At 46.4% G+C, this 121,896-nt stretch overlaps 5 protein-coding genes across 7 annotated transcripts; 2 read left to right on the forward strand and 3 right to left on the reverse strand.

Annotated features, from left to right (window-relative positions):
* Positions 1-17,185: 17,185 nt before the first annotated feature.
* On the reverse strand, positions 17,186-36,525 carry ZW10 (zw10 kinetochore protein). Its single transcript, XM_070765602.1, has 16 exons — positions 36,322-36,525; positions 34,783-34,917; positions 33,073-33,174; positions 32,894-32,971; positions 30,881-31,040; positions 30,619-30,762; positions 29,263-29,454; positions 28,941-29,113; positions 27,819-28,001; positions 26,784-27,022; positions 24,981-25,052; positions 23,633-23,790; positions 22,361-22,491; positions 20,910-21,041; positions 19,792-19,994; positions 17,186-17,845 (listed from the first exon to the last, which is right to left on the reverse strand). The coding sequence occupies exons 1-16, from the start codon at positions 36,436-36,438 to the stop codon at positions 17,725-17,727; spliced, it is 2,340 nt and encodes a 779-aa protein (XP_070621703.1). The 5' UTR covers positions 36,439-36,525; the 3' UTR covers positions 17,186-17,724.
* Positions 36,526-39,872: 3,347 nt separating this feature from the next.
* LOC139175073 (G protein-activated inward rectifier potassium channel 4-like) lies at positions 39,873-43,712 on the reverse strand. The gene is made up of 3 exons (XM_070765920.1): positions 43,449-43,712; positions 41,268-42,519; positions 39,873-40,260 (listed from the first exon to the last, which is right to left on the reverse strand). The coding sequence occupies exons 1-3, from the start codon at positions 43,662-43,664 to the stop codon at positions 39,911-39,913; spliced, it is 1,818 nt and encodes a 605-aa protein (XP_070622021.1). The 5' UTR covers positions 43,665-43,712; the 3' UTR covers positions 39,873-39,910.
* An 11,620-nt stretch (positions 43,713-55,332) lies between these two features.
* On the forward strand, positions 55,333-56,001 carry CLDN25 (claudin 25). Its single transcript, XM_070765306.1, has one exon. The coding sequence runs from the start codon at positions 55,333-55,335 to the stop codon at positions 55,999-56,001; it is 669 nt and encodes a 222-aa protein (XP_070621407.1).
* A 1,127-nt stretch (positions 56,002-57,128) lies between these two features.
* On the reverse strand, positions 57,129-96,753 carry USP28 (ubiquitin specific peptidase 28). Of its 3 annotated transcripts, XM_070765654.1 has the most exons (26): positions 96,615-96,753; positions 92,485-92,562; positions 92,098-92,212; positions 90,100-90,205; positions 89,579-89,741; positions 88,271-88,357; positions 87,308-87,445; positions 86,937-87,010; positions 84,949-85,025; positions 84,047-84,195; positions 80,261-80,388; positions 80,026-80,121; positions 79,171-79,332; positions 78,135-78,253; positions 77,280-77,350; positions 74,842-75,070; positions 72,536-72,727; positions 71,762-71,901; positions 71,415-71,600; positions 69,768-69,863; positions 67,589-67,767; positions 65,503-65,581; positions 64,771-64,850; positions 63,353-63,476; positions 62,244-62,439; positions 57,129-58,338 (listed from the first exon to the last, which is right to left on the reverse strand). In XM_070765654.1, the coding sequence occupies exons 1-26, from the start codon at positions 96,666-96,668 to the stop codon at positions 58,163-58,165; spliced, it is 3,294 nt and encodes a 1,097-aa protein (XP_070621755.1). In that variant the 5' UTR covers positions 96,669-96,753; the 3' UTR covers positions 57,129-58,162. The 3 variants fall into 3 exon arrangements, with proteins under 3 accessions (XP_070621755.1, XP_070621753.1, XP_070621754.1); XM_070765652.1 differs by lacking the exon at positions 71,415-71,600 and having other exon boundaries at positions 96,615-96,749; XM_070765653.1 differs by lacking the exons at positions 69,768-69,863; positions 71,415-71,600 and having other exon boundaries at positions 96,615-96,749.
* A 13,349-nt stretch (positions 96,754-110,102) lies between these two features.
* Positions 110,103-120,832, forward strand: LOC139174598 (5-hydroxytryptamine receptor 3A-like). Its single transcript, XM_070765052.1, has 9 exons — positions 110,103-110,169; positions 113,797-113,963; positions 114,144-114,188; positions 114,383-114,492; positions 116,900-117,069; positions 117,509-117,669; positions 118,381-118,591; positions 120,118-120,351; positions 120,543-120,832. The coding sequence occupies exons 1-9, from the start codon at positions 110,103-110,105 to the stop codon at positions 120,830-120,832; spliced, it is 1,455 nt and encodes a 484-aa protein (XP_070621153.1).
* Positions 120,833-121,896: the final 1,064 nt, after the last annotated feature.

A 121,896-nucleotide genomic window follows, 5' to 3' on the forward strand; every position in this document is an offset into this window, starting at 1 on the left:
TGGGGCCTCTCTAGGAATCTCCTGGGAGGAAACAGGGCTGGAAAAGGTGGGGAGAAATCTCTGTGGGGCCACTCTAGGAATCTCCTGGGAGGAAACAGGACCAGAAAAGGCAGGGAGAAGCCTCCATGGGGGCCTCTCAAGGAATCTCCTGGGAGGAAGCAGGGCCGGAAAAGGCAGGGAGAAGCCTCTGTTTGGCCTTTCTAGGAATCTCCTGGGAGGAAACAGGGCCAGAAAAGGCAGGGAGAAGCCTCCATGGGGCCTCTCTAGGAATCTCCTGGGAGGAAGCAGGGCCTCCACCCGCCCTGTGGTTTCCCCAATCGCACACATTATTTGCTTTTACATTGATTCCCATGGGAAAAATTGCTGCTTCTTACAAACTTCTCTTCTTAAGAACCTGGTCACGGAACGAATTCAGTTCGTAAGTAGAGCGACCACTGTAGTTGGATTTCCTTTAAAAAAAAGGTCTTAAGTTTGGAAGCTTTGTTGTCTTCAAATAGAACAAGTTTCTACGTAACCTGGTTGGACAAGGAAAGAAGGTTGGTTGCTTCTTTACTCCCTGGCTGCCAGCTGGGCGTACCTGGGCAGGTTCTGTGCCATAAGGGCAAGTCCATCTGTACCTGTCAAGCCTCAACAGCCATGGGACTTGATTAAATACATTACAAGACCAATGTATCTAGAGACAGACTGTTTTCTGACTGTTATCAGGCTTCCCAGCTCTCAGACAAGATATGACGAAAGAAAAGGAACCCCCTCTGGGCATACACACACAAACACACACACACACACAAACACACACACAAAACACACACACAGAGATCCCCCAGTGCTTTGGCAGTCAAGACTCAGGAGTCGCCATCCAATTTTCTTTCCTTTTGTTTCTTTTGATTCCCGTCTAATGAGATGTTAGATTAGCCAAATTTGCAATTACGGTGACAAAACAAAATTACCTAGGAAAAAAAATTGCCCTTCTGTGGATTGAGAGTTGCAGCACCTGGCAGGTTGCCCCAAACTCTTGCTTAAGACTTCGCTCCGAACGAAAGGTAATCTTCCAGCCCTCACCTCAAATCCTCCTTCTTTGAGAAAGTAATGTGTGAAGTTGGCGAGTTTCACCCCAAGGGGAGAGAGTTTAGGAGTTTGCATCTATGATGCAATTGGGGCAGTAGGGGGTTGCAGGGGTTAGGGGGCAATATGGCATCCCAGTAGTTTATAATGGAGCCACGCACTGCACCTCCAGCTGACTGACAGGTGGCCGCACACGTCGGCATGAGATTCACATACGGGGACACAATCTGAGGTTAGTTGGGAGAAAGATCAGAAGCAATGAGAGAAAGTATTATTTGACTGAAAGAGTTGTAGATGCTTGGAACAAACTTCCAGCAGACGTGGTTGGTAAATCCACAGGAACTGAATTTAAACATGCCTGGGATAAACATACATCCATCCTAAGATAAAATACAGGAAATAGTATAAGGGCAGACTGGATGGACCAGGAGGTCTTTTTCTGCCGTCAACCTTCTATGTTTCTACATTTCTATGAATGAGGAAGGAAGGGAGGAAGGGAGGAAGGGAGGAAGGCAGGAAGGAAGGAAGGAAGGAAGGAAGGAAGGAAGGAAGGAAGGAAGGAAGGAAGGAAGGAAGAATCCACAGTCACTGAATGTAAACATGCCTGGGATAAACAGATCCACCCTAAGATAAAATACAGGATATAGTATAATGGCAGACTGGATGGACCAGGAGGCCTTTTTCTGCCGTCAGTCTTCTATGTTTCTATGTTTCTATTCAACTTCTGCACATGTGTCGGAAGTGAAATTTCACATGAGAGTGAGGTTTTGGCAATCATCGCTGATTTTTTTGCTTCTGCGCATGGGCGAAATCTTGCCCATGCGTGGAAGCAAAAATATTGGGGGAAATTGTGTTTTATGCTTAAATGCTTATGCTTAGATTTTATGCTTAGGACCTTCCACCGCTTTTGTAGCCCGTCTTTGGACCCGTTCAACTTTATCAATATCTTTTTGACATCTTCAACATCTTTAACGGCAGTGAGTCACTTTGGCAATCAATGCCTCCCAAAAAAGATCCCCAAATCAGGCAGGCTCGTTTAAAAATGCTTTGCTTTGCAGCGTAAATACTGTCCCTAATTTCAGTCTTAACGGGAGGACCACCATTGGAGGGAGGGTTCAATCACATGATCACGGCTGCCATCTTGACTTTTTTGACCTCATTAGGCAGGCAAGGCATGCCCCCGCCCCTCCAAAGAGTCACCTCACAGAGAGATGGTGCAGCAAACAAACCAAATGAATAAATAACCTAAATTTCCAGATCGGAGGAGCAGTTTTCAGCCTCCTGTCTTGCTTCTTGAAGTCTCCGTTTTGGATCCAACTCACAACAATTCACACACACCGGGGTGCAAAAGGCCAGGCTGTATCTTCAGGCACCTGGAGCAGGTTGTTGCTTCCACAGGTGAAGGAGGGAGAGGTTGTGGACGATGGGAAGCCAAGCTCAACCCTGGACGATGTTTTTCCTCTCTTTTTGCGCTTCCTGTCTGCGCTTACATAATAATGTTGTTCTGGGCAATTTGGAAAAATCGATGAGGAAATGGATTGATCCAGCGAGGGAAATAAGCAGGGTGGTTGTTATCCTGAGTTGACACTCCTCGGCTGTGTCCTACGTAGCCACCAGTGTCGTTCAGACATGCTCAAGGCCTCAGATGGACACACACACACACACACACACACACACAAACCCAAGACGGAACCGAAGCATGGCAGGCAATTGTCTCTCCGACCAATGAATGCATGCCGTGCATATTGAGGAGATATAAATGGTTCCTTTGGGTGAAGAATTATCTCATTATCTGAGAAATTCATCTACGGCAGATGAAATATGAAGCCCTCCTCGGCTGCAGCAATCTCGTTTTTCAGAAATCCCGTTTTCTCTGCTCCAAAAAGTCCGACACTCGCACTCGGAGCTGAGTTGCCAAACCAGCAAAATGTAAATTGTGAAGTCCTCGAGGTGGCCAGTGAAAGAGGGAATTCTGAACGCAAGGATTGCGCCCTCTTATTCAGGAGGGTGAAAACGGAGACCCAACTCGGTGACTTTCAAAGACAAAAGCAGACATGGTCATTGGTCCAGCCAGGAGACAGACAGCATTCTTGAGAAAGACCAGATGCAGAAAATGACCAGTCAAATATTCAGGAAGGCTGCAAAGGGATTTCTGCTCCCCTGGAGCCACTGGGAATCAAACCAGAAAGCTTAGTGAGGCCGCTGACCTTCTCCCGCCTCCTTCGTTTTTCTTTGGGGTGGGGGCTATTTCCAAGGGAGCCAGGCAGCAGGGACCCCCACCCCTTGCTAGGAGCCTTGGGCAAGAGACCCAGCAGAATCAGAGAAGCCTCCTCCTATCCCAAGATGAGCGATGCTTGGCAACCTGTCGGGGAAACTGACAGGTTTTGACACAGAGTGAAATGCACCCATATCAGATATCAGACGGATCGGAAGCATTGAATAGAAGCGCGTGTCTCCTCTAATAACCTCCCCGGCTGTTTCCCTGGGCTAAATATTCCGTCTCTTGATGGTGGGAAGATTCCCATGGACCTCCTGGCCGAGGGCTTGTCCAGAAACAAGAGGTTTCCACTGACTTGATCCCCAGTGACAGTTTTATTCCCTGACAACCTTGAAACATCACCAATGACCTTGACCATCGGGTGGAAGACTCCACCAAGGAGGATGTGAGAAGAGGGGAGGAGAGCTCAGCCACTTTCTGTTCTGTCCGGCCAGGTTAATTATCAGTAATTCCCAATAAAAACTCAAAAGCAAAGTCACTATGTATATTTGTCTATTTATTTATTATTAGATTTGGAAGGGACCTTGAGGGTCATCTAGTCCAACCCCCTGCTGGTGCAGGAGACCCTACATCACACTAGTCCAATAGTAGTCCAGTCTTTTCTTGAAAGTCATTTTAATGTATGCCGATTAGTGTACATTCAAAGGGACAATAAAATTACTTTTCTATTCTATTCTAGTCTATTTACTCTATTCCCTTTTCTACTCTTCTTTATTTATTCTACTCTATTTCATATTCAACTCTATTCCACACCCTACTCTACTCTATTCCAAACTCTATTCCATATTCTACTCTATTCCATACTGTTCTGTCTGGGTCACTCCAGAAGCCAATACCAACCCAAAAAGAGAAGCCAGACACACTGGTAAAAGGCAAAGGCAGTTTATATAATTCAAGGAAAACAGAGGTAACAGAAAATGTCCTTACAAACAGGAAAAACGCTGGAACTTCAAATATATACACAAAGGGAATAGTCCAGGAAGCAATACCAGATTCTTGCTGCCAAGACGAAGCTGTAGATAGCAAACAGACGCCTCCCACGAGTCTTCCAGACTGCGAGGCCACAAGCCAACATCAGAGACGCTGAGAATCACAACAGGTCACCGCAACTCCAATTGATAACACTCCACATGGCTTCAAGGCCTTGCCTGCCTTTTAAACCCTGCTGATGAGGACCACACCCAAACCCAGCTGTTTCTAATTCAATGGTGAAAATATTTCTTTAACTGCTCCTTTCGTTGCTCTGAATGTCTCTGTCTCATGTCAATGACAGCTTGTGCGTCATCACCTAATGACTCCAAGCTACTGGCTGGGGAGAGGCCCCCCCCCCAGGGCTCTCATGCTGTTCTCCTTCATCCCATTCCTGACTCTCCTCTCCCCCGTCCGACTGTTCAGCCCCCTCCTCTGTGCTGTCATCCTCCTCCGGGCATGGAGCCAGCAGAGACACAGCTGGTCCCTGAGCAGCCTCAGGCTGAATCACAACACATACTCTATTATATACTCTACTCACTCTACTCTATTCCAAACTCTATTCCATATTCTACTCTTTTCCATACCCTACTCTACTCCATACTCCCCTTTCCTCTCTTCTATTGCATAACAGTACTCTATTCTATCGACTCTACTCAAATCAATTCAACTCAACTCTTTTCCATACTCTTCTCTACTCCACTCTATGTTTCTATATGGCTCCATCGTGCCACCTGTGCCATAGCTTCGTCCTCACTGATCTATGAAGTCATACACGATTCTCCAGCCCCCAAACTTCTACCCACCCAATCTCCTTCTTCTGATTTCTTACACACATACAAATTTGATCAACTGTCTAACCGGCTTATGAAAAATGCAATTTCACAGAACGAATTGGACAGCAGAAAATGGGGGGGGGGGAACCGCTCTTCAGAAGAGAGCGACGGTGTTTTCATGCAGGCGGCAGGATAATGGCACTTTCAGCTCTGCCTTTTATGCCGTGGAAAAACGCTCGGCGCTGTCTGCTAAATCAGATTATATTGTTCGCCAAATGAGAGCCTTCAGTGGGGGGGCGGGGGGCCTCTAACAGCCAGGAGAGAGGGGGGGGGGGAGACTGGGCTTTTTTTTTCTTCTTCTTCTTCAAGTAAAGGTAATCATAGGAAACGCCAGGAAGAGGGCAGCCTTTCTGCAACAGATAGGATGGGATGGGTATGGGACAGGAGAGAATAGAACAGAATAGAAATTATAATGGAATATAGGATAGGATAGGTTAGGATAGGATAGGGTAGGAAATACAGAGAACAGAATAAAGCAGAGTGGAACAGAACAGAACATAATAGAAAATATAAAGAATAAAGTAGAGTAGAGTAGAGTAGAACAGAACAGAATAGAGAACAGAGTAGAGTAGAGTAGAATCAAATTGAATAAAGAGTAGAGTAGGGTAGGGTAGGGTAGGGTAGGGTAGAACAGAACAGAGAGTAGAGTAGAGTAGAATGGAGCAGAACAGAACAGAATAGAACTCCATTCTTTATTGGCCAAGTGTGATTGGACACCCAAGGAATTTGTCTTTGGTGCAGATGCTCTCAGTGTCCATAAAAGAAAAGAGACATTTGTCAAGAATCATGTGGTACAACACTCAATGATTGCCATAAGGTACAAAGAAGCAATCAGGAAACCATATTAATATAAATCACAAGCATACAAGCAAAAAGTTGCAGCCAACCATAACCACTTAGAGAGTCATAGGTTGGAGGAGATGGGTGGTAGGAATAATGAGAAGACTAATAGTAAGGGTAATGCAGCCTTAGTTTAGTTTGACAGTGGTGAGGGAGTATCTAAATGTTATGACTTGAAATAGTTTTATTAATTTATAATATGACATACAACGAGTACAAAAGTAAATAGTAAGGAAATTAAGAAAGGAGAAAGGGAATTGGATAGTGGGGGGAAAGCAAGGGGGAAAAGGAATTAAAATGCATTGACTTCTGACCCCTTTGGTGCCGTAAAATAAGGCGTTAATTAAGATCTCAACGTTTCACACAATCATTTCTTTGATCATGGCATTTATATTTCACAATCCACGTTTTAATATGATCGCATGAGGGATGCCTACAGCTCTTAGTGACTCTAGTTGCTTCTTCATTTCTTTCTTAGGGAATTCCCCCCTCCCCTCTTTCTCTCTCTATTTAATTATTTTATTTATTTGTTTTGTCAAGTACGCATTGGTGGTACACAAAGATATAACAATATTTATAAACATGATACCAATAAGAGAGAAACATTAGGACAGGGGACGGAAGGCAGGCTGGGGCACTTATGCACGCCCCTTACTGACCTCTTAGGAATCAGGTGAGGTCAACAGTGGAGAGTCTAAGGGTAAAGTTTTGAGAGTTAGGTGATGATACTACAGAGTCCGGTTTTGTGCTCCACGCATCAACTACTCGGTTACTAAAGTCATAATTCAGTCGAGTTTAGAGCAGTTTAGTTTAAGTTTGTATCTCTTGTGTGCTCGTGTGTTGCTGTGGTTGAAGCTGAAGTAGTCATTGACAGGAAGGACGTTGTAGCAGATGATTTTATGGGTGATGCTTAGGTCATGTTTAAGGCAACGTAGTTCTAAGCTTTCTAAACCTAGGATTGTAAGTCTAGTTGTGTAGGGTATTGTGTTGTGAGTGGAGGAGTGGAGGGCTCTTCTCGTAAAGTATCTCTGGACACTTTCTAACGTATTTATGTCCGAAATGCGGTGGGGGTTCCAGACAGATGAGCTGTATTCAAGGATTGGTCTGGTGAAAGTTTTGTATGCTCTGCTTAGTAGTGTGAGATGACCAGAGCAGAAGCTACATAGGATTAGGTTGACAACTCTTGAAGCCTTTTGGGCGATGTGGTTGCAGAGGCCTTTGGCACTGAGGTCATTTCATGGGAGTATATTCCAAGGTCTTTAACTGAGTGCGGATTGTTTGCAAGGCCTTGTTTATTCAGCTTATTTATTCAACCTTTTTCTTCTTTTTCTCTATCATCTCTTTCTCCTCCCTCCTTTCCCCAAGACAAACATCTCAGGCAGTGTATTAAGACGCGTTGACAGCAAAATAATAGTAATAGTAATAATAATGATAATAATAATAATAATAATAATAATAATAATAATAATAATACCGCACGAATCCCAGCAACCAGTCATGTCCCACAGAGTTGGCCTTCTCCGGGTCCCGTTGACTAAACAATGTCGTCTGGCGGGACCCAGGGGAAGAGCCTTCTCTGTGGCGGCCCCAGCCCTCTGGAACCAACTCCCCCCAGAGATCAGAACTGCCCCCACCCTCCTTGCCTTTCGTAAACTCCTTAAACCCCACCTCTGCCGCTAGGCATGGGGAAACTGAGATATCTCCCCCGGGCCTATATAGTTTATGCATGGTGTGTTTGTGTGTATGTTTTCTTTTTAATAAAGGGTTTTTAGTGACTTTTAACTATTAGATTTGTTATATATTGTGTTATTACTGTTGTGAGCCACCCTGAGTCTACGGAGAGGGGCGGCATACAAATCTAAATAATAATAATAATAATAATAATAATAATAATAATAATAATAATAATAATAATAATAATAATTTTTCATCAATTGCAAAAGGCCGCTTTACTGGGATCGGCAAACATAATTCGCTGCTACATCACGCAGTCCTAGGTGCTTGGGAAGCGCCCGACTGGTGATGAAATATGAAATCCAGCATAGTGATCTCGTTTGCTGAGTTGCACTGACATAATTTTATTACACTTGTATGCTGCCCCTCTCTGAAGACTCGGGGTGGCTCACAACAGCAATAAAACAGTACAATACAAATCTGATAATTAAAACTATGAGTGAAAACCTGCTATCTTAAAAAACAATCAATGCTATACAATCCCAACCACAGATAACTCTTAATGGTCAGAGAAGGGGGCACATTAAAAGCTCTCTCCACCCAGGGACTTTAGAGACACCCTGGTTTAAACAGCTCCTCTTCCGAATGGCAAAAGGCTGATTATCGGTAATTGTAAATGTAGTGTTTAGAGGGAGTTCTGTGCTTAGAAGCTCCTGTTCAGAGTTTATCAGCAATCGATAGCAATGTTCTGCTGTGTAGCTTGCCATTTCCCTGGGTATCTTTGATGTAGGCGGCCTGTACTCCATCATCTCTTGACCCGCTGTGGGTACCTCCCCATAGCTACTGTGGCCCAGTGTTGAGCTCCTATGGGTACAGTCAGGTACGCAGAACCGGTAGAAAAATTTTGAATTTTGTTTCTTTTTCCCCCCTTCTGAAAGGCTCCTCTGGCAGCCCAGAAAAGTCCGAGATGGCCGGGATTAAAGGGGGAATGGCAGGAAACAAGTGACCGGGCCTTTGTGCCGCTCTCAAATTTCCTGGGAAATTTTTCCAGGCTCGGGTTCTTTAGTAGAAAATGGTTCTTGAGAAGAGGCAAAAAAACCCTTGAACACCAGGTTCTTATCTAGAAAAGTTCTTAAGTAGAGGCGTTCTTAGGTAGAGGGACCACTGTACTCTGAACCTGTAATCACACAATAAACCTGAGTTTAGCAAGATTATGGATTGCACAGAGATAGGTATATGATGACCAGTCGGTTGAATAACCAAGTAGAAACAGAATTTTATAAAACTTGGCAGAAGGTCTATAGTTGATGGAACAAAAGAAATGTTTAAAGTTATTAAAATAAAGAGTTTAATAGTTACATTTACTAGATAGAATATATTACCTTTATAGAAATGTTTACTTTTCTGAATTGATCCAAACTTTTTGTATTAAGAAGACTTCAATACTGAGCGGAGCAACTGTAGCTCCTTTTTATGTTACGTGCTTTGTTTTGTCTATTCTATGTTTGTTCGACATGTCATGTCTTTTAATTTGAAAACAGTAAATTTAATATTGTAAAAACCCGAGTTGCTCCATCTCTTTGTGGTCTCCCTTCCCCCAAACGCTGAGTTCATTTAGCTGCAACAGAAGCAGACCACCGGAGCCCAAGCAACCCGTCTGATAGCAGTGGCCCTGAAGGACAGAGCGCGTCTCTGCCTGCCTGCCTGCCTTCCTCCTTGGGAACACGCTGCTCTTGGAAGTAATGACTACCATGCATCATTAGGATGTCTGCGGAAAGAAATAAGTTCTAAATTGCTTTCATAAACCTCAGTAAACTACCTCCAGGCAGCGCGCAGTAAGAGAAGACAGAGGGCAAGTGATTGGCTGCCCTGAAGCCTCCTTGCTTCTACCCAGAGAAAATGAGGGGAAAGGAAAAGAGACTATTTGGGGATAAATGAGCTGCCCATCTTTTCCCTGAACCTCTCAAGATGTTTCTCCCAGTGGCAGCTTCTCACCTGTTCCAGATCAGTTCTCTCTCCATTATATTTGTTCTGCCGGGCTCTTCTGGTAAGAGCCTCTCGAAAATTCAAGGGTACAAATTGCAGACACACACACACACGTTTGAAAATTCAAAACAATGTCCTTTATCCCAAAATTCAAAATAAACAAAGCACTCTTTTTGTATTGCAAAGAGCACTCGTCCCAAAACAACCAGGTAGTCTGTACAATTTCCCTTAAGCAGTCATTAAGTACTTAGCCAGCAGCTGTGAAGAAACTTCACACCCCTTCTTCTTCCAACAAAGTGAGACACACACACACGTTGCTCTGCTTTGGTTTCAAAGGTGTGAAAAAGCAACAAAGTCCAGCAACACAAGATTCCTGATGAACTCCGATCAGATATTCTTCCACAACGGCCAAACCCACATGCTGCTATTTATAGCAGCAGCCCTAATTACTGGAGCCCCACCCAAACACAGGTGGCCTCCCTTATTTCCTGTAATATGTTCTTACTTGGTCTCTTCTACGCATAATTCTGCACTTGCGTGGGTCCAAAACGTCATCATCTGAAGCTATAGAAGATAAGGAAGATCGACTGCCTTGGCTGTGTGCCAAGCCCTCCTCTGCTGAGCCACTCCCACCTTCTTCTTTGTCCGAGGACACTAAACTCTGAACTGACTCTGTCGGCAATAACACAGGCCTGTGACGTGTTGAAGTTTCCCCTGCATCCACCTCCCCATTCCCTGGGGCAGGAGCAGGGCCAGAGCCAACCGCAATACTTATTGATTTATTATTAGAGTTGAAAGGGACCTTGCAGGTCATCTAGTCCAACCCCCTGCTCAAGCAGGAAAGCCTACACCACCCCAGCCAAACGGCAGTCTAATTTCCTTTTGAGTTTTTTTTAAAAAACATCTTTACTAAATATAAAAAATAAATAGAAAATCCAGATGCTGTTGCTACATTCCAGACGTCTAAGAAAAACAACATGTGTAAATGGGAGGAAAAATGACGCAAGAATAGCAAGCACATTCCTGATATTGGAGGGTGGGAGGGTTGAGATTGTTGGGTTGTTGTTTTTTTAGCAAGGAGGATTATGTGGATGGCACTTTCTGGTAATTGTTTATTGCACGTTGCAGATTGAGTTTCACGGCATGGATGCGTCTGTTTGCACAATTGTTTTTATTCCTTTATTTGGGGGAAAGAGCCCCCAGAGGAAAACATTAAGACAATCGGAAAATGTTTTGTTTGGGATTCTGGGAACTCAAGTAAGATCTGAAATGCAATGCAAAGGGCTTTTATTTTTAGCAGCTATAAAGGGAAACAGGTGGGCCAATTCAACCCCTCGAACAGGTGAGAGCATCAACTTGACCAAGAGGGGCCTGAAAACAGAAGACCAGCTTTTTTTTTATCCCTGCTTACTGCCCTTTGGGTCCAACAGGTCTTGACGGCTGGCCTTAAACAAAGCGCCTGCACTTCTGCTCTGCGGCGTTTATGGGTCCACCTTGGGGCGACCAAAATAAACATTGGCAAGCCGGATCATAAATCAAGGCCCCAGGGGCAGCCATCAAGGTCATTTATGGATCTGCTGCTTAGGAAGATGTGATCCAGAAACCAGATGGCGATTTCTTTCTGCCTGAATGAGGCGGTGAGTTCGCCAGAGACCAAGCAGGACCACAATCTTCCAATAATAATAATAATAATAATAATAATAATAATAACAACAACAACAACAACAACAATAACAATAATAATAACAATAATAATAATAATAAACGACGAGTTGGAAGGGACCTTGGAGGTCTTCTAGTCCAACCCCCTGCTTAGGCAGGAAACCCTACACTACTTCAGACAGATGGTTATCCAAAATCTGCTTGAAAAGTTCCAGTGTTGGGGCATTCACAACTTCTGGAGGCAAGGAGTTCCACTGATTCATTGTTCTCACTGTCAGGAAATTTCGCCATAGTTCTAAGTTGCTTCTCTCCTTGTTTAGTTTCCACCCATTGCTTCTTGTTCTACCCTCAGGTGCTTCGGAGAATAGGTTGACTCCCTCTTCTTTGTGGCAACCCCTGAGATATTGGAAGACTGTTATCATGTCTCCCCTGGTCCTTCTTTTCATTAAACTAGCCATGCCCAGTTCCTGCAACTCTTCTTCATATGTTTTGGCCTCCAGTCCCCTAATCCTCTTTGTTGCTCTTCTCTGCACTCTTTCTAGAGTCTCAACATCCTTTTTACATCGTGGCGACCAAAACTGAATGCCGTGTTCCAAGTGTGGCCTTACCAAGTGGTATTAACACTTCGTGTGATCTTGATTCTCTCCCTCTGTTAATGCAGCCTAGACCTGTGTTGGCATTTTTACCCTAATCTAAGGGTAAAGTTTTGGGGGTTAGGTGATGATACTGCAAAGTCAGGTAGTGAGTTCCAGGCATCAACTACTCGGTTACTAAAGTCATATTTCCTGCAGTTGAGTTTGGAGCATTTTGTATCTCTTATGTGCTCGTGTGTTGTTGCGGTTGAAGCTGAAGTAGTCATTGACAGGAAGGACGTTGTAGATGAATTTATGGGCCATGCCTAGGTCATGTTGAAGGCGACATAGCTCTAAGCTTTCTAAGCCCAGGATTGTAAGTCTAGTTGCGTAGGGGATTCTGTTGCGAGTGGAAGAGCAGAGGACTCTTCTATTAAAGTATCTCTGGACATTTCCTAGAGTGTTGATGTCCGAAACAGCTTCCCTTCCATTCTATCAAGGGTTTGAGAAAGGAGATGGGGCTCTTGGTCGGGGAGGAGGCCAGGAAGAGAAATTTGAAACAAGGAGAATGCAAATTATCGTTATTAATTATCGCCTTCCCACTTCCCAAGTGGGCTCACGAAGGAGGACGTGCCTGCCGGCTTCCTTCGTCAAGAGTTCCTCAACTCCAAAGGTCACCCGGGCCAAGAAATGCCGTTTGAAGCTGAAAGGGTGGTGGACAGGGGGGGCAAAGGTTGCTAAGCAACACCTCTTCCCCCTTTTCCAGGCACTCCAGCCAGACTAGAGCCAGGGGTAGCAGGAGAAATCAGTGGTTTAAGCCCAATGAATCCATCCTTGGGCTGGGCAAGAGCAAGTTAGTGCCTATGCATAGGAAGAGGGCAGGGGGTGCTATTTAAGGAGGGGGCACCCTCTCTGCCCCCTTAATCCTCATGGGTGAAGCTCCAAGGTAGTAACTAAGGTCTCTCTCTCTTGCAAGGGCTGATGGAGCCCAGAAATCATTAAGAAAACTCCAAATTAAAAACTCTGGAGAAGTCCTTTCTTCTTCTTCTCGTCCAAGTGGTCAAAGCGTGTGTTCAATTTCCTATTAAAAACACTTCCCTCCTGAACCTTATTTAACCCTCTTACATATTTAAATGTTTCATTCATGTGCCCTCCTTTCCCTTCTGTCCTCCAGACTATACGGATTGAGTCCTTTAAGTCTTTCCTGATACGTTTTATGCTTAAGACCTTCCACCATTCTTGTAGCCCGTCTTTGGACCCGTTCAATCTTGTCAATATCTTTTTGTAGGTGAGGTCTCCAGAACTGAACACAGTATTATTCCAAATGTGGTCTCACCAGCGCTCTATATAAGGGGATCACAATCTCCCTCTTCCTGCTTGTTATACCTCTAGCTATGCAGCCAAGCATCCTACTTGCTTTTCCTACCGCCCGACCATACTGCTCACCCATTTTGAGACTGACAGAAATCACTACCCCTAAATCCTTCTCTTCTGCAGTTTTTGCTAACACCGAACTGCCAATACAATACTCAGATTGAGGATTCCTTTTCCCCAAGTGCATTATTTTACATTTGGAAACATTAAACTGCAGTTTCCATTGCTTTGACCACTTATCTATTCTATTTCTATATTCTTCTCTACTCTGTTCTATTCTATTTTCGATTCTATATTCTACTCTACTCTGTTCTATTCTTTCCAATTTTACCATTCCTTGCAGCTTCTCCCTTCCAACCCATTGACTTTGCACTATCGTGAAACTACACATCCTCTCGATTTTGGAAATACACAACCATCCGTGAAGGCCACAAGAAGGAAAAACCCATCAATCTGTTATTTTAGACTGAACTCCCAGATTAACATTCCTAGCTTGTTTTCGTCAAATTACCATAAAGAGTCCAGATGATTTTGATGCAAGCTTGACTCTTGATGACCAGGTCAACTATATTGGAGGGGTGGGGGTGGTGTTATGGCTTCTCCCCCTCCCAAAATGTGTTGTGGTTTTACCAGCTTAGTTTTTTTTCCCCCTGACCAAGATTAGCCTGAGATGAGTTAAAGTTGGCCGTGTGCTGCCATCTGCTGAGAGGAGTCAAAAATTAAAACTTTTAAAAACTGCCCGTGTTCTAAACACACAGAAAAAAAGAGACAGCGAGACAAATCCCAAAGCAAATGACTTCTGATATTGTGTGGTGTTCAATTTGATCCATCTCTTTTTGTAGGTGAGGTCTCCAGAACTGGACACAGAATTATTCCAAATGGGGTCTCACCAGCGCTCTGTACAGCAGGATCACAATCTCGCTCTTCCAGCTTGTGATACCTCTAGCTATGCAGCCAAGCTTTCGACTTGCTGGGTGCATTGAACTTAAGTTGCTGGGAAGGAAATCCAGAGTCCACGGCAAGGACCGAGGGCTCCCCAAAAATTTATCCTTCGCTTACCTGCTGTGCCCACTACAGCAGTTTGTCAGAACTATTAATCCTGGGTGATATTTCATTGCATTACCATACAAGGTAAAAGGTAGAATGTCAGCATGTTAATGCCGAGTCATAAGGTGTGAGATGCAATCTGATTGGGCCAGAACATTACAAGACGCAAATCAACATCCCCATTATTACTCTTTATGTCGCTTGGCGGGAACCAGGGGAAGAGCCTTCTCTGTGGCGGCCCCAGCCCTCTGGAACCAACTCCCTCCAGAGATTAGAATTGCCCCCACCCTCCTCGCCTTTCGTAAGCTTCTTAAAACCCATCTCTGCCATTCATGGGGGAATTGAGATACTCTTTCCCCCTAGGCCTTTACAATTTTATGCATGGTATGTCTGTATGTATGTTTGGTTTTATAATAAGGGTTTTTAGCTGTTTTAGTATTGGATTATTATTATTATATGCTGTTTTATTATTGCTGCTAGCTGCCCCAAGTCTGCGGAGAGGGGCGGCATACAAATCCAATAAATAAATAAATACTCTGCTGCTGCTGTTGTTGCTGGTTGTTAGTTGGCTGGCTGGAGCAGTTTGCGCGTGAGTTAAATATCAAGTAGAGTAGTAGCAGGGATACGAAGAAACCTGGATTGGTTTAGTATCTACCAGAAACCTGGATTGGTTGAACATCTACTTGTAACCTGTATATGTTTAGCATCTATTTGTAAGCTGAATATGTAAGTAAGCTCAAATCGTCGCTAGAGTACTGCACACCAAGACAACTAGACACAAGAACAGTTTTTCTCCCGAACGCCATCACTCTGCTAAACAAATAATCCCTTCAACACTGTCAGACTTTCTACTAAATCTGCACTTCTATTTCTACTAGTTTTTCTCATCATTCCTATCATCCTTTTCCTCCCACTTAGGACTGTAGGACTGTAACTTGTTGCTTGTATCCTAAGATTTTTATTAATATTGTTTCTTCATTGCTTATTTGACCCCTATGACAATCGTTAAGTGTTGTACTGCATGACAAATGTCTTCTTCTTTTATGTACACTAAGAGCATCTGCATCAAAGACAAATTCCTTGTGTGTCCAATCACACTTGGCCAATAAGATTCCATTCTATTCTATAGCTGATGTAAAGTTCCTGAATATAGAAGGCTGAAGATATTTTTCACTGGAGAGTAAAACTATTGTTTTCTTCTGTCATTTATCTGCCTTGTTCCTTAATTGCCATAATATATTCTGGTATCTTATCTAGTCCTCCTGTGTTACTCTGTATATATCCGGACACAGTTCACAAACTACGGCAAGTAATTACAGAGGCAGCAGGAGTAAAGGTGGAGAGTTTGAGGAAATAAAGAAAGAAAAAGAGGGTTGCGTGAGAGCTAGCAAGCAAGGTTTTCTCTGAGTTTACGGATCATTAAGGAAGCAGGGGGAGATTAGCTAGGTCAACAAGGCTCTTCCTTAATCTCTGTGTGTTTTTGTGTGTGTGTGTGAGAAGAAGCAGCTGTCTTTTTCCGTAAGATGCCTGCGTGGGAAACAGCGACGTGGACGGAACTCTTACTAATGGTATGAGTCTAATAGTGGTATGATTGGTTTTTTTAATAATGGGGATTTTAGTTCAGATTATTGGGTCTATATTAATTGGATTTGTATTGCATTGTTTTAATCCTTGGAAATGGGCAGCATATAAACGAACGAGCAAACTCTTTTAAGACGAGCAGCAAATTCTGGCAGTTGATGCCCACAAGCCTGAAAAGTTGCCATAGCGAACGATTCAGACTGGTAGTCAATTAAGCTGAAATCCTAGAATTAAAACAGCAGCCCCTCCGATCTACCCAGAGGACAAGCGAGCTGGAAAAACAACCAACAAATTAATCCACCTCTGACGGTGATGCAGGGCCAGGCAAGGGGAAATATAGGCTGAAATCCCAGCCCCAAAATGACCCCCCTCCCAAAAACAGTTAATTCAAGCACTCCCACCAACCCCTAATTTGGGCATTTCTTTCAACAGCAGGGCAAGGAGGGGCTTTAATTTTGAAAACTCAAACCAGAGAGGGACATAGCACCCGAAGCGCAATCCGACCCCTTTTCAATTGCTGGACTTGGGGAGGGTTTCGTTAGAGCAGTGCTGGCTGGGGAATTCTGGGAGTTGAAGTCCAGATATCTTCAAGTGGCCAAAGTTGGGAAACACTGCATTAGAGGAGAGATGCCCTCGGATTCTACACATGGAAAAAAGAGGCTTGCCAATTAAAACAAGAAAGTTTTGCAAACCGTCAATGTGCAGAGATTTGACCAGGCAGAGACAAATGCACGGAGAGGCATCTGGCCAGATGCTGGGTGTTAAGAAAGGGGACGTAACGGAGCCCCAGCCTCATCATTGTTGCTGCACCAAGTTTGCTGCAGCCAGATGTTCAGAGGTGGGCTGCTAAGGTGGGACGGTGATGTGGGCTCGCCCCCGTGGCTCTGAGAGCTAGCGGAGTCCAGTGCAATTCTGCCACTGCACCTGGGCAGGTAGTGAAATTGCACATGGACACACAGGTGCGCCCGCGGCTGCCCAGGGGCAGTAGCAGAATTGCGCTGGACTCCGCTAGTATTCAGAGCCATGGGGGCAAAGACACCTTAGCAGCCCCCCTCTGTAGACGCTGCTTCTGTAAAGACCCACCTCCATGGGGGAAGAATTCCTGAAAGCCCAGAGGCTTCTCCCAAATGGGTCAGGGGGCTTGGGGAACAGGAAGTGGGGCAGCCAATATGTGTGTGTGTGTATAGGATGGGGAGGACCAGCCACAGCATCCCATTTCCCCTTTTTAAAAACCCCACCACTACCATCTCCCTCCCCCCCCCCTCCTCCCCATCCCAACCCCACAGAGTAAAGAAAGAGGGCGGTCAAAATCAAGGCCACTTTGGCACTTTTAAGAGGCTTGGAAAATTCTTCTTCTGCTGGAAGGTTTCTTTGTGTTTCCCCACCACCACAACCCCCCCCCCTTTCAAGTCAGGTGTGCTTTAGGTAATCCCCTTGCAAAAGAGAAAGCAGTAAGGTGAGCGAGAGGAGGGCTCCCTTGGCGAGAAGCTGCATAGAAGCCGTTTCTGCACGTCCGGCTTTTTTGAGGTGGCGCCGCCCAGAACTCCAACCAGCCCACTGGGCTTGGCCCAACGGAGAAAAGCAGGGTTGTGTCCGAGATCTGGACTGGCTGGGGTCTTCTTTGGGCAGAAGGTCCAGTCGGTTGAGCCCGTATTCTGCTGGGAAAGGCCGCTTCCTGAGGTCCGGAGACGGAGGCCCCTCGTGGGACTTGGGTGGGTGGCCTTCAAAACGTTAACAGCTCCAGAATCCTCTGGACAGGTCAGGCTCCACGAAGGGGAAGGGGGAGATAAGGGAGGGGGCAGCTCCGGCTGCAGGGCGTGAGGTCTTTCCCGAGGGGCAAAGGCTACTTGATGCTGGCCAAGGCAGCCGCCCTCCGCTCCGTGTTCTGGAACAAGGCCCGGATGAGGTTCTTCACCTCGCTGGGGGAGAACTCTGCGGCCAGGGGCCCTTTGCTGCCCGCCCACCTTCAGAGGAGAAAGCAAAGGAGAAAGTTGGGATTTCAGCAGGAGCGGAAGGGAGGAGGGAAGGGCAGGCAGAGGGCCTGGCAAGGGGCAGTTTTCCAACACCCCTCCGTAGAGTCAGGTGGATTAGGAAGGAGGCTTAAGCCTCGTGGTGGGTTCTCCTGGCCCTCGTCACGGACCCTGGACTCATTTCTTCCTCCCTTCTCAAGCTGCTTTACAAAGGCTAACCATCAGGAACTCGGGAGAACCAAATAGACCAAAGCAGCACGGAACTTGTTAGCACTCTGTCCATTAACTGTTGGGTTGGCAATATATCGGCTGCAGGTGTTGCAGGCTGCCACAAGAGGGAGCTAGAGTACATAGCTATTTTCTGAGTCGCCCTCTGTTTCTCTTTGTCTGCTATGCACTGTTACACTCGCTCTGCAATCTCTCTGCAATCTCTCTGCATTGTAGTCATGTACTACAGCTAAAATGTGTTTAATAATAATAATAATAATAATAATAATAATAATAATAATAATAATATATTAGATTTGCATGCCGCCCCTCTCTGAAGACTCAAGGCGACTCACAACAACATTTAAGCTTGTGATCTTTGCTGATTATGGCAAAGGGAACAGGTAAGAAAGTCTATGTTCTTGGTAATATTGAACATATCACCAATTGAATTGGATGAATGTGTTTGAGTCTATAAGGGGGTTTTAACACTTTTAGTAATTCGTATAATTCTTTTAAAGTAATTTAGATTTCTTTATGTACTTCTCAAAAAAATAAAGGGAACACAATATAACTCCAAGTCAATCAAACTTCTATGAAAACAAACTGTCCACTTAGGAAGCAACACTGGTTGACAATCCATTTCACCTGCTGTTGTGCACATTCAACTTTGTACAGAACAAAGTATTCAATGAGAATATTTCATTCATTCCGATCTAGGATGGGTTCTTGGAGTGTTCCCTTTATTTTTTTGAGCAGTGTATATTGTTACATTTATAATGTTGTACACCGCCCTGAGTCACCTTGAGAAGGGCAGCAAAGAAATCTAAATAATAATAATAATAATAATAATAATAATAATGAAAGTATGGATCATCAACAGCAGAACAGGACAGCAGAATTGAGGAGAAGCAGCTAGAGAAATTAGTGAAATACGAAGATCTAAAAATCGAGCTGCAATGACTCTGGCATAAGCCAGTGAAAGTGGTCCCAGTGGTACTTGGCACGCTGGGCGCAGGGCCAAAGGATCTCAGCGGACATTTGAAAACCATCGGAATTGACAAAATCTCCACCTGTCAATTGCAAAAGGCCGTTTTACTGGGATCGGCAAACATAATTCGCCATTACATCACGCAGTCCTAGGTGCTTGGGAAGCGCCCGACTGGTGATGAAATACGAAATCCAGCATAGTGATCTCATTTGTTGTGTCGTATTGACATAATAATAATAATAATTGGATTGTTATTCTGACTTATTATGTGTATGACTTTAGAGTGTTTATCTGAACATGCTATTTCTCAAAGTAAACTTTAATTCAGGTTAGTATATCTGTGTGTGGCTGAGTAGTTATTCACAACTAATCTCAATCTAAGCATTTCTGCGTGCGCACAACCTTGGTAAACAAGGATTACTCCGCTCATACATTAACAGAACTGTCGCCGCTTTAGTTGCCCAACTGCTTTGCTTAAGATAAACAGTGGGCGACTATGGCTGTACCTGTGGACTCCAAATCCCAGGATTCTTGAGCCAGCAAAGGCTGGTTCAGGGATTCTGGGAATTGAAGTCCACAGGTGGTTGAAGAGGCCAGAACTGCCCACTCCTGGCCCAGGTTAAACTGTGCCCGGTGCAGATGGAGAAGCCCCACCATCTCCGCTTCCTCGGGGTTCCCATTCTTCCCCCACCCGCCCCGCACACCACTGGACGGAGGAAACAGGTGAGCCCTTCTCTCTCACCTGTCCACGATTTCTTGCAGGCTGGCCTGCAAGACCAACATGAGCTCCTGGAACATCATCCACTTGGACACGTAGACTGGAACCTCCTCCTGGAAGTGGCGGTTCTCCTTTTCTTCGGGCAGGGGCACAAAGACCCGGGGGCCCTCGTCCACCACCGTCTTGCACAGGGCATGCAGCCGGTCGGCGTTCTCAGCGGAGATGTCCTGCAACGGAGGGGAGAGCGGCCAGGGGAGGCCGAGAGGCTGTGACCCTCCACCCTCCCATCCAAAAAACCACCCAGCCACACCCTCCGACTTAATTAACCTTTGCTCTGATCAAAAAAGCATCCTTCACCATCGCTGCCCTATGTCATCTCCAGCGCACAGGCATGTGCTGGCCAGCCGATTTTTGGCCTTGAGAAAGGCCCTTTCGCCCTCCAGAGGCTTCAGGGAAGCTCCCCTAAAGCTTCCAGGGCGAAAAACAGCACAACGGGCAAAACAGAAGTTCATTTTTCTGAACTTTCAGTTTGCTGTTTTTTTCACCGTCCCAGGGTTCTACTATTTCCTCTATTTTATCTTAGGATGGATCTGTGTTTATTCCCAGGCAGGTTTAAATTCAATTACTGTGCATTTACCAACCACGTCTGCTGGAAGTTTGTTCCAAGCATCTACCACTTTCAGAAAAATATTTTCTCACGTTGCTTATCTTTCCAACTGACCTCAGATTGTGACCCCTTGTTCTTGGTTTCACCTTCCTATTAAAAACACTTCCCTCCTGGACCTTATTTAACCCTTTAATATATTTAAGTGTTTCGATCATGTCCCCCCTTTTCCTTCTGTCCTCCAGACTATACAGATTGAGTTCATTAAGTCTTTCCTGATACGTTTTATGCTTAAGACCTTCCACCATTCTTGTAGCCCGTCTTTGGGCCCCTTCAATTTGACCCGTATCCACTTCCCTCCTGAACCTGATTTAACCCCTTAACATATTAAACAATATTTAACAATTTTTTGGCCCGCGGACCAAAAAAAAGCTTCGCCATCATTGCTCTAGGCAAACAACCAGCAGAGCTGGAAATGTGCTCGCATGGACTCCTTCACACACTCACACTCACACCCCGTGTGGCGCTCAGCCCTCACCTCCAGAGCAATGACCCGGCTAATGATTTCCACCAGGGCCGTGTTCAGCAGGGTCCCCATAGCCCGGCAGTAGATGTTCACTGGCAGGACATCCTGCCAGATTTTGCCAAGCCTCTTCAGTTGGTGCAGGACCTGGAAGGGAAACGGCCCTTGTGTTTATTTTATTTCATACGAACCGGAGCCGTCGCCGCTGGGATGCCCCGCCTCCGGACTTCCGTTGCCAGCCGAAGCGCCCGTTCTTGCATTGCTGGGATTCCCTTGAGGCTCCTCTCACTGGGATTCCCTTCATTTTTGCCCATGCTGCTTTGAATCCCAGCGAGGGGAGGCTCAGGGGAATCCCAGCAGCGCAAGAACGGGCGCTTCGGCTGGCAAGGGAAGTCCAGAGGCGGGGATTCCCAGCGAGGGGAGGCTCAGGGGAATCCCAGCGCTTCAGCTGGCAAGGGAAGTCCAGAGGCGGGGATTCCCAGCGAGGGGAGGCTCAGGGGAATCCCAGCGCTTCGGCTGGCAAGGGAAGTCCAGAGGCAGGGATTCCCAGCGAGGGGAGGTTCAGGGGAATCCCAGCGCTTCCCATGGAAATCTGGAGGTGGGGTTTCCCAGCGAGGGGAGGCTCAGGGGAATCCCAGCGCTTCAGCTGGCAAGGGAAGTCCAGAGGCGGGGATTCCCAGCGAGGGGAGGCTCAGGGGAATCCCAGCGCTTCAGCTGGCAAGGGAAGTCCAGAGGCGGGGATTCCCAGCGAGGGGAGGCTCAGGGGAATCCCAGCGCTTCAGCTGGCAAGGGAAGTCCAGAGGCGGGGATTCCCAGCGAGGGGAGGCTCAGGGGAATCCCAGCGCTTCAGCTGGCAAGGGAAGTCCAGAGGCGGGGATTCCCAGCGAGGGGAGGCTCAGGGGAATCCCAGCGCTTCGGCTGGCAAGGGAAGTCCAGAGGCAGGGATTCCCAGCGAGGGGAGGTTCAGGGGAATCCCAGTGCTTCCCATGGAAATCTGGAGGTGGGGTTTCCCAGCGAGGGGAGGCTCAGGGGAATCCCAGCGCTTCAGCTGGCAAGGGAAGTCCAGAGGTGGGGATTCCCAGCAGCGCAAGGCAAAAGGGGTGACTTTTGGGATGGGTTTGCACGCATTATTTGCTTTTACATTGATTCCTATGGGGAAAATGGCTTCGTCTTACAAACACTTCTACTTACGAACCTGGTCACGGAACGAATTAAGCTCGTAATATGAGGTATCGCTGTACCTCCAAAGTGGAACAGCAAGGACCGTGGACCCTCCCCTCCCCTCCCCTCCCCTCTCGTAAGACAAGGAGCCGGGGGCATCCGTGGGAAAACGAACTGGCCGGAGGTCCAGGAGGAATCTGTGCGTGGAATCTGGACTGGAAGGAGGCACTAAACGGGCTCCAAGCTAACGGAATCTGAGGTCTAATCTCCCAGGTTCCCTCGCCAGCGCCCTCCCTGTTCCTGACCTGACGGACGGCCCTGTTGGCCACAGAGTAGTTGTCCTCATCGTCCAGGTTGGAGAAATTCCTCGAGATGGAGAGTCTCTCCAGAAGCTCCTCCTTCTGCACCCGCATCTGGGCGAGGAAACACTTCGTCCCTGGGGAGAGAAAGGAGGTTTCAAATGCAGAGAAAAGTCTTGGGTAGGGAACCCGTTGAATAATAACCCATTATTACTATTTTTGCAACACAGGCATTTCATTGCTGGGGAATTTTTATTTTCATGGGTCAAATTAACTGTCCACCCTGAAGTTGGCCTAAATGTGGCCGTTTTCTCCTCCTTTCTGATGAGTGTTCATTTTTCATATTGCTTGGGGGGCTCACACAGCCTGGAGTTGAGGGTCAGGGAGTGGGGGGCATAGAGAGAGCTGGGGTGCTTCAGCCAAAAGAATCAAGGAAACCAGAAATACCACCCAGGGGACTCTCAACAGGAAACCTTGTGTGGGGCGAGACCCCTCCCCTTCCTGGGAAATAGCCTGAAATCTTAACTGTGTTCACCAGGGATGGACTCAGGAGGAGCAGCAAACTAGACATGTTTAGTAACGATGGAGTAAGTATTTTTCAGAGTGTAAAATGCACCTTTTTCCTCCCGAAAAGAGGCAAAAAAAATGGGTGCGTCTTATACTCTGAATGTAGGGTTTTTTTTCCAGCCCTAGCCAGCTGCTAACGATCTTCCCAGCTCTTCCCTTGCAAGCTCTTTCATTGTTACTCTCTGCAAAGAATATTTTCCAAGCCCCAAGTCTTTGCAGGGGTTTTTTCACTGCTCTACTTGCTCTGAATAAGTTTATTTCCAGCCTTAACCAGGTGCCAACGATGTTCCCAGCTCTTACCATCTTGCAAGCTCTTTCATTGTTACTCTCTGTGAAGAATGTTTTCCAAGCCCTAAGTCTTTGCAGGGTTTTTCCATTACTCTATTTGCTCCCAATGTTTCTTTCCATGTGCTAATGATGTTCCCAGCTCATACTGGCTTGCAAGTTCTTTCATTGTTACTCTCTCCAAATAAGGTTTTTTTAAAACCTTTAACCAGGGGATAAAATAATGTGCTGAACCTGACCAGACTAAGGACGCTGGCCAGAGGAATACCTGGTAGGCAGATTTCCCCCCCTATTTTCCTCCCCCCAAACTAAGGTGTGTCTTCGAAAAATATGGTACATTTTAATGCAGCGCTATACTGTCTAGCTTGACAGGCAGAGGACCTACTACTTAAAAGGCCCCGCAGACCACCTTCGCCCCAGACTTACCCAGTTTCCTGAACCCGGGCACCAAGTCGACAAAGGTGGCTGTTCCATCAGTCAGCTGACTCCTGAACTGGTGGCCCATGGTCAGGAGGTGATGGGCGATGTACATGCAGTTGTTATGGTGGATGGCAGCCAGCTGAGGAAGTTTCTGGAGGTTTTCTCTGCCGGGGGGGGGGGGGGGAGGGAAAAAGTGAGGAGGGGGCTACTCAGAGAACGTGGGGGTCAACACACATGGGATGCTGTTTCCCTCCAGGTTACAACAATTCATTGATAGAAACATAGAAATATAGAAGATTGACGGCAGAAAAAGACCTCCTGGTCCATCTAGTCTGCCCTTATACTATTTCCTGTATTTGATCTTAGGGTGGATCTATGTTTATCCCAGGCAGGTTTAAATTCAGCGACTGTGGATTGACCAACCACGTCTGCTGGAAGTTTATTTATTTGTTTTAATTTCTGTCTATCTATCATCTATATATTCATGCATCCATGTCTCTTTCCATCCATCCATCCATCCATCCATAGCTATCATCCATCCCTCCATTATTGGTATCTATCTATCTATCTATCTATCTATCTATCTATCTATCTATCTATCTATCTATCTATCTATCTATCTATCTATCCTCTATCTATCTATCCTCTATCTATCTATCTATCTATCTATCTATCTATCTATCTATCTATCTATCTATCTATCTATCTATCTATTCTATCTATCTTTTCTATCTATCTATCTATCTGTCTGTCTGTCTGTCTGTCTGTCTATCTATCTATCTATCTATTATCCATCCATCCATCCATCCATCCATCCATCCATCTATCTACAGTATCCACCTACCTACCTACCTACCTACCTATCACATTCTGGAGTTGGGAAGCTTATAAAATATATAAAACCTGTTTTAAAAGTTTCAGGCAAAAACATCCCTAGGAACAAATGGCTTTAACAACCATAGCATCCACTTAATGCCTGCCACTCAAAAGAAGTTGTAAAATCGGGTGCAATCACATGGGTGCCTCGACTTATGACCTGCCCGGACTTCCGAGGGGAAATTCCAGGCTCCATTACGGCCATTAAGCCTGTAATTCAACAGGTTAAGTTCGCCTGGCCTGTGAACCTAGGCACCTAGGCACAGCTGAACGGTGATTGACTGGTATGTATGTGTGTTTGATTGGATAATTTGTTAGGGTTTCTATAACGGGGGTTCTTACTCATTTTATTATCGATATTTGACTTTTGCATTTTTGTATTGTATTATTCATTGCTCTAAGCCATGGGATTGAGTGGCATGGGAGTCAATGAAATTAAATAACATTCCCCCCCCCCCCAAGGACGGCTGTCACTCACTTATGATACATGGGCACCACGTCGCAGAAGAGATGGAAGATGTTCCGCACCAGGTAGAAGAGCTGGGTGCAGCTGCCAGGGAAAAAGGGAGAGGGGTTGGGTCGCCTCTGCTATTCCAAGCCCCCAAATGGGGAAACTGCCAACTGTCTTAAGCAAGCCTGGGGGTCCTGCCTTCACACCCACCCACCCAAGAACCCAACCCCAAGCAAACCCAAGGCGGGACCTCAATGGCTTGTTTGTTGCTGTCTTTTCTTATATACAGTGATACCTTGTCTTACAAACTTAAATGGTTCCGGGACGAGGTTCTTAAGGTGAAAAGTTTGTAAGACGAAACAATGTTTTCCATAGGAATCAATGGAAAAGCGATTAATGTGTGCAAGCCCAAAATTCACCCCTTTTGCCAGCCTAAGCGCCCGTTTTTGCGCTGCTGGGTTTCCCTTGAGGCTCCCCTCCATGGGAAACCCCACCTCCGGACCTCTGTGTTTTTGCGATGCTGCGATTTCGCTGAGGCTCGCCTTGCTGGGAAACCCCACCTCCGGACTTCCGTTGCCAGCGAAGCGCCCGTTTTTGCGCTGCTGGGTTTCCCCTGCTGGGATTCCCCTGCAGCATCACAAAAACACAGAAGTCTGGAGGTGGGGTTTCCCAGCGAGGGGAGCCTCAGGGGAATCCCAGCAGTGCAAAAACGGGTGCTTTGCTGGCAACGGAGGTCCGGAAGCGGGGCATCCCAGCTGCGGTGGCAGGTTTGTAAGGTGAAAATAGTTTGTAAGAAGAGGCAATAAAATCTTAAACCCCGGGTTTGTCTCTCGAAAAGTTTGTATGACGAGGCGTTTGTAAGACGAGGTATCACTGTATATATATTTTAAAGTTTTTCTCTTTAACATCCGTAACCTATCAGTCCGAAAGCACGTAAAAGTGCAAGTAGAAAAACAGCGAAAGACATGACCACAGAGACGGCTTAGAAACAGAGGTGAGCACCGCCCCCTAGAGTCGGGAACGACTAGCACGCATGTGTAATACTATTTGCCCAATTTCTACTTTCCACCTCTTTTTCCCTAACTCTTAATAAAATAGCCACTATAATTAAGAAATACTCTTATTATCTGTTGTGGTTGGTTCGCAGCCACAGACTTTGAGCCTGATGGACTGGGGGCCATCTGAGCACGGTGGCTGTCGGAGGGGGGAGAGTCTGGGTGTGAGGAGCCTGCAGAGGTTATAGAACCCCCAACTGGGGCTTTGCCAGGGTCTGAGGAAGAGGAGATAAGGGACACGATCCTGAATGTACGGGTAAGAAGGCTGCAGGGGAGGCAGGAGCAGTTAAGGAGGCTCAGGAAGAGGAAGTGAGCACGGCTGTGCATAGTCTTCACTCCCAGAGTATATAAGCGGGAGGAGTTTGGAAGGGGCTCTTTGCAAAAGAAGCCAACGTTTGTGCCTCCGGAGGAGAAGAGCATGTGAAGAGTGTTTTGGCCTGACAAACCTTGATACAGTACGGGACATTTATAGAGTTAATACTTTTTTAAGTAGACTTTTGGCTTGAGAAGCAACTGTTTGGGAATTTATCTAATCAACTTGGCCTCACACCTGGATTTTGGCAGTTGAAAGACATTGTTTGGTTTGCTGTTTGTGCCGTTCAACAAACGTCCTTGTAAATAGACTCTTGTCCATTTCAAAACCTTCCTGTTCGAGTTTTAATTTGGGGCTAATTACCGTCTGGCCATCGTGCAAGACAGAACATTATCTCCCCATCCCCTCTTGCCCTTTTCCAAACTTCAACTCTCCCTGAGAAGTATTGGGGGTCTCGCTCACCATTGCTCCGTGCTGGCAGAGGCTTCCTGGAGGGTCTGGTAGGCCAAAGCCATCAACCTCTGGACCGAGTCGCTGATGCGGCAGGTGGGGAAGGAAAAGGTGTGGCGGCTCAGCTTGGCCTTGTTCTCCAAGTTGGCCGTCTGCTTGAGAAGCAGCTCGTGCCCTTCCGGCACCGTGGACTGGTCTCCGGCTCCCGAGGCAGACAGGCTGGGGAGAATTAGCAGAGAGTCTGGGGTGACCTGGGGGAGAAAAGGAAGGCGCTCTTGGTTTGGTTCCGGGCCAGTTTCTTAAGCAGGAAGACTTCACCTGTAGAGCCCTACATGGCTTACGGCCAGCCTGTTTACGGGACCACCTTCTGCCGTGTAGCTCCCAGCAACTGATAAAGGCCCACAGGGTCGGCTTTCTCTAGGTCCCATTGGCCAGACAGTGTCGCTTGGTGGGGCCGCGCAAGAGGGCCTTCTCTGTGGCGGCTCCAGCTCTCTGGAACCAGCTTCCTGGAGGCCACATCAAAGCTCCGCCCATGGAATTCCCTATTGGGATTCCCCACCACCGCTTCAGCCTCCAGATCGGCCGAAAATGCAGCTGCCGATCGCAAAAACGCCGCTCTGCCAGGTGCCGCCGCCCGGCTGTAACCTTCTGAAACAGCCAGGCGCTTCTCGGCGGCCTCCGGAACCCGAACCTGAACCCGAACTTTTGCCGAACTTCCGGGTTCGGTAGAACGCCAAGAAGCCCCCTGGCTTTTTTAAAAGGTGACAGCTGGGCGGTGGCCATTTTGCGATCTGTGGTGGGTTAGTAAGCCAAAAAAAGTTTGTAAGAAGAGGCAAAAAATTTGCGAACCCCGGGTTCGTATCACGAGGGGTTCGTATCACGAGGTACCACTGTATTTCCCGAACCGCCGATTTCCCTGATAATTCCCTGGTTTTCCTGTTTTCCAGGTTTGCTGGAGACCCTGACCTTCTCCAAGACCGACGTGAACAAGAGGACAGGGGTATCCGGTTGCTTTAAAGTAAACCGCCCCCCCCCCTGCTCCACTACCTTCACGGTGTTGTGTATTTCTGAGGTCATCAGGTTTCTGGCGGTCACGATCACATCTTGGCATTTCTTGTTGGCGAAATGGCAGTTAACGTTGCGGGCGTAGGTCAGCAACTCCACGGAATCCTCCGGCAGGAACTTCATCTCTTTTAAGGCTTTTTCAAAGTCTTCTGTTGCTTTAATAACCTGGAGGGGGGGGGGAATGGGGGCATAGGAAGGTGGTCAGTCAATCCCCAGAGGTCAGCTGATTCGGTCCCTGAAACAGGGAGAAGGCCGCCAAAGTCAACTCTCCCGCCCCACAAAAAAGCCCCTTCTAAGACAGAGACAATACAGATACAGTGTTCCCTCGATTTCCACGGGGGATGCGTTCCGAGACCGCCCGCGAAAGTTGAATTTCCGCAAAGTAGAGATGCGGAAGTAAATACACTATTTTTGGCTATGAACAGTATCCCAAGCCTTCCCTTAACACTTTAAACCCCTAAATTGCAATTTCCCCCTCCCTTAACAACCATTTAGATTATTACTCACCCTGTTTATTTATTAAAGTTTATTAAAAAAATATTTATTAAAGGTGGACAAAAGTTTGGTGATGACATATGATGTCATCGGGCGGGAAAAACCGTGGTATAGGGAAAAAACCACAAAGTATTTTTTAATTAATATTTTTGACTTTTCGCAAAGTTCGAACCCGAGAAAATCGAGGGAACACTGTATAATAATGATAATAATGATAATACGTAATGATAATAATAATAATAATAATAATAATAATAATAATTTATTAGATTTGTATGCCGCCCCTCTCTGTAGACTCGGGGCGGCTCACAATAATAATAACAACAATGTGACAGTGTAACAAATCTAAAAACCCGTCATTTAAAAACCATACAACACAAGCATAAAACTACATAAAACTATATAAGCCTGGGGAGGAGTCTCAATTCCCCCATCCCTGGCGATATAGGTGGGTCTTGGGGGTCGAGTGGTATGACTGGTTGAAGGAGTTGTAACTCTGGTCAATTTCAATCCCCAGGGGGAACCTCCCGCTCCTCCCTAATTTAAGCAGCAGCACAGAGACAGGCCTGGAAGAGGGTCCCAGAGGTCAAAGGTCATCGCAACACCCACCTCTGTGTACTGGGCAAGCTGGCTGCTGTTGCTGGGGATGGAGTGGACCAAGCAGTCGCAAATGAGGCAGTCGGACATCTTCTTCCAAATCGTATTGCCCAGCACCTGGGCCAAAATGGGGCTGGGGTCCATCTCCTTCCCCTCTTCTCCCTCGCAAGGGCCAAGCGGTGTGTCTGGAGAGGAGAAGAATGCTCTGGGTTGCCTTCTGCCCCCTTCGCCCCATAGGGACCCTCCCTGGGAGCAGAAGCCCCCCTGGGGGTCCGTTTCCTAGGGCCCCTGGCTCAAGGCTCCCTCCCAAGACAGTGTGGGGTGAGGCCCTTACCCAGAAGGTGTTGGTGGAGGACTTGGAACACCGACTTGAGCTTCGCAAAGACTTCCAAGGGGGACGGGTGGCCCAGGCTGGAGCCCACAGACTCAAACCTGAGTGTGACGCCATCGGGGGGGCCTTCCACCGAGAGCCGTACGGAGGGACAGCAGATCAAAGGCTTGAGGACGTGCTTCAACAGTAACTGCCCTGGCGAGAGGGAGAGGCAAAAGAAGGGCGATCAGCAGGAAGGCCAAGGATGGAGCAGGGCACTTCCCAACGTGGCCCCAGGCCGTTTTCTCTGCCCTGCCATCACTCTGCTCAAGGGAGGGAGGCAATTCCAGGAGGGAAGTGTTTTGAATAGGAAAGTGAAACCAAGAACAAAGGGGCCACAATCTGAGGTTAGTTGGGGGAAAGATCAGAAGCAATGAGAGAAAGTATTATTTGACTGAAAGAGTTGTAGATGCTTGGAACAAACTTCCAGCAGACATGGTTGGTCAATCCACAGTCGCTGAATTTAAACATGCCTGGGATAAACATAGATCCACCCTAAGATAAAATACAGAAATGGTGTAGAATAGAATAGAATAGAATAGAATGGAATTTTATTGGCCAAGTGTGATTGGACACACAAGGAATTTGTCTTTGATGCAGATGCTCTTAGTGTACATAAAAGAAGAAGACATTTGTCATGCAGTACAACACTTAATGATTGTCATAGGGGTCAAATAAGCAATGAAGAAGCAATATTAATAAAAATCTTAGGATACAAGCCACAAGTTACAGTCCCACAGTCATGAGTGGGAGGAAAAGGATGATAGCAATGATGAGAAAAAACTAGTAAAATAGAAGTGCAGATTTAGTAGAAAGTCTGACAGTGTTGAGGGAATTATTTGTTTAGCAGAGTGATGGCGTTCGGGGAAAAACTGTCCTTGTGTCTAGTTGTCTTGGTGTGCAGGGCTCTGTAGCGACGTTTTGAGGGTAGGAGTTGAAACGGTATGTGTCCAGGATGCGAGGGGTCAGTCAATATTTTCCCCACCCTCTTTTTGACCCGTGCAGTCTACAGGTCCTCAATGGAAGGCAGGTGGGCAGCCATTGTTTTTTCTGCTTGGGCAAAGGGGGGTTGGACTACATGACCTCCACGTTCCCTTCCAACTCTGTGAATCTGTATGTCACAGGAAGCATCTCTGCCTCCTCTTTGCCTTCAGTTAAGCGGACCGCAACACTCTATTTCTCTCTGGGAAAGAGAGAGGAATAGGAGCCCCGAAGTTCTGGCGCAGGTGACAAGTTTAGAACATCTGGAGAAGGACCCGAAGTCAGGAACTGAACCTCTTCCGCACTCGGGAAGCTGCTGCTGGAAGAGGAAGGACTTACCAAAGTGCTTGAACTTGGTCTCCAGCTCCCCCAGGGTGGCGAAAGCCTGCAGGACCGTTGAAACCCCTGGGTCTGTGGCCCCGTCTTCCGTGGACAGGCACAGGTGCAACTCGGTTTGGGTCGCTGCCTCTAGGCAGCTGAGTTCTAGGGGGAAAAGCGGTAGAGCACCATCCGGGTTATAGCAAACCATGGTTCCAAAGCAGCCAAAGAGCTGGAAACACACACACACCCCGACCCCTGAGCAAGAACACAGCCTGCGCACCTTGTGACTGTGGCAGCTTCCACACCACCATCCGCTGCCACTCCTGATCCAAGAGATACAGGATGTTCTGGGTCTGTATGGTGAGCTCCCGGCCGAGGGCCTTCAGGATCTTCAGCTCAAAGCCTTGACGGGACTTCAGGGCCTTCAGGCTTCTACGAGCCTGGCAGGAAAAACGGAAAAGCTTGCAGAGTCACACAAAGACTGCCATGCACTATACCAGTGATGGGGAACCTATGGCACGGGTGCTACAGGTGGCACGCAGAGCCATATCTACTGGCACCCAAGCTGTTGCCCTAGCTCAGCTCCAACGTGCATGTGTCTGTCACCAGCTGATTTTGGGCTTGCATACAGACTCTGGGAGGGTGTTTCTGGCTTCTGGAGAGCCTCCAGGGGGCTGGGGGAGAGTGTTTTTACCCTCCCCCAGCTCCAGAGAAGCCTTCGCAGCCTGGGGAGAGCGAAACACAAGCCTACTGGGCCCACCGGGAAACAGGCCGTTTCCAGCCTCCAGAGAGCGAAGGAATCTGTTTTCGTCTTCCCCAGGTATTGAATTATGGGTGTATGCAGTTGTGCATGCGCGATAGTGCTCGTCCATGCTCTTTCGGCACCCAAGGAATAAAAGGTGCACCATCACTGTACCACCCCACTCTTAAAGGAGCCTGGGAGCTCCCCAACCTCAGTGCTCCAAGTCCTGTACCCAGAGGAAGCAGAACGCCGAGGCAGGCGGGTTCCTCAAAGGACAATTTATTGCAGTGTTTTTCAACCAGTGTGCCGCGAGACATGGTCAGCTGTGCCGCGAAGCTCAGAGAGAGAGAAAGAAAACAAGAAAGAGAAAGAAAACGAGAGAAAGAAAGCAAAAGAGAGCAAGAGAGAGAAAGAAAGAAAGAGAGAGAGAGAGAAAGAGAGGCAGGGAAGGTGGGAGAAAGACATAGAGGGAGGTAGGGAGGGAGAGAGAGAGAGCAAAAAAGAGGAAAGAAGGAAGAAAGAGGGATGGAGAGAGAGAGAAAAAAAAGAGGAAGAGAAAGAGGGAGGGAGAAATAGAGCGAAAGGGAGATTTTTTTTGTCCAAAGTTTTTTTAGCCACCCCTCCGCCCCCACTCAATGTGCCCCACTGTTTTGTAAATGTAAAAAATGTGCCGCAGCTCAAAAAAGGTTGAAAATCACTGATTTGTTGGATGCGTCATATTGGCAGAAAACCGATTCTCAAAAGTTCCCACGGTTTCCACTTATTCAAAAAGTAAAGATTGCCCCCACCCTCCTGGCCTTCTGGGAAGCTGTAGAAGACCTGGCTTTTCCAGCAGGCCTGGGGCCGTTCATTAGAGGATACACCTTCGCCATCCGGTTTTAAATTGTTTTTAAAATGTTTTTCTTTTCAGATGTTTTAATATTAATAGTCTTGCTCTCTTTGGTTGAGCTGCCCAGAGTCCCTGGGGGATTGTGTGGCATACAAATGTATTTAAATAAACACACAAACAAATGAATAAGCAAATAAGTAAACAAACAAACAAACTGCAAAATCAGGTCCCACAGAGTTGGCCTTCTCCGGGTCCCGTCGACTAAGCAATGCCGTCTGGCGGGACACAGGGGAAGAGCCTTCTCTGTGGCGGCCCCGGCCCTCTGGAATCAACTCCCCCCGGAGATTAGGACTGCCCCCACCCACCTTGCCTTTCGTAAAATTTTGAAAACCCACCTGTGTCGCCAGGCAAGGGGAAATTAATATACCCGTAGTTATCATGATTTATGTATGGTTTGTTTGGGCTGTATGATTATTTTTATAGGTGTTTTAAACTGTTTTTCATCATTGGATTTGTATACTATGTACTGTTTTCTGGTGAGCCACTCCGAGTCCTCGGAGGGGGCGTCATACAAATCTAATAAATTATTATTATTATTATTATTAAAAGCCCAGCTATGTATCGCCCCCTCCCTGTCCCCTCATCTGCCTTGGGGCAGACACAAAGACGACCTCAGCCAGACCAAAAAGGGTCCCCGAGAGGCGTCCATCCCTAATCATTACCTTGTTCAGGTGGACGGCCGCTGACGTGTACTTCTTCAGAGGGAGCAAGGCACCAAACTGCTTGAGAGCGGCGTCAAACTGAAGGCAAAGGGAAGCAGACAAGGGTCACGTCGAGGACTCAGCACCAGCCTCAGACCAGGGCCACCCACAACGGGCAGCGGGAGAGACCTTGGCCTTACCTCCTGGAGCTGCTTCAACACACTCAGGACAAGGACCTCCTTCTCCAGCTGCTGCTTCAGGTCAGCAAAGTCGGTGATGGCCACGTTGAGGTCTTGCTGGACCTGAAAAAACGCCGGAGGTGAAGACCCCATTTTAATCTCTTTGGTTTACAAAAACCCCCAAAGAACCCGTTAGGAGGCACAGAGAGATTTCTGCTTGGTTTTAGGAGGCACATACAACATCAGAGTCCGAATACTGACATCTGTCACAGCCGAATTGCGTTTGATTGGGGTTCGTGATGTTTTGATTGGACTGTATTGTGGGTTTTATAATTTATAATTGGGTTTTTTAATTGTTTGTGTTCTGCCTGGCGTGACAGCCGAGCAGTAATTAAGTAAAACACACAGACCGGAGTTTCAGAAACACAAAAATGTATTTCATCAACAAGTTGGCTGAGAGCCACAATTATTACGGCAAAATAATGTCCATTTACTGCCAGAGTCTGAGTTATCTGCAAGGCCAATAACAAAGGTCCGAAACCCCCAGAGGTTTGTAAATAATCTCTCCAAACTGGGCTGGAGCAAGGGTAGTCACTATTTTTGCAATAGCTACAGTCTTTCCTAAAGCAATTGTCCAAAGGTTGAGTTTCTCCAAGGAAGCAGGGATGTTGCTTTAGGGAAAACTCTGGATCTGTTTCTCTTTCTCTGTTAAACCACGAACGATAACCCTTGCAAAGAATACTCCCACAAAACCTCCCCTTTTATGCATGCTGCAGAATTCCCTATGACTCTCAGCTGCGATCAAGATCTCCTCCTGCGTCTGTGCAACTGTTCCTGTCTCCCCCTCATCCTTCTCACACGCACATTCAGGATTGGATCATCAATCACCCCCTCCTCATCCGACCAGACGAGGCCCTAGCTGGGGGCTCCATAGGCATTGCAGGAGCCTCCACCTCTACCTCTCCACCACCTGCAGCTTCCTTCTCTCTTTGCCCCTCACTGTATGAATCCTACGATAGCCACACAGGTCTCCAAACCCGGTTCATGGGGCTCAAAATCCGTTATCAGAGGAGCGGGCTGTGATCCAACCACAACAGTTTGTATTTAACTTTTGACTTCTTTTTATTATTGTATTGCATTTTTATATTGTTGCAAGCAACTCAATGAGATTGGTGGGCATAGAAGTCCAATCAAATAAAAGAGCACTTCCATAATCTCATTATTTATTTATTCATTCATTCAATTGAAGGAGGAGCCGGGGTGGCACAGCAGGTAGAGTGCTGTACTGCAGGCCACTGAAGCTGACTGTAGATCTGCAGGTCAGCGGTTCAAATCTCATCACCGGCTCAAGGTTGACTCAGCCTTCCATCCTTCCCAGGTGGGTCAAATGAGGACCCGGATTGTGGGGAGCAATAGGCTGGCTCTGTTTTTAAAAAGTGCTATTGCTAACATGTTGTAAGCTGCCCTGAGTCTAAGGAGAAGGGCGGCATAAAAATTAAAATTGAATGAATGAATGAATGAATGAATGAATGAATGAATGAATGAATGAATGAATAAATTTATATGGCTGGTCATCTCAAAATAATGGCTCCGGCAAAGCTATATTTTACAATATATAAATGGCCAGAAAACCAAGCACAGCATCCGCTTCTCTCGGGGACTGTGACTGGGCTCGGCCCCCTTTCCATGGGACCTCTTTAGCCAAGGCAGCCCCCCCCCCACCGTCCTCACCTCGTTCTCGATCCTGGACTTCAGCTGGTTGATGGTGGCCGAGAGCTCCTCCATTTGGCATTCCAGGTCCTTAGCGCTCTGCACGCTGGGCAGGAACTCCACGTATCTTTGGTTGATCATGCTGCAGACCTCCTCCTGGAAAGATTGGGCGGGAGGAGGGAGGAAGTGACCACAGGACTCTGAGATTAACACCAGACCAACAGCCAAATAAACACCACCCCAATCAAGGAACTGCCAATCAAGCCAACAGTAAACAGCCCAACCAAGGAACCTCTAAGACCACTCAACCATCACTGACAGGGCAAATTATAAATCCCACTCCTTCCTAGCACTGATGGCGTTCCCTAGCTGGGACATGAAATGTCTACAAGAAAACCACGCAGTTCAGACAGTCGCACCAAGGAGGCCTAGTTTGGGTCAAGGAAGCCGGCCAGCAGAGGGTGCCAAGGTCTCCACTGTCTCCTCCTCCTCCCCTCCACAACCCCACCTCCCTTCTAGCACTGATGACGCTCCCTAGTTGGGTCGCAAACTCCTTAAAACCCAACTCTGCCGTCAGGCATGGGGGAATTGAGACATCTCCCCCAGGCTTATATAGTTTTATGTATGGTGTGCTTGCGTTGTATGGTTTTTAAAATAATGGGTTTTTAGATATTTTAAAATATTAGATTTGTTTATCGTACACTGTTTTATTATTGTTGTTGTGAGCCGCCCCAAGTCTGCGGAGAGGGGTGGCATACAAATCAAATCAATCAATCAAATGAAAGGTCTGTAAGAAAGCAACCCAGCTCAGAAACCACCAAGGACCCCACTGTCTCTTCCTTCTCCTCCTCTTCTTCTCCTTCCTCCTCTCCCCAAACCCCACCTCCCTTCTAGCACTGATGATGTTCCCTAGTTGGGTCATGAAAGTTCTGAGAGGCTCCCCCACTCCCGAGGTCTCCTCTCTTCAGCCCCCCAAGTCTCTCCCTTCTCGGGGCTCCTTCGCCAGAGGGGAGACCCCCCCCCCCCAAAAGGAGACAAACACACACACCCCTCCAATATTCGAGGTGTCTTAGTGCAGTGCTTCCCAACCTTGGCCACTTGAAGATATTTGGACTCCAACTCCCAGAATTCTCCAGCCAGCGAACGCTGTCTGGGGAATTCTGGGAGTTGAAGTCCAGATATCTTCAAAGTGGCCAAGGTTGGGAAACACTGTCTTAGTGGGATTGACTGGGTGGCCTCTCCTTCACTCTCAATTGTATTGAATGTGGGGGGGGGGGGGGCGCAGCTAGGGGGAGGGGGAAGAGGGGGGCCACGAAGCTCCGCCCACGCCCCACACGGCTCCTCCCCCTTTCTGTTGGGCGGCCAATTCTGAGGAGGGGACAGCCACGTGTCACCACACACACACACACGCCACGTGCCGCCTGGATGGAAGACCCCCGCCTCAACTCTGCACAAGCTCAGAGGCCCGGCGTTACCCCCCCCCGCCGCAGGGGGCGTGGCCCAGGTAAGCCCCTCCCCCTAATGGGCGCTGAGGCCTCCCCCCCGCTCTCCCCCGCGCACCTTGAGCTCTTCGGCCCGGCGGGAGAGGAGGGCCAGGCGGCCGCCCAGGGGCTCCTTCTCCGCGCGCCCCGAGCAGGCCAGCACGGCCTCCACCAGCGAGGAGCCCCGCGACGCCATTCCGACGCCCGGCCGCTCGCGCCGCGCGGGGCCTGACGGGAAGACCTCTTCCCGCCCAGCGGCGCCGACTACCGTTCCCGGCGTGCCTTTCGTGACCATAGAGCTGCGCTGGGATACAGAAGGCCTGTTCCTGTCCCCTCCCCCCCCCCTCCGCCAGTAGGGGCGCCGGCTCTCCGGTTGCTGGCTGGGGAATTCTGGGAGTTGAAGTCCAAATATCTTCAAGTTGCCAAGGTTGGGAAACACTGCATTACAGTCTATTATATGTGTCTTGTTTGTGTGTGCTTGTGCATATACATGCAAACGTGTGCAGAGTGCAGACCTCTGTACATGCAGAGGCCCCTTCCTCAAAGCTCCAGGATAGAGTTATGTTATCGTTATACAAACTGCTACTATCCTACACGTGTTTTACAAATAAATAAAATAAATGAGTGAATAAATGAATGAATGAGTGAATAAATAAATAAGTTAGTAACTAACTAACTAATTAAATAAATAAATAAATGAGTTAGTGAGTAACTAACTAAATAAACAAACAAACAAACAAACAAACAAACATAGATAAGTGTGATAAATAAATTCCTGGCAGAGGAATTCTGGGAGTTGAAGTCCACCAGGCTTAAAATGGCTAAGGTTGGAGAGGCTCCTGCTCTGCACCCAGTGATCCACCTCCCAGGCCTCTCAAATTTCCTGATCAATCACCTGGCACACAGCTTGTGAAGATGAAAGGGGTGTGTGTGTGTGTGTTTAAACACAATCTGGCCCGATCGCAATCAATAAAGCTAAGGGGATTAACCATGAATTCACGTAACACGATGACTTCGCCCCAACAAGATCGCACAAAGGTTGACTTCGTGAAACTGGACGTCTGCGTGTTTCCCTCGACGTGGGACCACAAACGAGTCCAAGATTTCCGTGGTTATGCGAGACTCTCGTTAGGTCACTTTTGCCCCATTTCACGAGCTTTCTCCCCCCCAGTTGTTCCGTGAATCCCAGTGGCAGTTAAGTTAGTCACAGGGTTCTTAAGTGAATCTGGCTACTCCATTGACTTGGCTTATCTGCAGGTTGCAAAAAGTGTGAAGAGTAGAGTAGAGTAGAATAATAGAGTAGAGAAAAGTAGAATAGAATAATAGAGTAGAGTAGAATAATAGAGTACAGAAGAGTAGAGTAGAGTAGAATAATAGAGTAGAGAAAAGTAGAGTAGAATAATAGAGGAGTAGAATAATAGAGTAGAGTAGAATAGAGTAGAATAGAGTGGATTAGAATAGAATAATAGAGTAGAGAAGAGTAGAATAGAATAATAGAATAGAGTAGAATCAAGTAGAATAGAATAGAATATTAGAGTAGAATAGATTAGAATAGAATAGAATAGAATAATAGAGTAGAATAGAATAGAATCAAGTAGAGTAGAATAGAGTAGAATAGTAGAAGAATAGAATAACAGAGTAGAGTAGAATCAAGTAAACAGAACAGAATAGAATAGAATAGAATAGAAGAATAGAGTAGAGTAGAGTAGAATAGAATTCTTTATTGGCCAAGTGTGATTGGACACTTGGAGGAATTTGTCTTAGGTATGTATGCTCGCAGTGTACATAAGGAGAATAAAATAAATTCATCAATGTGTTTTAGTCTCATAAGTCGCTTTTTTTAAAATGTAGTTGCAAGTTTAGACAGTCACTAAATGAACTGTACCCCCAACCTCTCACACCCTGGACACCAACTGTTTCAACTGCTACCCTCAAAACCACACTATAGAGAAGTGCACACCGGAACAACTAGACACAAGGATGTTTTTCACGGCATGCCATCACAATTCCAACAACACTGTCCACCTATTTACTCAGACTTCAATTCTTCTTCGTCTCATCCTTTCTATTATCTATCTCCTCCCACTTATGACTATAACCATGTTGCTTGTATTGTGTATTTATGAATTGTATTGTGGTTAGTGTATAATATTAATGATATTGTACACCTTGTAAATAATACCTTTAAAATAGTAGTCTGTGTTATTGTCTGGAGTGCCTTTCGTCCCCTGTCCAATTATCTTTCCTTTCTTTCACCTATCTTATATATTCTCATCCTTTCATATATCCTCTCCTCTAAGTTCATTTTCACCCTCTTTTATATTATCACATGTCTATTTTTCTTCCTATGTATTTGTGTATTGGACAAATGAATAAATAAATAAAATAAAATATACTCTGGGGTTTGGTATTTCTATCATTGGCTGTTAAACCAGTGTGGACTACTAACACACTCCATGGTTGTAATGTGCTGTGCAACGAGGAACTTTATTGCTTGCCGGGGGTCTTTTCCCCTTCCAAATAGCCTTGCGGACAAAAGAAAGACTCACTTACAATCATCACACGGACCCTGCAAGAAAGCACAGAAGGAGAATTCGGGAACTAAAGGCATCAGTTCGGCAAAAAACCGAAACAAATAAACAAAGGGAGCCGACCCAGATGGGGCCAGGGGGGGAGAGAAAGGGGATGGGGGCAACACACCCACCGTGAGAGTTCCTATGGCACCATAAAAGATGAAAAACATTCATTTCCGCGGCCAGGCCCATGGCTTGCAGGGGTGTGCGATGTGTTTGGGGCACAGCAAAGAGGAGGAGGACTGAGTGGGCGCAAGTTAAGTCCCGTTTTCCCCCCGGTGGCAAAACAAACAAGCACATTAAAAAAAAAAAAACTCTGGACGAATTTCACAGCTGTTGGAACTGCAAAAGTAGTTCAACCTTTTTTAAAAAATAAATAAATAAATAAATTGTGGCAGGCTCCACACATGTAACCTCTGCTTGCGAACCTTTTTTTCCTTGGGTGCTGAAAGAGCGTGCATGGGTGCCCACACCCATAAGTGAGTGCCTGGGGAGGGCGAAAACAGCTCCCCCCATCCCCTGGAGGCTGGAAACGGCCGGTTTCCCAACTTCTGGAGGGCCCAGAAGGCTCGTGTTTCATCCTCCCCAGGCTCCAAAGACTTCCCTGGAGTCAGTGAAGGGTAAAAACGCCTTCCCCATCCCTCCAGAGGTTCTCTGGAAGCCAAAAACGCCCTCCCAGAGCCTCTGCAAGAGCCAAAAATCAGCTGGCCGGCACACACATGGACGTTGGAGCTGAGCTAGGACAACGGCTCGTGTGCCCGCAGATATGGTTCCGTGTGCTACCTGTGGCACCCGTGCCATAGGTTCGCCATCACTGTCCTAGATAATCCCTTGGAGGTGCAACATAGACTCTGGCGTGGTTCCAGCTCCGAGTGCAAAGAGCGGCGATTGGAGACACTAATCCAAAGTCATGACCGGTTTAGTCGGGACGTTTGTGATCCGGATCCCAAATGGCGCCCCACTCAAGACGATGCTCTACTTTACATTCGATTCCGCCATGGATTGCAACATGGCCACGCTACGAGGCCGCCGTGCCTGGCTTTTTCTCTCCCTCCTTGTAGGTTCACAGACGCTCAGACAGCGGGTTCGAAACGCTCAGAGTCTGGTACTGTGGTTGCGGTATCCATTGTTCCTCTTCTCCTCCGTGAAGTTGGAGCAGCTTTCCTGGTTGGGGCATCCCCCTCGTTGGGCGTCATGGTTGGGCTCTCCCGAACAGCAAGGCTGGGCCAGGTGATCCCAGTAGAAGTTCAGCTCCTGGTTTTCCATCTCCTTCAGGTCGTAGATCTCCCGCGCGCTCAGCAACGGCGTCTGCACCTCAAAAGTCCTCTCGAATTTGGCGTAATCTACGTGGAAGGCACCTTTCTCCAGGGTCATGCAGGGCTCGAAGCGATGGCCCCAGAGGATTTCGTTCTCGATGTACGATGTCCTGGCTTGACACGTCATTCCTAAAAAGAAAAGAATGTGAAAAGGCAAGGCACAGCTGGGAGGTATCGGACGAGTTTAATGTTCGCGGTGTAGGAGTCCGAGGGAGGAAGAGTCAAATGTGTTATCAGCCTGGCATCCCTTCGCACCCACAAACTATCTAAATCCAGCCTACCTTTAATTCCATTGATTCCTATTTATTTATTAATTGGATCTCCGAGAACTCGGGGCAGCTTACAACGTATAAAAAGAACAATAAAATACAATATCCAATTAATTAAAACTAAATTAATTAAACTAATTTAATTAAATTAGCCCTACATGGCATCGGACCAGAATACCTATGAGACCGCCTTCTGCCGCACGAATCACACCGACCGAATAGGTCCCACAGAGTTGGCCTTCTCCGGGTCCCGTCAACTAAACAATAACGTCTGGTGGGACCCAGGGGAAGAGCCTTCTCTATGGCGGCCCCGACCCTCTGGAATCAACTGCCCACACCCTCCTTGCCTTTCGTAAACTCCTGAAAATCCACCCATGTCGCCAGGCAAGGGGAAATTGATATACCCCTCGGTTGTTCCGTTTTATGTGTGATTTGTTTGGATTGCATGATTGTTCTTAACAAGGGTTTTAAATATTGTTGTTAATATTGGATTTGTATATTGTATTGTTTGTTGTGAGCTGCTCCGAGTCTTCAGAGATGGGCAGCAAACAAATCTAGTAAATTATTATTATTATTATCATTATTATCATTATTATCATTATTATCATTATTATTATTATTTCCAATTAAATAAAGCTAAATAAACTACTCTAAAATTGTTAACTATATTAAAAATCAATCATGTCGCCCCAAGGAGGATGGGGGCAGTGTGAATCTCCGGGGTGGAGCTGATTCCAGAGGGCTGGGCCCCCCACCAAGAAGGCTCTTCCCCCAGGCCCTGCCAAGCGACATTGTCTGGCCGACGGTACCTGGAGAAGGCCGACTCTGTGGGACCTACCTGGCCGCCGGGATACATGACGCGCTCACCTGTGGCTTCCACAATGCCTTCCAGGATAATGATGATCTCGAACTGTTCCCTCTTCAGCGCCTCCGCCGACATCTCCCAGAAAGGGCTGACCTCGTTGATGATGTGGCAGATGATCTGCGGCTCCACCAGGAACAGGCGGTCCTCCCCCGTGCCGTAGCCCAAGTTCAGTTCGGATTGGTCAAGCGGGATGAACTCTCCTTCCTTGGTCTGCCTGGATTTGATGAGTTTGGCTCTGATTTTTGCGTCCACCATGTGGCTGTCGCGAAGGTCTCCGATGCGGAACATGAGACAAAGCTTCTCGTCCCGGCTGGAGACGACGCACTTCTTGCTGAAGATCAAGGTCTGGGCGCGCTTCTTGGGCCGGGAGATCTTGACAAACATGCACCCCACCATGAGGGCGTCGATCATGGAGCCGATGATGGACTGGGCCATCAGCAAGAGGACCCCCTCGGAGCAGTTGGCGGTCACGATGCGGGAACCGTAGCCGATGGTCCGCTGGCTTTCCACCGAGAAGAGCAAGGCGGAGATGAAGTTGTCGATGTTCTCGATGCAGGACTTCCACTCCAGGTCCCCGATGTGGTTGATGTCGTCTCGTATCCAGGCATCCAGGTAATACATGATGCCGAAGACCACCCAGGTGGTGATGTAGCACATGCTGAAGATGAAGAGGAACCAGCGGTACTTGAGGTCCACGATGGTGGTGAAAATGTCTGAGAGGAACCGCTTCTTCTCCTGAATGTTGCCCAGGTTGACTTTACACTTCCCGACCTTGGTTACGTAGCGCTGCCTCTGGTGCTTATTCCGGCCCGCGAACTGCCGGTCATCTTCGATGAGTTTGCACAGCTTGCTCGGCCCTTTCTCCGAGCTGGGCATGGAGATGACGCTGCGCGTGAGGGTTTTGCTCCGGGAGGAGTGGATGATGTTGGGCACACTGAACGCATGCTGCGGGTAGAGTTGAGCATTGAACTCCCGCAGGAGAGAAGGGGGCAGCGGGTCGGTCCTGGAGTGCCAGAAATATTTGGGCAGCTTGTCGGTGCCGTTGGAGAAAGGAGGCTGGGGTTTGGGAGGCCCCACGGCGCTGAAGCTGGCCTGCTCCACCAAGCTGAGTCTTTTTTGCAAAAGGACCGACCTGACATTGGGGACATGCGAACTGCAAAGGACAGGGTGGCAGTTGCAAGACACAGCGCTTCGGTTCGCGCTCATGGTGGTGGCGGGAAGCTGGCTCTTGTCTAAAGGGGTCATCGTTTCAGGCTGGGGTGGAAAAAAACCACAAAAGTTATGACCACAACTGCCGCACGAATCCCAGCGATCAGTTAGGTCCCACAGAGTTGGCCTTCTCCGGGTCCCGTCAACTAAACAATGTCATTTGGCGGGACCCAGGGGAAGAGCCTTCTCTGTGGCGGCCCCGACCCTTTGGAACCAACTCCCCCCAGATATCAGAGTTGCCCCCACCCTCCTTGCCTTTCGTAAACTCCTTAAAACCCACCTCTGTCGTCAGGCATGGGGGAATTGAGACTTTCCCTCCCCCTAGGCTTATAAAATTTATGCATGGTATGTTAGTATGTATGATTGGTTTTTAAATTGGGGTTTTAAATTAACTTAAACTTAAATATTAGATTTGTTTACATTGTATTATTATTGCTGTGAGCTGCCCCGAGTCTGCGGAGAGGGGCGGCATACAAATCTGATTGATAAATAAATAAATAAATAAATAAATAAATAAATAAATAAATAAATAAATAAATAAACAAACAAACAAATAAATAAATAAATAAATAAATAAATAAATAAATAAATAAATAAATAAATAAACAAACAAACAAACAAACAAACAAACAAACAAATAAAAATAAAATAAAATAAAATAAAATAAAATAAAATAAAATAAAATAAAATAAAATAAAATAAAGTTTGCTGTCACTAAGCAAGACATCGGTGGAACTTTCCCCTGTTTTATGACCTTTCTTGTAAATCCCATGAAACAGTGAAACAATCCTAAGTGTGGAAAATGGTCATACGTTACTTTTTCTAGTGCCACTGTAACTTAGAAACATAGAAGATTGACCGGAAAGTTCTGGGACTTGGAAGTCCACAAGTCTTAAAGTCACCATGATTTAAGATTTTTCGATCTAGGTTAAAGGCATCTAGAGGGACCTAGCAACCTAATTGAGGGCACCTACCTTGGGAGGAGAGAGCCCATGGCCTCCTGTTTCGGTGGGAGGCCGTGGCAGATAAGCCAACATGTACTTTGCGGTGGGGGGCTTAGCCGAAGGGATGGAATTCCTGCGGACCCCGGAGTCGTCATTCTTTGGCGGCTCATCTCCGATATCGTTGTAAATGTAGGGGTTGTTGTCAAGTTGCAATTCTATGTTGCTCCTACAATTAGGAAGCACCATGGCTACTTCAGACCGAAAGCTGGTCTAATCCCAAACATCGTGTTTCCTCCAAGGAGCAAGCCTGTTGGAGAAGACCAGAAAAGGACGTTGAGACTCTAGAAAGAGTGCGGAGAAGAGCAACAAAGAGGATTAGGGGACTGGAGGCTAAAACACACGAAGAACGGTTGCAGGAACTGGGTATGTCTATTTTAATGAGAAGAAGGACCAGGCGAGACATCATAGCAATCTTCCAATATCTCAGGGGTTGCCACAAAGAAGGAGTCAAACTATATTCTCCAAAGCACCTGAGGGTAGAACAAGAAGCAATGGGTGGAAACTAAACAAGAAGCAACTTAGAACTAAAGAGAAATTTCCTGACAGTTAGAACAATTAACCAGTGGAACAACTTGCCTCTAGAAGTTGTCAATACTCCAACACTGGAAGTTTTTAAGTAGATGTTGGATAGCCATCTGTCTAAAGTAGTGTAGGGTTTCCTGCCTAAGCAGGGGGTTGGACTAGAAGACCTCCAAGGTCCCTTCCAACTCCGTTGTTGTTGTTGTTGTTGTTGTTACTACTACTATTACTACTACCACTGTACTACTACCACTAGTAGTAGTAGTACTATTAAAGAATAAGCAATGAATTGGGTAGCAAGGAAGAGAAAATGGTCCATTTTGAAAGTAGGAGAGTCAAATTCATTCTCTTTTTCAGGTACCATCAAGCTGTCTTGATTCTCTCCGATTATGTTATATTCTAATATAATATAACATATCATAATATAATAAATAATTATGGTATATGATTTGATTGTGCTAACTTTTGTGTTATGTACTGTTGATTTACTTTGTGTTCTTTTCTTTTCTCTTATTATTTTAAAACTCAATAAAGATTTTTTTTTTTAAACAATAAATAAAATCTGGCTGTTTGGTCACACTGGCCAAGCACGTGGGAAGATGGACTTTATATAACATCCCTTTGCATTTTGTTGAGCTGTGTCCTCTGGTTTGTCCAGCCGCCCATCTCAAAGCAGTGACAGTGAGTGACAGTGAAGAGCAGATGGCAAAACCAATTTCAGGCCGGAAGAGCAAGTCACAGATGGCGAAAGCAAGAGATTCCCGGCCGGCTTCCTCTGGATTTAGAGCCCGCTGGGCACATGCCAGGTGAAGAGGACCTGGGCCAGGATCTCTCTTCCGGGGGGGGGGGGGGGGGGGGGGTTGGATTCACTCAGTGGCCAGGCAGACCCACAAATGTTCCCTTCTCTCTTTTTTTTTGCACCCTTGGGGCGAGAGCTGTCTTGGTTTTAACCCCTGGGTGCTGATCAGCCATCACAGACTGGATCTTACTGTGGATTTTATTATTTTTATCTTGCAATTTTTAGTTGTATATTTGCTGACTGTTTTGTTTGTTTGGGTTTCTGCCCTGTCTATCTTATCTATCTTATCTATCTATCTATCTATCTATCTATCTATCTATCTATCTATCTATCTATCTATCTATCTTATCTATCTATCTATCTATCTATCTTATCTGTCTATCTTATCTATCTATCTATCTATCTTATCTATCTATCTATCTTATCTATCTATCTATCTTATCTATCTTATCTATCTATCTATCTATCTTATCTATCTTATCTATCTATCTTATCTATCTATCTTATCTATCTATCTTATCTATCTATCTATCTATCTATCTTATCTATCTATCTTATCTATCTATCTATCTTATCTAATCTATCTATCTATCTATCTATCTATCTTATCTATCTATCTTATCTATCTATCTCTCTATATTATCTATCTTATCTATCTATCTATCTTATCTATCTATCTTATATATCTATCTATCTATCTTATCTATCTATCTATCTATCTATCTATCTATCTATCTATCTATCTATCTATCTATCTGTAAACCGCTTAGAGAGGGCTGTAAAAGCACTGTGAAGCGGTATATAAGTCTAAATGCTATTGCTATCTCCCTTCTTGGTGCTTCTGCCCTGGCGTGGCCACAGGTGAGCTCGAGTCATGCCAAGCAAGAGAAGAGGTTGATGACTCGATTTAGACACATACTGTGTCTAAATTGAATCAATATAAAATCATGCATGGGATAGAAAAGGTGGATAGAGAAAAATTCTTTTCTCTATCGCATAATACTAGGACCAGGGGCCCCTCCCTAAAGCTCATAGGTAAGAAAGTGAGGACAGATAAAGGGAAATATTTCTTCTCCCAGGGGTCCTTGGTTTATAGAATTCACTTCCAGAAGAGGTTGTGGCAGCTGTCAGCCTTGATAGCTTCAAGACAGGATTAGACAGATTCATGGATGCCACGTGTATCATAGGTGGTTATTGAAACGGATGTCCAAGTGCCGCCTCTATGTTGGTTGAGGCAGGCAGGGTTCCCTTGAGTACCATTTGTTGGGGGTCAAGGGAAAGGGAGGGTCTTGCCTTCTCTTTCTGCTCAAGATCCCCATGGGCAATTGGAGGGCCACTGTGGGACACAGAATGCTGGACTCGATGGGCTTCGGCCAGATTCAGCAGGGCTCTTCTTAGGTTCTTATGTTGGGACAGCAACTGTCAGAACGTCCACACAAGAGAATTCTAGGAAGCATCGCACCAACAGAGTCCAGATCGGGCAGAACGGACCCAAACCATCCCGAAGTGAGCTCTGCATTTCGCACCAGCGGAAGTTTTAAGAGGTTCCTCAAGGACAACATGGACGAAGGTGGAGGACAATGGCAGAGAATGGCCATTTTGGGCTGAGGAGGAGGAGGAGGAGGCCACTGAAGAAGCCGAGTCAAAGCTCGTTTTCCCGAGGGAGCCCTAACCAACGAGCCTCTGCCTTTCGCCAGAAAGCGACTTAACCAAAATAGCAAAATAAATGGGAGAGAAGTGGAGATTCTCAACCTCTTTCCTGATTAAAGCAACTGAAGGATCCACTGCTACAAATACAAAGACTCACCAGGGGAAGAAGGACTCAAAGTCCTTTGGAAGAAGGACTCGGAGGTCTCTTTAGCCCCAACTGTTTCTAAATGGAAAGGAATCAGGAAGCAAGTTCAGAGATATCAATTGATAAGCTGAAGAACGGACGCTTCCGTCCATAATCTCTACTCTAGACATGGCTGGTGTTCAAAGGTGCACCTACCTCATAGTTGCTTCAGGATGTGATCTGAAGGCCAGATAGAGCTCCAAAGTTATGGGGAGGCCTCTCGGTCTGCAGAAATCTGTCCAGCTGGTCTTTCTCGGAGACCCCTGAGCCCCCCAGCTGGGCTCAAGAGCAGAGTTCCAACTCAAGCCGCATCCTCCCTCTCCCAAAAAGGTTTCCATCCATTCTGGAAGGAAAAGTCATCTCTCTTATTCGGAGCCTTCAAACGTTCGCAGAAGTGAGGAAGAGAACCAGAAAACCGCCTTGCAATTCAGCCTTGCAAGGAGAAGGTCGTCAGTTAATCTGCTTCAATGACAGGCAGAATTATCTCAAGATGATTTAATCAGAGGGACGGGGGTGAGGAGGAGGAGGAGGAGGAATAACGCTGAGTGGGAGACTCGACTGCCCACAGGGTTAATCTCCCAACACTTCCCTCCTGGCAAGAAACGTCCAGGGGAGAAGAACTCACTTCTACACACTTTGAGAAGTCAAAATAAATAAGTAAAATAAATAGTAGCAGTAATAAAAAATATACACGGCTCAAAAGAATAAAGGGGACACTCAAAGAACCCATCCTAGATCTGAATGAGTGGAATATTCTCATTTGTTCTGTACAAAGTTGAATGTGCTGACCACATGGGAAATTGATTGTCAATCTGTGTCGGTTCCTAAGTGGACAGTTTGATTTCACAGAAGTTTGATTTACTTAGAGTTATATTGTGTTGTTGAAGTGTTCCCTTTATTTTTTTTTTAGCAGTGTATATACAACGAAAGCTGGAGAGGAAAACTGGATTTCAGCCTGGGTTTCACCACCGCCACCTGGAAAATTCCTAAAAAACTCCTGTAGGGAGATTAAAAGTCTAATTTTACACCTACACCTACCCATAAAGGCATTTAAGGAGACGCACACCCAGGCAAGGCTGGGAAGAAGAAAAACCAGTTAACCGAAACGCTTTGAGCCTAATCCCCGAGAAGGAGTTCTTAGGGAGAAGGTTTGAATGACAAAACCACAAAGTGGTGAAAACTTGCGTGAAAGAAGCCCGTGCAACTCCCCGTGACTTGGTTTCTCATCCAGGACCGTTTCACAATTTCTTGGAGGCTCTCAGTGAAATGGGTTGTAAAGTCAATGTGGCCAGATCTCAAGATAGCATCCAGGTATGACCACGGTTGCAATTTGCAAAAGCCTTTGTTGTTTTCGCTCGGCCAATTATTAGAAACATAGAAGACTGACGGCAGAAAAAGACCTCATGGTCCCTCTAGTCTGCCCTTATACTATTTTCTGTATTTTATCTTAGGATGGATCTATGTTTATCCCAGGAAGGTTTAAATTCAATTACTGTGGATTTATCTACCACGTCTGCTGGAAGTTTGTTCCAAGGATCTACTACTCTTTCAGTAAAATAATATTTCCTCATGTTGCTTTTCATCTTTCCCCCAACTAACTTCAGATTGTGTCCCCTTGTTCTTGTGTTCACTTTCCTATTAAAAACACTTCCCTCTTGGACCTTATTTAACCCTTTAATATATTTAAATGTTTCGATCATGTCCCCCCTTTTCCTTCTGTCCTCCAGACTCTATAGATGGAGTTCATGAAGTCTTTCCTGATACGTATTCCTGATAAACTCTTTAAAACAAGTCAAACTCTTTAAAACAAGTCAAACTTTTTAAAAGAAGCCAAAGCCCACTGCAACAACATCGCCATAAAGGCTTCAAGAGTTGTTAACCTAATCCTACGTAACTTCTGCTCCGGTAATCTCACACTACTAACCAGAGCGTACAAAACATTCGCCAGACCAATCCTTGAATACACTCATCTGTCTGGAACCCACACTGCATTTCCTGACTGCCGAGGGCCTAGTTAATTTATCACCAACTTCTGCACTGGCCTAACACCTTGCTGGTGTGACTTGGTCCATTTTTTTTGCAACGAAACACGTCCATAAAATATGCAGAACGGTCTGGATGAGGCCGAGGGCCAAGCTTGGATGCGCTATTAATGCCTGATTGAAGGAACCTGCACAAGATGAAATGCAGAGTCTGCTCAACCCCCTTGGAGGTTGGAGGTCTTGCAAGACCCCTGGAGATCCTCTGCCCCTCTCCTGACCTAAGCCACAGCTTGAGCCCCGGCCTTCCTCTTTAAAACAGGGGCCGACCTGTTGCAGGCGCAGCTGTACAATCCCTCCTGAAGGGATCTCCCAGCTTTTGTGGGGGGATTTCCTTCTGCAGGACTGCTGACCGCCCTCTTTTCCCACCTCAAGGCAAGAGGTCTGCTTTCCTGGCTGCTACCAAACCAAATCCCAGCTGCTAAAATAAACACCAGCCTGAGCTTCAAATTGCAAGGAACACAGATGTTTGCTGCTACGGGGGAGCCTCATTCAAGGGATATCACAATGGAATAGAGTAGAGTAGAATAGAGTAGAACAGAACAGCATAAAGTAGAGTAGAATAGCATAGAGTAGAGTAGAATAGCGTAAAGTAGAGTAGAGTAGAATAGCATAGAGTAGAGTAGAATAGCGTAGAGTAGAATAGAGTAGAGTAGAATAGAACAGCATAAAGTAGAGTAGAGTAGAACAGCGTAAAGTAGAGTAGAATAGAATAGCATAGAGTAGACTAGAATAGCATAGAGTAGAATAGAACAGCATAAAGTAGAGTAGAGTAGACTAGCGTAGAGTAGAGTAGAATAGCGTAGAGTAGAATAGAATAGCAGAGTAGAGTAGAATAGCGTAGAGTAGAATGGAATAGCATAGAGTAGAGTAGAATAGAGTAGAGTAGAATAGAACAGCATAAAGTAGAGTAGAACAGCGTAAAGTAGAGTAGAATAGAATAGCATAGAGTAGAATAGAACAGCATAAAGTAGAGTAGAGTAGAATAGCGTAAAGTAGAGTAGAATAGAATAGCATAGAGTAGACTAGAATAGCGTAGAGTAGAATAGAACAGCATAGAGTAGAATAGCGTAGAGTAGAGTAGAATAGAATAGCGTAGAGTAGAGGTAGAGTAGAATAGAATAGAATAGAATAGAATATTATTGGCCAAGTGTTATTGGACACACAAGGAATTGGTCTTTGGTGCAGATGCTCTCAGTGTGCATAAAAGAAAAAGAGACATTTGTCAAGAATCATGTGGTACAACACTTAATGATTGTCTTACCGGTTAAACAAGCCATCAGGAAACAATCAATATTAATATAAATCATAAGGACAGAAGCAACGAACTACAATCATACAGTCCTAAGTGGGAGGAGATAGGTGATAGGAATGATTTTTTGGGGTGGGCGGAAAAGTATAGTGTCTGAGCGGCAGTCCCTTCGGGACTGGGCGACACAGAAATAATAATAAAATTTCCCTCTCGGCTTCTGGGCAGGTTTGGAAAACTCTGAGTTGATGATGATTTTTAAGTGAGCGATTGTTCACTGCTCAGCTTAGAGGGAACTATGGTAATAGTAGTGCAGACTTAGTAAATAGTTTGACAGTGTCGAGGGAATTCTTTGTTTAGCAGAGTGAGGGCGTTCGGGAAAAATCTGTCCTTGTGTCCAGTTGTCTCGGTGTGCAGGGCTCTGTAGTGACATTTTGAGGGTCGGAGTTGAAGCCTCTTTGCATCTGGGTGGGTGGGTGGGGTGGGTGGGGGTGAGAATGCGGAAGAGGTTATGAAGTCACAGCCAAGGCTCTCTTCTAAACCCAGATGCCAAAGAGGAGAAGCCACCAAGCTGCAGTCAAACCTTCTTGGGGAAGCTCAAAATAGCCCAGGTTAACCCGCTGGTTATATATAGTTGTTGAGCCCCTGTTGTAAACGATTAAAGGTTTATTAATAGACACAGGGAATCTTAATTACTTTGACGGTGCTCTCAGGGACCGAGTGGCAAGCGTTGTTTGCTGCAACCTTCCTTCCTTCCTTCCTTCCTTCCTTCCTTCCTTCCTTCCTTCCTTCCTTCCTTCCTTCCTTTCCTTCCTTCCTTCCCTTCCTTATTTATTTATTTATTTATTGGATTTGTATGTCGCCCCTCTCCGCAGACTCGGGGCGGCTAACAACAGAGTAAAAACAGCATGTAAATCCAATACAAAACAGCTAAAAAACCCTTAATTCTAAAACCAACATACATACAAACAATCATACAATGCATAAATTGTAAAGGCTTAGTGGGAAAGAATATCTCAATTCCCCCATGCCTGACGGCAGAGGTGGGTTTTTAGGAGCTTGCGAAAGGCGAGGAGGGTGGGGGCAATTCTAATCTCCGGGGGGGGGGAGTTGGTTCCAGAGGGTCAGGGCCACCACAGAGAAGGCTCTTCCCCTGGGCCCCGCCAAACGACATTGTTTTGTTGACGGGACCCGGAGAAGGCCCACTCTGTGGGACCTAACCGGTCGCTGGGATTCGTGCGGCAGAAGGCGGTCTCGTAGATACCCTGGTCCGGTGCCATGAAGGGCTTCATAGGTGATGACCAACACTTTGAATTGTGACCGGAAATTGATCGGCAACCAATGCAGACTGCGGAGTGTTGGTGTAACATGGGCATATTTGGGGAAGCCCATGATTGCTCTCGCAGCTGCATTCTGCACAATCTGAAGTTTCCGAACACTTTTCAAAGGTAGCCCCATGTAGAGAGCATTACAGTAGTCGAGCCTCAAGGTGATGAGGGCATGAGTGACTGTGAGCGGTGACTCCCGGTCCAAACCTTAAACTTCGTTCTCCTAAAGGTGCTTTTGTTGGGGTTTCTAGTTTATTTCTTTGAAGACGTTTTGCTTCTCAACCATTCGGCTCTTCTTCCAGAGCTGTCCCAAAGGTGCTTTCTATTTCTTTAAAAAATAAATTTTATTAAGTTTCAAATATTTTCTTTAACGTAACTCTTAGGATAGCTCCTTGGGTGATTCTACATTGTTCTATGGTGACAAACCTCCTTTTTTGTTTAAAACATTAACGTTTTACACTTAAACCTTATTTCATTTATCGTTATTGCAAACACATTCATATTTACACAGTATAATACGTTTTTAAAAAATTAGCTATTGTTTTTTTTTCCTCGTTTCCATCCACTGATACCATTGTTCCCAAATCTTGTAATAATCCGAATCCTTTTGGCCCCGTAATTCTGTTGTAAGTCTATCCATTTCTGTTGTAAGTCTGTCGTAATTCTGTTGTAAGTCTATCCATTTCTGTTGTAAGTCTATCCATAAATTTGGTTAATTATTTTGCATTCTGCAGGTGTTTTCCAAAACTGTGCAAAAACTATTTACCATTTTCTTAAAAAATATTTTTATAATCTTGTCATCTGGGTTAACTCATTTCTTTACCCCTCCCACCCTTGCAAATTTGTGTTTATTTCAATCCAAATTCTCATTATATTCATTTTCTACCCAATTATAAAATTTCATCCAAACCTTATAATATTCAGAATCCTGTCTATCTGAGTTTCATTTTCATTCTATTCATTTCTGAGCAATCTAATTTTTTTTTTCAGATGGGATCGTAGATCCTTTCCATTTCTGTGCAAAAACCATTTTTGCTGCTGTTATTACATGTACAATTAAATATATATCTTCTTCAACAAACCTGTCTGAAGGAATACGTAACAAGAACATCTCAGGTTTCAATTCTATTTTTTGGTCTTAATATTTTTAAAATCCATATCTGGAGTCTAGTCCAAAATATTTTTGCTTTCTCGCCATGTCCACCACAATGTGATCCAGGTATTTGTTGACATTGCGAACGTTTTATATTCTTATCCTTAAACATTTTAGCTATTCTCTCTAGTGACATGTGCCATCTATAAATCATTTTATATAGGTTTTCTTTATGAGCTGTTGACATAGTCGATTTATAGTTCTTTTCCCAAAGTTGTTTCCATTGATCAAGCTCTATCGTGTAGCCAAAAATTTGTGCCCATTTAACCATAGTATCTTTCGGTTTTTCTTGGAGTAGATTCAGAGGAGTCAATGGGAGTCGAGTGTTAATTCAATTCTACTTGATTTATATATGGTTCTTCTCAGGGTAGGATTCAAGCTGTCTGCTCTGTTTATCCCTCAAGATCTAGTGCTACTAAACCAGGCTGGGTTTTCTGATTTGCACAAGTCACCCTTTGCCCTGTAAGGTTGCATCATTCGCTTCTTCTGCCACTCCTGAAGTTTGCACCTGAGTTTTGGGACAAACAGGTTGAGTTGACCTGAAATGTATTTTAAATTTTTATTTTATTTTTTTTGCATTGTCACAGTACCTCCACAAAGATGTCAGCCCCTCCCTTTGGTTGCGGGAATTTTTATAGCCTTCTGGTTTCTGCCCTGGTGTTTGAGCTGCCTCCAGCTCAGGTGAGCCCATGAGATGTGCTGGCCTCACCTGCCCAGGTCAACGTTGCATTTCACAGCCTGGGATCTGACTGAGACTCCAAACTCTTGAAATAACATTGTTGTGAGTCCGGCTCAGATTTTGAGGATCAAGAGACGGATGAGTACTGGCATCGCAGGCCAGCGTTCTGGCCCTCGGGGTTCGAGAGTGAGAGTGAAGGAGAATTAAGGACTGAGGAACCACCAGAGACTGTAGCACCCCCCAGTTATGGGATTGAGTGAGTCAGAGGATGATGGGGAATCAGAGGAGGCAGATCCCCTATTAGATGTAAGGGTCAGGAGGACATGGGCTAGGCAGGGATTCTTGGCATTATAGGACACGCCTTGTCAGTATATAAGGGGCCTTCCGAGGGAAAGTGGGCATGGTAAACAACGTTTGTCATCATGGCGGTTGGTGAATCAACACTGAGAGTCCCTTCTGCTTTCACAGACTTCTTAACCAAACCCGAGTTCCAATTTTGCTCCGTATTGCCATCTTTCTTACCACAGTTGTTAAGCGAATCACTGCCCTTGTTGAATTAGTAACACGGTAGTTAAATGAATCTGGCTTCTTCACATTGGCTTCACTTCTCAACATTTCATAAAAGATGGGGGCTTTACAACTGTCTGAATTTTGATCCCTGGAGCATGGTCATAAGTGTGGAAAATGGTGACAGGTTGCTTTTTCAGTGCCGTTGCAACTTCGAACGGTTACTAAATGAATTGTTGTATGTTGAGGACTATCTCTCCATCCTTTGGGCCTATCACTGTTCTGAAAACTTTCTCCCCATTTGAGAAACAATTGTAAGGAAAACGCATCTCTGCCCTTCTACATTTTTGGTGGGTGGAGGAAGAAATACGTGGGATTTAGTCTTGACCACTTCAAAAGTTTAACAACGAGGTGTAAACAGGTTTGGTTAAGAGGAAGCAGCTAATGAAGGTATGTTTGTTCTCCTGCAGAAGGGATCCTAATTGTTAGAGGTATATAATTACCTCTGTTGAATATGGAAAGACCCGGCCAGGCACACCCAGAGAGTGAGAGAGCAACAGGGACTAGCTCCTTGCTCAAAAGCTCAAATAAGCACTCGGCTTACATTATAAATTGGACCGGAGAGCCTTTTCCCTCAACACAGGCAGGCACAAACCTCACAGGTGCTCACTCTTCCTTCCAGAGAGACATTCAAGATAATTTATTGACTGTTATTGGCAGCACCACCATCGATCCGGAAAACATCTATAAAAAGAGCATCTCGGACAGCTGGACGGTGCCAGAAAATCCTGGAATTTCTCCCGGAATCGTTTTCCAAGAGAGATCAGCTGTGGATGCTGCAGGTTTTATTTTGGGCCTAAAAGAAGAGAAGATAACGGTGGTTGGTTTGTCCAGAAAAACTCATTGGAATTCTTTCATTTTTTTTCAAAACTTTCGAGGTGAGGTTTTCTTTTTCTACTTATTTATAATTGATGCTAGTCCTCAACAGCCAGAGATCAAGTGCCAATATCAAACTCTTGGGAGAGGCAAACCACCCGCACCTTATTTGCTATCAGAAGAAAGATGAGTAGAAAAGAGACAGCAATCCTTCTACAGGTAGACGTTGTTTGTGCATCAGCTTATGGAAGATGACCAACTGGCGTGACGTCCACTCGGCTTTTGCAAGACCAACAGCTTACATTCCTTTTATCAACCAGCTTTTGGAAGCGCGTGTTTATTAACGCTTACGAACCCAGGGCACAGCTGGAAACCAATGAAACTCATTATTTCTTGCACCATATCCAGGAAGTGAGATGCAGGATTTGAGCCCTTGGGTATCGTCCACGGGTGGCTTTGTTTGGGTGCCTTGCTGAATGCAACTTGTCTTGGGTTGGAAGGGGGTCGTGGGATGGGTTCATGGAGTTTAGCCAACGGTGAGGATTCTGCGCTTTCTGGATTTGGAAGGGATTTTTTTTTTAAACCAGGAAGCAGAGTTATTATTGTTTTTTTTAAGGGAGAAATAAGGCCAAGCGGGTATGAAAAAAGACTCGTGGCCACACCCAAGAATTAACGCTATCAGAATCAGTTTCTCCACCTATACGGCTCTTAAGAAAGAAAGGAATTGGCACCACTTCAGATCTATTCTGTCCCTGCAGCCAATTGTAGCTGGTTCCTCGCAGCATAAAATGCCGCAGGAACGTTTCCATCCAAGCTTGGGACAAAAAGGCTGAAAGGGCAGCTGCAGAGGAGGTCATCCGACGGCCCAGGTATGCGCTGGCACCAGAGCACCGCCATTCAGCTGAGTGGCCTGATCGCCTCCCTCTTCGGTTGGGTCTTGTCTTGCGCTACGAATTACCTGCCTCTCTGGAAGAGCCTCAACTTGGAATTAAACGACTTCGAGAACTGGAACATGGGACTTTGGCAGACCTGCGTTACCCAAATGGTCCTGCAGTGCGAAAACTACGCTTCTCTCCTGGCCCTGCCCTTGGAGATCAAAATGTCCAGGGTTCTGATGGTGACGTCCAACGGACTGGGCTTCCTGGCCTTCTCCTTGGCTCTCTTGGGGTCAAACTGCCTGAAGATAAGTGACCCGAGGCAGAAGAGACACTTTGGGATCGCGGGAGGCGCCCTCTTCTGCATTTCTGGGCTGACCACTCTTGTCCCCATCTCCTGGGTTGCCTACAACACGGTGCAGGAGTTTTGGGATCAAACCAAGCCAGACGTTGTGCCGAGGTGGGAATTTGGCGACGCTCTCTTCCTGGGCTGGTTTGCTGCCTTTTCCCTCCTGTTGGGGGGCTGCCTTGTAATCGGTGCTGCCTGCTTCACGAAGACCCCCAGGGCACCTCAGAGGCTGGCGATCCACCACAAAGCGGAGGTAGCCACACTGCCCACCCAGCATCCGCCTCCTTCCCTTAAAAATGCAGACCTTGTCATCTGACGCTTCTTCCTGGGCACCTGGACCTCACCTGCAATGGGACGATGGACGGATTGACGTGAGGAACGTTTAAGAGTTGTGGCTGAGATGGCTTGGGAAATCGCACTGACAAGGGGGGGACAACCCAGCATCCTCTTGTGTGTTGTGTAGCTTGTTCTCCATAAGTGCAAATTAGAAATGTTATTGTTGAGTATGTGCTGTTTGTGGGGTACTTGAGCCTGTATCTTATGCTCTTACACAAAATGCTTTATCGCCTCCCTGCCCCCACCTTTAAACTTTTGGAGGAGGACGAGGACTTAAAAAAACCACCTGGTTTAAATGATGGAAGGAATGTCGGTCAAGGATAGAATGTCTCCAAAACAAAAGCTCCATTCAACCGAGCATTGTTAGGCTTTAAAAAGCAATTAAGCTCTTTTACAAGAAATTGGAACTTCCTTACTTGCCATTCTTAGAGGCAGGGCAGCAATCTTGGGCAAAGACTTTGGGATAAGAGTTTCAGAGGAGAGATTAGAAGGAAGCCATCTGCATACCAAGGCACTAGGTGACTTCCCGTGGATGGATTGAGGAGCCAGCCTTGTTTTGTTCTGCAAACTCGCCTTTTGAACAGTCTTAGCACTGGATTTCTTCTTAAGGCAACCTCTCACCAACAGGGAATGCAACAGCTGGATTGTTGCGCCACCGTTTTGGATAGAAAGGTCAGGCGGGAAGAGTGTTCAACTCCGAAAACAGTTCTAGAGTCGACCTTCTGCCCATCGGAGGCATTGTTGGGTTCTGAAACCCGTCGCTACCGGTTTGTGTGTGAATTCGCAACACTTCTGTGCATGTGGAGAAGCATCCCAGGCAGGTACAGCCTCCCACCACGGCTACTGGTTTGCAAAACTGGGACAAACTGGGGAGCAACCCACCGCTGGCTGGCAGGCAGGCCGCCAATCTCTTTGTGGACCACAGCGAGAAGCGATGGAGCAATTTTTATTTATGGCCTGAATCTAAGGAAATTAAAGGGGTTGCTGTTTTTTGTGTATGTGAAATTAGCACCACAGGCGACATGCCTTGAGGACCCAGAATTACTGCTGAAAGTTAGGAGATTGTCGTCTGTAGTTTTCAGGGACAGAAGCAAAACCACAAATATCTTTAAATAGGGTGATTTTATTGCACTTTGAAACCAGAACTCTCATCAGATTTGTTATCATTCTAATAAAAACAGGTTGCTTTAAAAGATCTTGAAGGAAAATACAGTATATATATATATATATATAAAACCATTAAAAGTGTGACTTGTTTAGCTTGGGTTTTGTCCTGGTTTCAGTGAACGCTCTGCCACTAACTACCCTGGTAATTAAACTTCGGTGATTTCACGTGCAAGAAATTATTTGGGGGGGGGGGGGAGGAGGTTCGAGGAAGCGGCTTCCGATCTCGGCCGTCTGCTGGTCCTGCAATTCGGTCCTCCTCTTCCTCCTCCTCCTCCCCTGGCCAGCACAACTGGCTCAGCCATGGCTGCCTAGGAGAACAGAGGGACCGCTGACCCCTGCATTGTCTCACCGCGAGGAAGCCTGGCGTACGGTCAAGGTTCCTTCACCCGCAGACACCTGACTGTGTTTTTTAACCCTCTGGCGAAGAACTTGCTCTACTTGAAGGTCAGCAAGGGTCAAAAGTGCCGGCATTTTCCACGCAGCCCTCCTAGCAAATAATTGCACCGTTCGTGTGGCGTATTGACACACTGGGGGGTCCACAGGTGTGGCAGGTGCCTTTAAAAAACTCATGGGGGGCAGGGGGGGTCCACACGCTCTCAAGAAGCCGCTAAAACCACTGGCCGGATAAAGCGCCACGCTGGCAAAATGGAATTGTCTATATACAACAGTGTAAAAATGGCATTTTTATCCTACAAACCACCACCCCTGGCGAGCTCCTTGCAGGACCTAAAGTCAATCGTCAACTGGGGAGGGGGTTTCTAAAGTCCACACCTGCATGCAACTAGGGCATGTCCGAGCCCCCCCACCCAGCCCTGCCCCCTCTGTCCTAGGCATGCACAGCTGTGGGGAGTCTTCCAGTGCAGCCCCCCTCCCTCGAGGATCCTTCCCCAGAGTCCTCCACTCCTGGGGGGCAGTGGGGGGGGGCTCAAGGGGCCTGCAGGGCTTGAGCCAAGAGAGAGAGAAACTGGCTGCTCTTAATTCACGGCCACCGCTGAGGCCCTGTGGATGGACTCCATCACAGCCGCGAACCGGCTGCAGAGGTCGTAGGGGGAGTTGGGCCGGATCTTGGGGGGCTCCTTGAGGACCACGCCTTCCGGGGAGCAGTCCAGCAGGCGGGGCAGGAACTCGCCCAGCTTCATCTGCAACTTCTCTGCAGGGAGAAGGAAAGAGAACAAAGTCAGGGACCCCCGCAGTCAGTGTTCCCTCTAATTTTTTGGGGTGGGTGGGCGGAAAAGTATTGTGTCTGAGCAGCAGCCCCTTCGGGACTGGGCGGCACAGAAATAATAAACAAACAAACAAATAAAAAACCCACCCTGTTTTGCCTGAGAGAATTTCAAAATAAAATACTGTCCTGTGTGTCTATAACAGTGAGCTCATAATAGGGCAACTCTATCAATATCAAAATGCCACTTAAATAGTTGAGCTAGTTTCAAACTAGATTTTGATTTTCTTTCTCTCTTCCTGACTCCCATTCTTTTTCTTTCTCTTTTCCTTCCTCTCTTTTTTCTATCTGTTTCTCTCTCTTCCTCTCTTCCTCTCTCTCTCCTTCCCTCTCACTCTTTCCCTCTCGGCTTCTGGGCAGATTTGGAAAACTCTGAGTTGAGGATGATTTTTAAGTGAGCGATTGCTCTCTGCTCAGCTTAGAGGGAACTATGCCCGCAGCTTCTGGGCCCCTTTCAAGGCAACTTTATTTATTTATTTATTTATTTATTCATTTATTTATTGGATTTGTATGCCGTCCCTCTCCGTAGACTCGGGGCGGCTAACAACAGTAATAAAAATCCAATACTAAAACAGTTAAAAACCCTTATTATAAAACCAAACATACGTACAGACATACCATGCATAAAATTGTGAAGGCCTAGGGGGAAAGAGTATCTCAATTCCCCCATGCCTGATGGCAGAGGTGGGTTTTAAGAAGCTTATGAAAGGCAAGGAGGGTGGGGGCAATTCTAATCTCTGGGGGGAGTTGGTTCCAGAGGGCCGGGGCCGCCACAGAGAAGGCTCTTCCCCTGGGTGCTGCCAAGCGACATTGTTTAGTCGACGGGACCCCTTTGGGAGTCAAACAACCAATTTCACAGGAGTTGCCTGAAGCCATGGGGAAAACACAAATTTATTTTATTTATTTATTTATTAAGTGGGTTTCTATGCCGCCCCGAGTCTTCGGAGAGGGGCGGCATACAAATCTAAGTAATCTAAGTAATAAATAAATAAATAAATAAAGACTGGAGGCAGCTTACAACGTATAAAAAACAGTAAATTACAATAAAATTAATCCTATTAAATTAAAGTTACATAGCTATCTAAAATCCCTAACTGTATTAAAAAAATCAGTCACACTCATTGGTCCAGAATCATTCATTGGCCAAGGGCTAAGATCTAAATTTCCCCTGGTGTTAGGAACCAAAGCCTCTATTCTGGCACCTTGGGACGTGTTTTTAGAATCCAACCAATCAGGCCCTTACAGCAGGGGGCGTCCCTCTGGCCTTCCTGCCAATCAGCTTAGAGCTCTGTTGGGAGAATTGGCGCTAGACTTATGGTTGGGGGTCACCACAACATGAGGAATTGTATTAAGGGGTCGCGGCATTAGAAAGGTTGAGAACCACTGAAGAGGAACCTGGAAGGAGGGAGGGTCTTTTCAGCCGTGGCTCCTGCCCTCTGGAACACCCAAAGAGGAGGACACCCCCATCCCTGCCAGCAACCTCGAAGATCCCTGTGGTGCTTGTAAGGTGACCGTTTTGTCTTTGGGTGGTTTTTATTCTCATATTGTTTTAGTGGGGAGGTTGTATGTTACCCAAAGTTGTATAATAATGATGATGATAATAATAACAACAACAACAGAGTTGGAAGGGACCTTGGAGGTCTTCTAGTCCAACCCCCTGCTTAGGCTGCAAACCCTACAACACTTTGGACAAATGGTTATCCAACATCTTCTTTAAAACTTCCAGTGTTGGAGCATTCACAACTTCTGGAGGCAACTTCTGTTTCACTGGTTAATTGTTCTCACTGTCAGGAAATTTCTCTTTAGTCCTAAGTTGCTTCTCTCCTTGTTTAGTTTCCACCCATTGCTTCTTGTTCTACCCTCAGATGCTTTGGAGAATAGGTAGATACTGGAACTTTGCTATTCTGTCTTCCTTGGTCCTTCTTTTCATGAAACCATCCATGCCCAATTCCTGCAACCGTTCTTCGTATGTTCTAGTCTCCAGCCCCCTAATCCTCTTGTGTTGGGCAGCTATATAAATTTCTACATAAATAATAATAATAATTTTAAAAATACAGCAGCTTAAGTTTCCAGGTGACCTTATTTTCTTCAGCTCTGTTTGTTCCCAAGTATAATCCTTTCCCTTGGGCAGAACCACCTCTCGGGCGTTTCGGAGAAAACTCGATGGGCGGCTCTGGATCCCCAGGGTCAGCTGGCTGCCATAAAAATGGAGTAGCCAGTCGTATTCTGCAGCTTAACTACTTCAGGCCAGGGAGAATGTTTGCTGCCCAAGAAGCAAGCTCAGGCACGCTCTCTCAGCGGAGGAAGGCAGACGTTGAAACTCGCTTGCCCTGGAGTAACCATCGGTTGAGAAGCTTCTCCTCTTGAAGGTCACAGAGGACTCTCGGCTTGTGATTTGAACCTACCCAGGACCATCAACAACACAGGGTAGAACCTGGTCCTCCAGAGAGAAAGTCAATCCTCCTTCCGCCATCTTTGGAGTGCTGATATTCTTTCTAATACCTTTGTGAGTGACCTAGGGGAAGGTTTGGTAGGGAAGGTTTGCCGATGGCTCTAAAGTGTGCAATAGGGTTGATATTCCTGGAGGTGTCTGTAATATGGCAAATTATTTAGCTTTACTAGATAAGTGGTCAAAGCAACGGAAACTGCAGTTTAATGTTTCCAAATGTAAAATAATGCACTCAATCTGAGTACTGTATTGGCAGATCTGTACTAGCAAAGACCCCAGGAGAGAAGGATTGAGGGGTAGTGATTTCAGACAGTCTCAAAATGGGTGAACAGTGCGGTCAGGCAGTAGGAAAAGCAAGTAGGATGCCATTTGGAATTATACTGTGTTCAGTTCTGGAGACCTTTTTTTGTGACTGCAGAAAAAGACCTCATGGTACACCTAGTTTGTCCTTATACTATTTCTTGCATTTTATCTTAGGATGGATCTATGTTTATCCCAGGCATGTTTCAATTCAGTGACTGTGGATTTACCAACCATGTCGGCTGGAAGTTTGTTCCAAGCACCTACCACTCTTTCGGTAAAATAATATTTTCTCACGTTGCTTTTGATCTGTCCCCCAACTAACTTCAGATTGTGCCCCCTTGTTCTTGTGTTCACTTTCCTATTAAAAACACTTCCCTCCTGAACCTTATTTAACCCTTTCACATATTTAAATGTTTCGATCATGTCCCCTTTTTTCCTTCTGTCCTCCAGACTCTACAGATGGAGTTCATGAAGTCTTTCCTGATCAGTTTTATGCTTATTATTATTATTATTATTATTATTATTATTATTATTATTATTATTTATTAGATTTGTATGCGGCCCCTCTCTGAAGACTCCACCATTCTTTTAGCCCATCTTTGGACCCGTTCAATTTGGTCCATCTCTTTTTGTAGGTGAGGTCTCCAGAACTGGACACAGTATTATTCCAAATGGGGTCTCACCAGCGCTCTACACAGCAGGATCACAATCTCCCTCTTCCTGCTTGTTATACCTCTAGCTATGCAGCCAAGCACCCTACTCGCTTTCCCTACTGCCTGACCGCACTGTTCACCCATTTGGAGACTGTCAGAAATCACAACCCCTCCATCCTTCTCTCCTGGGGTCTTTGCCAACACAAAACTGCCAATACTTAATAAAATTCTATACACACTTAAAAAAAAAAACCAAACCCACCTCTGCAACGTAGAGGAATGAGCGGAGAGGCCAGTAGATAAAAACTCAAGCTTGGCGAATGTGCAGGTGTTTCCTCACCAGTACCAACCAACAGAACCCCAAGAGGGAACTGGAGCAGGTGCAAGGAAAGTTTGGGGGGGGGGGGTCCCCGGGGCAGTTGCCTTACCGCCCACGTCCTTCCCCAGGTAGCCACACCAGCGGTTCCTCATGACTTCGATGGCGTCCAGGTCGTCTCGGGAGACGTGGTTGTTCATGATCAGGTGCATACAGGGGATGATCAGCTCGTTCAGGACGGTCACCCCTTCGTCCACCTCCTTCCCGTCACGGCTCTCAAAGAGGGCGGCCGCGGCATCGTTCAGCCTCTGTGGGAAGTCGGAAGTTGGCAGGTGAGGAACTCAAGGGAGGCCCCCGTCTCAGCATTCAGACGGGAGGGTTTTAAAACCACCGGGGGGCCTGGGTCTTTGGCCCAGCTGGTCCTTTGCGATAAATATTTATTTATTTTTTTTAAAAAAAGATTTAATTGGATCTGTATGCCGCTCCTCTCCGGGGACTCGGGGCGGCTCACAGCATATACAACAACAATAATAATAATAATAATAATAATAATAATAATAATAATAATAGTAGTAGTAGTAGTAATAGAAAATTCTATATATACATCTTTAATTTAAAAAAAAAAACACTATTCATAATACAGTGTTCCCTCGATTTTTGCAGGTTCGAACTTTGCGAAAAGTCTATACCACAGTTTTTCAAAAATATTAATTAAAAAATACTTTGCGGTTTTCCCCCCTATACCCCGGTTTTCCCCACCCGATGACATCATATGTCATCGCCAAACTTTCGTCCGCCTTTAATAAATATTTTTTTAATAAACTTTAATAAATAAACATGGTGAGTAATAATCTAAATGGTTGCTAAGGGGATGGGAAATTGTAATTTGTGGGTTTAAAGTGTTAAGGGAAGGCTTGGGTTACTGTTCATAGCCAAAAATAGTGTATTTACTTCCGCATCTCTACTTCGCGGAAATTCAACTTTCGCGGGCGGTCTCGGAACGCATCCCCCGCGAAAATTGAGGGAATACTGTATATCACATAGTTCACAAAGTAAAGTTCTATATATTTAAAGTCTAAACAATGAGTAACTTTTGTGTTATATCATGCAAGGTCCCACTTTCAACATCAGCCCAGATGACGGAGAGAGGAATGTTGTGAAAGCACCTGCTTGATAGAGGGGGGGGGGGAGAGAAGGGGGAAGGGTCCCCCAAATACCCACCAAGAGGCACTTCCTCCTGTAAAGGGCGATGAGAGAGGAGTCTGCGCCCCGGTTGGCTCCTTTGGCCCGGAGGACGGTGTTGGTCTCGTAGGCGTACACCAGGTAGGTCAGAGCCTCGCAGTACCTTGAAGAGGGCAAGAGAAGGGCGCGTGGGTGGGTGTCAGGCATAGGAATGGACCCAGACACACAGGTCCAGTCTCGGGTGGGCCCCCAGAACCGCTTCACCTTCAGTCCACCCTGTTTATTGGCTTTATTCTTTATCAAGGGGAGTTTCACCAAAGTGAAGACGTTTTAAAACAGTGGTTCTCCACCTTAATACAGTTCCTCGTGTTGTGGTGAGCCCCAACCATAAGCCTAGCGCCAATTGTCCCAACAGAGCTTGAAGCTGACTGGCAGGAAGGTCAGAGGGACACACCCACTGTAAACACCTGATTGGTCAGATTGTAAAAACAGATTTTAAGGCGCCAGAATAGAAGCTTTAGTTCCTAACACCAGGGGGAATTTTTCTTTTCCCATGTGGTCTTAGGCGACCCCTGTGAAATGGTCATTTGACACCCCCCCCCAAAGGGGGCCCGACCCCCAGGTTGAGAACCATTGATTTAGTATTTCCTCCTCCACTTAAAATTGCCAGAAATATTGTCCCTGTTTTGATCCGGTTAAGAGTAGAGGAAACTTAAATAAAAGCAGCAAATACAATATTTAATTACCCTTATAATTACGGCAGCACGAATATCCTATGCACAATTCTGGGAAAACAAAGAGATCCCGCCACAAAATAAGACCAGATGTGCAGAAATGGATAGGATGGCCATGGAGATTAAGGGAAGTAGCAAATCAGAATATTAAAATTGGTACAATTGGATGGATAACAAAAGTAAAGACAGGAATAACATGTGAAAGGATGTATCAAAAGGAATATAGAAATATATAATGTAATATATACATCTATAAAGAGGTGATACAAGAAATGTAACATATACAAGATATTTAATATTTAATTCTGTATTAAATGATAGAAATGTTTTTTTAAAAAAATATGGAAAAATCAATAAAAATTATTTTACAAAAAAAAAAGCAACTTTTCACAAAGTGTAGGAGGAATTTGAACAACCTGCCTCAATTCCCTCGCGAGAATATTCTGGGGGTTCTGAGTTTCACAGATTCAAGCTTTCTGGACAAAACTGAACTTGATTATTTCTTATTAAAAACTTGAATGGCTTCTCCTCAAATTGTGTCATGATTTGGATAAGTGAACCCAACGGAGGCCGAGTGGCCTAAATCCAATACAGTACTGCCCATCTGTAGACAACTCAAGGTATGTCGGGACACGTTCACAACCCTCTGTCTGTCGAAACATCAACTCAACAACCCTGAAGCATTTCGCAATTCCTTCCTGAAGTCTCCTCGGGTGAACTCACTGGTTTTTCTGATAGAGCTCCAACCCCGTCAAAAGATAAATGGACACCGTGCGGAACAAGCTGTAGTCTTCGTGCCATCTCTGTCCAGAAACAGAAAATACAAGTTTGGCCATTGTTATGTCCGACTCCCCCCCAGACCTGTTCATGTCCCCATTGGAGTTTGACTCTGCCAGATGGAGGAGGCCACTCAGGAGGAGAGGGCCCCACCTGCCTTCACCTGGCACACCTGGGGAATGAGACTTGAGGTGCTGTGGGCATTTATCAGGAACAAAGGCTGAGTTCCTTCCTTCCTTCCTTCCTCCCCTCCCTTCCTTCCTTCCTTCCTTCCTTCCTTCCTTCCTTCCTTCCTCCCCTCCCCTCCTTCCTGTTCAAATCTCACCACCAGCTCCAGGTTGATTCAGCAGGTGGGTCAAATGAGGACCCAGATTGTTGGGGGCAAGAGGCTGACTCTCTGTAAACCGCTTAGAGAGGGCTGTAAAAGCACTGTGAAGCGGTATATAAGTCTAAATGCTCTTGCTATCTCCCTTCTTGGTGCCTCTGCCCTGAGCTCGAGTCATGCCAAGCAAGAGAAGAGGTGGATGATTCGAGTTAGACGCATGCTATGTTTAAAAGGGATGCGCATAGCAAGCACCCAGAAGTGTTATTTCAACAGAGCAGGCTGTGACAAGAGAATCAGGAGCTGGTCTGCGTTTCACAAACGTTGTGTGTGTTTCGAATGTCAAGACGTCTTACCTTGTACTCTTCCATGTCCACCTCATCTGGGCCAATTCCTTTCAGCTTCTCTCGTGCCACCTTCATGATGCTAATCGACCTGTTTCCCAGAACAGAGAGAAAGAAGGGACACTGCGAATCCAGGGGGCATCTAGACCAGGGGTCGGCAACCTTAAAAACTCAAAAGAGCCACTTGGACCCATAGAAAACGAAACACCGGGAGTCACAAAACCTGGGTGGGAGTGGCCAACTCATCACTCCCTCCCACTGAGTCACATGATACCCCCAGCCACGCCTACCCAGATTTTGTGGTGGTCTCTCTCTCTCTCGCCTATCTCTATCTCTTTCTCCTTCTCCCCATCTCTCCCCTCCTTCCCCACCCATCTGTCTCCCCGTGTCCCATCACTTTCTTTCTCCCTCTCTCTTCCCTTCTCTCTCTCGGGTGAGGAACGATTATTACACTCAGTGCAGCCTTTCCTTCGGGCAACCCTCCTCCCCCTTCTCGCGACTCCCTGACTGACCCTGGGAGACCCTCCTTCTGGAAGCCGCGAGGAAGAACCTTTCTGGAAGTGACATGCTGCAGTGGTATCCCAGCACCTCCCGCAACATCTGGAACCCGAAGAGTGTTCATCAAGTTGTCAAGGATTAGTTCAATCCTACCGTAGGCGTTATTCCATTATGTTACCATATAAGGTAAAAGAAGGTCATAAGCATCCTGAATGCTGAGCCATGGGGTGTAAACTGCAACTTGATTGGGCCAGAGCATTATAAAATGCAAAGCAACTTTACAATGACTGTTAGCTGTCGTCTATAGTTGGTGGTGATATCCGCAGTCTGCATTGGTTGCCGATCAATTTCCGGTCACAATTCAAACTGTTGGTTATGACCTATAAAGCCCTTCATGGCATCGGACCAGAATATCTCCGAGACCACCTTCTGCTGCACGAATCCCAGCGACCGATTAGGTCCCACAGAGTCGGCCTTCTCCGGGTCCCGTCGACTAAACAATGTCGTTTGGTGGGTCCCAGGGGAAGAGCCTTCTCTGTGGCGACCCCAACTCTCTGGAACCAGCTCCCCCCAGAGATTAGAACTGCCCCTACCTTCCTTGCCTTTCGTAAACTCCTCAAAACCCACCTTTGTCATCAGGCATGGGGGAATTGAGATATCTCCCCTGGGCCTATATAATTTATGTATGGTATGTTTGTAGGTATGTCTGCTTAAAAATGGGGTTTTCTTAACTACTTTAAATTTTTAAATTGTAAATTATTAGATTTGTTATGAATTGTTTTATTATGTTGTGAGCCGCCCCGAGTCTACGGAAAGGGGCGGCATACAAACAAACAAACAAACAAACAAACAAATAAATAAATGTTAGTTGGGTGGCTGGAGCAGTTTCAGCATGTTAAATATTGAGTTAGAGCTGTAGTGTTAGAGCTGTACGGAGAAACCTGGATTGGTTTAGTATCTACGTGTAAGTAAGCTGTACTGCATATAGTTAAAGCAAAGTTTCTTCCTGTAAATAGAAGACTGAGACAGAACATACACTGCTCAAAAAAAAATAAAGGAAACACTTAAAAAAACCAGAATATAACTTCAAGTAAATCAAACTTCTGGTAAATCAAACTGTCCACTTAGGAAGCAACAGTGGTTGACAGTCAATTTCACCTGCTGTTGTGCAAATAGAATAGTTGTGCAAATGAAATAATAATAATAAATTAATCATAATTTATTAGATCTGCACACCGCCCCTGTCCGAAGACTCGGGACGGAGAATATTTCATTCATTCAGATCTTGGATGTGTTTATTTATTTTTTTGAGCAGTCTATTTCGCTTGCACTGAAGACTAAAATGTTTACTACAGTTTTTCTACAAAAGTGTCTTCGTTATTTCTCTGCACTGGATCCTAAATTACCAACCTATAAATTCTGGTACCTTGTCAAGTCCTACTGTGTAGCTCTGTATACCTGGACTTAAAATCTCTCATGCATGTCCTAACCCTAACAAACATCTACAAGCAGACCACCAAGCTCCGAGAGCGAGAGAGCACCAAGGAGGCCACCGAGTTCAACCATGGGTCCAACCTCTCCACCTGCCCTTTGAACCAACCTCTCATCGTAGCTGAGGTTCCGGTCTGCAAACTGCTCCAGGAGGGTCCGTTCCACCACCTGCTTGGGGGCATCGTTCTGCAGCAAGTACACCAAGACGTGTTGGAGGCGGGGGTCGTTCTGGGGCGTCGGGGTCTCCCTCGACAAGGAGTAGAGTCTGGAATATTCTTCGCGGAATGCCTGGGGGGAAATCGGTGGGGGGACAAATACGGTGACCGTTCTGGCTTGTTGTGCATCCACGACACAGATTCTCCCTTTGCTTTGCAGCTGATTTCAAGGGGAGGGAGATTTCGGTTGTAAAAACACAATTTGGGTCATTTCAGGTGCTGAGGCTGCTAGTGGGCCACCCCGAGTCTGCGGAGAGGGGCGGCATACAAATCTAATAAATAAGAATAAGAATAATAATAATAATAATGCCCACACCCCTAATTTAATGCCTGAGAAGGGTGAAAACAGCTTCCCAGCCACTCCGAGTCTACGGAGAGTGGCAGCATATAAATCTAATATATTATTATTATTATTATTATTAATAATAATAATTATTATTATTATCCCCCCCCCTCCAAGAGGCTGAAAATGGCCTGTTTCTCAACTTCTGCTGGGCCCAGTAGGCTCATGTTTCACCCTCCCCAGGCTCCAAAGGCTTCTCTGGATCCTGGGGAGGGTAAAAATGACCCCCCCCCATCCCCCTGGATGCCCTCTAGAAGCCAAAAACGCCCTCCCAGAGCCTCTGTGCGAGCCAAAAATCAGCTGGCCGGCACACACATGCAGGTTGGAGGTGAGCTAGGGCAAAGGCTCATGTGCCGGCAGATATGGCTCCGTGTGCCCCCTGTGGCACCTGTGCCATAGGTTTGCCATCACTGCTTTAGCAAGTGTAAGCAAGATATGAAATTTATCTTGAAGATATTTTTTTTTCCCTAGCTGTGGACAGCTCCCACTCTCTGCCAAGGATCAAGAAGACTTTCAGATTTCTGGCAGTTCAGCTGGGAGGATCAACCTTTCCTAGTCGGAATTTCCTACAAACATGCACCTGGGCTCAGGTAACAAACCGATGCCACTAACTTAGCAGGCAGAGCAAGTAATCACCTACTCCCCGTCTCCTCTTCTGCCTTGGATCAATGTTCTCGGTCTAAAACACTCCCCCTAAAGCAGTGGTCCTCAACCTTTCTAATGTTGTGACCCCTTAATACAGTTCCTTGTGTTGTGGTGACCCCCAACCATAAGTCTAGCCTCGATTCTCCCAACGGAGCTTGAAGCTGATTGGCAGGAAGGTCAGAGGGACACCCCAACTGTCAATGCCTGATTGGTCAGATTGTAAAAACACGTCCCAAGGTGCCAGAATAGAAGCTGTGGTTCCTAACACCAGGGGACATTTAGATCTTAGCCCTTGGCCAATGAACGATTCTGAACGAATGAGCGTGATTGATTTTTAGTACAATTAGGGATTTTAGATAGCTTTTTAAAAATATTTTTTTAATTGATTTTAAAATATATACAGACACAACATACAACAAGTGCACAGTGATTGGTGCCCACCACCGTACAAGATTCACACCCCTCCACCAAAATGGGGGCATTTCTTATCTAGGATTTTAGATAGCTGTGTAATTTTAACTTAATCGGATTAATTTTATTGTAATTATTTTGTAAGGTGCCAGGATAGAAGCTTCGGTTCCTAACACCAGGGGAAATTTGACTTTTCCAATGGTCTTAGGCGACCCCTGTGAAATGGTCATTTGACCACCACCCCCTCTCAAAAAAAGGGTCCCGACTCCCAGGTTGAGAACCACTGCAAGCTTTTGCTGGATGAGGAATTCTGGAAGTTGAAGTCCACAAGCCTTAAAGTTGCCAAGGTTGACAGCCCATGGACTTCAACTCCCAGAATTCCCCAGCCAGCAAATGCTGGCTGGGGAATTCTGGGAGTTGAAGTCCAGATACCTTCAAGTTGCCAAGGTTGGGAAACACTGCCCTAAAGGACGGCGCAGGTGGGGCAAAAGTCCCTCTCCTGCAGAACCCGACATCCAGAGGGGCACCTGGTCACCCCCAGCTTCTGCCTTCCACCCCATTCCAAGACAGCAAAAGGGGAGGAGGTGGAGAGAAGCCCCCGTACCCAGAGGAAGGGGCCTCGTCCCTTGTGATTAGTGAAAACAAGACCCATGCGCTCAGGTGCAAAGTCGTACCTTGACGAGCCCTGCTTCAGACCCGTCGCGATCAAAGGTCTGGCGAGCTTTCGCAATGGCCAGGATCACCCCTTGCATGGCGGGGGTAAGCATCACCTGCCACAGAGAAGGGAGAAGAGGAAGGGGAGAGAGAGAGAGAAGAGGAATGGGGATGATGGGTTTGGGGGAAGGCTGGACGGAAACAAGCTCTCGGTCACCCCATAGGCAAAAGAACCATGTTCAACTCAGGGGGGATATTCTTTGGGTGGCTCCCCATTTCCAGAGCCTTGGAAGGTAGCTGAACCTCTATATCTCAGGGTTCAAATATGGGCTCCTGACCTTCCGAAAGGCCTTAAAGTTGGTTATGACCTATAAAGCCCTCCATGGCACCGGACCAGATTATCTCAGGGACCGCCTTCTGCTGCACGAATCGCAGCGACCAGTTAGGTCCCACAGAGTGGGTCTTCTCCGGGTCCCGTCAACTAAACAATGTCGTTTGGCGGGGCCCAGGGGAAGAGCCTTCTCTGTGGTGGCCCCGGCCCTCTGGAACCAACTGCCCCTGGAGATTAGAATCGCCCCCACCCTCCTCGCCTTTTGTAAGCTCCTTAAAACCCACCTCTGCCGCCAGGCATGGGGGAACTGAGATACTCTTTCCCTCTAGGCCTTTACAATTCTATGCATGGTATGTTTGTTTGTAGGTATGATTGGTTTTAAAATAAGGGTTTTTTAGTTGTTGTACTATTGGATTTACATGCTGTCTTGTTATTGCTGTTAGCCGCCCCGAGTCTACGGAGAGGGGCGGCATACAAATCCAATAAATAAATAAATAAAATAATAAATTAAATTAAATTAAAAACACAATTTTCTTGGCAAGCCTGGGGCCGTTGAGCGTGATATTCCGTTCCAGCCAGTAGCTATGAATGAATGATACATGAATATTGGGGTTTTAAATTGTATTTTTATAACTGCATTTTATTATTGTGTCTTTTTATTCAGGGTGTTTTGAAATTTCCAAGCCCTAAGACTTTCCAGGTTTTTTTTTCATTGCTCTAACTTGTTCTGAGTAAGTTTCTTTCCAGCCCTAACCAGGTGCTAACGGCCTTACTCGCTTGCAAGCTCTTTCATTGTTACTCTCTGCAAAGAAGGCTGTTTTCCAAACCCTGTCCTTGTAGGGGGTTTTTCCCATTGCTCCAAATGTCTCTTTCCAGCCCTAACCAGGTGCTATTAAGGTTTTCCAAGCTCTTTCATTGTTACTCTCTGCAAAGAAGGCTGTTTTTTCCCATAGCTCTACTTTCTCCAACTGTTTCTTTCCAGGTGTTAATGATGTTCCCAGCTCTTACTGGCTTGCAAGCTCTTTCATTGTTACTCTTGCTGCATAAGGGTTTTTTTAACAATGTGCTGGAACTGACCAGACTAAGGGCGCCGGCCAGATGGATACCTGGTAAGCAGATTCTTTCCCCTATTTTCCTCCCCAGAAACTAAAGTGCGTCTTATACTCTGAAAAATATGGTAATAAATTAAACTAAACCTGGCTGTGCTGCCTGTTTGTGTGTCAGTTGTGTGTTGACAACCAACTGACGAAAGGCGAGGCCGTTTCCAAGTGGGCAGCAGGATTATCAAGGGCCGAGTGGGCATTGCGAACGGACCCTCTCCTTCCAGAGACGGTACCTCCTCGTTATATCCATCTGCATCCGATCTAACCAGGATCTTCCCCACGCTGGGAATCTCCACTTCCAAGACTTGAGAGCTGGCTGGGGCAGAAGGCTCCCTCCGCTCCGCTTCCTGGGGCTCTTCGGCCTGCTGCGTGGGGCTGGTTTCCTCCAACGGGGCCTTTTCTGCATCTGCCTCCTTGGGCTGTGGCAGCACCGAGTGGGGAGGAGGAGGAGGAGAGGGGGGCGGAAGAGGAAAAGGAGGAGGAGGAGGAGAAGGGAGTGAGAGGCAGGCCAGAGGAGCAGCAACAGAGGCCCAAGGAGGGCAAGAGGCTCAGCATGACAGGTGGAAGGAAGACCTCTCACCTGGTCCAGGGCAGCTGGGATGCCGTCCTTCTCGTAGACATCGGCCGTCTTGGCGATGGCTTGGGCCGTTTGGTCCTTGGCCATCAACGCGTGCTCGGAGGAGAGCGAATGGGGCCCACTCTCGCAGGGGAAGGGGCGTTCTAGGAGGAGAAAGGGCAAAGACCATGCGTTACACCAGAGGTCCTCGAACTTGACAACTTTAAGACTTGTGGACTTCAACTCCCAGAATTTTCCAGCCAGCTCTGCTGGGACTCAACAATATAAATAATATAAATTACAATGGTACAATAATACAAAAATACAAACTACAAAGAAGGTACAATAATAAAAGAAGTCAAATATAAATGTTTAAAAAACAATAAAATCCCAGTTATTGTTGTGGTGAGCTCTGGCCCAGCTCCTGCCCCAAGGACTGTGGGTGTGGGGGAGACATCCACATGCTGCAGGCCTGTTTTGCCCCCAGTGGAATCTGCTGATGAAGGCTCCTCTGACCAAGAAGACATGAGTGACAGGGAGGAGGAGAGTGGGGAAGACAGCCTTGCTTAGTCGACGGGACCCGGAGGAGGCCAACCCCTGTGAGCTCTTATTGGTCCCTAAGAGGTATGCGGCAAGAGACGGTCCCGTCAATTTTACCCATCTAGAGTCGACGAAGACCTTCCAATCTAAGGGACGGGTCAAAGCGCTTTTGGTTCTCTTTTTTTGCGTGATGACCCTTTCCCCCGGCCTGCAATTCCACTCCCTGTTTGCTGGCACCGGAAGGGCCCCTTCCCTCACCTGGGCTGGAGTCCGGAGACAGGTCCTGGGTCTCCAGGAGCTCAGGGGACGGCTCCATCTGGGCCATTTTGCAGGCCTGCTCTTGCACCTCGGCCGCCTCCTGCTCCATCCTCCAGTTGTCTTCTTCGATGTAGCGCTGAAGTTCCAGGGGCAGCATCTCCACCTCTCTCTCCGGCTGCCGATCGTCATAAACTGCCAAAGAAAAACAGAAATCAGCCTATGGAGGACGATACAAAAAAATCACATTGTGTGCAGAAGTGGATAGTTTAACCCAAGAAATAAAAAATACATAGATGAGCAAGAGTACACTAGCTCAGTGTTTCCCAACTTGGCCACTTGAAGATACAGTGAACCCTCGAGTTTCGCGTCCTCAAGGATCGCGAAAGGGCTATTTCGCGAGTTTTCAACCCGGAAGTAAACTCCACCATCTACGCATGCGTGCCCTTCCACGCATGCGTAGATGGTGGAGTTTCCCCGCCGGGCAGAGGCTTCCCTGGGTCTTCCCCCTCTTGCCCCCGTAAGACCCCAGCGGCGGCGCGAGCAACGGCGTGGGCGGGCGGGCGGCACGCGCGGGGACACCCCAGCTCGGCTCCCCAGCTGGGAAGCGGCCCCAGCAACAGCGTGGGCGGGCGGGCGGTGCCCACGCGCTTGGGGACATCGCAGCTCGCTCCCCAGCTGGGGAGCCGAGCTAGGGAGTCCGGACCGCGCGCGCGTTGCTGGGGAAAGCGCGCGCGCTTGGGGAATCCCTAGCTCCGCTCCCCAGCTGGGGAGCCGAGCTAGGGATTCCCCAAGCGCGCGCGCTTTCCCCAGCAACGCGCGCGCGGTCCGGACTCCCTAGCTCGGCTCCCCAGCTGGGAAGCGGCCCCAGCAACAGCGTGGGCGGGCGGGCGGTGCCCGCGCGCTTGGGGACATCGCAGCTCGCTCCCCAGCTGGGGAGCGGAGCTAGGGATTCCCCAAGCGCGCGCGCTTTCCCCAGCAACGCGCGGGCGGTCGGGACTCCCTAGCTCGGCTCCCCAGCTGGGAAGCGGCCCCAGCAACAGCGTGAGCAATGGGGTGGGCGGGCGCGAGCAACGGGGTGGGCGGGCGAAGGGCGGGCGGCAGTGGAAGCAAAAACACCATCTGCGCAAGCGCAGATGGTGTTTTTACTTCCGCACCGCTACTTCGCTAAAAATCGATCATCGCGTGGGGTCCTGGAACGGAACCCTCGCGATGATCGAGGGTTCACTGTATTTGGACTTCAACTCCCAGAATTCCCCAGCCAGCGAATGTCCAGATATATTCAAGTGGCCAAGGTTGGGAAACACTGCACTAACTGTTGGAGTAGGTTTTATCCCTGGATGAAGAAAAGGAAAAAAAAGTATAAATATATCAAACCGAGATGCAGAGATATATTCTTTTTAACCTCCACTCATGTCAAGTGATGCATATCCTCATAAAGGTTGAAGGTATTTAAAAAAAAAACCCATGGTCCACTCCCAACCAGAGGACAAGAAAGCTCTTAGAAAGATAGAAACATACAAGATTGAGGGTAGAAAAAGGCTTCATGGTCCATCTAGGCTGCCCTTATACTATTTCCTCTATTTTATCTTAGGATGGATCTATGCTTACCCCAGGCATGTTTACATGCAGTTACTGTGGATTGACCAACCACGTCTGCTGGGAGTTTGTTCCAAGCATCTACCACTCTCTTTCAGTAAAATAATATTTTACTGAAATACTGAAATAATGTTACTGAAAGCAACATGAGAAAACATTATTTTACTGAAAGAGTAGTAGATCCTTGGAACAAACTTCCAGCAGATGTGGTTGCTAAATCCACAGGAACTGAATTTAAAACATGCTTGGGATAAACATATATCTATCCTAAGATAAAATACAGGAAATAGTATAGGGGCAGACTAGATGGACCATGAGGTCTTTTTCTGCAGTCAGTCTTCTATGTTTCTATGTTTCTCACGTTGCTTCTGATCTTTCCCCCAACTGACCTCAGATTGTGCCCCCTTGTTCTCAGGTTCACTTTCCTATGAAAAACACTTCCCTCCTGGACCTTATTCAACCCTTTAACCTATTTAAATGTTTTAATCCTGTCCCCCCCTTTCCCTTCTGTCCTCCAGACTAGACAGATGGAGTTTGTGACATCTTTCCTGATCAGTTTGATGCTTCAGACCTTCCGCCATTTCTGTAAATGCTGGAAGGTCTTAAGCAGCCACCCTCTTCTCCAGCAGAGGAATCTTAATTTATCCAGAGGCCCCTGGACCCTCCAAAAAGGGAAGCGGCCTCGCCAAGGACCGAGTTCAGATCCTCACCTGTGGTGAAGTGTGGCAGTTTCTTACTGACATAAATGAGACAGTAGGCGCTTGCATTTTTAAAGCCGCCAAAGGAATCCCTTTCCAGCTCCTCCCAGGAGGATTCGGTCACGGCGATGTCGTTGTATTTAAGCCAGGTGTCCTGAGGCTGGTTGTAGATGTAGGCCCAGTAGTGCCCAGCGTTGGCCTGGCCCTCGTGCACCAACACGGCATGCAAGTGGTAAGGGACCTGGAAAACACACACACACACACACACAAACATGGCACCGGACCAGAATATCTCCGGGACCGCCTTCTGCTGCACGAATCCCAGCGACCAGTTAGGTCTGACAGAGTGGATCTTCTCCGGGTCCCATCAACTAAACAATGTCGCCTGGCGGGACCCAGGGGAAGAGCCTTCTCTGTGGCGACCCCGGCCCTCTGGAACCAACTCCCCCCAGAGATTAGAACTGCCCCCACCCTCCTTGCCTTTCGTAAACAACTTAAAACCCACCTCTGCCGCCAGGCATGGGGGAACTGAGATCCTCTCCCCCCCTAGGCCTTTACAATTCTATGCATGGTATGTATGTATGTATGTATGTATGTATGTATGTATGTATGTATGTATGTATGTTTGGTTTTTATATTAATGGGTTTTTAATCATTTCTAATACCAAATTACTATTGTACACTGTTTTATTGTCGCTGTTAGCCGCCCCGAGTCTCCGGAGAGGGGCGGCATACAAATCAAATCAAATAAATAAATAAACGCAGACACCGTTGGTTCTCAGGTTTATTTTTAGAGAGGCTGAAGTAACCTGAGCGCGAAGGGAGATTCGAGGGGGCAAATTCTCAGCTGTTGTGCCTGTAAGGAGGATCCATTCATATAACCAAGGCTTAGCACAGATTCCTTCCCTTGGGTGGGGGCGGGGGGACAACAACAACAAGGCTTTCTATGCTGCATTGACCACAGTGACCAGACCAGTCAGGGTCCAGAGCAGAGGTGGGTTTTAGCAGGAAATGGGGATTTTGCAGTAAGCTTCCCCTGGAGTGGGGTGGGGATGAATCTTGGGAGAAGGGTGGCATACAAATCTTAGAAATAAATAATAAGAGATAATAATAATAATAATAATAGAGAGCCGGGGTGGCGCAGCAGGTAGAGTGCTGTAGTGCAGGCCACTGAAGCTGACTGTAGATTTGAAGGTCAGCGGTTCAAATCTCATCACCGGCTCAAGGTTGACTCAGCCTTCCATCCTTCCGAGGTGGGTCAAATGAGGACCCGGATTGTGGGGGCAATAGGCTGGCTCTGTTAAAAAGGGCTATTGCTAACATGTTGTAAGCCGCCCTGAGTCTAAGGAGAAGGGCGGCATAAAAATTGAATAAATAAATAACTAGATAGATAGATAGATAGATAGATAGATAGATAGATAGATAGATAGATAGATGATAAATAGATAGATAAATAGATAGATAGATAGATAGATAGATAGATAGATAGATAGATAGATAGATAGATAGATAGATAGATAATAAATAAATTTTACAGCCTCTGTCCCCTGCCACGTCCACCAAGCTGGACCCACAGAACCACATGCCCAAATGACTGACACTCGGTGGGGGCCGTTTGCCAGAGAGAACCCTTGCAACTGGCAAGGCCTTGACATGGGATTTTGTTGGGGATGGAAGAGCTCAACACTGTACAATCCCGAACATGCCTAAGTTCCTGGCTTGTTATGCCCTAAATTCCAAGAATTCCTCAGCCTGACTCATACGTGTCCTGCTGGCTGGTGAATTCTGGGAGTTGAAGTCCTCAAAAGCCTTAAAGCTGCCAGGTTTGCAGATCCCTGGACGAGAGAGGAGAGGCGGGGGCTCTCCAAGCCAAAAACGAAGGTGTTCCAGCTCTTCCAATAAAATGCTCAGCCTCTACAATCTCTTTGGAGAGACAGCAGGGAATCAATTAGGCTGGTTACAATACTCATAGCTTCCTCCTTTTATTTCAATGCGTGGCAAAAAAACAGCAGGCAGATTGATTGATTGATTGATTGATTGGATTTGTATGCCGCCCCTCTCCACAGACTCGGGGCGGCTAACAACAGCAATAGAACAGTAAATAACAAAATCCAATACTAAAAATATATAGGTGCCTGGGCTTCAGCTACGATTGACATGAAATCATTTTTCAAAAACAAGGTAAAATAATTTTTCGTAGGAGAATATAATGTCTGACTTCCCAGGAATTCCCAAATTAATTCCTAGAAATTTAGTTTGAGACCTCGAGGCTAATTTTATACGGAGGAACAAATGACCTTATCATAAAAATGGAAACTCTTAACTAATTCTATCGTGAATCTCCCCTTCTCTCTCCCTTCTACGACAGTGAGGTTTTATTTTGGGGGAAACTGGTGGCAACAGGAGGTCAGAAGCACTCACACAACCAGGGAGAAAGGCAGACACCCTACCTGGCGGAGTTGGGGGTCAGCGTAGACATGTTCCATGGAGTCAGACAGCATCAGCAGGGAGGCCTTCAAGTCTGTCCATCAAAGCAAAAGAGGAAACGAGGTCAAGTTTTCTTAAAGGAAAGGAAACATTTGCTTTGCCAATCTCTGAAGACGCTTCTCAAGAACATAAGAACCTAAGAAGAGCCCTGTTGAATCGGCCCAAAGCCCATCGAGTCCAGCATTCTGTGTCCCACAGTGGTCCACCAATTGTCCATGGGGATCTTGAGCAGAAAGAGAAGGCAAAACTCTTCTTTTCCCTTGACCCCCAACAAATGGGAACCCTGCATGCCTCAACTCAGAGAGAGAGAGAGAGAGAGAAGGAAGGGAGGGAAAGAGAGAGGGAGGGAGGGAGGAAGGAAGGACATAAGAATGTAAGAATAGAAGAGCCATGCTGAATCACACAGTGGCCCACCAATTGTCCATGGGGATCTTGAGCAGAAAGAGAAAGCAAGACCCTCCCTTTCCCTGGACCCCCAACAAATGGAACCCAAGGGAGTTGAAGTCCACAAGTCATAGAAGAGCCAACTTCGCCTTCCCCTGGGCCAGACAAAGCCTTGTCCTTCACCAAGGGAACTTCATCTCTCGTCCCAACCATGAAAACTGCAAAATGCTCCGAGAGAGATCGGTTATGGCTTTTCTCATCATATCCCACAAACAGAGAGGCTTAAACGCTGGCGAAGGTCCCTGTTATGGGACCTCGCCACCATCACCAGCTTGGGAAAGGAATGGAATGGAAACCAGCCCATACGCCACTGGGAAAATGTCAGTAGCTTGAAACCTTTGAAAGGAAATGTGAGACATTATCTGGGCATGGACCTTCTATGTCTTGCTCAACTTCTTCCCTCCACTTCTGCAGGCAGGAAATGACCAGGCTCATCTCGTCTTCGGAGATGGCCCGAGGAGGAAGGGGCTCTTCCGACGTCTCCCCTGGGCACCTGGGTGGAGGGAAAGAGGGGCTCAAGTCAGCGGGTGGCAACGGGCCTCCCCAAAAGCCAGAGATGGGAATCAGCTGGGCTGCTTTACAAATGCGACTGGAAATTGAATAGAACACCGAGGAAAGAAGATTATGGATTGTGCTGAAATGAATAGATTTACAACGACAGTTAGAGATAAAGAGGATTTGGAGTTTTGTAATAGCTGGGGGAAAATTTATGAATGGATTGAAAATAAAAATAGATAAAATAAATAAGTATTTTGAAATTGAGATCCTCTTTCCCCCTAGGCCTTTACAATTCTATGCATGGTATGTATGTATGTATGGTTTTTATATTAATGGGTTTTTAATCGTTTTTAATATTAGATTACTATTGTACACTGTTTTATTGTTGCTGTTAGCCGCTCCGAGTCTCCGGAGAGGGGCGGCATACAAATCCAATCAATCAATCAATCAATCAATAAACAAACAAATAAACAAACAAATAAACAAACAAATAAACAAATGTGAAAGAAAGAGATAAGATCGTAGAAACCTGGTTGAAGGAAAAAGAAATGGTGGCAGCAATGGACAAATTATGTAACACAGACTTAAAGGAGTTAAGATTTATGAATAAGAATATTGGAAAGTGTGAAAGATAGATATAATTTCTTTCTACTTTTATATTTTTTTGAGTATTTTCTTTTTTTTTCTATTTTAAATTACAGTTAGCCTTCCTTTTTTTATTTTAGAGATAGATTGGCTGCTAGTTTATTATATAAGAATGTTTTTACATATGCACCGTTAGACATTGACTTATGTGTATATTCATAGACATGATTGATATTGATGAGATATGTGTTCCCATTTATCTATGTTTTAAGGTGGAGGGAAAAAATATACAAAATATACCACCCCAGAGCTTGGCCCAAGTTTTACCTGCTTGGCTCGGCGTGGGTCTCCGAGCGTTCGTCTTCTGCCTTCGGTCCTGCTGTGGTCGTAGTGGCTGCGCAGGACAGCTTGGCCCTTGCAAAGTCCAGAACGGACTGCAGCATATCCGGCAAGGGGAAGCGGTCAGAACCGGAGCCGTATCTCAGGTACCTAATTAGGAGGAAACCATCATCAGCCTCACTTCGATATTGAGGCTAAAATGATCGTTAAAAATAGGCAGGAAGATCAGAAGTAGGATTTCATGAGTACAGTTTTCCCTCGAATTTCGCGGGTTCAAACTTCGCAAAAAGTCTATACCACGGTTTTTCAAAAATATTAATTAAAAAATACTTTGCGGGTTTTTCCCCCTATACCACAGTTTTTCCCGCCCGATGACGTCGTATGTCATTGCCAAACTTCTGTCTGCCTTTAATAAATATTTTTTTAAATAAACTTTAATAAATAAACATGGTGAGTAATAATCTAAATGGTTGCTAAGGGAATGGGAAATTGTAATTTAGGGGTTTAAAGTGTTAAGAGATGGCTTGTGATACTGTTCATAGCCAAAAATAGTGTATTTACTTCCGCATCTCTACTTCGCGGAAATTCGACTTCCGTGGGCGGTCTCGGAACGCATCACCCGCGAAAATCGAGGGAACACTGTATATTAAATATTCCAATTACAAAATCAACAAAATATTTGGGGATTAACTTAAGTGCCAGGCAGAGGCTTCTAAAAAACTCCATCGCCAGACAGACCCTAATCCAAGGACGAACAGACAAGCCGAACTGGGCATTTTTTCCATGACAGCTGACGTATTTGTTCCGCCAGGGAAAATGCAGAGTCCGAGAAAGGCTGCCTACTTTTCCAACTGCTGCTGTACAATGGTCCTCCGGTCTTTCAGCTCCCCAATCTCTTCTCTTTTCGCTTGGATGATCCCTTTGTTGTCGTACATAAACCTAAAAGAAACAACAGTTTGGGCATGGTCTCCTTTGTCACAACCCCACAATATCTTCCCTGTAGGTTTGGAAGCCTCGAGCCACAAACCTTATACACACACACACACACACACACATACAAACACACACACTTTCTTACCTATCCATGTAAATGACGGGTGGGAATACTAGTTTGTTGTGAATCTTCTCCGGCTGCCCGAGGGATTGATTGAACTCAAACCGTGAAAGTTCAAAGGTCAGGACTAGGGGCAGCTTTGTAAACCAGGACTGAAATAAGACACACAAGGAGTTCAGATGGATGGGTGATTTTTTCATTAGCTGTATTCTCCAGATAGAAACATAGAAACATAGAAGACTGACGGCAGAAAAAGACCTCCTGGTCCATCTAGTCTGCCCTTATACTATTTCCTGCATTTTATCTTAGGATGGATCTATGTTTATCCCAGGCATGTTTAAATCCAGTTACTGTGGATTTCTCCTTCCTTCCTTCCTTCCTCCCTCCCTCCCTTCCATCCTCATTCATAGAAACGTAGAAACATGGAAGATTGATTGCAGAAAAAGACCTCCTGGTCCATCTAGTCTGCCCTTATACTATTTCCTGTATTTTATCTTAGGGTGGATCTATGTTTCTCCCAGGCAGGTTTAAATTCAGTTACTGTGGATTCTCCTTCCTTCCTTCCTTCCTTCCTTCCTTCCTTCCTTCCTTCCTTCCTTCCTTCCTCCCTCCCTCCCTCCCTCCCTCCCTCCCTTCCATCCTCATTCATAGAAACGTAGAAACATGGAAGATTGATTGCAGAAAAAGACCTCCTGGTCCATCTAGTCTGCCCTTATACTATTTCCTGTATTTTATCTTAGGATGGATCTATGTTTCTCCCAGGCAGGTTTAAATTCAGTTACTGTGGATTTACCAACCACGTCTGCTGGAAGTTTGTTCCAAGGATCTACTACTCTTTCAGTAAAATAATATTTTCTCATGTTGCCTTTGATCATTCCCCCAACTAACTTCAGATTGTGTCCCCTTGTTCTTGTGTTCACTTTCCTATGAAAAACACTTCCCTCCTGGACCTTATTTAACCCTTTGACATATTTAAATGTTTCTATCATGTCCCCCCTTTTCCTTCTGTCCTCCAGACAATACAGATTGAGTTCATTAAGTCTTTCCTGACACGTTTTATGCTGTATACTGTATATACTTAGATCCTGTAGATCCTGTATAAGCCGGAGAAACAATTACAGTGGCACCTCTGCTTAAGAACTTAATTTGTTCCGTGACCAGGTTCTTAAGTAGAAAAGTTTGTACGTGCTTTTACATTGGTTCCTATGGGGAAAATTGCTTCTACTTAAGAACGTTTCTATTTTAAATTAACAATGGAAATTCAAAACAAAAACGATTCAGAGTTCTACAAGGCCTGGGAGAAATGGTCCAGATGGCTATCGAACTCTAAAGATGATAAAGCGAAAAATAACCAAAATCGCTTAATATAAACCAAAATAAAGATATGTATAACTAAAAACCGGACCGAAACCAATACAATCCCTGTCTGAGTTCAATCCACTTGATAACTATTAGAAATATACTAATATTACAACCTACGATTAACAAAAACAACAAATATAATCCACCTAAGTCGTCACAACCGAAACGCCTGTTTGCTTGCAGGTACTACTTCTCCTCTCTCTATCTCTCTTTTCTTTCTTTCTTCCCTCTTTCTTTCTCCCTTTTCTCCCTTTCTACCCCTTCGCTTTTTACACTACTGTTGGATTATCAAATATTACAGCTATAAGGTTATTCAAATAAGAATTCTAAATACGAAATATTTACATATGGACAAATGCTTGGAATGTGTATACAACAATATATACAAGCTGTGATATAACAATACTGTTTACCCCACTCCCCTCCCACTTCTCTTTTCTGTACTCCCATCCCCCTTTCCCCCTGTTTTACTCCTTTTTTATAAACCAATAAAGTATATTTTTAAATTTAAAAAAAAGAAAAAAAGAACGTTCCTACTTAAGAACCTGGTCATGGAAGGAATTAAGTTCTTAAGTAGAGGGGCCACTGTTCCTGGTAAGCAGATCCCCCCCCTCTTTTCCTCCCCAAAAACTAAAGTGAGTTTTATACTCTGTAAGATACGGTAGGTGCTGAGCTCCAGAGTCAACTGCCTCAAGTCCAGCCTCTCAAACTGAACAGGGATGAAAACAATTCCACTGCAATTCTACAGGCCCTCCTGGAAAAAGATCTCGGGTCTTTTAATAGCCTCCTCTCATCTCCTGCCAGACGGGCCCCTCGCGATGGAAACGGCACCTCCTCTTGGAAGCTATTTGTGGCTGGTCTGTCCTGGTGGAAACTATGAGAAGGCCCTGCAACCCCTCCGCTTCCCAAAGGGGCTTTTTCCAAAAAAACAAAACAGAACTGGACTTCCTTGGTTTTTTTTTCTTTGAAAACGTTTCGCCTCTCATCCCAGCAGCTTTATCGGCTCTGGCTGGAGGGTGGGAGGACGCAGGGACGGGAGGGTCCTGTCCAGAACTAATCCTTCCATTCCCCACCACCATCCAACCCACCAGAACTGAGGACGCTTCTTGGGTGAGAAGTAAAACGTCTTTTCCTTCCTCGACGGAACATCATCTTTCGGCTGTGGCGAGGGGGGCGTTTGCCCTGGTGCACCAGTTGCGGCCCTATTTGGACAGGGAGTCATTGCTCACAGGCGCTCGTGCCCTTATCACCTCGAGGCTCGACTACTGCAACGCTCTCTACATGGGGCTACCTTTGAAAAGTGTTCGGAAACTTCAGATCATGCAGAACGCAGCCGCGAGAGCCTTCGTGGGGCTTCCAAGATTCGCCCACTTTTCTTCAACACTCCGTGGCCTGCATTGGCTGCCGATCAGTTTCCGGTCACAATTCAAAGTGTTTGTAATGACCTTTAAAGCCCTACATGGCATCGGACCAGAATACCTCCGGGACTGCCTTCTACTGCATGAATCCCAGCGGCCGATGAGGTCCCACAGAGTTGGCCTTCTCCGGGTCCCATCGACCAAACAATGTCGTTTGGCGGGCCCGAGGGGAAGAGTCTTCTCTGTGGCGGCCCCAGCCCTCTGGAATCAACTCCCCCCTGAGATTAGAACGGCCCCCACCCTCCTTGTCTTTCGCAAGTTACTCAAGACCCATCTGTATCGCCAGGCATGGGGGAATTAGGACATCTCCCCCAGGATTTCTTATATTTTATGTTTGGTATGTATGTGTTGTATGGTTTTTAAATTGTTGGGGTTTTTTAATGTAATTTTATTATTAGATTTGTTCCATTGTTATACTGTTTTTATTATTGTTGTGAGCCGCCCCGAGTCTTCGGAGAGGGGCGGCATACAAATCTAATAATTGAATTGAATTGAATAGTCCAGGTGCCTTTCAGAAAAGCACCCTGGAGGTTTGTTTATTTATCTGTAAAGAAATTTATGCTGCCTATTTCCACTTGGACTCTGGGTGGCATATAAAGTTTCTTAGGTGCTTTAAATGTTTTCCACATATCGGGTCTTTTGACCACAAACTGAACTACAAAACTTTGGTTAACATCTTCTAGGCAGATGTAGAAAGTGCGCAAATCCTGAATTCTTCCCTTTTCTCTACTCCAGATTAGGTATAAGAAATGATGTAAGAGAAAGGAGCCAGAAAACACTTTCTTTGTAAAAGATGTATAGGTTTCATGTTACAAACTTATTTACAAAACAGGAAGAAGACTATTTTTATCACACTTGTACCCCAGACACAACACGTGAAATATAAAGGTCGCACTCCGCCTGCTGTTAGCAACCCCACAACATTCCCTCGGCCCCAGCAGGCTCTCGTACATCATATTCTTGTGTTTTCAAGTTAGTAACTGACAAGTCCTGGCTCCCTGGCGAGTTGTGTAAATGCCACAACACTCACCTCTTGCGTGTAGGTCACCGCCTGCCTGGAAGGGCCCGACTCGCTTTCCTTCTCCACCATGGCTCCTTCCAAGCACTCGTGCAAATTCTTGTAGCCGTTGACCTGCAGCGGGTACTGGCCAAAGGTCTCGATTTTGGAAAAGGGCTTCCCTAGATAGGGGGAGAAGGGAGAGGCCCATCAGGAGCAACATAGAAGATGGACGGAAGAAAAAGACCTCCTGGTCCATCTAGTCTGCCCTTATACTATTTCCTCTCTTTTATCTTAGGATGGATCTATGTTCATCCCAGGCATGTTTCAATTCTGTTCCTGTGGATTTATACCAATTGTGTCTGCTGGACGTTTGTTCCAAGCCTCTACTACTATTTCATTCAAATAATATTTTATCACGTTGCTCCTGATCTTTCCCCCAACTCACCTCAGATTGTGCCCCCTTGTTCTTGGGTTCACCTTCCTATTAAAAACACTTCCCTCCTGGACATTATTTAACCCTTTGACATATTGAAATGCTTCGATCATGCCCCCCTTTCCCTTCTGTCCTCCAGACTCTACAAATGGAGTTCATGAAGTCTTTCCTGATGCGTTTTATGCTTAAGACCTTCCACCATTCTTGTAGCCCGTCTTTGGACCCGTTCAATTTGATCCATCTCTTTTTGTAGGTGAGGTCTCCAGAACTGGACACAGTATTATTCCAAATGGGGTCTCACCAGCGCTCCATACAGCGGGATCACAATCCCGCTCTTCCTGCTTGTTATACCTCCAGTTATGCAGCCAAGCATCCTACTTGCTTTCCCTACTGCCTGACCGCACTGTTCACCCACTTGGAGAAAAACAACCACCCAGAGGAGGCTGAGCAAAAGCGCTGAGAATCCTAGCGTGCCAATTCCCAGGGCCTTCCGGCTTACCTTCGTGAACTCCTTCGGTTAGGAAAGTCCCGTAAAAAAGTTGGACCATGGGGTTCTCCGATTTGTCCTGGGAATCCCTGTGGCAAAAGGAGAAAGCAAGGGAAGAGGAATTGGGCCTGGAAGATGCCCGGTTGAATGAAAAGAAGGACTTGGGGCGACATGATAACATTTGAGGGGCTCAGCCTCACACATGCACACTGGAGCTGAGCTAGGACAATGGCTTGGGTGCCAGCAGATAAGGCTCTGCGTGCCCCCTGTGGCACCCACGCCGTAGCTTCGCCATCACTGGGTTAGGGGGTTGGACTAGAAGGCCTCCAAGGTCCCTTCCAACACTGTTATTCTGAAAGCAAACTCACAATTTTTCTAAAATAATACAGCAAAAGACTAGAAACATAGAAACCTAGAAGACTGACGGCAGAAAAAGACCTCCTGGTCCATCTAGTCTGCCCTTATGCTATTTTCTGTATTTTATCTTAGGATGGATCTATGTTTATCCCAGGCATGTTTAAATTCAGTTAATGTGGATTTACCAACCACGTCTGCTGGAAGTTTGTTCCAAGGATCTACTACTCTTTCAGTGAAATCATATTTTCTCATGTTGCCTTTGATCTTTCTCCCAACTAACTTCAGATTGTGTCCCCTTGTTCTTGTGTTCACTTTCCTATTAAAAAGACTTCCCTCATGAATCTTATTTAACCCTTTAACATATTTAAATGAACACAGGGGCTTCTTGGGGAGGGGTTATAATTTGGGTTTGTTACGGTTTTGGGGGTTTTAATTATTGTTGTTCGACTTCTTTTTCATCATTGTATTGGGTTTTTTTATTGCTGTAAGCCACCCTGACTGAGTCCTACGGTACTGGGCAGCATAGAAGTCAAATAAATTAAGTTATTACATTAATTCTTATAGGCAGAGAGCTGCCAGCTACAACCAGGAATTCAGCCCAGAACTCCACCATTATTCCTGACCAGCCCTCTGGGCTGTTGTGGGTCGACTCCCTTACAGTTGCTTGATCATTCCAGGTCCCGTGAAATTGGAGACCTCGGGAATTTTAAGAGCTCGTTTGGTTACCAGCCAACTGTACTGGAGTTTGTGATCATTTCACTCAGGTGCTCGGACGGGCCAAATTACTTGGAAGTCAGAAATAGACTTTTACTTCATTCAGGGTCGCCCCCCCAGCCCCCTGACACACAGAGAGAATCACACCATCCTACAAAGGGGAAAACAACAGGCAAGGGAGTGAGTGTGTTTGTGTGTGTGTATGTTTTTTAAAAATACTAACATAGACACATAGAAGATGGACGGCAGAAAAAGACCTCCTGGTCCAGCTAGTCTGCCCTTATGCTATTTCCTGTATTTTATCTTAGGATGGATCTATGTTTATCCCAGGCATGTTTACATTCAGTGACTGTGGATTTAACAACCACGTCTGCTGGAAGTTTGTTCCAAGGATCTACTACTCTTTCAGTAAAATAATATTTTCTCATGTTGCTTCTGATCTTTCCCCCAACTAACCTCAGATTGTGTCCCCTTGTCCTTGTGTTCACTTTCCTATTAAAAACACTTCCCTCCTGAACCTTATTTAACCCTTGAACCTATTTAAATGTTTCGATCGTGTCCCCCCTTTTCCTTCTGTCCTCCAGACTATACAGATGGAGTTCATGGAGTCTTTCCTGATACGTTTTATGCTTAAGACCAGAGGTCTTCAAACTTGGCCACTTTAAGACTTGTGGACTTCAACTCCCAGAATTCTCCAGCCAGCATAGGCTAGCTGGAGAATTCTGGGGATTGAAGTCCACGAGTCTTATGGTGGCCATGTTTGGGGATCCCTGCTGAAGACCTTTTACCCTTTTTGTAGCCCGTCTTTGGACCCGTTCAATGTGATCCATCTCTTTTTGTAGGTGAGGTCTCCAGAACCTGAAATGAGAATCTTCTTCACGGCAAATTCTGGCAACAAAATAAATCTAAAACTGCTCTTTTAGACTCACTCGGCCTCCACGGTCAGTTGGAAAGCATCTTCGAGCCAGTCCAGGAGTTTGTGGGTGAACTCGCTCACATCTTGCTAAAAAAGGAGACATGTGCAACAATCAGTTGGCTGGTGTGCATGCTCACGCTGGAAAAAGGAAGACCAGCTTCCGGCAATGCTGCGCGCATGAAATCCAGCGGAACATTGCGCGTGGATGCGTGGCAGAACAGCCGAAGCCGCATGTGCCAGGCAACATGGCTCCATGCGCCACTTTGGGCAGGGGTGTTATGGGTTCGCCATCACAGGCATAGTCCAAGTTAGAAACCCCACCCCCCCACCCCCCCGCCGCCAGTGTGATCCTGGATCTAGGAAGACCCCCGCGGATGCCTTCACCTGTTGCTCCTCGGGAGACCGGAAAGCCCCTTTGAGAAGCTCCAGGGCGGTGGTGGGGTCGACGAATCTGCGGTGCGTCCCCAGCATTAGAGCGAAGAGATATTGGAGCTCCTGCATGAACGTGATGTTCCTCTTTTCCTGCAAAAACAAGAAGAGGCACAATACAAGCAGCAGATAAACGACAGGGCAAGACAGGGGGACTCGGTCAGTGAAGTGTGGTCAGTTCACATTCAGAGGTTTTATTTGCTGGAGGGGTGCAGGGGTGGTGGTGCACAATTCACACAACCTGGATTCTTATTTACAAACCGTCTAAAGCCAAAACTAACTAGGGCGCAAGTTGTATTGAGACGGGATTCCCCCAATAAAAGGCTGACTTTGCAGAAACCCTCTTTCACCTTTCAACTCTCTCCCATCCTTGCAGGCGGTCAGTATTCGACCAGCCGTCTTGCACTGACACGGTTCAGGGAGACGAGTTCCACTCCGGTCACCCAGAAATAGAAACATAGAAGACTGACGGCAGAAAAAGACCTCCTGGTCCATCTAGTCTGCCCTTATACTATTTCCTGTATTTTATCTTAGGATGGATCTGTTTATCCCAGGCATGTTTAAATTCAGTGACTGTGGATTTACCAACCACGTCTGCTGGAAGTTTGTTCCAAGTATCTACTATCTTTCAGTCAAATAATATTTTCTCATGTTGCCTTTGATCTTTCCCCCTACTAACTTCAGATTGTGTCCCCTTGTTCTTGTGTTCACTTTCCTATTAAAAACACTTCTCTCCTGAACCTTATTTAACCCTTTAACATATTTAAATGTTTCGATCATGTCCCCCCTTTTCCTTCTGTCCTCCAGACTAGACAGATTGAGTCCATGAAGTCTTTCCTGATACGTTTGATGCTTAAGACTTTCCACCATTTTCGTAGCCCGTCTTTGGACCCATTCAATTTTGTCAATATCACTTACACTCCGGCTGTGGCAGCTGTCCAGGACGGCTTCGGGCAGGGAACAGTTCAGGACCAGGTGCCGGAATTCTGGCAGCTGGAAGAGAGACTGACAGCACCCCTGAAATTAACCTCCGGCGACATCAGTGGTTGAATGTCAAGTCTATATCATGCTCATCAAAGAGGGCTTCAGCCAAAGGAGAGGCTTGGGTGGCCACAGCCGCCTCCCAACAGGTAAGGGCCACCTTCTCCGTCCCCCCACCGGCTACGTTAGGTAAGTTAAAGCCCAGCCCAGGTAGAGAAAGCAGCCCGGTGTGTGTGTGTGTGTGTGTGTTTGTTTGTGTGTGTGTTAGTCCTAGGCTGGAAGGATGTGACAAAATGGACAATACAAAACTGGTATCGGTACATGGTGGATCATATTCAATTTGAGATTATGGATAAGAGGATGAATTCGGCCAATGAAACTAATCTGTGGGAACTGACGGGACAAGAGCCGGGGTGGCGCAGCAGGTGGAGTGCTGTACTGCAGGCCACTGAAGCTGACTGTAGATCTGTAGGTCAGTGGTTCAAATCTCATCACCGGCTCAAGGTTGACTCAGCCTTCCATCCTTCCGAGGTGGGTCAAATGAGGACCCGGATTGTGGGGGCAATATGCTGGCTCTGTTAAGAAGTGCTATTGCTAACATGTTGTAAGCCGCCCTGAGTCTAAGGAGAAGGGCGGCATAAAAATTGAATGAATAAATAATAAATAAGGTAAGAAGATATATGGTTAGTAGAGTTCGAGACCAAGGTATAAAGGATAAATTAGAATTACTTTACAATATGTAATATATAAAATATATAATATGTAATATATATAATATATAATATGTAATATATATATAAAATATTTATAATATATTGCTCTTGAGTTAAAATGCTATATAGAAATTATGCCCCCATTTTGGTGGGGGGCACTTAACACTGAGCACACAGTTATGTGTGGTGTGAATGTTTAATTATTATATTGTTATTATAAAAATCAATTTAAAAAATTATTTAAAAAAGAGAGAGAGAGAGAGAGAGAGAGAGAGAAAGCAGCCAGGGAATCTTTGAACTAATTTGCTCTTACTGAAGAAAAATAGTGGTCAGTTGCAGACGTGGTGCTGAGTCTCAGCCACTTTTAAACCAAGGATGGACCTTCAACTCCCAGAGTTCTCCAGCCAGCAGATGGGGACTTCAACTCCCAGAAATTGCACGGCCGACTGAAGTCCACTCCCCTTCAAGTGGCCGAGTGAGATTTGGATGGATGTCAGCGGAGACCCAGAAAAGCACCAGCACCCTAAATTACCTGTATGACGGCGCTGAACCAGCAGGTGTTCCCAATATTCTTCATCCCAACTGGCCATCCGCTGACCCTCCGGCAGTCCCGCTGAGGGGTGTTCTCTCCCCAAACCTCACAGCGCTTCCTTTTGGAACGGTTTTTGTTCTCGGCCACAATGGGCTCGTGGGCTCTGCCGGAAACACAAACGGCCACCACTGCAAGGGGGTCCTTTTTGTGGCCCTCCCCACTACTCATCCCTTGGGCTCTTGTGGGGGCACTACAGAGCCCACAATCCACAAGAGGATCATTGTCCTCCCTCTTTCTGTAGACTTTGGCCCTCGAGGAAAGCCTGTCAGATTATGCTGGTCAGCTGGACGTTTCCTGAAAGTGGGAAGCTCTGACCGGAGGAGATTCGGCCACGTGCTTCTCCTAGGGGGATTTGGGGGCATGAAAACCCAGCAGGGACCTGGATAGGGGCAGAGCAGGACACGGCTGTCTGGGAGATAGCCCAATGGCAACAATGCAGAATAAACACAACAATGACCTACACATTGGTGGCTGCCGCAAAATCCTTCTTCCCGGTTGAGAAATCTTGCCCGTCCGAAGGAACGGGGTCCTGGATATCGCCCTGATCTTGGGGGGCTTCATTCTGAGCTGAAAATTAAGAGAGCGGCCAGGATTGGTTATTAGGTGCTGTCAAAATGCTCGGTCTCCCCACCTGTAAAAGCCCAAGTGCACTTCCTGTTTGACAGCAATGTTCTTGTTGTTGCTGTTTTTAAGAAGAGGTTAGATAACCATCTGTCTGAAGTTTATTTATTTATTTATTTATTGGATTTGTATGCCGCCCCTCTCCAAAGACTCGGGGCGGCTAACAGCAATAACAAGACAGCATACAATAATAATCCAATACTAAGAACAATTAAAAACCCATTATTATAAAAACCAAACATACATACAGACATATCATGCATAGAATTGTAAAGGCCTAGGGGGAGAAGGAATCTCAATTCCCCCATGCCTGGTGGCAGAGGTGGGTTTTAAGTAGCTTACGAAAGGCAAGGAGGGTGGGGGCAATTCTAATCTCTGGGGGGAGTTGGTTCCAGAGGGCCGGGGCTGCCACAGAGAAGGCTCTTCCCCTGGGTCCCGCCAAGCGGCACTGTAGTGTAGGGTCTCCTGCCCAATCAAGGGGTTGGACTAGAAGACCTCCAAGGTCCCTTCCAACTCTGTTGCTGTTGTTATTTTATTCATTTGATTTATAAGCCACCCAACTTCACACCCAGAGTGGCACATAAGCCGCCCCGAGTCTACGGAGAGGGGCGGCATACAAATCTAATAAATAATAATAATAATAACAACAACAACAACAACAACATAAAGATCAGAGTGCATCACCAGGCCTTTTTGATCTGCTGACGTCTTACCAGCTTGCTTGGGTCTTCCCGTCATCCCCCCCAGGACAGAAGTGACTCAACGCAGCCCAGCCCTGATGACTGAGGTCTCCGGGAACTGCTCGTCCTCTAGATCCCAAAGGTACCAAGTGGGGCTTAGCAAGAGAGCCGAAGGGCCCGTCCGGGTCTCTGCTTCTATTTATAAGGTCTCCGTCCCAAAGGGCTGGGGCTTAGGGGCAGAACCAGCGGGGTAGGTTTTCAGAGTCTGAGAAACAACTTAATTCTGGCTGGATTTAATATAATATCTATATAGTCTTTAAAATCTGTATAGTCTGGAGGACAGAAGGGAAAAGGGGGACATGATCAAAGGGTTAAATAAGGGTCAGGAAGGAAACATAGGAACTTAGAAGACTGACTGCAGAAAAAGACCTCATGGTCCACCTAGTCTGCCCTTATACTATTTCCTTTATTTTATCTTAGGATGGATCTATGTTTATCCCAGGCAGGTTTACATTCAGTTACTGTGGATTTACCAGCCACGTCTGCTGGGAGTTTGTTCCAAGCATCTACTACTCTTTCAGTAAAATAATATTTTCTCATGTTGCCTTTGATCTTTCCCCCAACTAACTTCAGATTGTGTCCCCTTGTTCTTGTGTTCACTTTCCTATTCAAAACACTTCCCTCCTGGACCCTATTTAACCCTTTAACATATTTAAATGTTTCGATCCTGTCCCCCCTTTCCCTTCTGTCCTCCAGACTCTACAGATTGAGTCCATGAAGTCTTTCCTGATACGTTCTATGCTTAAGACCTTCCACCATTCTTGTAGCCTGTTTTTGGACCCGTTCAATTTTATCCATCTCTTTTTGTAGGTGAGGTCTCCAGAACTGGACACAGCATTATTCCAAATGGGGTCTCCCCAGCGGGATCACAATCTCCCTCTTCCTGCTTGTTATACCTCTAGCTATGCAGCCAAGCATTCTACTTGCTTTCCCTACTGCCTGACAGCACTAAGAGAGGAAGAAGAAAAGAGAAAGGAAAGGAGAAAGGAAAAGAGAAGGAAAAGCCATAGCTTTTGGGGGCAGTGCAAACATCGGGGGGGCAGAGTTGGTTCCCCAGAGCCGGAGCGGATGCGAAAGGAAGGAGAAAATGAGGCTTACGTGTGGCCGGCCTCTCCCGTCCCTCAGAGTCGGACACAGCGGGGTCTCCCTCGGACTCTCGGTCACTGGCTTCGGTGAGGAAGCCCACCGCCTGCATTAGGTTTCCATCGGCAGCCTGCAGAGAAACAGAAACAGCAGGAGATGGTGAGGACCTGGTTGGGCTCCTCTGCAGTGGGGCATTTTGCTCAAATTCGGCAACTTTTAAAAGACGTCTGAACTTCAACTCCCAGAATTCCCCAGCCAGCTCTGTCGAAGTGCGCAGATATTAAGCTGGCGTGGTTGAGAGACAGTACTTGAAAGACCTGGGCCACGGCCCTCACTTCAAGGCAGACGCTCTCTTAACGGGCAGCAGGTCAAGGACCCCATTGCAAGGCAGAGGGGACTGACCTTCAGCGCAGCCTGGAGGAACTGCGGATTGTGGATGCCCGTGATCTCTTTCAGCTGGCTCAGGAGCAAACTGCAGGCCTGGGTTAAAGAGGGACAGAGGAGGTGGTGGTCAGAAAGGGAAGAGGCCGGGCAGGCACCAGGCCACAACACGAAAGCATTAAAAAAAAAAAAAAAGGCTGGTAGACCTTTCCAAACGCCAATGGGACGGACAAATATCTCCGAGACCGTCTGCTGCCGCACGAATCCCAGCGACCGATTAGGTCCCACAGAGTGGGCCTTCTCCGGGTCCCGTCAACTAAACAGTGTCGGTTGGTGGGCCCCAGGGGAAGAGCCTTCTCTGTGGCGGCCCCAACCCTCTGGAACCAACTCCCCCCCGGAGATTAGAACTGCCCCTACCCTCCTTGCCTTTCGTAAGCTCCTTAAAACCCACCTTTGTCGTCAGGCGTGGGGGAACTGAGACATCTCCCCCGGGCATATACAATTTATGCATGGTATGTCTGTATGTATGTTTGTTTAGAAAATGGGGTCTTTTAAATATTTTTAAACTGTAATTTAGATTTGCTGTAAATTGTTTCACTTTGTTGTGAGCCGCCCCAAGTCTGCGGAGAGGGGCGGCATACAAATCTAAATAATAAATAATAAATAAATAAATAAATAAATAAATAAATAAATGTTTTCATTTATTTAATTCCGGCCACCTCACAACAGCAACCAATAAAAACAAATAAAACTGCCCCACCAGATTTTCGGCCCTATCAATACTCTGCAAAAATGCTGCTTGTGTTGTCAGGAATGCGATTGCCTTTGATTAGCAGGTGACCCTATTTTTGTGACATCACAGCACATATTTATTTATTTAATTTATTTATTGGATTTGCATGCCGCCCCTCTCCGTAGACTCAGGGCGGCTAACAACAGTAATAAAAACAGCATGTAAACAATCCAATATTAAAACAGTTAAAAACTCATTATTATAGAAACCAATCATACATACAGACATACCATGCATAAAATTGTAAAGGCCTAAGGGGAAGGAGTATCTCAGTTCCCCCATGCCTGGCGGCAGAGGTGGGTTTTAAGCAGCTTACGAAAGGCAAGGAGGGTGGGGGCAATTCTAATCTCTGGGGGGAGTTGGTTCCAGAGGGCCGGGGCCACCACAGAGAAGGCTCTTCCCCTGGGTCCCGCCAAGCGACATTGTTTAGTTGACGGGACCCGGAGAAGGCCCACTCTGTGGGACCTATTTAGCCAAAATCCCCAGGAAAGATGAATGCCCCTTTCTCCCCCAAATCCGGGAGCTGGGTATTTATCCAACTTGGCAGATGCTCCATAGACAGACATACAAGGAGCCCAAAGAATGCGCAGAGCTTTGGGGAGAAGCTATTTTAAGCCGGCTGCGCATGCCTTTGCAGCTGGTCACTTCTCGCTTACAACAAGGTGTCAGAGATACGCAGTTCACTGGAAAGGGCGCTCCCATCAGCTAATTGGCATTTGCACAAACCAGTTTAAAAGAAAAGGGGAAGGGGTACCAGGAAAGAGACCAGGGTTTAGAGCAGGGGTCTCCAAACTTGGTCAGTTTAAGACTTGTGGACTTCAACTACAAGAGTTCCCCAGCCAGCTTTGGCTCTGGGAGTTGAAGTCCACAAGTCTTAAACTGACCAAGTTCGGAGACCCCTGGTTTAGAGACTAAGGGCAGAGCAGCATCTAAACTAGGTTCAAATGGGCCAAATTCCAGATTACACTTCAAACAGGCCCTAAATTCCAGTTCAGTTTGTGCAGAATAATAATAATAATAATAATAATAATAATAATAATAATAATAATAATAATAATAATAATAATAATTTATTAGATTTGTATGCCGCCCCTCTCCGAAGAAAAGCAGAAGCTTTTGTTTAAAAGAAATGAGGAAACATTTCTGTTACTTTCCAAGGAGAAAAAAATAACAAAGAAAATTGTTATTGATTCTCATCCTACCATCAACATTATGCCTACATGGTTACAAAAAATCCCTTATCTTTAGAGAACATGGATTTACTCAAAAAACAAAAACTTCGGAAGTAAACACAACTGTGAGGATCCTGTGTAACTAACACTTGTGCTATTAAGAAATTTTGTATCCAATTATCAGCAATTTTCTTTCTTTTTTCCCAATATCTGAAGATCTATCTTCGGACTGTGGTTGGTCAATCCACAGGAACTGAATTGAATTGAATTGAAACATGCCTGGGATAAACATAGGTCCATCCTAAGATAAAATACCTGTACAGGAAATAATATAAGGGCAGACTAGGTGGACCAGGAGGTCTTTTTCTGCCGTCCCAATAATTCCTTAGAAGTATTTGATTAGGTCATCCCAATAATTCCTTAGAAGTATTTGATTAGGAACATAGAAACATAGAAGATTGACGGCAGAAAAAGACCTCCTGGTCCACCTAGTCTGCCCTTATATTATTTCCTGTACAGGTATTTTATCTTAGGATGGACCTATGTTTATCCCAGGCATGTTTCAATTCAGTTCCTGTCTGCTGGAAGTTTGTTCCAAGCATCTACTACTCTTTCAGCCAAATCATATTCTCACCTTGCTTCTGATCTATCTCCCAACTGACCTCAGATTGTGTCCCCTTGTTCTTGGGTTCACTTTCCTATTAAAAACACTTCCCCCCTGAACCTAATTTAACCCTTTGACATGTTTAAATGTTTCGATCCTGTCCCCCCTTTTCCTTCTGTCCTCCAGACTATACAGATTGAGTTCATTAAGTCTTTCCTGATACGTTTTATGCTTAAGACCTTCCACCATTTTTGTAGCCTGTTTTTGGACCCCTTCAATTTGATCCATATCTCTTTGTAGGTGAAGTCTCCAGAACTGAACACAGTATTATTCCAAATGGGGTCTCACCAGTGCTCTATAGACAACTCAAATAAAATCTACAAGCCAAAACAGCTCACAATACACAGCAATTCTTTGGTAAGACAAATGGACCGAGTGGGTGATGTAAGTTCGGCTAAACTCTAGTTATCCTGCGAAGCTCAGAGTGATAAACTTTGCAATTTTTAGCCGGGCCTGGAATTCCAGGAAGAACCTGGTTAAGGAGCCCCCCAAGCAAGATTGTTTTGCATCCTATCCAAATATTAACACCCCATCAGGTTTAGTCACAAAATGCAATAGGGCTGCAATGTAAATTACTGGCTTTGGACACCAATTTCTATAAGACTAGGAAGCCCATCATCCTGCAGAGGCACCAGGGATCTGCCCTTGGTCAGAAATGGGGTAGGGTCTCCTGCTTGGGTAGGGGTGGGTTGGACTAGATCTCCTACAAGGTCCCTTACAGCTCAGTTAAAGTTTTGTTGTTAAAGTTTGTTTGTTTGGATTCACCCAAGGAGATCAGAGTGAAAGTACCTGGAGGAGGGGGAGGCTTATTTTAAGAGAAGAGGGTCTCCAGCAAGTCAGCCCCCTCCCCAGCCTTCAGCTGCTTCCCCCCAAGGGTAAGGGGAGGGGGCACCTGGCCCTGCACAGACCCTTCCCACCCTTTCGCCCTGGGAGAAAGGCCCCCAGGAGGGGGGGTTATTTTAAGAGGAGTGGGCTCCAGCCTCTTGGAGCAGGGGTGGGGGCTTCTGAAGGTGGCTTACAACACATAAAATGATAATATACATCGTGATACAGTTAAATTGAATTAAAGTTTATTTTAAGAGGAGGGGTCTCCAGCCTCTTGGAGCAGAGGAGGCTGCTGAAGGTGAGCCCCTCTTCCCAGCCTTCAGCTGCCTGCCCCCTCCTCACCCCCACCCCCCGGGGAAAAGGCCCATGGGAGGGGGTCTCCAGCCTCTTGCAGCAGGGGGGTCCCAAAGGAGTCCCCCTCCCCAGCCTTCAGCTGCTTCACCCCCACCAGAGGGGGGTCTCTCCCTCCCTTCCTCCCCCTCCCCCTGGGGAAAGGCCGAGGGAGGGGGGTCTCCACCTGAAGGTCCCCCGTGGGAGGGGGTCACCAGAGGGGGGGTTCCCCCGTGGGGGGAGGGGGCGCCTGGCCCCGCAGAGAGAGGCCCCTCCCCCACCCCCTGAGGGAAAGGTCCGTGGGGGGAGGAGGGCTTCCTCGCGGCGCTGTGGCCGGGGTGGGGGGTGGGGGGGGCCGCCGCCTCACCTGCGCTGCCCCCCCGGCCGCCTCCTGGCCCTGCTGCTGCAGCTCGGCCGTCATCCTCCTCCTCCGCCGCCGCCTCCGGCCAGAAGCCCCCCGGACAGCCCGCTGGACCTTAGGAGAGCCAGCGGGGGGCGGGGCCTCTGGCGCGGCCTCTTTAACCGACGCCCACCGGCGCCGCCCACCCGCCGGCAGGAGGCGCCCGCGCCGATTGGCCACCTCACGCCGCGCCCCCTTTCGCCCGCCCCGCCCCGGAGGAGGCTCTTCCCGTCGCCGCCCCCCGGGGAGGTCAGGGCCCCGCCCCCCGCCGTTCTCGAAGAGGGGGCAGCCGCCCCCCGCCACTCGATGGGCCCCGAGGTCAGGTGACCGCGGTGGGCGGGGCGCTCCTCAGCGCGGGAAAACAAGGGGTGACTGTGAAAGCCAATCAGGAGCCGGGGGCGTGTCCTGCTGGGAGAGAGCCCCAGGCACTCGCCCCGCCTCCTCCTCCTCCTTCTCCTCCTTTGAATTCCAACCGGTCGAGAGCGCCCCCTAGAGTTTTTTTATTCTCTTTTCACTTTTATTATTTTTATGTATTTATTTCTTTAATTTTATTTCTATGCCCTTCGGCGTCCAACATTGAATACAACAATATGTAAGAAATCTGAATAACTATAAAAGATGATGGAAATTTACTAAAAAAAAAATTTTTTAAAGATCCCCATCTACAATCACTTTCTTTCTTTTTTTTCAATTTCTCTTTTCACTTTTATTATTGATTGATTGATTGAATTAGATTTCTATGCCGTGGGAAATTAATACAATCGAGAGAGTCCAGAAACATTTCACAAGAAGAGCCCTCCGCTCGCAACAACACACGAGGGTCGCCCAGAAAGTAATGCACCACATTTTCTTTCTCAGCCTACAGCAATGGTACAAATGCAAAAATTTAGATATACATTAGTTGAATTGCCAGGAGCACATGTGTAAATTTTGTGTTTCTCCAGATAGATCACGTAGCTGCAGCCATGTTTTGAAATGGCGTCTGCAAATGATTGAATTGAATTTCTCACTGCGGAGAAAGAAACTCTTGGGAACATTCACCAACGTTTGTGTAGAGTTTATGGAGAATCTGCAGTCGACAGAAATACGGTTAGTCGCTGGGCACATCTTGAGGATGATGGAGAAGTGATTCGCCCAACGCAGAAATGGCTTCGTGACCAGAACAAGGAGGGGTACCGACAGGGCATCCACATCCTTGTGTCTCGCTGGAGGAAGGCCATGGAACGGGACGGAGATTACGTGGAAAAATAGGGAGTTTAGAAGAAGCATCATTCTTTCTTGTGTGCAAGTTTCAGTGTGTTCAATAAATAATTGTGGAAGGAAAAAAAATATGGTGCATTATGTTCTGGGTGACCCTCGTACCTCTTCCACCAGACTTGAAATCCTGGGGTTAGACAATTTACAACTACGTCGCCTCCGGTCTGATCTAAATATAGTTCATAAAAGGCCCTTCCTGTTAATGACTACTTTACCTCCAAATGCAGCAATACACGAGCACATAATAGATTCAAACTCAATGTAAACCGCTCCAAACTGGACTGCAGAAAATACAACTTCAGCAACAGAGGGGTCAATGCCTGAAATTCACTCCTTATTTCTAAGGTGCTGAAAGTTGGGGTGGGGGGAGGATTTGTGTGCATATTCACACGGGTGTCCGAAACAAGCCAAACATGAGAATCAGGACAGCAGACTTCCATACGTGCCCATAAAAAGAAAAGCATGCTAATGCACAGACTAGTTTTTTTTCCTGGTGTGTTTGTGTGTGTGTATGTGTGTTTGTGTTTACCTTGTTGTCTTCTGAGCTGTGGGGGCAACCTACAAGCCGCGTAAATCAGCAAAAACCTCCCGGCCTCCTTGGGGGGAGCTGTCGATGTGGCTTCTGCTAGCAATAACCCCCCCTTGGGGAGGCCTTGCCGCCCACCTCTCCCTCTGCCCCCCTGCCCGCCCCCCCTCCTCGCCTGTCCAGATGTGGCACGGAGAAAAAGGGGGAGGCTAGCTTGCCTTCCTCCCCCCCACCCCTAAATTTGTACATCTGTCATAATTCCTGTCATTTTCGGCTCGGCTGCCAGGGGAAGGAACAAAGCAAGCTGGTGATTAACTTCAAAGAACTTTGTTGGAGAGGAATAAAGATATTTAGGGCCTATTTTGCGAACTAATTGCATTTGCATATTTATGGGATTTACTGATATAGCAGTAATTAAAAACTATTTAGTAGTCTTAAAGGACACATAACTCAGTTGCTGTTTGCATAATAAACACATCCCTTATTACGTTTATTATGTTTGCATAATAAACCTTTCACATCTCGATAATTCAGAGGGCCATTCCGCAGAGGGCGCACCGAGATTGGCGGCTCTCCGAGCGAGCAGAACTGGGGCACAGCGGAGAGAAGAGGGGGGGATGCCATCACATCCTTGCAAGGAAAAGGGAGGGGGAGGCCATCAGCCCCCCCCATGCTTTGCTAAAGCTGAGCCTGGGATTGAACCTCCCTGGATTGCAGCACCTGCCTGCCTGGTTCAGCCAGCAATCTCTGGCCTTTCTCTGGTGGCTGAGCTGCCCATAAAAGTCTCTTTAATAGTAATAATAACAACAGAGTTGGAAGGGACCTTGGAGGTCTTCTAGTCCAACCCCCTGCTTAGGCAGGAAACCCTACACTACTTCAGACAGATGGTTATTCACAACTTCTGGAGGCAAGATGCTCCATGGATTAATTGTTCTAAAATTTCTCCTTAGTTCTAAGTTGCTTCTCTCCTTGTTTAGTTTCCACCCGTTGCTTCTTGTTCTATCCTCAGGTGCTTTGGAGAACAGCTTGACTCCCTCTTCTTTGTGGCAACCCCTGAGATACTGGAAGGCTGCTATCCTGTCTCCCCTGGTCCTTCTTTCCATTAAACTAGCCATGTCCAGTTCCTCAAGTTCCTGGAGAGGAACGGCATACAAATCTAATAAATTATTATTATTATTATTATTATTATTATTATTATTATTATTGTTGTTGTCATTGCTGTTGTTGTTGTCGTTGTCATTGTCATTGTTATTTATTAGATTTGTATGTGTCCCTCTCCGAAGACTCGGGGCAGCTCACAACAATAAAACAATGCAGAAACAAATCTAATAGTTAAAACTGTAGCTAAAACCCATTTTCTTAAAAACAATTGATACTACACAATCAATTATTTCCTTCCTCCCTCCCTCCCTCCTTTCTTTCCTTTCTTCCTTCCTTCTTTCCTTCTTTCCTTCCTTCTCCATTTTCACCAGCGTGCCTTCCGTCCCCTGTCCTAATGTTTCTCTTTAGCCAGCATCATGTATACAAACATTGTTATATCCTTTTATATAACCAAGACATACTTGACAAAACAAATATAATAAATTAAATAAAAAGGGACCCGTAGAGCAGTGTTTCCCAACTTTGGCAACTTGGAGATATCTGGACTTCAACTCCCAATGCTGGGAGTTGAAGTCCAAATATCTTCAAGTTGCCAAGGCTGGGAAACACTGCCGTAGAGGCCCAGTTTCCGGACCCTGTCATCGAGACAGCATCTTTCATAAAGAGTGGAGGGAGCCAGACAGAAAGAGCTCATTTGTGCTTCCCTGCTGGGACTCTTGTGCTGCAGCAGCTCATCAAAAGAGCCATCAAAAGCGCGGAGACCCAGCGAGAGACAACCAGCGCCGGTGTGAAACCCCCCCCCCCCCCCCGATGAGATTTCGCTCACACACCACGTTGGCAATTTTCTGCGGGGATGCTATCTCCCGAGGGCTTTGCCGGCACGGGCACCAAAAAACAAAGAGACTCCTTCTTTTGCGGCTCCGAGGGGCTCCTCGGGGAAAAGTGTCACTTGCAATTTGGGGGCTGGGTATCACCTTCTCCCCTCCTGTGGCTCGCTCAGATATTTTTCTCCGCCTGTAAAAAAAGGCCTTTTGGGGAACTGCAGTGGTCTTGCCTGGAAAATGGGAAGGGGAGGATGGAGGGGCCTGACTGCAGGATTCAGACCAAAAAAACAGCAACCCCCATTAGCTCTCTGCACCCTTCGGGGTTTCTGGGTTTTGCTAATTCCTGTTTCACATTCATTTCCGTGGCCGAGATTCTGCAGTGTGGAAGGCCACTTAGTGTGCTTGCTGCAGGACAGTCACGATTTTTCTCGCAATTTGTCCCGCATCCCGGGGCATTTTTAAAAAGCCTCAATTTTTTGAAACAAGCCACCGGGAAGCCGCGAAGAAGGAAGCTCAGTTTCCGGTCTCGCAACTTTTTGAGAGAGAGCAAGAGGAGGGATAGAGAAAGAGAGAGAGAGAGAAAGAGAGAGAAAGAGAGAGTGTGTGTATGTGAGAGAGAGAGCAAAAGAGAGAAAGAGAGAGAAAGGGACAAAGGAAGAAAGAAAAAAGGAGAGAAAGGAAGAGAGAAAGAGAGCGCAAAAGAAGGAAGGAAGGAAGAAAGAAAGAAAGAAATCTTCTGAACTGCAACTTATGGCCTCGATCGTTTGCCCCTCCAATAGCTCAATGCCCACGTACAATGGCTGCAACGGTGGGAATACAGTTGCAGGTAGGAAGGGCGGCCTATTTCTCCCTTCTACTTCTTCGTAAGCGTTTTCTCTGTGTGTCCTTCGAAGACGCAGCAGCTGAGGACCACAGCAGGTGCCACCGCTAACCGAGGCAGCCTTGGGCAGCCATTGCCGTGCCTGGAGCTCTCTCTCTCCCTCCATCTCTCCCTCTCTCTCTCTCTCCCCCTCCCTCTTTCCTGATCTTTCGCCTCCTGTTTTGTACCCATAGAAGGGGGGCAGCCATCTGACGTTCCCCGTTCTTAGGAGGGCCTTGGGGAAATCTGATTAGAAAGACAATCTAGCCGACAAAGGAAAAAGGCCCAATTTGTTTAGATTGAGTTTCGTCTTCGACGCCGGATCCCGCGTACCTTCCCATTCCACTCCAACGAGCCGAGCCTCCCCGACAGACGCCCAACATCTGTTCCAGCAGGATGGCAAACTGGCGGGGAAGACGAATAAGAAGACGGAGGAATTACCGGGGATGTTTGCTAACCACCCATTTAAGGCTAAGTAAGCTCCCTCGGATAGGAAGACTAATGAATTCCAATTTTCTCTCAAACTATCTTCTCGCTTTTAACAAGCAAGATGGAAAGGCTGCTGTTGCCGGCCCAGGCAAGGAACGGCGGCTGGGAGAAGAGTTGGGAACAACCATGGAAGACGGGAAGCGAATCCCCCGAGAGAAATCCGAAAGGAGTCGAGTTTCACTTCTTCCCAACTTTCTCCCTCGTTGGGCCTTGGATAACGATGGGCTGCTGTCCCCACTGCATTGGGAGTAGGAGGTTTATGCACTATTTATTGCACACTTAATAGGTTTCTTTAATTGTCCTTCCTTCTCTAATACCTTAGTATGATCCCTCATTACTTTTAAATTAGGAAAGCCCTTCATGGCATCAGACCAGAATACCTTCGGGACCACCTCCTGCCGCACGAATCCCAGCGATCAATTAGGTCCCACAGAGTCGGCCTTCTCCGGGTCCGGTCGACAAAACAATGTTGTCTGGCAAGACCCAGGGGAAGAACCTTCTCTGTGGTGGCCCCAACCCACTGGAATCAACTCCCCCCAGAGATTAGAACTGCCCCCACCCTCCTCGCCTTTCGCAAACTCCTAAAAACCCACCTCTGCCGCCAGGCATGGGGAAATTGACTCCCCTCAGCCGTCCTGTTTTATGTTTGGTTTGTTTGGTGTGTATGATTGTTTTTAAATCAAGGGTTTTAACTGTTTTCCTTTTTTAATAGTTGGATTTGTATTCTGTATTCTATATTCCTGTTGTGTGCCACTCCGAGTCTTCAGAGAGGGGCGGCATACAGATCTAATAAATAATAATTATTATTTATTAGAGGCTCACAACAATAAAAACAATATTATAGCAAAACAAATCTAATATTAAAAGAAGCATATAAAACCCTATCACCCAATAATAATAATAATAATAATAATAATAATAATAATAATAATGATATGGTATGTTTTCACCCATCAATGCTTTAATCCTTTTAATCTAGAACTGAACTTTTAGAGCAATGAAAGAAAATGGAGCTACTTGCCTAATCTGTTATCATACTGAACCTTGTAGGTTCAACACAAGACCTTAAAATGGCCCTGTGCTCCTCAACCAATAATTCTTCAACGCTTCAATGAGGGAGGTGGGACCAGATCCTTTCCTCCCTCCCCGATCTATAACCTTGTGGCTGACCATCGGCCTCTGTTGGTGTCACAAGGCAGCTGTGCAAGATTGAATGGCAGTGGGGGCCTCGGCCGACGAGACAGTTGGCATCTAACCTTGGGTAATATTCTAGCTCAAGCATGGAAGTTGTTGAGCGGGCATGGAATGAGATTGATTCCATTCATTAGCGCCAATGGGCTGCAAATACCTTTCGTGTACTTATCATTACCTGGCGGTAATGGATAATGAAATGGCATAATATCGCTAACACTTGAAGGGTGTCTAATGGCCGAGGTGGCTAAATCGGAACCAATGTCTTCTTCTCTTGCTTCCCTTCCTTTGCTGGGGAATTTGACGGCAATGAAATGATTAGTTCCAAAGAAGACGGACAGGAAAGATGAGCACGAGAAGCTCAGGACCACGGACAGTTCCCTGGGAAGTGGAAGAGGAGGGCCAACTTCATTGGCCTAGATCAGGGGTGGGCCAAGCTGGCTCTTCTATGACATGCGGACTTCAACTCCCAGAATTCCAGAGTTAGCATGATTGGCTCAGGAATCCTGGGAGTTGAAGTCCACATGCCATAGAAGAACCAACTTGGCCTACCCCTGGCTTAGATAGTCGGCTTCAACTGTCCATCAAATCCATGAGATAGATTGACTCTCTGAACTGAATCCAACTTTCCTGTTCAATCAAAAAGCTCCAATCAAACTGGGGGATCCAATGCCTATGCATGGATCAGTGGATTGAGAAGGACTTTCCCATATTTCTTAAAAGTAGCTTTTTCCAGCTCATAGAAACATAGAAGATTGACAGCAGCAAAAACCTCCTGGTCCATCTAGTCTGCCCTTGTAGTATTTCCTGTATTTTATCTTAGGATGGATATATGTTTATCCCAGGCATGTTTACATTCAGTTATTGTGGATTTACCAACCATGTCTGCTGGAAGTTTGTTCCAAGCATCTACTACTCTTTCAGTCCAATAATATTTTCTCACGTTGCTTCTGATCCCCATATCACCTCAGATTGTGCCCCCTTGTTCTTGGGTTCACTTTCCCATTAAAAACACTTCCCTCCTGAACCTTATTTAACCCTTTAACATATTTAAATGTTTCGATCATGTCCCCCCTTTCCCTTCTGTCCTCCAGACTCTACAGATGGAGTCCACGAAGTCTTTCCTGATAGGTTTGATGCTTAAGACCTTCCACCATTCTTGTAGCCCTCTTTGGACCCGTTCAATTTTGTCAATATCTTTTTGTAGGTGAGGTCTCCAGAACTGAACACAGTATTATTCCAAATGGAGTCTCACCAGCACTCTATACAATTGGATCCATGATGATGTTCACCCATCATGTTCAAAGAGGGCCCTTGACATCTAATGGGTTGTGGGCTTTATGCAATGTGTCCACAGGTGGCTGGTAAGGCCCATACGGGCATGAAATGTTCTGCCAACTGTTGTAAGTCCAGGACCTTAGCAATCCTCTTTTACACTTTTACACTCACCACAGAGAGAGAGAGAGAGAGAAAGAGAGAGAGAGAAAAAGAGAGAGAGAGAAAGAAAGAGAGAAAAAGAGAGAGAAAGAGAGAGAGGGAGAGAGAGGGGGAGGAGCGAGAGAAAGAGAGAAAGAGAGAGAGAGAGAAAGAGAGAGAGAGAGAAAGAGAGAGAGAGAGATGTACCTTTTACAGCTCCAACAGCCCCCCACCTTCAAGATGCTTCCGAAGATTTCCTAAAATATCATCCTGATTGTCATAAAATTTAATAAAGGCTCTTTCATATTAAGATCGTATTACGGTCTGAGGACAGCAGCTGATACATCAACAGCAATTAAGGGGAGCAGCAGCAATTAATATAACGTAGAGTGAAATAAAAATGTTTTAAGTGGTTTCTGGAAAAGTCCCAGCCGAAGGCTCTGATTTCCTTCCTAACCTTCTCCACCTCTACTTTCCCGACATCCTGCTCTCTCCTCTCGCCACTTCTTCCTTCCTTCCTTCCTTCCTCCTTCCTTCCTTCCTTCCTTCCTTCCTCCTTCCTTTCCTTTCTTTCTTTCTTCTTTCCTTCCTTCCTTCTTCCTTTCCTTTCCTTTCCTTTCCTTTCTTTCTTCTTTCCTTCCTTCCTTCCTTCCTTCCTTCCTGCCTCCTTCCCTCCCTTCCTCCCTCCCTCTCTTCCTTCCTTCCTTCCATTATTTGGTCAAGTACGTATTGGTAGTATACATAGATATAACACTGTTTTTATAAATGAGATGGATACTAATAATAGAGAAACATTAGAACAGAGGATGGAAGGCACACTGGTGCACTTTTGCACGCCCCTTACTGACCTCTGAGGAATCGGGAGACGTCAACAGTGGACAGTCCAAGGGTAAAGTTTTGGGGGTCAGGTGATGATACTACAGAGTCAGGTAGTGAATTCCATGCATCAACTACTCGGTTATTAAAGTCATATTTCCTGCAGTTGAGTTTGGAGTGGTTCACTTTAAGTTTGTATCTGTTGTGTGCTCATATGTTGTTGTTGTGTGCTGAGGTTGTTGGCCTCAGAAGAAGGGGGCCTGCCCAGACCTGGCTAAATTGGTGTGACTGGCAGCCTGCCACCCCAAGGCTGTGTCAATTCCCCCAAAATGGAAGGTTCACGCAGCCCAACATATCGTCACCTGCCCGATATCCTTCAAAAACCCATTAGCTTTTATGGGGAGCTTGTCTCCATCAAGGAAAGGAATGGCTCACTGTGGAACGGTGCTCTCCATCTCCGACGGGGGGGTGGGGGGGTGGGTTCTGCCTCGGGGGTCTCTCTCCTCTGCAGCTTCAAGGACCTTTGATAACTGCGGGAAATGGGGGTCAGGGAGGATGAGAGAAACCAAAGTCCAGTCCTATCCCTTCCCTGTTCCCACTTTCTCATAAAGTGGTTGGGAAGAAGTTCAAGGAATGGAACGGGATGGAGTCAGCAGAATGAGACAAGCATTTATGGATACTTTCTGAAGCCCCCCTCTCTTTCTCTTTCTTTTTGGCCCCCTCTTTTAATTTCAAGCCCATCAAGTCCAGCATTCTGTGTCCCACAGTGGCCCCCCAATTGTCCAGGGGGATCTTGAGCAGAAAGAGAAGGCAAAACCTCCCTTTCCCTGGACCCCCAACAAATGGGACCCAGGGGAACCCTGCCTGCCTCAACCAACATATAGGTGGAACTTGGACATTTGTTTCAATAAGGGAGAAGGAAGGAAGGAAGGAAGGAAGGAAGGAAGGAAGGAAGGAAGGAAGGAAGATAAGACCACAAAAAGAGCCCTGCTGAATCAGGTCAAAGCCCATTGAGTCCAGCATTCTGTGTCCCACAATGCACCCCAATTGGAGAGAGAGAGAGGAAGGAAGGAAGGAAGGAAGGAAGGAAGGAAGGAAGGAAGGAAGGAAGGAAGGAAGGAGAAAGACAGAGAGAACATAAGACCATAAGAAGAGCCTTGCTGAATCAGGCCAAAGCCCATCGAGTCCAGCATTCTGTGTCCCACAGGGGGGGCCCAATTATTCATGGGGATCTGGAGCAGAAAGAGAAGGCAAGACCCTCCCTTTCCCTGGACCCCCAACTAATGGGACCCAAGGGAACCCTGCCTGCCTCAACAAACATAGAGGTGGCACATGGACATCCATTTCAATAACCACCTATATGATACACTTGGCATCTGTGAATCTGTCTGATCCTGCCTTGAAGCTCTCCAGGCTGACAGCTGTCACCACCTCTTCTGGAAGGGAATCCCATCAAACAAGGACCCTCTGGGGGAAGAAATATTTCCCTTGATTTGTCCTCGCTTTCTCACCTGTGAGCTTTAGGGAGGGCCCCCTCGTCCTAGTATTGTGTGATAGTGAAAAGGATTTTTCTCTATCCGCCTTTTCTCTCCCATAACTCTCTTCCTACCCACTTTTGATCTTCTCTCCCAGGTTTGGTGGCCAAAGGGGTGAAAGCGGAATTGCTCCTCAGCTTGCACCCGCTGAGTCCCTGAAGTGTGAAGGCCTCGGCTGGGCCACCAAGTTCAGCCAGGGGTTGATTTGTTTGGAGAGGGACGTTTGTTACGGCCCAAGGAGAGCTCCCCTCCCCTCCCCTCCCCTCCCCTTGGCAGTCTCCAGACGCCGAGAGTCTTTGATTTCCTGGAAAACCAATTACTGAACAGCAGATTAGAGCACTAATAAAGTCCCATTATACCATTTTCGGAAAATAAATCTGATCGGACGCTGCCAATTTATCTCTCATGGCTCACAATGCAGGCGTCCCTTCTGCTGGGCATCCTGTGGGTCGCCATTGGAGATGGATGGGGCAAAGGCAGGGAGGGGGGGAGGAAGACCAAGGGCCAGGCCAGCACGCTCCTTCCGGTGGGGCACGCGTGGACACTCAGCCTGGAAGGTTTCCCTGAATCCCAGCTTAGAATGAATAATTCGATGAGCCGGTTCCCTTTCTTTGTTTTATTAAATTTATTAGCACTTCCCAAGAAGGTAAGAAGGTCAACTCGGCTCTGAGGCAAGATCTGACCAAGCGCTCCTTCCTTCCTTCCTTCCTTCCTTCCTTCCTTCCTTCCTTCCTTCCTTCCCTCCCTCCCTCCTTCCTTCCTCTCTCCTCCCTCCCTCCCTTCCTTTCCTCCCTCCCTCTCTCCTTCCTTCCTTCCCTCCCTCCCTCTCTCCTTCCTTCCCTCCCTCTCTCCTTCCTTCCTTCCTTCCTTTCCTGCCTTCTTTCCTCTCATTCCCATCTCTTTCTTTCCTTCCTTCCCTCCCTCTCTCCTCCCTTCCTCTCTCCCTCCTTCCTTCCCTTTCCTGCCTTCTTTCCTTTCATTCCCATCTCTTTCCTTCCTTCCTCCCTTCCTTCCTCCTTCATTCCCTCCTTCCTTCCTTCCTTTCCTGCCTTCTTTCCTCTCATTCCCATCTCCTTCCTTCCTTCCTTCCTTCCCTCCCTCCTTCCTTCCTTTCTTCCTTCCTCTCTCCTCCCTCCCTCCCTCTCTCCTCCCTCCCTTCCTTCCTTCCCTCCCTCCCTCTCTCCTTCCTTCCTTCCCTCACTCCCTCTCTCCTTCCTTCCTTCCTTTCCTGCCTTCTTTCCTCTCATTCCCATCTCTTTCTTTCCTTCCTTCCCTCTCTCTCTCCTCCCTCCCTCCCTCCTTCCTTCCTTCCTTCCCTTTCCTGCCTTCTTTCCTTTCATTCCCATCTCTTTCCTTCCTTCCTTCCTTCCTTCCTTCCTCCTTCATTCCCTCCTTCCTTCCTTCCTTTCCTGCCTTCCTTCCTTTGATCATTCTTGTTGCCCTTTTTGGCACCTTTTCCAGTTCCATTTATATCCTTCTTCAGGGGCGGTGACCAGACCTGTAGACAGCACTCCAAGTGTATTTGATGGGTGGCTATCATCACCTTAACGGCCAGCCAGCTGTGATCTTCTTTTATTTATTATCAACCTTCCATAAACAGCCCCCCCTCCTTCCCAGCTCTCTCCACTTTGCCCGGGAGGAGGCTTTCTATCAGCTAACAGAGTTCAGGTAATCCAATTAGCACAGCTTTACTCTCACTTTCACTGCAACGTGACAAGTGGACGTCCAGAGCCGAGTCCATCAGCACCACCAAGCACTAATTTCTTAAGTGACTCGGTGCTGCTCTGGGGTGCAGCTGGAGTCGGATGGAGAAAAATGAGGGAAGCTGAGCCGTCCCCTGGGCCCCCTCCCTTCTGCCCGGCTCCTAGAAGTTGTATCTCCTTCCCTCTACCAACAACACACCCCTCTTGTTCTGGGCACAGCCCTCGGAGCAAAGCCCCCCAACTCAAAAATCCTTTATTTTATGAAGAAATCAAACTCTTTGTTGATATAAGCACACATAACAAAAGCAGGTTTTAAAAGACTCGGAGAAGGGAGGGTTTTCTTTTGGGGAGATAAATGTCAACAAAGCACCACGAAGAATGTTTTTTATGCACCAATTCAGGAAGCTCAGCCTGTCCAAGGAGATGCTGATCTAGTTCTCCAGAGGAATCATTGAGTCTGTCACCTGCACCTCTATAACTGTCTGGTTTGGTGCTGCAACCCAACAGGACCGACACAGACTTCAAAGGAGAATCAGAACTGCAGAAAAAACAATGGCTGCCAACCTGCCTCCCATTGATGACCTGTAGACTGCACGAGTCAAAAAGAGTCAGTGGAAATATTGACTGACCCCTCACATCCTGGACACAAACTGTTTCAACTCCTGTCCTCAAAACGTCGCTACAGAGCCCTGCACACCAAGACAATTAGACACAAGAACAGTATTTTCCTGAACACCATCACTCTGCTAAAAAAATAATTCCCTCAACACTGTCAAACTATTTACTAAGTCTGCACTACTATTACTACTAGGTTTTCCCCATCCTTCCTATCACCTATCTCCTCCCACTTAGGACTATATGACTGTCACTTGTTGCTTGTATCCTAAGATTTTCATTAATATTGTTTCTTCATTGCTTATTTGATCCCTATGACAGTCATTAAGTGTTGTACCACATGATTCTTGACAAATGTATCTTTTTCTTTTATGTACACTGAGAGCATCTGCACCAAAGACAAATTCCTTGTGTGTCCAATCACACTTGGCCAATTAAGAATTCTATTCTATTCTATTCTATTCTATTCCATTCCATTCCATTCCATTCTATTCTATTCCATTCTATTCCATTCCACAATTTCAGATGTCTCATTGTATATTGTTTTATGACCTGCTGTGACTGTGAGCCGCCCCAGGTCCTCAGAGAGGGGCGACACACAAGTCCAATTAATAAAATAAATAACCAATAATAAAACATCCTCTGCTCCTGATCCCCATCCTTGAGAGGTCCATGAGCTGAAGACCTCCTCCGCAATTCATCAAGGCAGCCTCCCGTCAGGCATCTCCCCTCTTGGGCTGTCGCACAGCCTGGACCTGCCCCCAGGGGCCGTCTCTACAAGAGGCAGCAGCCAAGAGGACCCGTCCATGATCAGCTTCCATGACATCAGCCTGGGTGGAGAGCAGGCAGGGTGGGAGTCTCCTCCAATCTTCTCTGCCTGAAACTTGAAGCAGCAGAGAGGGATTTGATGGCCACATCAATTATGCATTTTTTAAAATATCCAACGATAGGGGAGAAAAAACACCAAGAAAGGAGGAGGACCGAGCGCACGCAGCTTCCTTAATTACATCTAATTTCTCTGCGGAGGCAAAGGGTGGGCGAGAATTGCAATCTGCTGTCCATCCACCAGCTGATCCGAAGAAGGAAGGCGAATCCAGCTCTTGCCAACCTCTTGGAAGCATCCATGGCTCCTTCGGCCCTGGGGCTCGCCTTGATCCTGCTTGCCGTGGCTTCCGTGGTGCAAAGCAAAGGTAAGAAGCTCCAGGCAAAGTCCAGAGGGGACAGGTGGACTGCCCTGTGCCTGGCAAACGCCTGGAGGGATTTCCACAAGTGGGTCAGTGTGTGTGTGGAGAGAGAGAGCCAACTGGACCATGCACACCTGTGCTTCAGAAGTTGAGGGACACGGACAAGCGTTGCTAGGAGAACGAGGGTGGGCAGCCCTTGATCCTTGGCGTGGAAATGTATCTGTCAAGGGTTTTGGGAGCTTGTGTTAAATATTTTTCATCATTAAAAAAAAAAGAAGTGCCAACGAAAGGGAAAATAACTAAAATTCTTGTGGATGTGGTTGGAAATGCTTGCTGCAAAATTCAGAGATGGACTCTGCCTAAAGAAGGAGGAAGGAGTTTTAGAATAGAATAAAATAGGATAGGGTAGGGTAGGGTAGAGTAGAGTAGAGTAGAGTAGAGTAGAGTAGAGTAGAGTAGAGTAGAGTAGGGCAGGGCAGGGTAGGATATTGGAATGAAGAATAGAATAGAATAGAATAGAATTCTTTATTGGCCAAGTGTGATTGGACACACAAGGAATTTGTCTTTGGTGCAGATGCTCTCAGTCTACATAAAAGAAAAAGAGACATTTGTCAAGAATCATGGGGTGCAACACTTAATGACTGTCATAGGAGTCAAATAAGCAACCAGGAAACAATCAATATTAATATTAATCAATATTAATAAAAATCTTAAAGATAAAAGCAGCAAGTTACAGTCATACTGTCCTAAGTGGGAGGAGATGGGTGATAGGAACAATGAGAAAAACCTAGTAGTAATAGTAGTGCAGCCTAAGTAAATAGTTTGACAGTGTGGAGGGAATTATTTATTTAGCAGAGTGATGGCGTTGGGAAAAAAAACCTGTCCTTGTGTCTAGTTGGTCTTGGTGTGCAGTGCTCTGCAGTGACATTTTGAGGGTAGGAGTTGAAACAGTTTATGTCCAGGATGTGAGGGGGTCAGTCAATATTTACACATATTAAGGAAGGGTAGCCTGGTGCAGACATGTCTTAAAGTAGAGTTCCATGTTCAGAAGTCTACTTCTAAAGAAAAGATGTAGAAGATGGGACTTGCTCTCCTGCCCAGGGATAGGAAGCCAGGCTTGGAAACGAGATGGTCTGGAGACCTTTGGTACAAGCAGTCTTGTAGATTCCTCCAGAACCAAGACTGTTTCATGGAAGCGCATGGTTTTATTTATTTATTTATTTATTTATTTATTTATTTATCTATCAGATTTGTATGCTGCCCCTCTCCGCAGACTCGGGGCGGCTCACAGCAACAACAATACAATGTAAACAAATCTAATATTTAAGTTAATTTAAAAAACCCCAGTTTAGAAACCAACCATACATACTGACATACCGTGCATAAATTTTATAAGCCTAGGGGGAGGGAAAAAGTCAATTCCCCCATGCCTGACGACAGAGGTGGGTTTTAAGGAGCTTACGAAAGGCTAGGAGGGTGAGGGCAACTCTGATATCTGGGGGGAGTTGGTTCCAAAGGGTCGGGGCCGCCACAGAGAAGGCTCTTCCCCTGGGTCCCGTCAAACGACATTGTTTAGTTTTCCAGACTAGCAACAGTTTTCTATGTCCAAGATCTTCCTGAATTGATGAAATGTATTTACCTGAGACATCTAAAGTGATGCCTTTCCCCCCGTTTATAATAATTCAGGTGGGATGGGGGGGGTGAGGCGTTGGAGGCATCTAAGAGCTGATCCTGGAGCCTGACCTGAGCCGCACAATTGCCCTCCTCCCTGTCATTTGTGCTTTCAAGGGTCACTGAGACAATAACAAAGGCCGAGCCCGCTGCACAGTTTAAGGAGTCCGTCTGCCGAATCCCCCTTAATTTGTTTTCCTGCCTCTCTTCTGCCCTCTCCGTTGTCTCGCTATCCAGCTGGCCCGATGTGCTCGTGCACAAGACAAACTCCCAGGCATTAGGGATTGTGTGAAAAGGCAGAGGGACCTGCTTGAAAAGCCACCGGCGAGCCTGCTTCTCCCAAGCCCTGGCAGATCTATTCCAATTAGGTGATGCTCAGAAGGTGCGAATTGTGCCCGAAAGTCATGTACGAGAGAGGCGAGACTTTGCAAAGAGCAGCTTTGGGTGTTTTGTCTCGCTTTCTCTCTCGCGTCACAAGTTGCCCTGATGAGGAGGTTTGTCTCCAAAGCCACTCTTTTGCTGCTAAGGGATGCGGAAAAAATCATTTCTGGAAACTTTATTTTTATTTTATTTACTTATTTTGTCCAATGCACAACAATACACAATGAGGGTTATAGAGGTTATAGTAGAGTAAAACATATTAGAGAAAGAATAGAAGTGAAAAGTTAGGAGTAGAATATATCAATTAGAGCAGTGTTTCCCAACCTTGAAGTTGAAGTCCAGATATCTTCAAGTTGCCAAGGTTGGGAAACACTGAATTAGAGAATAGAAGGATATTATGAGAGTAGTATAAGAATAGAATAGAAGAGAAGAGAAGAGAATTTTTATTGGCCAAGTGTGATTGGACACACAAGGAATTTGTCTTGGTGCATATGCTCTCAGCGTACATAAAATAAAATATACATTTGTCAAGAATCATGTGGTACAACACTTAATGGTTGTCATAGGGGTCAAATAAGCAATGAAGAAGCAATATTAATAAAAATCTTAGGATATAAGCAACAAGTTACAGTCATACATAGAATAGAATAGAAGAATAGTAGATACGATATATGAGATATAAGAGAGACTATAGGACAGGGGATGGAAGGCACTCTAATGTGCTTATGCACGCCCCTTACTGACCTCTTAGGAATCTGGAGAGGTCAACTGTGGATAGTCTGAGGGTAAAATGTTTCTGGGTTAGGGGAAGATACTACAGAGTCTGGCAATGAGTTCCACGCTTCGACAACTCGATTACTAAAGTCTTATTTTTTACAGTCCAATTTGGAGCGGTTAATATTAAGCTTGTATCTGTTGTGCGCTCTTGTATTGTTGTGGTTGAAGCTGAAGTAGTCGTTGACAGGCAGGATGTTGCGGCATATGATATTGTGGGCAATACTTAGATCATGTTTAAGGCGTTGTAGTTGTAAGCTTTCTAGGCCCAGGATTGAAAGTCTAGTCTCGTAGGGTGTTCTGTTTCGGGTAGAGGAGTGAAGGGCTCTTCTGGTGAAGTATCTCTGGACATTTTCGAGGGTGTTAATATCTGAGGTTCGGTATGGGTTCCAAACAGATGAGCTATATTCTAGGATGGATCTGGTGAAGGTTTTGTAAGCTCTGGTAAGTAGCTTACAAAAGAAACCTGGAGAGTGTTTTTCATAGGAAAGTGAACCCAAGAACAAGGGGGCACAATCTGTTGGGGGAAAGATTAGAAGCAACGTGAGAAAATATTGTTTTACTGAAAGAGGAGTAGATGCTTGGAACAAACTCCCAGCAGACGTGGCAGGTCAATCCACAGGAACTGAATTGAAACATGGGATAAACATCCATCCATCCTAAGATAAAATACAGGAAATAGTAGAAGGGCAGACTAGATGGACCAGGAGGTCTTTTTCCGCCGTCAATCTTCTAGGTTTCTATGTTTATGATGTTTGGATTTTGATGATTAGTTTTCTACAACGTCCTGCTTGGTGTGTTTTGCAGTTTCCCAGAAAATACCCAACAAAGCCTCCGGCTCCAGCAAGGCTGCCCTGCGCCAGCTCTCCGATTATTTATTTGCCAATTATAAGAAGGACGTCCGTCCGGTCTGGAACTGGAGGAAGACCACCAATGTGGCCATCGATCTCATGATTTATGCCATTCTGGGTGTGGTAGGACCCCTCTTCTTCCTCCCTTCTTTTTGCATCCTTGGATACATAAAGCCAACTATCCAGGCTTGAGTCATGGGGAAACCCTCCTTCCATCCCAATCTTGGCTAGTTTGCAGTTTGCTACTTTGGTAGCAGGCCGAGCCTTCCTTCAGCCTTAACTGTCTTTCTCTGCTTCCCGCAGGATGAAAAAAACCAAGTTTTGACCACCTACATTTGGTACAGGCAGGTAAGGAGGCCGAGCCCCCTCTGGTAGCATCACCTCCCACTTCCTCTCCTTCCTTGTTGTTTCTCCTTCCCTCCTTTGTGCTAAGCACGGTTGGTTTAATCGTGGATTGTTAGCCTAACATTGTTCGAACGGTTCAACATCTCCTTGTGGGGGCTAAACACAACATCTCCCACCATTTCTCATCCAATGTGCAGCACTGGGTGGACGAATTCTTGAAATGGAACCCGCACGACTTTGACAACATCACCCAGTTGTCGGTCCCCACCGAAGCCATCTGGGTCCCAGATATCCTGATCAACGAATTGTAAGTCTGCAAAAAAACAACAACAACTTCTTGGACTCCCTTCCCTTAGTACACTGCCACCTCTACCTAAGAGCCCCTGGACTTAAGAACTTTTCTAGATAAGAACCGGGAATTCAAGATTTTTTTGCCTCTTCTCAAGAACCATTTAACACTTACAAACCTGACCCTTCAAAACTGTAACCGGAAAAGGTGGGGAGAAGCCTCCGTGGGGCCTCTCTAGGAATCTCCTGGGAGGAAACAGGGCTGGAAAAACCAGGGAGAAGCCTCCATGCGGCCTCTCTAGGAATCTCCTTGGTGGAAACAGGGCCAGAAAAGCTGGGAAGAAGCCTCCGTGGGGCCTCTCTAGGAATCTCCTGGGAGGAAACAGGGCCAGAAAAGCCAGGGAGAAGCCTCCATGGGGCCTCTTTAGGAATCTCCTGGGAGGAAACAGGGCCAGAAAAGCCGAGAAGAAGCCTCCGTGGGGCCTCTTTAGGAATCTCCTGGGAGGAAACAGGGCTGGAAAAGGCAGGGAGAAGCCTCCATGGGGCCTCTCTAGGAATCTCCTTGGAGAAAACTGGGCCAGAAAAACTGGGTAGAAGCCTCTGTGGGGCCTCTGTAGGAATCTTCTGGGAGGAATCAGGGCCTCCACCCTCCCTGTGGTTTCTCCAATCGCATGCCTTATTTGCTTTTACATTGATTCCTATGGGAAAAAAATTGCTCCTTCTTACAAACTTTTCTACTTAAGAACCTGGTCACGGAAGGAATGAAGGTCGTAAGTAGAGGCACCACTGTATTCCCGGCCCTGCTTTTCCTTGGCTCATAGCTGGCTCCTTCTTCTGTGTGCTGCACATTGCAGATGGAGAGGAGGCTGAGGAATTGGGAAGGCTCCAGGAATGGAGAACTATAAACAACCATAATTACCCTCCCTGGGCTGGGCGTTCGGAGGAAGTCTTTTTTGGAGACAATGAAAGGGGCAGCTGCGGAGACGCCAAACTCCTCTGGAAAGAGTCCGAGGAGGCATCTCGGGTGCCAACGGACCTTCGATGCCTGCTATTGCCAGACCTTTGCAAGGAGGGCTCGGAGGGTCCTTCTCCCCCACTTTGCAGAGCAATTTATGAATGTCAAACGGCTTCAGTGGCCAACCCGCATTTTCCTAGAGCAACACGATGTACAGAAGCCACCAGGCAGCCCAAATGTTCCTTGTTTGTTCTGCTTTTCTCTTCCTCCCGATCCGAATGTTGTTTTTTTAAATAGACTTTCTTTGCACAAATGAATTAATGGGAAGCAGGCAAGTTGCCCAACAGAGTTGTTTTCCTTTTAAGGTCCCCTTTCTCGAGGGAATCCCTTCACCACCTTGAAAAAACCCGGCCTGGGGATGTTCCAGGATCGATCTGCATTTAGGAATGCGCCTATAGGTTAGACCAGTGATGGAAAACCTATGGCATGGGTGCCACAGGTGGCATACAGAGCCATATCTGCTGACACATGAGCCGTTGCCCTAGCTCCGCTCCAATGAGCATGTGTGTGCCGGCCAGCTGGTTTTTGGCTCACACAGAGGCTCTGGGAGGGCGTTTTTGGCTTCCAGCAAGCCTCCAGAGGGATGGGGAGGGAGTTTTTACCTTTTTCTGGCTCCAGAGAAGCCTTTGGAGCCTGGGGAGGGGGAAACACAAGCCCACTGGGCCCACCAGAAGTTGGGAAACAGGCCGTTTCCGGTCTCCAGAGGGCCTCCGGGGGAAGCTGTTTTCATCCTCCCCGGGCATTGAATTATTATTATTTTTTAAAAAATAAATTTTATTTACATACATATATACATACAACAAACAATACAAAACATAAACATTTTAAAAGAAAAAAAATGGACAAGTGAGGCAAATCTGTATGATGGTTCTAACTATGTACACATTCTGTTGCCTATCTGAAGGGATTGGATATTGTAGCCTAGAGGTTAATTCTGTACCTTACAAGGCAAAGATTGCAGGTTCAAGTCCCAGTGAGGGTATGGCTAGCTGATGAGGCCAAAATAAGGCTGAAATAGATCTATCCTAGTCTCCCTTATTTTTCAAATTAAGCAAAAACATGTGACACACCCACACCCACACACACGTAATAGTCTTAGTTAGTATAGATATCTTAAATCTCCATATTTCCATTGAACATTTCCACCAGGTAATCACTCTTTATATTTGTTAATTTCATATACTTTTCTCTAACCAGCAGTAAAATAAATCCCAACAGTTGTAAAATACAGACTCTTCCTTGTTTTTAAGTTCTAAAGTTAATTTGTCATTTAGCCATTGAATTATGAATGTGGGCACTCGCGCATGAGCATGCACCCATGCTCTTTCGGCACCTGTGTAAAAAAAAGGTTCGCCATCACTGAGTTAGCTTGTTTCTTGAGTTCCTCTTTCTCCTCTTCTGCTTCCCACAGCGTGGACGTGGGCAAATCCCCCGAAATCCCCTACGTCTACATCCTCTACAATGGGGAGGTGAGGAATCTCAAGCCTGTCCAAGTGGTGACCGCCTGCAGCCTGGACATCTACAACTTCCCCTTTGATGTGCAGAACTGTTCTCTGACCTTCACCAGTTGGCTACATAACAGTAGGTCCCAAGCTGTTTGCAATCAGTTTTATTTATTTTTTAGTCCTTCCACATCTCACGTCACGAGCGTTTGCTTTCTGGGTTTCATACGCCCGTACAATAATCTTCACCATGTTTTTTCTTAATTAGTTACAATTTATTATCATTTCATTTTTTAATAAACCTGTTAAGTCGGGCTTCACATTACGAGCCCCAATTAAGTCCGAAGTGTAAATTCAAACACACACACTGTTGTAAAGTAAACAGAGAGTCGGTTTATCAAAAGAAAAATATTGTACACACACACTTTCATCAGCCAAAGTGCTCTCCCACAAACCACAAGCCTGGAATGCTGTGAAAAGCAAAAACAAAAACAAAAGCAGAGCAGATAAAAGGCAGTTGTGAAGATGTCACAGCCACCCCCCTTCTTTGGCATCCTTTCCCATTTCTTTATCCTCAGTACGAGACATCAACCTCTCCTTGTGGAGGAGCCCAGAAGAGGTGAGAAATGACCGGAGCGTCTTCATGAACCAGGGTGAATGGGAACTTCTCCACGTGCTCAGCCAATTCCGAGAATTCAGTGTTGGGGACAATGATTACTATGCCGAGATGAAGTTCTTCGTAAGTTGTTGGGATGGGCATTGGAGGGGGGAGCTGAGTTGGGTGTCAGGAGCACCATTGGCACAGGAACTGCCCCAAAGACCTGACGCAGGAGGAGAAAGACTAATAAGTGTTGTGAGTGCTCCTTGCCAGATGAAGCAGAGAGTGAGAGTGAGTGAGAAAGTGGTCTGAATGAGCCTGAGGAACTACTAGAGGGGGCTGATAGGTCAATGGAGGAGTGGTCACAGAGGATGAGGAAGACATTAGGGTGGAAAGTCAGTGGATAGACCCTTGGTATAGAGATTGCTCAGAAGGCGAGAGGAGTTACATAGTAAAAGGTATTAGTGAATTGACTAAGCCTCTTTGAGGTGTGACGTCACTTCCAGGCAGTATAAAGGTGAAGGATTGTGGGAAATGGAGTATGGAGATTCAATGTTGTTCAACGGAAGAGACGTGAAACTGGGGGTGTGCTTGAACAAAGCTTTAAAACCACGATTTCTGCCTCAATAACACTCCCAGAATTCATAGCTGGCTGGAGAATTCTGGGAGTTGAAGTCCACAAGTCTTAAAGTTGCCAAGTTTGGGGACCCCTGGTCTAGAAACTGCAGCTGGAATGGCATGTGAATAAAACGGCTGTTAATCTTTGTGGAGCCAGTGTGAAAGCTTCGCTCCGGGCCTCCCCACTTCTGGAGAACATCCAAAGCATCCAGATCTCTCTTTCTGTCCTGACAGGTGGTCATCCGGAGGCGCCCCCTTTTCTATGCGGTCAGCCTACTGCTCCCCAGTATTTTCCTAATGGTCATGGACATTGTGGGCTTCTACCTGCCCCCTGACAGTGGGGAAAGAGTCTCGTTCAAGATCACCCTGCTCCTGGGCTACTCGGTTTTCCTGATCATTGTTTCCGACACGCTGCCTGCCACGGCTATCGGGACCCCCCTTATAGGTAGGAGAGTCACAACGACACCAATGTAGGCTTTCATGCTTTCACATGGTGCTTTACAGCATTCTCTGGGTGCATTGCAATCTCAGCCTGTGGCAGCCAACAATCTCATCTTACCAACCTCGGAACGATGGTAGCAGGGGAGGGGTGCACAAATTTTTACTACCACACTGTGGCCGTGGCTTATTTGTGGGTGTGGCTTGCCGGACATGTGACCAGGTGGGAGTGGCTTGATAATCATGTGACCCAAAGGTCATGTGACTGACTTAAAGTTGGCCAACTTGACGTCACTCATGTCAAGGGTTAGAGTTAGGGTGCCTGGCCTCTCCTCACTCAAAGAGATACAATTTCCCTCTCTATTTACTATTACTGGACATCCAAAACATACTCTTTAATTCTATGTATCTATGCCACATGTGTATATACATATTACACACAGGTAGACAAAAATGTGCATTATCTATATAGTATGTAACTGTATGCAAACACACGCACAGCTCTTCTAAAATTGTATACTGCACGAATCCAAAAGAGGGCTGTGAAAATATTGACTGACCCCTCGCATCCTGGACATAAACTGTTTCACCTCCTACCCTCAAAACATTGCTACACCAAGACAACTAGACACAAGGACAGTTTTTTCCCAAACGCCATCACTCTGCGAAACAATTAATTCCCTCAACATTGTCAAACTATTTACCAAGTCTGTGCTACTATTTCTACTAGTTTTTTCTCATCATCCCTATCATCCATTTCTTCCCACTTATGACTGTAACTTGTTGCTTGTATCCTTAAGATTTTTATTAATATTGATTGCTTCTTCATTGCTTATTTGACCCCTATGACAATCAGTAAGTGTTGTATCTCATGATTCTTGACAAATCTATATTTTCTTTTATGTACACTGAGAGCATCTGCACCAAGACAAATTCCTTGGGTGTCCAATCACACTTGGCCAATAAAGAATTCCACTCTTCTACTCAACCTCATTTACTGTGATAGGAAAAACAGACCCAGAGCCCAGAAGGTTCTGCATATCTGACCGTACCTGTAAAGGCCCATCACTGGATGGACGGCTGAGTCAACCTTGAGTCCCCATAGAATTGAACTCCAGATTGTAGACAAGAGTTCGCCAGCAGTTCTGCATTCCAACCACTCCACCATCATAAACTCCAAATACCATTATACTTTTTTTGCTGGGATGTGAAAACTTAGTGGGAACACTCAGTCAGGTTGAGGAATAGATAAAATCCTTCTGAGATCTGCAGTGCAATCCAAGAGGACCATCCCACTGTCTTTTGTAGAAAAGGTCTTCTGGCTTGCTTTAGGAAGCAGTGCTGGGAATGATGGGTAGGAGCAGGGGAATTGACACGTAATGCACACCTGGGACTCAACATCTTGCCTGAGTTGAAATCTAAGATCAGCGGAATAGATGAGAATTGAGAGAAATCAGGATCCTTGATCTGAGCAAGAGAGAACGTGGAGGTAGACATGAGGGCTTGCTGAAGTTTCTGCCTTTGCTCCTGCAGGTATCTACTTTGTGGTCTGCATGGCCTTGCTGGTGGTCAGCTTGACCGAGACGATCCTCATCGTGCGCCTGGTGCACAAGCAGGACCTCCAGCCCCACGTTCCTGACTGGGTGAAGCGTTGGGTCCTGGAACGGGCAGCCACTCTGCTCTGCGTCCGAGACAGGAAAGCCCTCCACCCCGTCTGCTCCCAAAGCTCAAACATCTCCAGGAACGTGGAGAATAATGACAGCACAGGTGAGGAGCCCCTCCCCCCATCACAGCACAGTCACTCAAGTCCACAAGTTGCCAAGTTTGGGGACTTTCCCTGGGCTAAAAAAAGCCCCGAGTCTCCTCTTCAGCCTGCAGAGGGGTGGGTGGGGGTCCCATATGCCTCCCCTGGGTCCGGTTCAGCCGTATCCATTTCCGCCTCCATCCACTTCCTCTAGCCAAGCTGAACCACTACAGCTGTGACGGCAGCCGGGACTACGAAGGCAGAATGGCTGATGCAATGGAACCAGCGCTGGGTCACAGCCCGGAGTTCGTGTCACGCATCCTGCACGAGATCACGGCCATCCGTCAATTCCTGGAGAAGCGAGATGGGTTCCGGGGTATCGCCTGCGAGTGGCTGCAGGTGGGCTACGTTTTGGATGCCCTCCTCTTCCGCGCCTACTTGGTGGCCGTGTTGGCCTACAGCATCACGCTTGGCACACTGTGGTCCATCTGGCAGTATGCCTGAGGCACCGGGAAGTGCTCAGCAAATCACCCGCTACCAATTCTCAATTCAAAGTGTTGGCCATCACCTATAAAGCCCTACATGGCATCAGGCCAGATTACCTGTGGGACCGTCTTCTGCTGTGTGAATCTCAGTGACTGGTCAGGTCCCAAAGAGTCGGCCTTCTCCAGATCCCGTCAACTAGACAATGTCGCTTGGTGGGGCCTAGGGGAAGAGCCTTCTCTGTGGTGGCCCCGGCCCTCTGGAAACAGCTCTCCCCAGAGATTCCCACTGCTGCCACCCTTATTGCCTTCTGCAAGAGTCTTAAGACTCACTTATGTCACCAGGCTTGGAGCAATTAGGTCTCAGCCCCTGGCCAATAAATGTAATGTAAGGCTGGGATCTGAATTCGTATGATTGATTTTTAATATATTAGAAACCTAGAAACCTAGAAGATTGACGGCAGGAAAAGACCTCCTGGTCCATCTCGTCTGCCCTTATACTATTTCCTGTATTTTATCTTAGGACGGATCTATGTTTATCCCAGGCATGTTTACATTCAGTGACTGTGGATTGACCAACCACGTCTGCTGGAAGTTTGCTCCAAGCATCTACTACTCTTTCAGTCAAATAATATTTTCTCACCTTGCTTCTGATCTTTCCCCCAACTGACCTCAGATTGTGCCCCCTTGTTCTTGGGTTCACTTTCCTATTAAAAACACTCCCCTCCTGAACCTTAAGGATTTTAGGTTATGTAGCTTTAATTAATTAGATTGGTCTTTGTATTTATTGTTTTGTATTATATGCTGTAAGACGCCCTGAGTCTTTATAAATAAATAAAAAATAACAAAATAACAAAATAACAAACAAATAAATAAATAAATAAATTTAGGAATGAATATTGGTTAAACTTTCAGGTTGCCCATAAAGTCCTAAACCAGAATCTGTCTTGCTGAGAGGGAAGGGTACCAATTATTGTAAAGCTCTTTATCCCAGCTTTTTACATTTGAGGCTATATATTCTTTTTTTTTTCAGTTAGGTTTTTCTAAGGGCTTTTTCTTCTTGTCTTTAACAGTGCAATCTCTTTA

This window comes from Erythrolamprus reginae, chromosome 12, assembly GCF_031021105.1.
Source record: "Erythrolamprus reginae isolate rEryReg1 chromosome 12, rEryReg1.hap1, whole genome shotgun sequence".
Classification (NCBI taxonomy): Eukaryota; Metazoa; Chordata; class Lepidosauria; order Squamata; family Dipsadidae; genus Erythrolamprus; species Erythrolamprus reginae.

Bases quoted from the DNA above. Each gene is read 5' to 3' on its own strand.
- LOC139175073 (XM_070765920.1), bottom strand. From the start codon at position 43,664: ATGGTGCTTCCTAATTGTAGGAGCAACATAGAATTGCAACTTGACAAC. The intron at 42,520-43,448 runs GTAGGTGCCCTC...TTTCCACCCCAG, and splicing joins ATGGGCTCTCTCCTCCCAAG to CCTGAAACGATGACCCCTTT. The intron at 40,261-41,267 runs GTGAGCGCGTCA...TTTTCTTTTTAG, and splicing joins AGGCATTGTGGAAGCCACAG to GAATGACGTGTCAAGCCAGG.
- LOC139174598 (XM_070765052.1), top strand. From the start codon at position 110,103: ATGGCTCCTTCGGCCCTGGGGCTCGCCTTGATCCTGCTTGCCGTGGCT. The intron at 113,964-114,143 runs GTAGGACCCCTC...TGCTTCCCGCAG, and splicing joins TTTATGCCATTCTGGGTGTG to GATGAAAAAAACCAAGTTTT. The intron at 117,070-117,508 runs GTAGGTCCCAAG...CTTTATCCTCAG, and splicing joins CACCAGTTGGCTACATAACA to TACGAGACATCAACCTCTCC.
- ZW10 (XM_070765602.1), bottom strand. From the start codon at position 36,438: ATGGCGTCGCGGGGCTCCTCGCTGGTGGAGGCCGTGCTGGCCTGCTCG. The intron at 29,455-30,618 runs GTAAGTCCTTCC...CCCTCTCGCCAG, and splicing joins GACCAAGTTCAAGCACTTTG to GGCAGTTACTGTTGAAGCAC. The intron at 17,846-19,791 runs GTGAGAGAGAAG...TCTCCTCTGAAG, and splicing joins CTGCAAGAAATCGTGGACAG to GTGGGCGGGCAGCAAAGGGC.
- USP28 (XM_070765654.1), bottom strand. From the start codon at position 96,668: ATGACGGCCGAGCTGCAGCAGCAGGGCCAGGAGGCGGCCGGGGGGGCA. The intron at 71,902-72,535 runs GTGAGGGAAGGG...TTCTCCTCCTAG, and splicing joins GTCTCCGGACTCCAGCCCAG to AACGCCCCTTCCCCTGCGAG. The intron at 67,768-69,767 runs GTACGACTTTGC...ATTTCCCCCCAG, and splicing joins CTGAAGCAGGGCTCGTCAAG to GCATTCCGCGAAGAATATTC.
- CLDN25 (XM_070765306.1), top strand. From the start codon at position 55,333: ATGCGCTGGCACCAGAGCACCGCCATTCAGCTGAGTGGCCTGATCGCC.